The sequence below is a fragment of the Danio rerio genome, chromosome 6 (assembly GCF_049306965.1).
Source record: "Danio rerio strain Tuebingen ecotype United States chromosome 6, GRCz12tu, whole genome shotgun sequence".
Taxonomy (NCBI): domain Eukaryota; kingdom Metazoa; phylum Chordata; class Actinopteri; order Cypriniformes; family Danionidae; genus Danio; species Danio rerio.
In genome coordinates, this window is record NC_133181.1 from 26,097,556 (window position 1) to 26,241,734 (window position 144,179).

General features: G+C 37.6%; 3 protein-coding genes across 7 annotated transcripts; all 3 read left to right on the forward strand.

The window, feature by feature from the left end:
* Window positions 1-21,531: 21,531 nt before the first annotated feature.
* pik3r6 (phosphoinositide-3-kinase regulatory subunit 6) lies at window positions 21,532-62,367 on the forward strand. 4 transcript variants are annotated; one of them, XM_001345895.9, is made up of 20 exons: window positions 21,532-21,653; window positions 22,705-22,803; window positions 24,091-24,180; window positions 24,924-25,015; window positions 26,155-26,223; window positions 26,911-27,043; window positions 27,223-27,292; window positions 33,897-34,080; window positions 36,407-36,551; window positions 36,941-37,024; window positions 41,923-42,394; window positions 44,751-44,850; window positions 53,519-53,641; window positions 55,180-55,287; window positions 55,546-55,630; window positions 57,880-57,947; window positions 58,929-59,019; window positions 59,153-59,205; window positions 59,401-59,507; window positions 60,680-62,367. In XM_001345895.9, exons 2-20 carry the CDS (start codon window positions 22,761-22,763, stop codon window positions 60,831-60,833), a joined length of 2,271 nt encoding a protein of 756 aa, XP_001345931.4. In that variant the 5' UTR covers window positions 21,532-21,653; window positions 22,705-22,760; the 3' UTR covers window positions 60,834-62,367. The 4 variants fall into 4 exon arrangements, with proteins under 4 accessions (XP_001345931.4, XP_009300649.1, XP_009300648.1 ...); XM_009302374.4 differs by having other exon boundaries at window positions 44,751-44,844; XM_009302373.4 differs by having other exon boundaries at window positions 22,708-22,803.
* Window positions 62,368-62,428: 61 nt separating this feature from the next.
* On the forward strand, window positions 62,429-91,463 carry pik3r6a (phosphoinositide-3-kinase, regulatory subunit 6a). 2 transcript variants are annotated; one of them, XM_073952408.1, is made up of 6 exons: window positions 62,429-62,744; window positions 77,657-77,777; window positions 85,881-85,954; window positions 86,552-86,666; window positions 88,131-88,201; window positions 90,812-91,463. In XM_073952408.1, the coding sequence occupies exons 1-6, from the start codon at window positions 62,609-62,611 to the stop codon at window positions 90,928-90,930; spliced, it is 636 nt and encodes a 211-aa protein (XP_073808509.1). In that variant the 5' UTR covers window positions 62,429-62,608; the 3' UTR covers window positions 90,931-91,463.
* Window positions 91,464-119,140: 27,677 nt separating this feature from the next.
* On the forward strand, window positions 119,141-124,371 carry glulb (glutamate-ammonia ligase (glutamine synthase) b). Its single transcript, NM_182866.3, has 7 exons — window positions 119,141-119,562; window positions 120,466-120,658; window positions 120,744-120,905; window positions 121,003-121,149; window positions 121,234-121,361; window positions 122,715-122,914; window positions 122,990-124,371. The coding sequence occupies exons 2-7, from the start codon at window positions 120,493-120,495 to the stop codon at window positions 123,303-123,305; spliced, it is 1,119 nt and encodes a 372-aa protein (NP_878286.3). The 5' UTR covers window positions 119,141-119,562; window positions 120,466-120,492; the 3' UTR covers window positions 123,306-124,371.
* Window positions 124,372-144,179: the final 19,808 nt, after the last annotated feature.

Consider the following 144,179-nt stretch of genomic DNA (forward strand, 5'->3'; position numbering starts at 1 on the left):
ACTGGCCCAGGTTTCAATGTTACACACTGATATTAATTATCAGGAAACAAATTCAGAGTTTAAAGGGTCATGAAACCTCCCTCTTTCAGTTCAACTCTTCCTCAGAATTTTTTTCAAAAAATGCTCCATGGTGGGCGTGGAGCGCTGTGAACATAACCGGCAGAGCAGGGGAGGAAGAGGGGGGCGAACAACTATCAGTGGGCTCACCAGCAAAAAAATAAAAAGAAATCCAACACAAAATGTGAGATGCATGATTATAGTTTACAAATTTTCAAAGAAAAGAAATAAACAGTAAATAATTTAATGCCCTGTTAGGCTACATATACGATAGGCTATTCATAACTTTATATAATATGTAACCACAATTTGTTATATCATTATAAAGTTCATCATGTTTATATAAACACTATAATTGAGGACTTCTCTCCCCCTGAATCAAAGGGTTTGTGGATAGCAGTACAGTAGGTCTCTTTCTATTCCGGTAATCTGGAGGATTCGCCATCCTCCAAATCTTATTCAGCTCTGCCAACAAAAATGCTTGCTGCACACAAACAGGTTAGCTCTATTGGCATGGACTGCATCGCGTGGAAAGTCATGCAACAAACCCTGTGGATCATGAAAACAAATACGACTTTTCTTAATCACCTAAATACTGTGTGCCGTGCACTGGCTCAAATTTTGGCAGGTCTGTCATCGGAAAGCATTACCGTATTTGTCATTATATTGTGCAGGGAACCAAGATTTTCAGCAAATTAGATTTGCATACCACCTATCACCTTGTGCATATTAAACGAGTGTGTCAAGTCTCATTTTGTATGATCTAATTTGGCTCAACATTCTTTTGACTGCCTATTATTCTCCACGACACCCATTCTCATCACCCCCAATCTGAAACGCCACTTCATTGTCAAGGTAGATGCCCCTAAGATACATCTTATTCCAGTGATCTTTACAGGACAATAAGGTTCACCCATGCTACTAGCATCACATTCATCCATGGACCACAATATTCTTAACCAGGAGCTTCTCTCCATCCTACTTGCACTAAACAAAATGGCGTCAATGGTTGGAAGGGGCAGCTGTCCGATTCATAGTTTGGATAGATCAGCGTAATCTTAAATATATTCGTTCTGCTAAGAGATTGAAATCGAGACAAGCACGATAGACCCTCTTTTTTGGTCACATTAACGTCACCATTTCAATTAGCCCCAGTTCTAAAAATATCAAACCAGATACTCTGTCTGCTTACTTTACACTGATCTCATGAGGAAACATAAGTATTTTGCGTTTTGTCCGTTTAGTGGCTAATTCGTACGAATTTGTACGAGTTCAGTCGTGTGAAAATGTATGATTTTAAAAAGGAGGTGCGGCACCTAACCCCACCACTAACCCCAACCGTCATTGGGTGATGAGCAAATTGTACTAAATGGTACAAATTAGATCGTATGAATTCATACAAATTAGCCACTAAATTAAAAAGTTATGAATTACCATGAGATTGCGTTAGATTGTTGGCTCCCCATCTAAATCTGAATTTATCCTGCCCCTCTTTGGATTGTTAGAGTGGTATGTTTGTCATGGTTGTCATTTCTACGGTTGTTATCTCAACTTTGGCTTGTCATGTTTTGTCACGTCTGTGTCCAATATAAAAGTACCAACACATCACAAATTATGTTAATTTTTCAGTTGTTCCCCGAAGGGCATGTAATTGACAGGCCAACAAAGTGAATTATGCGTTGTTCCAGTGCAGACATGGGATTGTGATTGTGTCGTTCTACGCTCAGGTAAGTGCAACCAAAGTCCTTCGAGGGGTGATCAACCACTTGAGTCTTTAGAGAGGAAACAATGTCAGCAATGGCGTATGTGGAGTCATGCTCCCCGTCTCACGGATCTCTTCTCCTTAAATATTTTCTCCATTATTGGGTCTCAGCTGTTAAAGACTGGTAGCAATGTCCATGATTGAAGTCAGAATTATTAGCCCCCCTTTGAATTTGCTTTATTTTTTAAATATTTCCCAAATGATTTACAGAGCAAGGAAATGTTCACAATCTGGTAATATTTTTCTTCTGGAGAAAGTCTTATTTGTTTTATTTTGACTAGAATAGAAGCAGTTTATTTAAAAAAAAAAAAAAACATTTTAAGGTCAAAATTATTAGCCCCTTTAAGCTGTATTTTTAGTCTATAGAACAAATCATCATTATACAAAAACTTGCCTAATTACCCTAACCTGCCTAGTTAACCAAATTTGGTTGTGTATAGAAGTGCTTTGAAAAATATCTAGTAAAATTATATTTTCTGTCATCATGGCAAAGATAAAATAAATCAGTTATCAGAAATGCGGTCAGAGGAGGAAGTGCCTCAACTGTCATCACCCTTACCTGCCATCATGAGATGTATAATAATGAAAAAAATAAATATTTGTCAACTGATCTGTGCTATAAATGCAATTTCTGTATGATTTATATTATTTCAATCCTTTTAACAATCCTAATCGCTGTATTTTGCATATCTCCTGTTCAATTACAGCATAGGAAGCGAGCTGAGACAGCACTGAGTTGTGCCTCACATCAAATTGCACAATATCCTGCACACTGGCTTGAGCTCATGCCAGTGGAGGTTCCAGAGTCACTTCTAGAGTACCGGGCAGGGGCCACTTGTACTTTTAGGGGGCACACTTTAACATACATCACAAACTACTTAAACAACTATTCGAAGTCATTTTTTTTTCATGCATCACTCTGCAGTCTTAACCCACTACCACATGCATTATGATAAACCTGTAAAAAAAATATATTTGACTGTTTTTCTTTTCCTAAAATGGCTTAACTAGTAGTGCTGTAAAAAAAATTATAACAATAAAAAAATGGAAAAACAAAATCTTTTTTAAGGTACTTTATGATATGTTGCCATGTGGCAACAATATTCAACAGTGGATCAAACTTAAAAATTTCAAATTTAAAACTTTTCTTATAATTATTATTATTATTTTTAAAATGATTTAATTAGTGTTGCAGCATTATGAGCTTTAACACGGAATTTAAAAATGACCCCTTATACATACTTTACCAAACTCATATTCCAACAGCTTTCATTTATTCCATTATTTTTTGCTGAACATTATTGAAAACAATCATAATATTGTATTATCATATAAACCTCCCTATATATATATATTATACTATATACTATACTACGCCTGTCTTATGCCTCTGAGCTAACTTACCTAAACTGTCTTTATCAAATGTCCAGTCTGCATCAGTCTCCTGCTCCCTAGAACCGCCACTGGCTCGTGCCTTTTGCTCACTCTGTGTATGCTACCAATGTAATGCTTTATTAAAATGTTTTATACATTGTAGACATTTTTATAATATGTCCTCATTTTGCAAATGATAGAAATTGTATTTCACATATGCCTATCACATACTTAGTGTTACAATCTGATATATAGCCGCATTGAAAAGACATTAGGTGAGGCAGGCAATAGATCTGCTGCAATAAAGGGGGCGCACGTGAGCTTACTGTTATTCTTTTTTCAGTGATTGCTCTTTTTCTACATAGTAATGTTCAATAGGAGTCCATTATTTTATGTTTTGCTCTAACGGACTGCAAAAAAACATGGATGTAACATTAATATCTCATCTCAAAAAGTTTTCAAAATTGGACTTGTATTCAAAATGTGAATAAAAAATGGACAACCAATGCGGGAGCTAAAGGATGTGCTTCAAAGGGCAGGACAGGAGATCATTCCAAAGTTATTCAAGACATATTTTAAAGTAAAGGTAAGACCAGAATGCAGATCCTGTGTGAGTGCTTGTGTGTTTGTGAGCGAGAGAGAGCGCATCCACCGTGATGCTGTGTCGCTTGTTTTAGGCTGTCTGTTGCAGTTATGCTCATCAGCCACAAACCTCACTGCATGCCACTGATATATATATATATATATATATATATATATATATATATATATATATATATATATATATATATATATATATATATATATATATATATGTATATATATATATATATATATATATATATATATATATAGATATATATATATATATATGTATATATATATATATATATATATATATATATATATATATATATATATATATATATATATATACTACACTACGCCTGTCTTATCTGCCTCTGAGCTAACTTACCTAAACTGTCTTTATCAAATGTCCAGTCTGCATATATATAAATATGTTAGGGGTGTGACAACTTTGTATGATTAGATCTTGTGAGATTAACAAGAATTTTCGTTAAGGTGAAAAGTTGTCTTGTTAGTTGTGATGTGATGATGGAGCGTGAGGGTGAAATTAGCATTGAAGTCTGGAGACAGGATTGTATTTGAACTGGCAAACCAGGATGGCCTCTTTTAGTTGCGCTTGTCACTTGGTTAGGCAGGCAAGTGTGACGTAACTCCTTCTTTTCCAGAGTTTAGTGGCTGCCACGTCTAACGGAAGCTACAGCTGCACACACATTATGGTTCATAACCAGGGCTTGACATTAACTTTTTTGATCACCAGCCACTGTGGCTGGTAGATTTCCAACATTACTAGCCACTCGCCATTTTGACTAGCCACACTTTTCTTGTTGGGAAAATATATTTTATATGGATAAATTTGACTTTGACATGCTAAAATGACTTGATTTAGATGTTGTGTAGTCCACATGCCTTCTCATTCATTTAAATAATTTTGTGTATTGTGTAATAGCTTGCTCAGTGTGCGTGAGCAAATGGGTTTGTCACAATGCAATCAGGGCTCAAAATTAAGGATTTATCAAATTTATCTCTGACCACACCAAATAAGCATTTCTAATTTGAATCAAATTTCTAATGTGTCAAAATAAGGAAAATACAGCTGTATAGGTGCATTTTTTAATTTAACAAAACTTAAAAAAAAAAAAAAAAAAACATTACATTTAAAAAATAATTATTGTCATAAATCTAAAATATGCACAGTAATCTGTCCTGGCTAAAAGTCCCAGATTAGCAGTGAACTACACATAAACGGAGAGTAATCTCCAATTAATGCAATGCTATTGTAAAAAAATATATAATTAAACCATATTAACAAAAATAACTGTAAACAAAAGAAAGCAGGTGAAACATACCGTGTTTGATAATGAAAAGATGTTCACGTGCACACGGTTAATATAGGCCTGTTAATTATCTGTTCAAAGAATAACTAAAATCAAAGCAGTGACCGCTACTGCTTGCAAAAGAATGTGTATTGTTTTTATCTTGAGCTCTAGAAAGCAGCAGGACTGTCTGTGGGTGAATGATCATCGCTCTTTGTCCAGTCTATTTCAAAGGGAACAGATTGAACCAGTTGCGCTTCTTCTAGGCATGGTTACTTTGCGCAAGTAAACGGGAGCGTGCACGCTTTTTAACAGTCGCGCACATCACATCACATTACCTATGCGAGTGATCACCCTCTCGTTCGGTATTTACCTTCTTTTTTGCTGTTTCGCTCGCGCGAACTTATTTTGTCAGTCAGGCTGCTTTTCGATTTAAATATCACATTTGCACAAATATTGGGCCACGCTTATTGTCGAACCCTGTTTTTAAGAAAACTACACATTGTAGCAGATATCCAACCAGCTAAAGTGGCTAGTGGAGGTGTCTGACTAACCCACCAGAGCTGAAATCTACCCGCATTTGGTGGGTTGGCGGGTGTTAATGTAAAGCCCTGTATATATATATATATATATATATATATATATATATATATATATATATGAATTATTTTGGTTACTGACATTTGGTGACAATTTCAAGTCAACACCCACTTTACAAATATGTTTTATGAGAAAATTTGTGACTATTTTTTACCCGCTGTAATTGCTGCAATTGCAACAGCATGTCTAAAAGGAACCATCACCAAAGCAAGAGTGTAACCACACAACAAGTTAAACTTTATCTCACAGAAAGTGCAAACTCGAACACTGCAAGTTATTTGATTATTCAGGCAAATCATTTGCTGCCTCAAACAGTTTCCTTCATAAAATTAGACACTGTTTGAAAATAGTTTTTAGGAAAATGTAAATCATACTTTAACTTTATTCAACATTAATAGGACAGCACACTACAGCAGCTAAAAATAGCATCGAGAGGAAGTGGTTGTTTTTCCTGTTACAGTACTTCGAACTCAGTGTGTCTAATCCAGATGAGCCCACAGTTTGAACAGGACTGTCTGCATATTTCAGCTTGTGGAGTGCACGAGACACCTGTTGAAAGATGCTCTTCAGATACAGGGTCGATCTTATCAGGAGCTTTTTAAGTTTCCTTCTTCTGAGATACAAAAACTCAAATCTGCATTGAAGCTTGACTAATTCTGCAGAAAAAAAGAAAGGTACACATATGCACGCACATACACACACACACTCTCACACACACACACATACACACACACACACACACACACACACACACACACACACACACACACACACACTGTATATTAGCATACACAAAGCTACCGTTACTTATATATTTTGTTGTCATTTGTTCTTATAGCAGTCAGTAGTTAGCATGTCTAAAGCTGCTACACAGAGTTGTTTGTTCATGTTTTTGCACATGGTTCTGTTCTCACACGTTTGCCTTTAAGCAGTTTTGCCCTGGTAATTGAATCTTTTTTTTTTTTTTTTCTGGAAAGAATAAGGGCCATTGATTTGATCTACTGACTGTTTTGTCAATGCACTCTTTTTTTCAATGAAAAATAAATATATTTATATTTATTTTATAAATATATAGTTATTTTTACTTACATGTATTTTATTTGTATTCAGAACAAACTGTGCTACAGTAATATGTGAGAAGTTTTGATGCACGTGCTTGCGTTATTTAGAGAAAAAAATTAAGTATGCATGGTTAGTAGGTTTTGGAAAAAAATGTAGCTTAAATAAGGTCCAAAAAACACACTGATGGACCTAAACAAAACTTTTGAGTACCCAGTCTTGTAGTCTAGAACATTTACTTCACAATTATGTAAAAATGATTCTGTTCTCTCAATCAAAGAAAACATTACAATGATTTACATTTTTTAAAGTCTTTTCTGGGTCATCTCAGCTTTATGCGGGAGTAATAATGGTCATGAGTAATTCACACCTGGAGAGCAAAAAGATTAATGTTCTCACATCAAAGAAAATTGTAAAGCATTGTCCAGCTGCAAAAGCTAGCCCAAACTAAATGGTTGTTGTATTACTTAAGGTATTATGAGCATGTAAATACTCTGGGTAAACAATATACAGTGCTCATTATATATAAGTACACCCCTTACAAATCCATCTTTTAAGTTCATAATTGTAACAATGAGCTATATAATATTATATTTGAGCTTATACATTAGATTAGTCAGTACCGAAGTCAAATCTGGAGCTTATCTAACAAAATAACTTATGCTAATGGTTCAAAAACAAGTACACCCAAAATTATATGGTATAGAAAAATATTAAATAAAAATGTTAAAAACAGGAAAAGTCAAGAGAAGCTAAACAAATTGGAAATTTTTGTTGAAATTTTGTAGGCTGTAATTTTTTTTGCAGTCTTTTGCTTGAATTTAATTGTATTATCTTTCAATTTCTAAGTATGTTTGGTGACTATAATATTATTTTAATAAAAATATCTGTTTAATAAATCAGTTTAAATGCACCAAAAACATTGCCTATATTCATTGAGAAATGGATAAAAATATTCATTTCCAAAATGTATTTGTGGAGTTTCCATAGTTTTTTTCTGACCACAGTTTACAAAGAGCCTGTGTATCACGTGGTTGATCATAATAACAAAGCCTCGTGGGCATGGTCACATTAAAAATAATGAGCTCAGACTGAGAAACTACACATAGTGTTGGTTTCATATTGATTACTTTATCAAACAATATCTGTTTTCAACATGCATTTGCTGCATTTAAAAATAGACCCTTCAAGCTTTCTATAGATATATGTCTCATGTCTGTGTGTTTTGTTTTCGCAGAGTTTCAGTTGATTTTAGTGACACGTTTCTAAAAACAGTTTGCGGAGAGAGAAAAGAAAGAATGCCACTGTTTGTTTTCCTTATTTAACAAATGCACACATGTTTGTTGTCATTGTGAGTGTACACAAAAAAGTAGACACCTAACATATTTAATTGATGTATTGCTCTTATCTGTCCGATCAAAACTGAAAGTGTAATTTAAGTTCTATTTGGCGTTATCAGAAGAAGAAGCCTCAAAATGAATATACTCCATCTTTGACCCTGAGGGTTAATTTCCCCTAAAAAATCTTTAAGTGCATATCAAAACCCTCTCTCACCCCTCGAAACATTTTTTTTCTCTTCTTGTCACATGGAATGTCTTTTGGGAGGGGCCACCACAACCCTAAACCTGCACAATATACTGTAGTAACCCGTTGTGTTTTATTAATATCTACATCTATCAGAAACCTAAACCCACCCCTTACAGTAATCTGTTGTGTTTTGTTAACGCCTACACCTACCTCACCCCTAACCGCAACTCTCAGTGATGTGAAGTCCATCAATTCGCTGGAGCTCAATCTTCTTCTATGTAGCACTGCAGTGAGTACCACTTTAATTGAGACCCTGAGCCCAGCCTTCAGATGAGAAACGTTCGAGGTTACTAAAGTAACCTTTCGTTGCCCGAGGAGGGGAACGGAAGCACTATAAGTGGATTTAATGTTCTAAATCCACGTATGGGAGATTCGGTTCAGAAGCTACTTGTCTGAAAGAGTATTAAACGGGCCAATGAAAGCAATGAATTGGCAGCGCAAGCTTGCGCAGTTGTGCTGCATCGCCAATTAACTGAGCATATAAGCACACCTGGCGCCAGCAAATGCTATCCTTTTTAAGCTGAAGAGACTTTTAACAGCTAAGGGACAGTCATTATGGCGACGGAGTATAGTGCTTCCATTCCCCTCCTCGGGGAACGAAGGGTTACTTTAGTAACCTCAAACGTTCCCCTTCGGGGGGAACTCCAGCACTATAAGTGGATTTGATGTTCTAAATCTACGTATGGGAGTCCATTGAAAGCGCCATAATGACTGCACCTTACCAACGCCCCCGATGAGAGAGCGGTCAGGCAAGCGTGACGCACCCAAATCATGGAAGGCGTGGTCCTCCAACGTGCCCTTGGCCCTAACTTATTCCCACTTCAAAGAAGCTTTACGGAATAGGTATATATTTTTTTTTGGGAGTCGCTAACGTCTAGATAATTCTAGGAAAATACGACAATACGTTGGGAAGCGTGCAATCCCGGTAGGAAGGACGCTGCGGAGACCATCTGCACCCAATAGGGAGACAAATGGAATTACATATGGACTAACCCTAAGAAGGGGGAGTGCGCATAAAAGGTGGTTAGCGGATAGGGAAGGCACGGGTCCACCCAGGGGGGGAACTTAACCGTGGCGGAAAAAGCATATGGGGATCACCAGCGGGGATTGCCCATAGCAGGCACCTGTACCCAAAAAACGCGGGCTGACCAGCGGGCAGACCTAACGTAGTGGGCCAGCGAGTGACTCCTCCGCTGAGTCAGTGCTGGGGAACTTTGGGGAACTTTACTGACAGACAGGAGGGTGCACATCTCTCCGTGTTAGGGAAAAAAGGGCACCGTAAGCGTGCTACAACACCCCACCGAGTTGTTTCCTCAATCACCAAGGGTTACCTAACGCCCTTGAGGAAACTGGCTCTACTCGCAGATTGTAAAACCTTGCAAATGTGTTGGGGGTCGCCCAGCCCGCAGCTCTACAAATCAAATTCATTGCTTTCATTGGCCCGTTCAATACTCTTTCAGACATGTAGCTTCTGAACCGAATCTACCATACTTGGATTTAGAACATCAAATCCACTTATAGTGCTGGAGTTCCCCCCGAAGGGAAACACTGCTTTACAAGTATTTTTCAATGTCAATTTATGTTGTATAATGCAGATAAACAATGTTAACAAATGAAATCTTATAGTAAAGTGTTGCTGATTAGCAAAACAGCTCTGTATCTAGTATTTAAAAAAATATGACTGCCAAATAAAGTCATGTGGTGCACCCCACAAAGTCATGTGATGTGACCAACATGCAGATGTAAGCAAAACATAACACAACAGGAAGTCATCCCATATAGAGCGCTTTTGTGATGTGTCAAGTTAAGGTCAATAATAAATCTCCTAAAATGTCAGTATTTTAACAAAAGAAAAAAAAAAGAAGATAAGTTGACATTGGAAAAGTTACCCTTAGATAATAAAAACCATTAAGATATAGACTATTATATTGAGAATGTAAAGATGCAGTGCATTAATGCTTCAGTGTAATATTTTCAGTTACTCTGTTTATTAAAAAAAAAAAAAACATATTTAACAAACATAAACAAAGTATTTCAAATGACACAAATAAAATAATACATTTCTAAAACCTTTGCACAACTTTTCCTTCTTTAAAATTGAAGGATGGAGTTCTGCAATACTCATGTCATATGCAATACTCAATGTCATAACAACCAAAAAATTCAAAAAGCCTTTGAATCTTATTCTTAAGATTACATTCAACTTCACAATAATTTACTATTTTATATTAGGCTTTTCTGAAACAAATTTATATATATATATATATATATATATATATATATATATATATATATATATATATATATATATATATATATATATATATATAAACACTTTATCTAACAAGAAACTCTGTAAGGAAAATTCAGCCTCATAGCTGAAAAACAAACTTAAAATTTCACCATTTTGCAAAAGTATCACTATGCATAAAAAAAAACATAAATTTTTTTTTATCCAAACACTCTCTCATTTTGTGTGTTCACAGATGCTCTTCAGAAGTTGACTGTAACAAGTGTTTTGAGTTACCTTTTGACTTTCTATCTGACCAGTTTTCTCTGACCTTCAAAGGTATTTTTTCCCCTGAAAATTGCCAAATTTCCTTTTTTTGGCACCATTTTCTAAAAGCATTACGATGGTTGTGTGTAAAAACCCCAAAGAGTATCAATTACTGAAATGCATTAGCCAACATGCCTTGTTGCTCACTTAATGGAATAACATTTAGTCATTTAGCCGATGCTTTTATCCAAAACGACTTACAAATAAGGACAAGGAAGCAATTTACACAACTATAAGAGCAACAATGAATAAGTGCTGTAGGCAAGTTTCAGGTGTGTAAAGTCTAAGAAGGAAAGGATTAGTTTTTTTTTTTTTTCTTGTAGTTAGTGGAGGAGTCAGAGAGGGAGTTGCATATTAGTAAGGAAAGTGGAGACTAAATAGTTGAGTTTTTAGTCACTTTTTGAAGATAGCGAATGACTCTGCCTTTCTGATGCAGTTAGGGAGTTCATTCCACCAACTGGGCAGATTGAGCGCGAGCATTTGGGAAAGCGTTTTTTTCCTTCTTTGGGATGGAACCACGAGGCGACGTTCATTCACAGTACACAAGTTTCTGGAGGGCCTATAAATCTGCAAAAGTGAGAGCAGATAAGAAGGGGCGCAGCCAGAAATCGCTTTGTAAGCAAACATCAGTGCTTTGAATTTAATGCGAGCACCAACTGGCAGCCAGTGCAAACGAATGAGTAGCGGAGTGACATGTGCTCTTTTATGTTAATTAAAGACCATTCGTGCTGCTGCATTCTGAAGCATCTGAAGAGGTTTGATAGAGTTAGCTGGGAACCCGGCTAGTAGAGAGTTGCAATAGTCCAGTCTGGAAAGAACAAGAATTTGAACAATTTGAGCTATGTTTATTCATTCATTCATTTTCTTTTCAGCTTAGTACCTTTATTAATCTGGGGATGCCACAGTGGAATGAACCACCAACTTATCCAGCATATGTTCTACACAGCGGATGCCTTTCCAGCTGCAACCCATCTCTGGAAAACATCCATTCACACTCATTCACATTCATACACTATGGACAATTTAACCTACCCAATTCACCAGTACTGCATGTCTTTGAATTGTAGGGGAAACCAAAGCAAAGCGGAGGTAACCCACGCAAACACGGGAAGAACATGCAAACTCCACACAGAAATGCCAACTGACCCAGCCGAGGCTCGAACCAGCGACCTTCTTGCTGGTGCACTACCTGCACCAATGCGTCATCGCCCCCTAAATGGAATATTTCAACCAAAAATCTAAGAGCGCTGCTTCGAGCCTCGGGTTCGAGACATGCGGTACAGGTAAATTGGATAAGCTAAGTCCATAGTGTATGTGTGTGAATGAGTGTGTATGGATGTGGGAGTAAAACATATGCTGGATAGGTTGGCAGTTTATTCCGCTGTGGCGATTCCAGATTAATAAAGGGTCTAAGGCGAAAAGAAAATGAATGAATAAAATTTGTGAAAATCTCTTAAATTTTTATTGACAGCCCAGATTTAGCATGCATTTAGATGTTATTACACACAAAATTGCTTGATGTGGCAAGTCTACTTGTCTAAATGGATTGAGTTGCTGCCCTGTGATTGGCTGATTAGACATTTGCATCAGTCAGTACATGGAGGCATGAATGAAATATTCCCGAATGAACTTCTAATCTGCTGTTTAAGTTGAAAAATGAAACACCCGATATTACTTGACACTCCGGAGGAAACATTGTGTTGTGTGGTGATGTAATTATGTAACTCAATCTTGGAGTTAATCAAACTTGCTTAAACATAGTTTTGGTTATATTGTTTGCACCCTGTGTGAGCTCAGTGAACCCTTTACTGTACATGAAAGCCAAAGCTGTTTACCAGACATCAAACACACTCAGACATGACCAAGATGAACAGACAAGTGCACTTTTACCCACTACTGATTAAAAGGAAAATTGCCCCTTTGTTTCATCCTCTCAGACAAGGTTTATAACAGAGGGTCAACAGGGGTTGGCCAAAGAAACTGAAATACTGGTCATTGTAATGTTTCGGTTTTATGTCTAAATTTGACCCGCCTGGTGACTAATCTTTATTAATTGCAAATTCCATTTAGAGCAGAGGGTGGAGGTTTAATTTTTGAGTAATAGCACAGTTTTGCTTAAAATATTGTGACGCACACAAAATTATAGTTGACATATCAAAGTTCAAAAGAGGACAAATTTATTGTGCTCATCTCAGTGATACTTCTGTGACCAAGACAGCAAGTCTTTGTGATGTACCAGAAGTCATGGTATCCAGGGTAATGTCAGCACACCACCAAAAAGGACAAACCACATCCAACAGGAGTAACTGTAAACGCAAGAGGGAGCTTTCTAAAAGAGACGTCTGAGTGTTAATCCAGATTGTATCCAAAAAACATAAAACCACAGCTGCCCAACTGCAGAATTAAATATGCATCTCAACTCAACAGTTTCCACCAAAACCATGTGCAACCAATGCTTCAATCATGTATTCTAAAGCTGATGCTGTGTATCAGGATGATATTGCACTAACACACACAGCAAGACAGGTGACAGAATAGTTTTATGAACATAAAAATAAAGTTGAACATCTCCCATGGCCTGCACCAGATCTAATCATTATTGAGCCACTTTTGGGTGTTTTGAAGGAGCTAGCCAGGAAACAAAATGAACGGAACATTCTAAAAGCAACTTATAAAATCAATCATATTATTGCCCATTAAGGTAAATTATTTGATTGCAGATGTCCATGTAAAATTAGTCAGTGAGCAGTGTGCAGATGTATCTAATAAAGTTTCCAGTGAGTCTATGGATTCATCTTAAGTCCCTTGTTCTTTAGGTGACTGATCAGAGAGTCTGGCACTTTAGGAGCTGTCAATATTGCTAAATTCTTCCAATTCACTGAAATGTTCAACCCCCTAAAAAGTCACACAATGCACCATGAAAATCAGGTTCCCTTAACAGAATTGTAAAGTGTGAATTATGAATATTGAACCAGATAATCAAACATATAATGACAGATTAACAGTGTTTAAAAAAGTGAGTTTAAATTTAATATGAAGTTTAACCATAAATGAATATAGTTAGACAGGTACAGAACAATTTAGCAAACAATTAGAAATGATTAGTGGTTTAAACTGTATGTCAAACAATCAAATTATTAACTTTTTTCAAACTTAAGAGGCTGGCGCGGTGGTGCAGTGGTTAGCACTGTCACTTCACAGCAAGTAGGTTGCTGGTTTGAGCCTCAGCTGGGTCATTTGGCCTTTCTGTGTGGAGTTCACATGTTCTCCTCGTGCTCTCGTTTCGCCCACAGTCCAAAGACATGTGCTAGGTGAATTAGGTAAGCTAAATTGTCCGTAGTGTATGTGTGTGAATGAGAGTTATTAAGCAAAAGCTATGTTCTATTACTACTCATGGTGCAAAGATTGAATTGAAATTTCATCTTGGAATTGCATTTGATGATACACTTTCTTTTAGTTCTCACATTCAGCAATTGGTGAAAAAATAGAAGGGGATTTTAAGCTTCTATTTTAGAATTAAGAACTGCCTTTCTTTTGATGTGAAAAAAGAAGATGGTTTATGTAACATTTATGTTGATATTGGACTATGGTGATGTTATCTATATGCATACTTTGTCTTAATGTCTGCATGCATACTGTTTACCGTGGTGCACAAAGATTTATAACTAATTTTTAATCCCTTACTCATCATATGTGTTATATACTAAGGTAGGTTTGTTTGGTTTGTCCAGTCGTAGGCTCAAGCATTAGCATATCTTTGTTTACAAATCTATATTGGGTTTACTCCTGTCATATTTACAGAATTACATTTGTAATAAACTTGCCCTTAGCTATGGCCTTCGATCACAGGCTATTTATTTACTGTCTGTCCCTAAAGTGAAAACTGAGATGGGAGAAAAGGCTTTTAAAAGGCTACCTTTTGTATGAAATAATCTACAAACAAAGTTGCAGTTTAAAGAATTGATTTTGCTAAATACTTTTAAAAAGAGTACTTTTTAAGTTACTGATTTAGAAATTGAAACACAGGCTTGTAGATGTTTTGAATAGTTTGTCAGTGTGATTCATGTTAACCTGTTAGCCAGCACTCAATTTTGGGTATTTACACCAACCTAACTTTAAAGAGTAACATTTGCTGACTCCAGTAAGCTACAAACACAAACTGTGTATCATTGGAAAGAGGACATTTTGAGCTTTACTGTGGTGAAAGAATATGTTAAAAGTTATATGTTAAAAAATATAAAAAGTTATACATTATGAAGTCATGAGATAAAAATTATTGTGTTCAATATTTGTTTTCTATATAGAAACACAGGAAAACATTAATGTATTGTCCTAGGATAAATATGACTAGGATAAACAAGAATTTCATGAGTTTATATATTAAATTTGATGAAGATAGCATGCAAAATGAGATTACTGTAAAAAGTTTTCTGAAGATATGTAGATTTCCTTCTCTCCCTCGCCGTCAAAGGAACTTTCTCAAAAATTATCTTCCAAGCTAAAACATTTACAGTTGCTGAATGGTTTGGTTTACATTCAAGTTTATGTATCTTTGGAAAGAAGACACTCTATGCTTTGTTATCCATCATCTAGAGTTTATAATGCTCAAAATAAAAAAAAAAGTTATAGATGCTTAAGTAATGTAAAAAACAAATTGCACCACACTAAACATTTTATTATTTCATAAACAAATATGTGAAATTTGTTTTGAGCAACACAGAAAGTAATAGGTCAAAAGCCACACATCTCCTGAGTATATGTTTTTAATTTTATTTCTTTTCATTATGTAAAATGAAATTTCTGGAATTATTTTTCTGAGACAATGTGTTGTGATTTTCTCCCTCTCCTTGTTTGTGGAGAAGAAGGCTGATGACCACACGTACTGAAGGCTTCACACCACACATTTTTAATTATAAAATAATAAGCAGAAACGTATAGTATTAAATATTTATTTGAGCACAAGTAGTACATTGTGTGAAATAAGTCCAGTGCTTATGCAACAAAAAAAAGTTATACACGAGTTGTTGTTTTCTCTGTCACTCACTGGCAGAAAGTGCTTTATGGGAGTTTGCTGCTGCTGCTTGAAATCCTCAGCAGAGATTCAGCTACATGACAAAAAAACAGAATTAGGATTGCCAACAATTGTATTTCCCCCCTTGAGTATCAAACACGATTTACTCTGATGCCCATATATACATATGATCATTTATACAGATAGCTTAGCGAACCACAGCCATTCAGATAAATGGCAAACATACTGTGTGATAATGCCAAACATTACTGAAAGATTATGGCTACCGGAGAGACATTCACACTTAGAGGCACAAGCAGGCAAAACACAGAGAAGACCTGAGACGTAAACTACAGGCAATGAGAGTAAATACTCACCATTGTCATTTTTTTTTTTTTTAGTTTATTGTCTGATAGACCTATGTGACATGTATGCTGACAAATCTTGGCTAGAATGCTCTTGTAAAAAAGATTTTTAATCTCAACATAACATGTCTTACCTGGTAAAATAAAGGTTATGATAATAATAATAATAATAATAATAATAATAATAATAATAATTACTATAATAACTCCTCCATAGACTGCCACCTAATTGTGGGGGTAGAGTTTGGGTGCCTGAGTGATCCCAAGAGCTATGTTGTCAGGGGCTAATGCCCCTGGTAGGGTCTCCCAAGGCAAAAAGGTCTTAGGTGACAGGCCAGACTAAGTGCGGTTCAAAAACCCCTTATGAACTCCATTAGATCGAGGACCGTAACGTCGCGCGGTATGGCTCACCTCCACGCACAGCTGGGGCTCTGGAACTCAACTTCTAGTGAAGGGCTGGACTTTCTTCTACTCTGAAGTTGCCCACGGTGTGAGGCGGTGGGCTAGTGTGTGCTTGCTTTTAGCTCCCCAATTTAGCCACCATGTGTTGGAGTTTTCCCCAGTAAACAAGAGGGTCACCTCCCTGCGCCTTAGGGTCAGGGATAGGTCTCTCACTGTGGTTTGTGCCTATGGACCAAACAACAGTGTAGAGTACCCGGCCTTTTTGGAGTCCTTGAGAGGGGTACTAGAAGGAGCTCAGACTGGGGACTCCATTGTTCTACTGGGGGACTTCAATGCCCACATGGGTAATTACATTAATATTTGGAGAGGCGTGATTGAGAGAAACGGCCTCCCTGATCTGAACCCGAGAGGAGTTCTGTTATTGGACTTCTGTGCTAATCACAGTTTGTCTATAACAAACACCTTTTTTGAGCATAAGGGTGTCCATCAGTGCACATGGCACCAGGACACCCTAGGGTGGAGTTCAATGATAGACTTTGTGGTTGTATCATCCGATCTCCGACCACATGTCCTGGACTCTTGGGTAAAAAGATGGGCAGAGCTGTCAACTGATCACCACCTGGTGGTGAGTTGGATCCGCTGGCAGGGGGGAAAGCTGGACAGACCTGGCAGGCCCAAACATATTTTGAGGGTTCTCTGGGAATTTTTGGCTGAACCTCAAGTCAGAGGAATTTTCAACTCTCACCTCCGGAAGAGCTTTGACCAGATCCCAAGGGAGATTGGAGACATTGAGGCAGAGTGGTTCATGTTCTCCAATTCCATTGTAGATGCGGCTGTGAGGAGCTGTGGCCGTAAGGTCTGTGGTGCCTGTTGAGGCGGCAATCCAAGAACCCGGTGGTGGAAACCAGAAGTAAGGGATGCCGTCAAGTTGAAGAAGGAGTCTTACACAGCTTTGTTGGCTTGCAGGTCTCCCGAGGGAGCTGATGGGCACCGGCAGGCCAAGCATGCTACAGCACGGGCGGTTGCGGTTGCGGAACTCGGGCCTGGAAAGAGTTCGGGGAGTCCATTGACGAAGACTATCGGTTGGCCCCAAAAAGATTCTGGCAAACCACCCGGTGCCTCAGGAGGGGAAAGCAGCTCCACATCAACACTGTTTATAGTGGAAGTGGGGAGCTGTTGACCTTGACTGGGGATGTTGTCGGACGGTGGAAGATATACTTTGAGGATCTCCCTAAACCCCCTGACATGTCTTTCATTGAGGAAGCAGAGACTGTGGATCAAGCTGATGGTTAAACCTAGAATTCAGGAGGAACAATGCCGTGCTCGTCTGGGCCGTGGCACACTGAAGCAGCTGTATACTCTCATCAGGGTGCTCGAGAGTTCATGGGAGTATGCCCAACCAGTCCACATGTGTTTTGTGGACTTGGAGTAGGCATTCGACCGTGGTTCTCGTGGCATTCTGTGGAGGGTGCTGTGGGAGTATGGGGTCAGAGACGCTTTGTTAAGATTTCTCTCGTCCCTGTATAAACAGAGTAGGAGTTTGGTTCGCATTGCCGGCAATAAATCAAACTCATTTCCTGTTTGTCACCAATTCTGTTCAAAATTTTCATGGACAGAATTTCAAAGCGTAGCCTTGGGCTGGAGGGGGTCTGGTTCGGGGACCACATGATTTCATCTCTGTTATTCGCAGATGATGTCGTTCTGTTGGCTTCTTCGAACATGGACCTTCAGCATGCACTGGAGCAGTTTGCTGCTGAGTGTGACGCAGGAATCAGCACCTCCAAGTCTGAGGCCATGGTGCTCTACCGGAAATAGGTGGTTTGCCATCTCCAGGTTGAAGAAAAGTCCTTACTCCAGGTGAAGTTCAAGTATTTTGGGGTTTTGTTAACGAGTGAGGGAAGGATGGATAGTGAGATTGACAGGCGGATCAGTGCAGCGGCAGCAGTAATGCGCTTGATGTAGCGGTCCGTTGTGGTGAAGAAGGAGCTGAGCCGAAAGGCAAATCTCTTGATTTACCGGTCAATCTATGTTCCTACTCTCACCTATGGTCATGTGCTTTGGGTCATGACCGAAAGGACAAGATTTCGGATACAAGCGGCTGAAATGAGTTTCCTCCGTAGAGTGGCAGTGCGCACCCTTATAGACAGGGTGAGGAGCTCAGTCACCCAGGAGGAGCTTGGAGTAGAGGCGATGGTCCTTCACAACGAGAGAAGTCAGCTGAGGTGGCTCTGGCATCTGTTTTCTAGCTAGGGAGGTGTTCCAGGCATGTCCCACCGGGAAGAGGCCTCGGGGAAAACCCAGGACATGCTGGAGGAACTTTGTCTCTCGGCTGGCCTGGGAACGCCTCAGGATCCCCCTGGAGGAGCTGGAAAAAGTGTCAGGGGAGAGGGGAGTCAGTGGTTCTCTCCTAAGACTGCTGCCTCCGCGACCCTTGTAGCCTAGTGCTTTTGCTTCAAAATGATGTGAGAATCATCTTGTTCACTTGCTCACATAAAACAATACAATGAATTAAGTTACTGAGTTACTGAGTTACTTAAGTTACTGAATTACTGAGTTACTTTCTGTGTGAAAATGGTTTATGTGAGAAGGCGTGATCTATCATTACTATGCAGTGAGTCACAACAGAGAAGACAAAGACCTGCATAATGAGCTGCATAATGAGCCATTAGACAGGTATGTGACTAAGAGTTTCAAGAAAGAAAAGAAAAAAATAAGTTTATACATTTTTTTTTGTTTGGAGTTTATTTAAAATATTTTTATCTATCACACAAAATAACTCGATACTAGTTAACCTAATAAACTCAGTTACCACATAGGAATTTTAAACAGAACACCACCTGTATTGTAAACAAGTATTTATTTTTATAATATACTGTACATTTAATAATACTAATACATATAATAATGCACACATATATATATATATATATATATATATATATATATATATATATATATATATATATATATATATATATATATTATTATTATTATTATATTATATTATATTACTATATATAAGTTTATTTCATATAACATTACATTTTTCATTATATAGGCCTATGTTTATAATTATACGCTATGCGTTATAGGAGACACTTTGTAAAGCAATGAAACTATCAGTGGCCTGTAAGGACATATTTCATACATATCATAAAGGTTAGAATAAAAGACCTATCGACAGGAATTCTGTACTTTGCTGGGTCTAGACGTTCTTCAAAATGCACGCACTCGTCATCAGAGTCGCGCTCTTCCTTTGAGGAGAAGGTAAATTCTTTGTCACTGTTTAGTACTGTGCTTCTTCACCCATGTTACGTGCCATCATTCAAACAAAAATAAGTAACTATAATAAAGCTTGTCGTTTGATGCCATGTCTCGGGGAGCGTGTACATTATCACCTGGCTGGCTCCCTTCAGTTCATTTCCATATGAACTGCGCCTTTACTGCTGGCGGGATCACGTTCGCTGTAATGAGGCGACAAGAGAATCCGTACCAGTCCTTACTATTATACGGATTACATGAAAGGAGATTATTTGTTTTCGACTTGAATTGGTTAATGCAAAAGTAGACATATCAATCTCTTTAGAAACATCTCTCATGTTACTTTGGCGAGTATTTGCTGAGTTTCAGTTCATTTTAATGACGTGTTTTTTCTGACACAATCTACTGTTGCGCGCTTCTCATGCAGGCTATTTGTAATATCAAAGCCTCGTGGGCGTGGTCGCATTAACTCTAATGAGCTCAGACTGAGAAACTAGACATAGCGTTGGTTTCATACTGATTACTTTATCAAACAATATTTGTTTTCAACATGCATGCATTTAAAAGTAGACACTTCAAGCTTTATAAAGATATGTGTCTCATGTCTGGGTGTTTTATTTTCACGGAGTTTCAGCACATTTTACTGACGCGTTTCTAAAAACAGTTCACGGAGAGAGAAAAGACAGATTACCTACACTGTTTATTATCCTTGTTTTGCAAAAGCACACACATTTGTTTTTGTTGTGAGTGTACACATTTAAAACTAGACACCTAACAGATTCAATTGATGTATTGATTTTATCTGTACAATCAAAACTGAAAGTGTTATTTAGGTTAATTTCAGCTCAGTGAGGTAAAAACTTGTCAGAACGCGTATACGAGGTACCAATCCGGGCCCAAAAGGGACCACACCAGTGACAGCTATCATTCTTTTATTTCTGAGAGTGTATCTCAATGAAATGCACCCTATTTGTTGACCCTAATGACTGAACCTAAAATTAGAAAAAAAATGTCTAGGTGTAACTTTTTTTCTGTGACCTATGCTAAATATATCTCAGTTGTGTGTATGGCCGCCCCCACATTTAGAGGGCAGGATGCGTGTCAGGTCCTGTCATCTTCTGTCTTTCTGAGAGAGTGAGGGCCAATTGAGCAACAGGAAGTCTGTGGTTCAGCAAGCTGCTTTCAGTGCTGATACAGCGCTCTTGACCCTGTTTCTCTTTGCTTGTTCAATGCCTTTATGTGCACAATCAGGGGCTTAATCTTTGCGTGCTGCTTTTGCCAACCAGCAGCAGTAAGCTTATGCACACTGCACATGCATATGCGTCACATTTGTTTGGCAGGATATGAGATAATTTATGCTGAATTTGTCTAAAAATACGGTTCAGGGTGTTGCTTGCAATATGAATAACAAATTAGGCAAAAGATTTTAAAGGACTTTCCCTTCATTGTATCCACACACACCCACTCAGCACACTTCTAACTTTAAACTTTCCTCTGCCTCTCTCTCTCTCTCGCGCTCTCTCTATTTCTCTCTCTCGTTTTCTTGTCCCTCCCTCGCTTTCACTTAGCTTTGAGGCAGAGTTGCAGTTGTCCTCAGTGACAGCCGCAGCAGTTAGAGGAAGTGTACAGCTCTCACTCTGACTGTCTGGTCAGAACAAGTTTTTTATAAATGAATGCTTTATGATGTAGTCTGTTAATGTTCTCACAAGGACAGATGGTAAGTCAGTTGACATTTTTTTTCTTTTCTTTTCTTTTCAGATTCCAACTTTTAATTTTCCTTGTAGACAGTTGCTGCTTAGTAGAGTTTGAAATCTGATTCTAAGTTCAGCAGCGAGAAACCAAGCTGTCGGAAAGTTGCATAATTACTGTGTCGGTCACTAAAAAAGGCTTCTTTGTTTAGTTTCAGTTATTCAGTTTACAGGTTTGTTTATTTCTCTCTTGCACCTGTTTTGACTAGCTGGACTTTGCAGTATTATATTTTCTTCTGCTGCTTTTTTCCTCACTAGTTTCTTGGAAGTAGATTCTAACTTAAAGGTCATTAGGTTGTACTTAAAGTGTAGTTACAGTAGTTGCATTCCATTACTGCTCAGTTATAAACTGTGTCTGGGAGGGTGAAACGAAGGGGGAATTTTCCTTTTAATCAGTAGTGGGTAAAAGTGCACCTGTCGGTTCACCTTGGTCATGTCTGAGTGTGTTTGCTGTGTGGTAAACATCTTTGGCTTTTATTTACAGTAAAGGGTTCACTGAGCTCACACAGGGTGCATATAATAATGTGCTGAATAATTTAATGTTATACCTGCTGTGTTTTATTAGTTCAAAGAATATGCAAAGTCAGAGGTTTAAACATAAAAGTGAGAGTCACGGTATGATGTCCAGCACATGGATAGTTCAGCAAAACATTCACTCATCTGGATGTTAGTTTAAATCTGTTTGGATAATAAAATAAATTACATTAAATTACATGTGATAATTTGACTCACAAATGAAGACAATAGAAGTAAAGCAATAAAAAAACAGCAATGTGTAAAAATATGACGATTATCAGTTAAGCAAATGAAGTACGCTAATTTTATGTACAAAAAAAAATCTAAATTATGCAGTATTCTTTGGACACTACCATTCTTGTTATTTTAAGCTTGCTGAAGAAATAACATGAAGAATGACATAAGAGGGATTAATGACGAATAAATATTCTTTACTAAAGTTTAAGTATTATTTTCTCTTTTCTGTACAACGTTCCTGATCCTTTGTTTTTGTATTTGTGTCAGTAGGCAGAGTGGTGATTTTTTCCGTTTACCTCATTATGTAAGGAACAAGCTACAATATGGCATCCTGGAAAAATTCTTGCAGTATTAATGTTGTGGCAGGTGAGAGTTATGCCTTTAGAAAAGTGATAGTATATTACAGTATGGGTGTATAGTTTGATGATACATGATAATTACGACAAATAGTCCTAATCAGTGACAAAAGATTATTGACATATGTTTTAATCGATTTGTAAGTCTCTAAATATGCACTTCTTTACAATTTTTTCTGGTCAATACAATTATGTACGGTTGAAGTCAGAATATTTCCCAGATGATGTTTAACAGATCAAGGACATTTTCAGGGTATGCCCGATAATATTTTTTCTTCTAGAGAAAGTCTAATTTGTTTTATTTCTGCTAGAATAAAAGCTGTTTAAAAAAAAAAAAAAAAAAAAAAACATTTTAAGGTCAAACTTATTAGCCCCTTTAAGCAATCCCCCCCCCCCCCCCGATAGTCTACAGAACAAACCATTGTTATACAATATATTGCCTAATTACCCTGACTTGCTAGCTAACCTAATTAACCTAGTTAAGCCTTTAAGCTGTATAGAAGTGTCTTGAAAAATATCTTGTCAAATATGATGTACTGTCATCATTGCAAAGCCAAAAGAAATCAGTTGTTAGAAATGAGTTATTAAAACTATTATGTTTTGAAATGTATTGAAAAAGTCAGGGGGGCTTATAATTCTGACTTCAACTGTAATTAATCGAACAAATCTAAATGTTTTGGACCAGAAATAAGCAGCAATGTGGTGGACAAGCCAAGACAATTAAAAATACACTTTTTTTAGATGAATATTTTAACAGTTACAAATAGTGATGGGCAAAGATAAATCACGATTAATCACATCTAAAATGAAAGTTTGTTTCGACTTAAGATACTTGTGGGTATTATATATATATATATATATATATATATATATATATATATATATATATATATATATATATATATATATATATATATATATATATATAATACGCATATGTAAATATACATAGCTTTTTTCATATATATTTTATATCTAAACATCAACATTTTCTTAAATGCGTGCATACATGTGTGTATTTGCAGTATATTAACACAATAAATATACACAGACAGTACACATATAGTATATTATGTCAAAAGAAACATTTATTCTGGATACGATGAATCTTTGCCCAACAATAGTTACAACAGTTGTCAACTTCACATAAAATTCTAGAAATGTCATTCATTGCAGAATCACAGTATTTGTTCAAATAAAAAGACCCCAGGTTTTTATAGACATATATATTTTAATGAAACAGATGATTAAACAAATGTTATTTAATGACCCATGTTGTTGTCTTTTCTTGAAAAAGATGAATATGCTGCTATTGAATCTGAAATCTACCGTAGTCTGCAAACCATTCTGAGAGAAATGGATGCTGAACAAACAGTTGTCAACAAAGGTATGATTCCAACTCATCAAAGTAATTAAAATATAAACCTTAAGGTCAAAGCATGCCACAGTGTTTCAGAGATCAAATATAAATAGTGACATGTGTTTCAACACTGATTTGACGCAACCCTAGAATTAACACGCACATTATCTTCTGCTAGTCAACTTTGTAATAGTAACAGCACTGTCATGGTTACGAAAACAGTTTCTATATCTGCATAACAGAGCAAACACAAATGTTATCAGATAAATATCATATCAGATAAAACTCAAATGTTTTTTTCTTATTTCCTACAGTCCTTTGAAATCACCATTGAAGATAATTATGCTAATGTATGATCTTAAAGTATACTTTTATCTAGGACAATTCAGATATTTAGGATTTTCAAATGTTGACTACTATACACTGTGGCACCTCAACCACCCTAAAGAGCCACTTAAGAAACTAGTTTTGAATAAGAATGATAAGAGCATGGCTTTATACTGTCTGAGATCTTAATTAGATAAACACATGTTTGTAAGTAACACTTAGTCTAGCTGAAAAAACACAAATGGACTGCAATCTACAACATAATTATTGTGCTACTTATAAATGCCATGTCAAGCAAGCCATTGATGTTTTAAGACATCAATATAGCTGAAAAACTGTGATGCTTATTTCAAACTGTGATGTTTATTCCACACTTGTCTAGCTTTCACAAATGACACATTCTGGCATGTATTGAGAATTGCTAATTTTTGTTCCTAATGCAGGGATGCTGAGATGGACGTTACACAAGAAAGTGCAGGACAGTTCTCTCAGGAGTCTGGCTCTGGTGAAGGTCACCATTAAAGAACTTGAAAGAGTGAGTCACTATAGTTTCTTTGGCATTGTTGAAACATTCATTACTATTTTCATTCCTGTTCAGTGCTGTTACTTAGAAAAATATTTATAGTGTTTACAATGAGAACAAAGTTTATTTGAAGGCACCTGACTAAATGGCAATTCAATTTTATAAGGAGTTTAAACACAGTTGTATGACGACAGTCTATGAATATAGACAGCCTCTAATGGTAAAATGGTATTTATTATGTTTTTTCAAACACACTTGATATAATCAGTCTGCAGAAACACTTTGATTGACACTCTTTCTTTGTACGTGCAATAAGAGAAGGAAAGCTCCACCCATTAGTGAAGATCTCTCCCTCGTTAGCTTACACAACCCTGAGTGAGAAGCAGCCGTCTATCATTACAGTTTTGAATCTGCTGTTATGGTGACACACAGGTGTTTGTAGCTCCACCCTCTTTTAAAAAGAGTACAATCTCATTTGAATTTAAAGTTACAGTCAACAAAATGACACAATTTGAATCAAAGCCTATAAGGGGTAGTTTTAAAGAGTTATAAAACATGTGTGTGGTATTTAGAGCTGAATCTTCACACACACTCTAAGGATTTTAGAAACTTATATTTTGTAAAAAGTGGCATAATAGGTCCCCTTTAAAGACTCAAAATGATCATCTTTTACTGCAGAAATAATAATCTGTGAATTCCTTATAATTGTTCACAAAAATGCAGTAATTAACAAGTAATAACAGTCACTATTAACTCATAATTATGTCATGCTTTGAAGGTTTCTAACGTTAATGTTGGCTACCATAAACTACGTATGAACAACACTTGTGCAGCATTTATAAATCATAGCTCAACATTTACTAACTTAAGATAATGCATTGTGAGTTAACATGAACTAACAATAACTTTATTTGTATTAAATAAACATTAACTGGTATGAACACATACTGCAATAAATGTATTGTTCATTGCTTGTTCATGTAAGTAACTATGGTAATCAACATTAACTAATACAACCTTATCGTAAAGTCTTACTCATAATGTCAATTTTTATAATTATTCATTTGATTTATTTATTTATTTACTTATGTATTTTTTTAAAGACTATAGACAGTAAATGTAATTTTTTCAAACCTTATTTGTGCACGTAGGCTGAAAGAACTGATTGCAAGAAACATCTTATTCCTCTGCTGAATACACTCATCTATGCAGTGATGCAGGTAAGAGAAACAATGCCTCCTTTCAAACCTTTATTATTGTTTTCATTATTTTTCTTAATTTCAATACTGAATTTTGGTTTTCTTCAGGATCCTAACTTTACATCTGGTGACATTCCAAAACAGCGACAACTTTGTTTATGGCATACAAATGTCACCGCAATCAAACAATGACACGTAATTGTTAGCATAAAATGAATTGCTCCAACAAAATGTACTTGACACAGTGATTAGGACATACTGTAAATGCATACACAGTAGTAAATGATTACAGGTGGTCTGGATTATTTAATCAGACTCCAAACCCATTGGTACTTCACTGCTTTTGTCATATTGTTTATGTTTTATTTTTTTACAACACAGAATGGCCATACTAATGTTGTTTAAATTCATTTGTAATCCATGCTTCTGAAATTTTGGACATTTTTTTTTCACCCACAGAGAAACAAGTCAGAGAAATAAGTGTCAGTTTGTTAATGTGCACAAAAGTGTAACTTTCAGAAGAATTTGAACTTTTATTATGTATTGTTGACATAAATTCAGAGTATCGGCTTTTATTCCCAATTAATATACAGACACACTAATTAAATTTGCTCCACAGGTCCCTTCCATACGACTTAAAAACGATATCTATAAATGTTGGTTGACTAACGTCCTGTATTTCACCTTTGTGTGCGTGTGTGTTCTCAGACTGTATACATGCCCGATGACCTCTATAAAAGGGTTTATGACTTCTGCAAGAGGTTGTTGACTCTGCCTCAGCCGTACTGTACTGTGGGCCTCAGTTATGCTGGACAAATGAAAACAGAACGATTTTCTCCAGGTTAGTCAGATCTTTCATTTGTCAAAGTAAATGTGACAAGTGTTTAGATCTCTCTTGATAATAGATTTCCTGTTGGGTGGTATCCAAGGAAAAAAACTATCAGTTAAGTTATAAACAAGAAACTCTGATTCTAAGTCTGAAGTGCATTGCATTTGTTTGTCCTGGCATTTTTCTCGCAGGCATTTTGTATCAGAGAAGGATAATTGCAGAACAAAATCTAAGAAATGAACACTATCCTCAGCAGGAAAGGTGAGTTGAAGGTGCACTTTTATTAGTTCATTTCCTGATCTGCTAACTTTTGTATGTGTGCTTTAACATCATAGTCTTTCTCCTCATCAATAAGTAACATACAGAACACAATCAATAACAAAACGTTTACTATAAAATCTGCCTCAAATTCAGACAATGCAGTATGCTCTATGCATTAACTTAACCATGACAATAGTCGTAATATTCTTGATATTTTGACACTGTCCCTCAAAAAAGAGAGTATGTTATATGCTTTAATGAGTACAGGGCAGAAAAATTAACCTCTTTCATTCTTATATTATGCTTATTGTCTGCAAAATGAGGTGTCTTAACTTCAGTTATAATGTAACCTAAACTATTAAAGTATTTAGGCAGATTCTGTTTGTTAAAAGTCATCTTTACACATCATATTTAAGGCTGCTCTGTGCCTGCTCAAAACACTGTTACTATCAGACTAAATAATGCCTGTTCAGACCTTAATTCATTCCTTCTAATAAAAGTACACACCTCTATTTGCTGCATGGATACATTTAAGCCACGTTTTACAATAGATATATACTAAATGGTACTTATAGTGCATATAATCACTCATAAGCATTTTTGTGCCACCATTGCAGTGCAAATTTATCAAAACGTGCAGTTGAAGTGAGAATTGTTAGCCTCCCTGTTTATTATTTCCTCAATTTCTGTTTGACAGAGAGATTTTTTTAAACACATTTCTAAACATAATGGTTTAATAACTCATTTCTAATAACTAATTTGATGACAGTAAATAATATTTTACTATATATTTTTCAAGACACTTCTATACAGCTTAAAATGACATTTAAAGGCTTAACTAGTTAATTAGTTTAACTAAGCATAACGTAATCAGGCAAGTTATTGTATAACAGTGGTTTGTTCCGTAGACTATTGAAAAAATTTATAGCTTAAAGGGGCTAATAATTTTGACTCTAAAATGTTTTTTAAAAATGTAAAACTGCTTTTGTTCTACACAAAATAAAACAAATAAGACTCTCCAGAAGAAAAAATTCCTTATGCTAAAATTTCTGACTTCAACTGTAAGTGGATGTCCATATTAATGATTATGCACTACAGGTCTGATTTCTCGACTGGGAGAGTTTTGTGAACATGGTTACTTATAGAGCTTTGTTGTCATTTGTCATTTTGTCAGTTTGCATTGCAACCAGGGCCTAACTTTGCTTTATATGTTTATATTAGCATACAAGTTTACTGATTGTTACATTATACTCCTAAGAGGTGTTCCCCTTCGGGGGGAACTCCAGCACTATAAGTGGATTGATTTACTAATCCATGTATGGGAGGATTCGGTTCAGAAGCCGCTCGTCTGAAAGAGTATTGAACAGGCCAATTAAGAATGAATTGGCAGCGCAAGCCTGCGCAGGTGTGCGGCATATGCGATGTCCACACTTGAGGTCCAGGAACGCCACCTCTGGCTAACCCTGGCAGATATGCACGATGTTGACAAAGTTCACTTTCTTGACGCGCCCATATCCCAGGCTGGCCTGTTCGGCGACACCGTCGGTGAATTCACCCAGGAGTTCAAGGCGGTGAAGGAGCAGTCGGATGCGATGGGCAAAGTCTCCTATCGGCGGGGCCGTAAGCCCGCTCCATCCCCGGCCGAGCCATCCACCTCCGCTGCTCCTCGTCGAGCACGCTGAAAGCCGGTAGCCCCTCCTGCCCAGGGCACCGCTAAGTCCGGTAAACGGACCGCGAAGCGTCCCTGAGACAGGCCATCCGGAGATAAGGAGACTTGCTCTTTCCCCGCTGGAGGGCGGGGCCCATATTCCAACGGTACTTTTCAGTGCCACCAAAGTTTCGATCAAAGAGCATTTTCTCCCTTCCCCGGATGTGACAGCTCAAGCCCTGCCAGTCTGGGACGCGCTGCCTCTCAGCTCGCAGGGTTTGCATGCTCCACCAGTGGCTCTCGGGCGCTGGGGGGATGGTCTCTCTTCTCCCAGCCCCCAAGCCCTCTCTCAGGAGTCAGGGTGCGGAGCCAGAGCAAATCGCTCTCCTCCAGCTCTTCTGCGGGACCCTCGCGCTCCCCGGATCAGAACACCCGCTCCGCGCTGCCCCTCCGCGGGTACGTCAACGATTGCTGCGATGACGTCATTAGCGAGGGCTCTGCCTGCCTAGTTAGCGCGGGCCAGCCCCTCGCGGTGGCTCATACGCACGATCAGACTCGGCTACGAACTACAGTTCTCCAAACGGCCTCCCAGGTTCACGGGCGTGTATTTCACCAGGGTCAATCCCCTGTCCGCCCCTGTATTGCGAGAGGAGATTGCTGCCCTCCTGGCGAAGGGTGCAATCGAGCCGGTACCTCCAGCCGAGATGGAGAGCGGGTTTTACAGCCTGTACTTCATCGTACCCAAAAAGAGCGGTGGGTCACGGCCAATCCTAGATCTGCGCGTTTTGAATCGCTGCTTTCACAAGCTGTCGTTCAGAATGCTTACGCAGAGGCGCATCCTCCGATGTGTTCGTTCTCAGGATTGGTTTGCAGCCATAGACCTGAAGGACGCGTATTTTCATGTCTCCATTCTTCCGCGCCACCGTCAGTTTATGCGGTTCGCGTTCGAAGGTCGAGCATGGCAGTACAAGGTCCTCCCCTTCGGGCTCTCTCTGTCTCCGCGGGTCTTCACCAAACTCGCGGAGGGTGCCCTAGCGCCTCTGCGGCTTGCGGGCATCTGCGTACACAATTATCTCGACGACTGGCTGATTTTAGCCCACTCTCGGGAGCAATTGACTGCGCACAGAGACGAGGTGCTCCGGCATCTCCGCCTATTGGGGTTGCAGGTCAACTGGGAAAAGAGCAAACTCGCCCCGGTGCAGAGGATCTCTTTTCTCGGGATGGAGCTGGACTCGGTCACCATGGTAGCGCGCCTCTCCGGAGAGCGCGCTCGCCTGCTGCTGAACTGTCTGAGGGAGCTCGACAGCAAGTTAGTGGTCCCACTGAAATATTTTCAGAGGCTCCTGGGGCATATGGCTTCTGCTGTGGCTGTCACGCCGCTCGGATTGCTCCATATAAGACCACTTCAGCACTGGCTTCAAGATCGAGTTCCGAGACGCGCATGGCATGCGGGCACACACCGAGTCTCTGTTACTGCGCTGTGTCGCCGCACCCTCAGCCCCTGGAACGACCCCTCGTTCCTGCAGGCCGGTGTGCCTCTGGGACAGGCGTCCAGTCATGTTGTTGTTTCGACAGATGCTTCCAGCACAGGCTGGGGAGCCGTGTGTCGCAGGCATGCAGCTGCGGGCCTGTGGGTAGGTGCCCAGCTGCATTGGCATATCAATCGCCTAGAGCTGTTGGCAGTGTTTCTTGCTCTCCGCCGTTTTTCCCCGGTGCTGGAGCAGCAACACGTGCTGGTCAGGACGGACAGTACGGCGGCGGCGGCGTATATCAACCGCATGGGGGGTATGCGCTCCCGCCGCATGTCTCAGCTCGCCCACCGTCTGCTCCTCTGGAGTCACCCGCGGCTGAAGTCGCTGCGCGCCATTCACATCCCAGGTATGCTCAACCGTGCAGCCGATGTGCTCTCACGGCAGCAGATTCACTCTGGAGAATGGAGACTCCACCCCGAGTCTGTCCAGCTAATATGGGCGCGATTCGGGGAGGCCCAGATCGATCTGTTTGCTTCCCCCGAGAACGCTCATTGCCAGTTGTTTTACTCCCTGACCGAGTGCTCTCTCAGCACGGATGCACTGGCCCACAGCTGGCCTCGGGGCATACGCAAGTATGCGTTTCCCCCAGTAAGCCTGATCGCGCAGTTAATGTGCAAGGTCAGGGAGGACGAGGAACAGGTTCTGTTAGTTGCGCCCCTCTGGCCCAACCGGACCTGGATATCAGAGCTCTCCCTCCTTGCGACGGCCCTCCCATGGCAGATCCCTTTGAGAGAGGACCTACTTTCTCAGGGACAAGGCACCGTCTGGCACCCTCGTCCCGATCTCCGGAACCTCCACGTGTGGTCCATAGATGCGAGGAAGACTTAGGTAACCTGCCGCCTGCGGTGGTTGATACCATCACTCAGGCTAGAGCCCCCTCTACGAGGTGCGCCTACACCCTGAAGTGGAGTCTATTCACTGAGTGGTGTGTCTCTCGCAGAGAAGACCCCCGATCTTGCCAGATCAGTGTTGTGCTCTCTTCCTTCAAGAGAAGCTGGACAGTAGGCTGTCGCCCTCCACTCTCAAGGTTTACGTTGCCGCCATCTCCGCTCACTATGACGCGGTGGCTGGCGGCACCGTGGGAAAGCATAACCTCATCATGCGGTTCCTCAGAGGCGCTAGGCGAATTAATCCAACTCGCCCCCCTCTCACGCCCTCTTGGGATCTCGCCCTCGTTCTCACGAGCTTGCGATTTGATCCCTTCGAGCCACTCGATCCAGTATCTTTAAGATTTCTGTCCCTGAAGACAGCTCTGCTGGTCGCGTTGGCCTCCTTTAAGAGGGTCGGGGACCTGGAGGCATTTTCAGTCAGTGACTCGTGCCTGGAATTCGGGCCGGAATTTTCTCTCGTTATCCTGAGACCCCGCCCGGGTTATGTGCCCAAAGTTCCTACCATTCCCTTTAGAGATCAGGTAGTAACCCTGCAAGCGCTGCCCCCGGAGGAGGCAGACCCAGCCCTGTCCTTACTTTGTCCAGTTTGCGCTCTGCACATTTATGTGGACCGTATTCAGAACTTTAGATCTTCTGAGCAGCTCTTTGTCTGTTATGGTGGACGACAGCAGGGAAGTGCCGTGTCTAAACAACGTTTATCCCACTGGATTGTAGAGGCCATTTCATGTGCTTATTTGAGCAGAGGTCAGCCGCGCCCCCCGGGAGTGCGTGCGCACTCCTCTCGGAGCGTTGCATCCTCTTGGGCGTGTGCGCGCGGCGCTTCTTTAACAGACATTTGTAGAGCTGCGGGCTGGGCGACACCCAACACATTTGCAAGATTTTATAATCTGCGAGTGGAGCCGGTTTCCTCAAGGGTGTTATGGACCTTTGGTGATTGAGGAAACAACTCGGTAGGTGTTGTACACGCTTGCGGTGCCTTTTTTCCCTAACACGGAGAGATGTGAACCCTCCTGTCTGCCAGTAAAGTTCCCCATTCGGTGAGCCCTGCAGATTCCTCCGAGGCCCCCAGCACTGACTCAGCGGAGGAGTCACTTGCTGGCCCACTACGTTGTAGGTCTGCCCGCTGGTCAGCCCGCTGGTCAGCCCGCGTTTTGGGTATAAGTGCCTGCTATGGCCGATCCCCGCTGGTGATCCCCATATGCTTTTCCGCCACGGTTAAGTTCCCCCCTCTGGGTGGACCCGTGCTTTCCCTATCTGCTAACCACCTTCTTATGCGCACTCCCCCTTCTCAGGGTTAGTCCATATGTAATTCCATTTGTTTTCCCCTATTGGGTGCGGATGGTCTCCGCAGCGTCCTCCCTACTGGGATGGCACGCTTCCCAACGTACTGTCGTATTTCCTAGAATTATCTAGACGCTAGCGACTCCCAAAAAAATATACCTATTCCGTAAAACTTCTTTTGAAGTGGGATAAGTTAGGGCCAAGGACAAGTTGGAGGACTGCGCCTCTCATGATCTGGGTGCGTCACGCTTGCCTGATCGCTATCTCATGATGGGTGTTGGTAGGGTGCAGTCATTATGGCGCTTTCAATGGGCTCCCATACGTGGATTAGTAAATCAATCCACTTATAGTGCTGGAGTTCCCCCCGAAGGGGAACGTTCGAGGTTACTAAAGTAACCCTTCATTCCCCGAGGAGGGGAATGGAAGCACTATACTCCGTCGCCATAATGACTGTTCCTTAGCTGTTAAAAGTCTCTTCAGCTTAAAAAGGATAGCGTCTGCTGGCGCCAGGTGTGCTTATATACTTAGTTGATTGCATAAGCCGCACACCTGCGCAGGCTTGCGCTGCCAATTCATTCTTAATTGGCCCGTTCAATACTCTTTCAGACGAGCGGCTTCTGAACCGAATCCTCCCATACGTGGATTAGTAAATCAATCCACTTATAGTGCTTCCGTTCCCCTCCTCGGGGAACGAAGGGTTACTTTAGTAACCTCGAACGTTTCTGTGCCAACTAGTTAATGCCTGTTCTACCTGTTTGCTTTTATTCTTTCCAACATGGAATATGTCCCAATGAGAGTTTCTAAATGCGTAAAGCTGTAATCAGTTATAAAAGCAACTAGGAAAACATTGCTGTCAGGGGTTTGTTATTAATAAAAAATAAATAAATGAATAAAATTGGACTAAAACAACTTTGTGCCCTTTACTACTTCAGCCACTAGTACAATAAGGAATAAATAGAGTAAAACCAGTAAAAACAATGTAAAATAATTATAAAATGTTAATTATTTTAGTAGCCTTCACATTTTTCAACATATTGCACATGCACATATTTAAAAGCATTTGATAATTTATGTCTTTATTATGTCTTTTATTTACAGGTAAGTCAATTATGTCAAGTTTTGTATGAGTGCTTCCTGAAGACATTATGAGGTTGATTTGTCAGCAGCAAGCTTTTAAAAATCATGTCAGCACTGTCAGAAGTGAATCAGATTTTGTTGCTGTTGTGTTTTTGATAGCTGTGTTCTGTGTTTAGGGTGTTTGTGTTTGCGGATCCTGCAGTGTTTTCAGAGTCTCTCAGCAACATTTTAAAGGCTGACATTGAGACTCAAGGAATGTTCCGGAACCCATTGAACATGATGCGGTGGGCTGTGCAGCACAGCCTTCAGGCGGTACTGGGAGAGGACTGTGATGGACCCACTCTCAATGATGCGCTGCAGGTCAGTGGTTTGCTTTAGAAGAGCTGATGTTTGGTCACTAGCAAGTCTAATGCCGAAATTAGCAGGTCTTGCTGTTGTTGTTGTGCAGTTTTGAGTAAAGTTACTTTTAAAAGTTATAGATTGCAATCTTAAGTCACTTTAAAAAGTAAATAAAAGTGTTACTTCTATGTTTCTTACACTGTAAAACCCAACAAGTTAAGGTAACTTAAACCATTTACGGAAACAAATTGCAACAAACCATTTAATTTCAAAAACTAAACATAATGAGTACTGTGAACTTAATCCATTTAAGTAACAATGCAATTTGAGCACAATAAAACCCAATAAGTGAAGAGAACTCAAATCATCTGAGTATTGGAAAACCCAATAAGTTAAGGCAACTCAAACTGTTTTAAGAAACCGATTGCAACCAACCATTTGAGTAAAAAAAATAAAAAAAACAAATCCATATGACTACTGTGAACCTACTCCATTTAAGCTGAAGCAATGAGGTATTTCATTAACTAATTACCTTCAATACTGAGTTCAAAACTCTTCAAATAAGTACAATTAACTTTCAATCAATTTTGAGTTAACTACACTCATTTCATTTGATAAAGTTAATTGTTGGCTTTAACAGTATATCGGAAGCAATGTGAAAAGGATATTATGGTATTTTGTTTGTAATAAAAATACATAGACATTTACTGAAGGCATCATGCAGAAGTAATGTCCACAAATAAAGGTTGGGCAATACTCAAAGTACTGCACATCCTGTTTTTTTCTGTCAATTGCTGGAGTTTTGGTTCCTTGCTACTGTTGCTTCTGGCTTGCTTTTTGAGTCAGTAGAGCTGCTCTTCAGTGGGTCATCTTTCAACAGTGACATTCATATTAAACTGAACTTAATCATTTTTAATGCTAAACTAGCATTGTAACTACTCTGCTGCCTTCTGATTTGCTGAAAATGTTACACAATATGAAATGTGGTTATAGCTTTAGATTTTGGTAACACTTTAGACTAAGTAACATTTCACACCATTTACTACTGGTTTATTACCTGCATATTAATAAAATTATATTAATATTAATATAACTTAATATTATTAAGATAAGATATTAATAACTTTATCAAATGAATTATAATATGAATTATTCAAATGGATTAAGTTCACAACACGCATTAGGATTAGTTTTTCAATTTAAATGTTTTTTAGCAATCGGTTTCCTCAAATGATTTGATTTACTTTTCCTTTTTGGGTTTTACAGTGTAGCACTTATAAAGTATGATTTTATTTTAATCCGTAATCCCACCCAATACCTAAACCTAACTACTACCTTACTAACCATCAATAAGCAGCTAATTAGCAGTTTATTGACCTAATATATGTATATGTGTGTGTGTATATATATATATATATATATATATATATATATATATATATATATATATATATATATATATATATATATATATATATATATATATATATATATATATATTCTGTTTATTTATCTAACGCAGCTTTGACTTTATCGACATTATAAAAACCACTATGCACACTGTAACAAAATCCTGGTTGCCTTACATTTTTCAGCAATCAAGTTAACTTTACCAGTCTATGAGCTCATATTGTGTTAAACTGACTTAAAACAGCTTGCCTAACATATAAAATTAAGTAACAACATGATTAACTTATTTTTATAAGTTAATGACCTAAAAACATTTGCTGTCAGAGCTAATTGATCAAATAATGTTTTTTTTCAATGTAGGAATAGAGATGACTTGACTTAGTCTATTTTTTAGGCTAAGACTTTTTAGATGTCTATAAAATTTGATTTGACAGCCCTAAATCTCTTAGCCAACTGTCCTCTATCAAACTTCTTGCTGTAAAGAATGAATGTCAAGCATACAAACATCTGTGTTAAGTTTTTATGACAACACTCATTTGTGAACCTTTAACTGAGTCAAATGTCCGTTCAAACCACAGAAACTGTGCCCCTGTGGAAAAGTCTATGCAAAGAGACAGAAGTAATTATTTCCAACTGAGGTGGAATGGTCTGCACCTACAATTAACCTCTCAGTTCAACTCTGTAATTATAGTTGTGAGTTTATACAATGCTGGAGACAAGGGGTGAGTGTTTATTGCAGGTCAGCATCTTTATGTCTGTCCACACGCCGTTTATTTTTAGAAATCTTAAAGCAACAGGAAAGGACCATCCACAGGACATCCCATATGTGTCTGTTTGAATTATGGTTCTACGTTTATTTGTATGTGCATCTCTGCATGTGTGATTTCATGCTGTGTGGATGTTTTTGTGTCTGATTATCTGTCTATGCACATGACAGGACATGGAGCTGGACGTGGAGTCATACTTTAATGAAGTGCTTGCAGCAGTTGAACAAAGCACAGATGTGAACAGAGGTGAAAGGGGTCAGATCAGACAGAAACTGCATGAGTTATACCGACAGATCCTACGGTATAGCAGCAAAGGTAAACTACATTGTAAAAAAAAAACATTAACTTAAAATCAATTTAAAATTGTAAGGCAACTTGCTGCACTTTTTTTTCAACTTAAATTGAGCCATTTACAGTACTTGGGTTAAAATTGAGTCAACTCAACAAAAGTCTTAAAATTTTAATCAGAGTCAACTTTTTATTCTTTGTATTTTTTGTGTACAAGACTCTATTCTATTCTATTCTATTCTATTGTAATATATTCTACATATTCTGTGTACTTATTATCAAACACAAACAATAACTCTTGACAGACTAAAATAACTGTTTTTCTCTAATAAAAGACTGAGAGCTTTTTTTCTTTTTCTTCCAGCTCAGGAAGCAGGAATTGTTTGTAGTGTCATTATAATTGTTTTGGGTTTCAGGTCTATTGTCTGGCTCCTTGTGCAATGTTCCGCTTCCCAATCCGGAGATGAGTTTCCATCTGTGGTGGGAGGAAGAGGAGCTCTGTAAGTGGCACTCATTTACTAAATACTTTGGCTGGGACTATTTGCACTACTGGGATTGCAAGATAATAGTACACATATTGTAAAACTCTCAGTGTATTATGCTCAATATGATACAATAATATTTAAAACTAAATTTTAATACTTTAATTGTAAATAGTGGCAGTCAACCATTATTACTTACATTTAAAAAAAGGAATGTTTTAATTTGTTAGAACAACAGTTTTCACACAATTGAAGAAGTGCATATTTGCATTCATTCATTAGTATCATCTAGTAACCTCGGAGTGTCACAAAGGAACATAATGCAAATAGAGTGAGTATGAATAGTGAAGTAGTCCTTAGATGCCATTTTTGATATTTTAAGCCAAAATGTGGCATTGTTATCATTATTCTAAATATTTTAATCCTTAGAATTATCAGAATATATCACTCTAGCAGCTGGAGTCAAAACAGCCTTAATCACAGTTAGTTAGCTACAGTTAGTATAGCAAGCTGTTAATCAAACTGTTGTGGTTAAGCAGTGAGATACTTTGCTGTTCAGGAAACACACCGCAGTTTCAGTTTAAGGCTTCTCCAAGATGTAATTAAACTTTGGGTTCATCATGCCAAAAAAATAAACCAATTGTCTTTCCCCTACACCAGTGTCCTTGCTAATTAGGGGATTTAAGTTACTGTAAATAGAATGAAATTTACAGTAAACAATAGATGCTGATATGTTTTTCATTAATTCTCTTCTATTTTCTACTGATCATTTTTTAAAGTTGTGAAAATCAGATTCATCACTTTTATGTTTTGACACATCAAAATGTGTCTGATTTGTATAGATAATTACAAAAATAAGAGTGTTACACTTAGTCATTAAACTAATGTCAGTCATTTTAAAGACCAAGGGGAGGAAGTGAAACATCCCAATGTAAGGTATTTTTGAAAAGGCCAGAATGTGCTCTGTAGATGACACACACACATATGTACAAACGCATACGCACACACAAACACACAAACACACAAACACAAACACACAAACACACACACACACACACACACACACACACACACACACACACACACACACACACACACACACACACACACACACACACAAATGCTGCTTGCTCAAACTACTTATTTAAATGGAGCTGAATCAACATAATTTTGAGTTTGTTTTTGTGACAATTAAATTGTTATGTACAACCCACTTACATTTGTAAAAACTATTAAGTCAACTTAGGGACAAAAGGATTGTGTAGGGACAAAATTTGTGTGGAACCCAGCTTTTTAACAGTGCATTTAGACTTAGAAATGTATGTCCATATTCACTAAAATATACTGTCCACTACATCGTACAATAGTCTGTTCCTGGCTGTTGATAACACAGGAGGATATGGTAACACTTCATTTTGATGGTTCCTATACAGAAAGGGTGTCCAAAGTCGGTCCTGGAGGGCTGGTGTCCTGCTGATCTTAGCTTTAACTTGTTTCAACACACCTAGAAGTTTCTAGCATACCTTGTAAGAGCTTGATTAGCTTTTTCAGGTGTGTTTGATTAGGGTTGTAGTTAAACTCTCCAGGGGCCTGTTTCAGAAAGCAGGTTAAGTTAAAACTCAGAGTAGTTTAACCCTGAAATGAGAGAAACTCTGGGATTTCCGTTTCAAAATGGCAGGTTTGTTAAACTCGAGAAAGCAGGGTAAGTCAAGCCTGTTTCTAAAAGAGAGTTAACTTTAACTCAGAGTCAGTTACCATGGTAACTTACTCTGTGAATCTAACCTGGTCCGGAGCAGGTTTTATTCTCTAAACTCTGAGTTTCTGTTGGTCTCCTCCCCTTTTTAAAGATGAAGCGGTATTTCTCGCATTAGTCTTACATTTCCACACACCTATTTTAGAGCTCATTTTGGAGATGTGCATAAAAAAGATTGATGGAAACGTCATGATTCACATAACTTTTGAAAATACGCATAATATAACATGTGCATAACTGAGTAGGGTAAACTTTTATTTGATAAGATGCACATAAACTACGAAGTGCACTTAACAAACTACAGTATGTACATTAAAAAATGGTTTGTTAGAGATGATGATGAAAATGTGTGTGAAAGGACAAACCAGCAGACTGAGCACACTGCAGAACATCTTTAATGCTGTTTTAGTCATTCTAAAATGCCTTTACTGTTTCAGTATTAGTGTATATTATTAATTACCTCCGAGCGTCTGGAGCGTGTCAAGATCTCCGCGTCTGGCTTCAAACGCCCCCACGTGTTCATTGTGTGTCAATTGTCTTCTGAGGCTCAGGTACATTAATTAAAAAAAAAAAAAATCATTGATGCAGCTTCTTCTACCGCAGTAATTCTGTTTTTACTGCTGATATTTGGTGCAAGTTAATCAGGAAGAGACGAATGTGTTCTCTTCGACTCTTTGATAAAAACGCTGCTTTATTTTTAGGCGTTATTCCAGTTTTGCACAAATTTATGTAATAGCCTGTATTTTGATGGAAACACAGATATTGCCTACATTTTTGTCACACACAGAACAAAGTCAAAGTACGAGGCTTGTCCTTTTTTTCATAAATAATTAGCTTAACCTTCGACATGCACTGTTACTAGATTAATGGGATTATTATTTTGTCTAAATTATTTTTTTTCTGCTTACCTTCTTAATGTTATATCAACCTCTATCACTTGATCAATAAAAAGGCAGACACATAACAAGTGCACTGTTAAATCTATTAAAACTGATAAAAGTGTAAAAAGTTTAGAAAAAAAGTATAAACGTCACACATTACATTACTTATTTTATTATACTTAAAATGTTTAAATACTTCAAATTAAAAAATTACGCATTAACTTGGGCAGCTGTTGTCCCACGCTGTCTCTGTTTCACTGATGGTTGCTTCATTTTAAATATATACACTCATATTTGCTATAACTTTGCATGAGCACATCAAGTTCAGCTGGAGAAAGAAATGCTGATCTCTTTTTTTAAGATGTTGCCATGGTCACTCATAATATCTGCGCTCCATTGATAATGCCTTTTTATAGTCACGGTGCGCGCGCTTAACTCTGAGTTGGTCTACTCTAAGTTGATTGACCCAACTCAGATCAGCTGTTCTGAAACCGAAAACTCTGAGTTTTTAATCTCTCGGTAAATCAACTCAGAGTTCAAGTTTAAACTCCGAGTTGTTTGAACCTCCTTACTGAAACAGGCCCCAGGACACAGGGCCGAGTGTGGACACCACTGCTATACAGTAAGTATGTGCCTGCTACCAGCAATAAGAAGAGTATTAAAAGTTAAGTTAGAGTAAAAGTCTATTTCAGCATAATAATCCTCAGGCTTTGTTGTTGAACAATTGCTGCAGCAGATGCAGTGATATTTTGCATCACCTTAAAATAGTCCCCAGCTATGTTACTACTAGATAAAAGCACTGTGTAATGTCGCAAGCGCCTGCTGCATCCATTGTACAGCAGCAAAGTTCTATTTTCTTTTTACACAATAAAAATCAAGCTTAAAAATTGGGAAATCTACTATATATATATATATATATATATATATATATATATATATATATATATATATATATATATATATATATATATATATATATATATATATATATATACACACATATATATTTATATATATATATTATTATTAATATTATTTTTTTTATATTTGAGTGCTAATAGTCTAATCCAGGGATGTTCAAAATCAATCCTGGAGGGCCAGTGTCCTGGAGAGTTTGGCTCCAACCCTAATCAAACACACCTGTACCAGCTAATCAAGCTCATACTATATACTAGAAACTTCCTGGCAGGTGTGTGGAAGCAAGTTGGAGCTAAATTCAGCAGGATACTGGCCCTCCAGGACCAAGCTTGGACACCCCTGGTCTAATCCGATTCAATGATTTAGCCTAAGCTAATTTAAAAATGTTCCTGCCAGACCTTGAGATCGGTTTAATGGATTCAAAAATAGTAAAACTCAACTGTTTAAATCTACAGGAGTTGTAAGTTTTTTTTTTTTTTTAATTAGGGTTAGGTTTTGTATAATAATTTGACATTTACTGGAAGTGTTAATGTTACTGTTGGTGGACCATTAATATGTTAGCAAATATAAGTTTATTGGTAACACTTAACAATAATAGTACATAAATATTGATGTTACAATATGTAAACTAAACATTACTTTATCATGAACTAATGATGAGTTATGTATGTGCTAATAATGAACTAACTGTAACATGAGTCACATGAGTTCATAAACCTTAATTACTTGTTAGTACATGCATTAGTTTATGATTAATTTAACCATCATAAATGCAAACATGATGTAGTAGTGTATAATCATTACGTGACCTTACTTAGAGGCACACATCATCATTAATCCATTTTTAACTACTCATGAATTCCTGCATGTCTGTCTAGTGGGTTTACACTGAATAACAATAGAAAAATGTTCTGTTAACGTCATCATGAACAGTTAAAACATAGTAGTTCATGAGTAGTTATAGGTGAGTTAATGGTCACATGCCACTTTAAGTAAAGTCATAGTTATACATTAACAGCTCATGAGTTCATGTTGGTTAAATTTAACTTAAACCTAAATGTTAATTGATACATTAATAAACAATATGAACTAACAAGTAATTAAGGTTAGAGCATGCTTTAACTCATCATTAATTCATAATAAAGCAATGTTTAGTTTACATCTTAATACATCATAATTCATGTATTGTTATTTTAAAGTGTTACCAATTTCTTAATAATGAATGAATGCTAAACATTTTGATCAATAATAAGTAAGTATTTAATAATAAGTATTTTCAGGAATTTATTATTTAAAAATACATCCTATAACACTCCTCAAAACTCATGATACCCATTCACTAAAATACAACACATCTGTTCCAGGGAGAGAACTGGCCAAATTCATTCGTTCTGGATCTGGGTCCTACAGTGAAAGCCTGTCTCTGAACCCAGATGAGTTCTACATGTCGGATCTGCCCACAGACCTCAACTCAGAGATGCCACGGCACTCAGTCATGTCCACGGACAGTGGGATTGAGCGTGACCTGCAGGGACCTGATACTTCTGACATGGAATTTATTGGAGGAAGGAGCCTGAACAAAGCTGAACAAACCTGTGGGCGACTTTCAAGACGTGGAGGAATCAAGGTGAAGCCGTCGATCACTGACAGCATGGCTCTGATGCAGGACGTCCTGGAGGAGACGGGCTCCACTGGCAGCACTGGGACTCTGCAGAGGAGAGCGGGCAGCAGTGGGACCACCTTACATAAAGAAGAACGCGACTATACTGCTAAAATAGTGGTGATGGGGGATGATCGGGTACTTGGAAGATTAGCCAGGGCGTACTACTGGTTAAGGTAGGAGACAATATCTACTCTATGCAGTGTGCATTTGTGTGTGTGTGTGTGTGTGTGTTCGTTTGTGTGAAGTTGTATCTCATGACATTTTATACTGATCTAAACATAAAGGGGTAGTTCATTCAAAAGAGAAAATCCTTTACTCACCCTTCACTTGTTACAAACCTGTTTTGAGTTTCTTTCTTCTGTTAAACAATAACAGATATTCTATTGTATTCTATTCTAATCTAAGATATTCTAAAGAAAAAAACAATAACTATTTACTTTAATAGTATATGTTTGTTCTACTATGGAAGTCAGTGACTACAGGTTTTAAGCTTCCTTCAAATATCTTATTTTATGTTTAAATGGAGAAACAAATTCATAAATGTTTGGAACTAATGGAATAAATAATGGATATATATTATATTTTTTTTCAATAAACTACCCTTTTAATATTACGTTAACTTGAACTAAACTTGCAATCATCCAACCAATGAATGAATACATGAATATATGAATGAATGAATCAATGAATCAATGAATCAATCAATCAATCAATCAATCAATCAATCAATCAATCAATCAGCTAAATAATCAAAAAATAAAATATACAAATAGTCTGATATTATAATCGACATAGTCCTAACAATCTGAAGTTTCCTTTCTATATTATTGTTTTCAGTTTAAATTATTATTTTACTTGACAGATATATTAATAAAACATTAATGTTTTCTATATTAAATTAATTACTCATGTTAAATATTTCTCTTCAGTAAATTTAGTTTTTTTTAAACAACTATTTCATATTCATAATAATACCTCCAAAAAATAGTTTGCTTGTAATTCCAAATAATGGTCTTGAAACAGCAGCAACATTTAGGTACAACAGTCAAAAGTTTATTTTACTTGTATGGATGTTAAAGAGTAAATATATACTAAGTTTACTAAGTTTATTTCTACTTATTAAAAGTCGCAAAAACCCACCTTAAAAGCAGGGGCTAAGATGCATTCGCCATAGCCGGTCCTCCCCTTTGGAACGCGTTGTATGCCGCTAGAATTAAATATGGTTATTTCACTGCAAATTTTTAAAGTCTAAATTAAAGACTGATCTGTCTCTTCCTGGGGGGTTAATCTTGTTTAGTTTGTTAAACTCTGGTAGCATCTTTTAACTAGGCAGAATTATTTAAAGGGTCTATTACTTTCTTGTTTTAGGCATTGAAACCAAACTGTTTTTGTATAATCTATCTAATCTATCTTTTATGCTCTTTTTTACATAATGTGCCTATTGCTGGTTTGTTTATTATGTCCATATTGCTTTTTTGTATTTTCTCTGTTAAGCACTTTGTGTGGCCTTGTGGCAGTTGGAAATGTTCTATATACATTAATTGAACTTAAACTTCTGCTATGAAAGCTTGTTTTAATAGCCATCATTTTTAAAACCTGAATAAAGCTCACAATTTGAAGAGTTCATATACTCAATATCAACTTATAAACTCACTATTGAGAGTTAGTATCTTGCAATTCAGATTTTTCCCTTCAGAATTTGATTTTGTATTTCACAATTAGGACTTATTTCAAAATTGTTACTCAACAATAATCAGACCAAACAATAAACTAAAAGAACTGAGTGTTTTAATATTCCTAAAAGGTGCAAACTGAGTTAACAACCATTAAACTAAGAATGAACTATGAGAAATGAGACCATTACTGTGCCATGCAATTCTGACTTTATTTATATAAATCTCCTAATTCTGCCTCTGTCTTTGAACAGAGAACTGAAGATGGATTATGAAACGAAATAAATTAGAATGGTAAAAAAAAAATATGTCTGAGGTCTGAGATGTGAGTCCTGTTTCTTGTTGTTTGTTTATGTTAGCTAAATATTAAACAAAAAACTAACCTTTCAGATCTCAGACAGTACGCTGACTCTAAACAGGAAGTCACATTTTGGGGTCTCTAAAACATTTCCGTTGTGGTCTGTGCAATTTGCAGCATTTTAATGTTTTTACTGTACATGTGTTGTGAGAATTTGCATGCAGTTGTGTTGTCTATTTGATGAAGATTTTATTTTTCAATTTCTTAGTGTTTTTCTTTTTCTTTTTTCTTTTTTGCAGTATATGCATGTGTTTATACAACTTGAGTTGCATGTAAGCTCTCGCCGCCACAATAAATAACAGGCTTTTATACAGACCTTAAAAATCTGATTATTTTCAGTCTATTGAAAAAGCTTCTTAATTCTCTGTAATGAGGAAGCTCTCTGTGTGTTTCCTTTTTCTAAATCCTCTAGATCCTTAAATGCTTGCACAGCTTGGCATTTAAGCTTTTGTTAAGATTGACTATTTTCAAATCCAACATTTTGCCTATATTTTACAGGAAACGGGAAGCCAGGAGACGTTTTCTTACAATGAAAGTCAACCTACAGATGTACTACATCCCTGTTGCTCGCGATTCGTCTGCATCCTCCCCTGTGAGGGTAAAGATAACTACCTTATTCCCGATCTTTCTCAGCTTCTGGATAAATAGTATATCAACTTATAGTGTACCATACACAGTGCATCGCTACATTTCATATTTAGTGTACACATTTAATTCATTCTTGTTATTCATTCATTCATTCATTCATTCATTCATTCGTTCATTTTCTTGTCAGCTAAGTCCCTTTATTAATCCGGGGTCGCCACAGCTGAATAAACCGCCAACTTATCCAGCAAGTTTTCACGCAGCGGATGCCCTTCCAGCCGCAACCCATCTCTGGGAAACTTCCACACACACATTCACACACACACACTCATACACTACGGACAATTTAGCCTACCCAATTCACCTGTACCACATGTCTTTGGACTGTGGGGGAAACTGGAGCACCTGGAGAAAACCCACGCGAACGCAGGGAGAACATGCAAACTCCACACAGAAACACCAACTGAGCCGATGCTCAAACCAGCGACCCAGCAACCTTCTTGCTGTGAGGCGACAGCACTACCTACTGCGCCACTGCTTTGCCGTCATTCTCGTTATTTTTTTTTCATAATTCTACAATCGATACCTAATAATGACAAGAAGTTTAAGTTTTAGTAAATTTATTCAAATTAAAAATATAGTATTCCCACTTTTTTGCTGTGACACTCTTCGGGTCAAACGCATCCTGTTCATCCTTGACTATATCTAAATTCACCTTCTAGTGGATATATGTGGTGGTCGAGAGAGCTTAACATGCTGCAATTACAAAAAACCCCGGCAATTTAAGAAAAGATCTTCATCCGCTTGACAGTATGCATGCTGCAAATCCTCACAACGCATACATATAAAAAATACACTGCATTTTCTCACATTGCAAACAAATTAATAAAAGATGCTGCATTTTCTCACAACGCAAACAATTTACAAAAACGCACAGTATTTTCTCACAACACAAAAAGAACAAAACACAATGGAACACAAGTGCCGTGACTATTGCTCAGTGAAGTTGTAGGTGATCTTTGAAAGAGTTTTTTGTTTGTTTATTTTAATTTCCCATGTCTTTAGTATTTATTAGTCTTAATAACCATAACCTGAATAGGTTTGTGTCATGTCTTTCATGTTGCGCTTTTGTAAAAATGTTTGCGTTGTTAGTAAATGCAGCACGTTTTTTTGTGATGTGTGAAAATGCAGCTCGTTTTTAGAAATGTGTTAGCATTGTAAGGATTTGCAGCACGTTTGCTGTCAAACTGATGAAGATCTTTTCTCAATTTGCTTGCTTTGTTGTTATTACATGTGTTTTCTTAAATCGCATCATGTTAAGCTCTCTCAGCCTCTGTACTATATCTCATTCACAATTCCCTACATTAGTTTACTAATGCAAGCTTTCACATTGTATTTTAGGTATTATCTTGATCAGGGGTGTCCAAATTTGATGTCAAAATTGATTTGAGCTCCAACTTGCATCAACAGACCTGCAGGGATGTTTCTAGAAAGCCTAGTAAGAGCTTGATTAGCTAGCCCAGGTGTGTCTGATTGGGGTTGGAACTAAACTTTGCAGGACACCGACCCTCCAGGACTGAGTTTGGACACCCCTGCTCTAGATGTTGAGTGTATGTTGGATATACACTTGTTCTGAGGTGGATTGTGGGATAGATTGAGTGCACATCAGAATGTCAACTACAAATGGTTGCCTCCTCCACAATGGAATGAACCACCAACTTCTCTGGCATCTGTTTTACCCGTACACTCTCTCATTCGGACACACACTCATACACTAGGGCTAAGTTAATCATCTGTACTCTGGACAGTGTGGGAAACTGGAACACCTGGAGGAAACTCACGCGAACACAGGGTAAACATAGGAAATGGCATAGCCAAGACTCGAACCAGCAATCTTCTTGTTTGAGCTTTTTGTGCTTACTACTGAGCCACCCATAATTTTGGATACAGCTCTTGAAATGTTTCTTCAACTTGACCGTTGTTCACATGTGGTAAATCCACTTGGTTAGAGAAGTTGGTAAAGACACACATCTGCCTACTGTAAATAAGGTCCAACAGATAACATGCATGACAGAGCTTATAAGTCCAATTGTCTAGACCTCCGAGACAAAATTGCATCAAGACACAGATCTGAGCAAAAGTACAGAAACATTTCTGCAGCATTTTAGATCCCAATGAACACAGTGGCCTCCATTATCCGTAAATATCATAAGTTTGGACCAGCATGGGGACACCTGGCCAAATTGAGTGATCGGGAGAGAAATAAAAATCTTGATGGTCACACTGACAGAGCTCAGAGAAGAACCTTCCACAATTCTTCAATAAAGTATTAAGATTTTAAACAGACTTATTTCACGTTGTCAGTATGAGGTATTATTTGTAGAATGACAGCATGGTGGCTAAGTGGTTAGCATGATTGCCTCACAGTAAGATGGTTTGAGTTCTGGTTGGACCAGGAGGCCTTTCTGTGTGGAGCTTTGATGTTCTCCCTTTGTCATGGGTTTCCAGGGGTGCTCCAATTTTTTCCACAGTCCAATAACTTAAGATCTAGGTTAATTGGATAATATAAAATGACTGTAGTGTGTGAAGAGGGTGTGAAGAGGGTGTGTGTGCTTCCCAGCACCGAGGGTTGAACTGGTTTTTGATAGGAAGGAAATCGTTCGGGGTTACAGAAGTAACCCTTCATTCCCCGAGGAGGGGAACGGAAGTGCTATTAAGTGGATTTGATCTTTGTGAAAATCCACGAAATGGGAGGATTCGGATCAGAAGCCGCTTGTCCGAAAGAGTATTAAACGGGCCAATGAATGCAATGAATCGGCAGCGTAAGCTTGAACAGGTGTTCTTCATAGCCAATTATCCCAGCATTTAAGTACACCTGGAGCGAGCAAACGCCATCCTTTTAAGCTGAAGAGACTTTCAAACAGCTAAGGGACAGTCATTATGGCGACGGAGTATAGTACTTCCGTTCCTCTCCTCTGGGAACAAAGGGTTACTTCTGTAACCTCGAACGTTTCCCTTCGTTTGGGGAACTTCAGTGCTATTAAGTGGATTTGATCTTTGTGAAAATCCACGAAATGGGAGAACTATGGAAAGCGCCATAATCACTGCACCTTACCAACGCCCCCGATGAGGGGTTTGTCAAGCAAGCGTGATGCACCCACATCATGGGAGGCGCGGTCCTCCAACGTGTCCCTGGCCCTAATTTATCCTACTTCAACAGAAGTTTTACGGATTTAGATATATTTTTTGGGAAGTCGTGAGCATCTAGATAATTCTAGGAAAATACGACAGTACGTTGGGAAGCGTGCAATCCCGATAGGGAGGACGCTGCGGAGGCCATCCGTTACCCAAGGAGGGATAGATGGCAGAATTTACATATGGACTAGCCCTAAAAAGGGGGAGTACGCATAGCAAAGAGTGGTTAGCGGAGAGGGAAGACACGGGTCCGCCCAAGGGGTGGGGTGGGGGGGGGGGGGGTGGAGGGGGAATGTGGGACTGAACCGTGGCGGAATGAGCATATGGGATCGCCTAGTGGGGATCACACATAGCAGGCACCTATACCCAAAACGCGGGCTGACCAGCGGGCAGACCTACAACGTAGTGGGCCAGCAAGTGACTTCTCCGCTGAGTCAGTGCTGGGGGCCACGGAGGAATCTGCAGGGCTCACCTGACGGGGAACTTTACTGACAGATAAAAAGGCGCACGTCACTCCGTGTTAGGGAGAATGGCGAAGCAAGCGTGTTTCAACACCCTACCGAATTGTTTCCTCAATCACCAAGGGTTACCTAATACCCTTGAGGAAACCGGCTCCACTCGCAGATTGTAAAACCTTGCAAATGTGTTGGGTGTCACCCAGCCCGCAGCTCTACAGATGTCTGTTAGAGAGGTGCCGCGTGCGCGCGCTCGAGATGATGCTAAGCTCCGAGTGGAGTGCGCACGCGCTCTCGGGGGACGCGGCTCACCTCGGCTCTGATAGTGAAGAAGGCATCCACAAACTAGTGGGAACTTATTTCGATATGGCACTTCCCAGCTGCCGACCGCCATAACAGACGAAGAGCTGCTCAGATGATCTAAACTCTGAGTGCGGTCCGGATAATACGCAAAACGCGAACTGGACAAATAAAGAAGGGCTGGGTCTGCCTCCTCCGAGGGCAGCGCTTGCAGGCTCACTACCTAGTATTAAAACGGAGTGGTAGGAACCTTGGGCATATATCGCAGGACGTGAGAGTAAGCCAGCCCAATTACAGGCACTAGTCACCGACCGAAAAATGCCTCCGGGTCCCCGACCCTCTAATTGATATCAACGCGACCAGCAGAGCTGTCTTGAGGGACAGAAAGATACTGAGTCGAGGATCGAAAGGATCTGACGGGGCTTGTGTAGCGAGTGCGAGATCCTAAGAGGGCATGAGAGGGGGCGGGGTGGATTAATTCGCTTAGCGCCCCTGAGGAACCGGATGATGAGATTATGCGTTCCCACGGTGCTGCCAGCCACCACGTCATGAGAGCGGAGATGGCAGCCACGTAACCTTGAGTGTGGAGGGCGACAGCCTGCTCTCCAGCTTCTCTCGGCGTAAAGAAAGCACAACGCTGATCTGGCAAATTACGGGGGTCTTCTCTGCGAGAGACACACCATTCAGTGAATAGACTCCACTTCAGGGCATAGGCGCGCTCGGGGAGGGGGCTCTAGCCCGAGTGACGGTATTAGCCACCGCAATCGGAGGTTACCTAAGTCTTCCTCGCGCTTTAAAGATCGGCGAGGGTGCCAGATGGTGCCCTGTCCCTGAGAGAGTAGGTGCTCTCTCGAAGGGACTGCCAGGGGAGGGCTATCGCGAGGGAGAGCTCTGACATCCAGGTCCGGTTGAGCCAGAGGGGCGCAACCAGCAACCTGTTCCTCGTCCTCCCTGACCTTACACAGTAACTGCGCGAGCATGCTCACTGGGGGAAACGCGTATTTGCGCATGCCCCAAGGCCAGCTGTAAGCCAGTGCATCCGTGCCGAGAGCACTCGGTCAGGGAAAGAACAACTGGCAATGAGCGATCTCGGGGGAAGCAACAGATCGATCTGGGCTTCCCCGAATCCCGCCCATATTAGCTGAACAGACTCGGGGTGGAGTCTCCATTCTCCAGGACGTAAGGCTGCCGTGAGAGCGCATCGGCTGCACGGTTGAGCTTGCCTGAATATGAATGGCGTGCAGCGATTTCAGCCGCGGATGACTCCAGAGGAGCAGACATGCGGCGACAGCGCATACCCCCCATACGGCTGATATACGCCACCGCCGCCGTACTGTCCGTCCTGACCAGCACGTGTTGCCGCTCCAGCACCGGAAAAAAACGGTGGAGAGCGAGGAACACTGCCAACAGCTCCAGGCGATATGCCAATGCAACTGGGTACCTTCCACAGGTCCGCAGCCGCATGCCCGCAACGCACAGCCCCCCAGCCCGTGTTGGAAGTGTCTGTTGAAACGACAACAAGACTGGACGCCTGTCCTAGAGACAGTACAGCATCAGCTGAGCGCGCTCTCCGGAGAGGCGCGCTGCCATGGTGACCGAGTCCAGCTCCAGCCCGAGAGAAGAGATCCTCTGCACGGGGGCGAGTTTGCTCCTTTCTCGGTTGACCTGAAACCCCAACAGGTGGAAGTGCCGGAGCACTTTGTCTCTGTGCATAATCAATTGCTCCGAGAGAGGGCAAAAATCAGCCAGTCATCAAGAAAATTGAGTATGAAGATGTCCGCGAGCCGAAGGGGCTCTAAGGCACCCTCCGCTAACTTGGTGAGGACCCGCGGAGACAGAAAGAGCCCGAAGGGGAGGACTTTGTATTGCCAAGCTCGACCTTCAAACACAAACCGCAGAAACTGACGGTGGCGAGGAAGAGTGGAGACATGGAAATACGCGTCCATCAGGTCTAATGCTGCAGACCAACCCAGAGGACGAACGCACCAGAGGATGCGCTTCTGCATGAGCATTCTGAACGGCAGCTTGTGCAGACAGCGGTTCAAAATGCGCAGATCTAGGATTGGCCGTGACCCACCGCTCATTTTGGGCACGATGAAGTGTGGGCTGTAAAACCCGCTCTCCATCTCGCCTGGAGGGAGCGCCTCGATTGCATCCTTCGCCAGGAGGACAGCAATCTCCTCTCGCAAGACAGGGGCGGACAGGGGGCTGACCCTGGTGAATACACACTCGTGACTTGGGGGGGCCGTTTCACAAACTGAATCGCATAGCCGAGTCTGATTGTGCGTATGAGCCACCGCGAAGAGCTGGCCCGCGCTAACCAGGTAGGCAGAGCTCTCGCTAATGGACTCATCGCTACAATCGCTGACGTACCAGCAGTGGGGCAGCGCGGAGTGGGTGTGCCGATCCGGGAAGCGCACGGGTCCCACGGAAAAGCTGGAGGTGAGATATTTGCTCTCACTCCGCACCCGAGCTCCGGAGGGGAGGCTCAAGGAGTGGGAGAAAGGAGACCGTCCTCCCAGCGCTCGTGAGCCACTGGCGAAACGCACCAAATCTGCAAGCTAGAAGGCATAGCGTCCCAGACTGGCAGATTTTGGGCTGTCACATCCGAGGAAGTGGAAAAGTGCTCTTTCATGATGTTTTCATGGCAGTAAAAAAGTGCCGTTGGAAATGGGGCCCCGCCCTCCAGCGGGGAAAGAGCAAGTTCCCTCTTCTCCAGATGGCCTGTCCCAGGGACGCTTCGCGGTCCGTTGCCGGACTTAGCGGCGTTCTGGGCAGGGGGGCTGCCTGCTTCCGAGGTGCCCGACGCGCTCGCTTCGCCAGAGGCGTGTGCGGGGGCCGGAGCAGCTCTCGTAGAAGGGCGCCTTTGGCGAGGAGCAGGTATGAATGGCACGGCGGGCGGAGCGGGCTACAAAGCGCCGATAAGACATCACCCACCAACTGCTCTCTCACCGCCTTGAATTCCTGGGTGAATTCACAGACAGTGTCGCCGAACATGGCTTGGGATATGGGGAAGTCAAGAAAGCGGACTTTGTCGACTTCGCGCATATCAGCCAGGGGTGGCGCTCCTGGATCACTAATGTGGACATCATCCTCCCCAACGCACACGCAGCGCACACGCAGCGGACTCAGTAGTCCGAAGAGCTAAGTCGGCGGCGGTGCGAAGCTCGTAAGCCTGGGTTGGACCCACCCTCGTGCAGCTCGGCCAGCGCCTGCGCTTGGTAGCGCTGGTAGGTGGCTATCGCATGCAAGGCGGAAGCAGCCTGGCCCGCAGCTATGTAAGCTCTAGCTCTGAGGGAGGCAGATAACTTACAGGCTTTGGATGGGAGACGAGACGGACCCTGCCAAGAAGAGGCGCCGCGCGGATTGACCGCCATCGCGCACTCAACTTGAGGAATCGCCACATACCCCCTGGCTGTTCCACCATCAAGAGTGGTGAGGGTGGAGGGACAAGCAGCACGAGCAGAAAAAAAGTGCTTTTCAAGACTGCGTGAGCCTACTGTGCACCTCCGGGAAGAAGGGAACTAGTCGGTAGTCGGAAGCAGCCCGGGAAAGCACGGCTAACATGTCCGTTTCAGGATCCGTAGTGACAGCGCTCACCAGCCCGAAGGGGGCGAGCGGGTCTGGATCATCATCGGACAATGAAAGCCCACCCTCCGATGCCACGGTGGACGTCTGGTCTCCGGTGTCATCGGGCGTAAGGGCTACCATCTGTTAGACGGATCGCTTCCCCCGCCCGAAGCTTGGATGGAGCGCTTAGAGGAGCGGGAGGTCCGCGGGCCCTTGGGCGACGGATTATCTCTCGCTGAAACCCTCAGATCTGCCCGAGTGCCCGCTGCAGAGCAGGAGACAACTGGGGTGGTTCGCCCTTTTGCAAAGGCTATCCGCGATCTTGCGCAACAGTCATGGCATCGCAATGACGACATGAACTGCCCGCGAGCAGCGCATTAACATGCTGGACCCCCCAGGCATGTAACTCAGTGCCCGTGCCCATCATCCGAGGACAGGAAACCACCGCATCCAGAAACGCACAGTCGGAGCGCCGTCCTGAAAAGGATGTGCTGCACGACTGTGTTGCTCTTTCTGTGAAGTTTGCAACTTTATACGCACCGCTCTGGAGGACTGGACCCAAAGAACGCCAGGCAAGGGAGAAACCCAGCTCGACCGTCTGCCGCTGCATGTACACACTCTGGACCGGGAGAATACTCTCGTTCGCTCAGAATCGCTGGTCACAGCAGGAGGAAAACCCTCATCGACTCGATCAGAAAGTCTCTGAAGCGAAAATGATGGCGTTTGCTCGCTCCAGGTGTGCTTATATGCTGGGATAATTGGCTATGAAGCACACCAGTGCAAGCTTACGCTGCCAATTCATTGCATTCATTGGCCCCTTCAATATTCTTTCAGACAAGCGGCTTCTGATCCGAATCCTCCCATTTCGTGGATTTTCACAAAGATCAAATCCACTTAATAGCACTGAAGTTCCCCAACAGAAGGGGAACTGATGTTAAAACATAAACCAGAGTAATTGGTGATTCATTCTGCTGTGGTGACCCTTAATTAAGCAGGGAATAAGCTGAAGGAAAGAGTGAGTATTTGTAGAATTTTAATGGAAAATAATAAATCAGATTTATTTTGGAATACGTCTGTAACAAATTATGGAAAAGTAAAGTGCTGTGAATTTTTTTCAAATACATTGTGTATATATTTTTATAGATGTGTAATGTGTTTTAGGAGAATTTGCCTTCTAAAAGCATCAACATCTGTGCTCTGGGCTCATATCTTGGAATGGTGGATCCATGGTACGAATGCAATGTGTGTAGTCTTGGACAGATGATTCCTGATTTTGCAAGAACGGTATGTCATAATTCAGCATAATAACTATTCTTGGGTAAAACATACAGAGATCTATTCTTAGTTAAAGATGTCAGTCAGTGGGGAATGAGGAAGTCTTAAAGTTTCTTTTTCAGGTATTTTTTTATCTTCATTTCCTTGTATAAATGCAAAGCTAGCAACCATTCATTGTGAAGAACTTCCTCCTCTTATTATTTTATCTAGCAGTCTTTTTTTGTACTAATGTGTTAAGCTGTTTGTTGCTTGTGAATATTTAAACGCAAACCTATTTACATAACTATGGTACCAATATACAGTTAAAGTCAGAATTATTGGCCCCCCTGAATTATTAGCCCCCCTGTTTATTTTTCCCCAATTTCTGTTTAACGGAGAGAAGATTTTTTCAGCACATTTCTAAACATAATAGTTTTAATAACTCATTTCTAATAACTGATTCATTTTATCTTTGCCATGATGACAGTAAATAATAGTTGACTAGATATTTTTCAAGACACTTTTCTACAGCTTAAAGTGACATTTAAAGGCTTAACTAGGTTAATTAGGTTAACTAGGCAGTTTAGGGTAACTAGGCAAGTTATTCTATAACGATGATTTGTTTTGTTGCCTATTGAAAAAAAATATCCTAAAGGGGCTGATAATTTTGATATGAAATGTTTTTTTAAACTGCTTTTATTCTAGCCAAAATAAAACAAATAAGATTTTCTCCTGAAGAAAAAATATTATCAGACATACTGTGAAAATGCCCTTGCTCTGTTAAGCCTCCTTTGGTGAGGTTTTTTTGGTTTAAAAAATAAAAAAAATATTAATAATAAAAAGGGGCTAATAATTCTGACTTCAACTGTACGTGCCATTAAGTATAGTTTAATAAACAATACTTTTAATTTAGTAGTCTGCTCATTACCTAAACAATATATTTTATGTTCTTAAAAAGTACATTTCAGTGTAATATATGTGGCCATTTGTTTATATCTCAACTCAAATTAAATGATAAGGGTATTATGGTTACTATATATTGAATAAGGACTTTTAAAGTAATACATCTTAATATCTGATTACATCATTACCTGATTTTGTTCTAAAATAAGGCTAAACTGAGAAAAGTTTATGATAAACTGAAACACTGTGACGCATTTAAATTTTTTTATAGTTACATATTCATAATGATGAAGTTGGAACTTGGTACATTTATTTTAATTTAAATGTGGTACTGATTAAAAGTAACTGGTAATAACTGAATTTACCAAAAAAATACTTTCAGCAAAAATTATTAAAATATAATGTATTAAATATGTTTGTGTTAAACATAAAACTATATTGTCTTATATTTCATTAAAGTCTATTATCTGTGTGTTTCTTTCTTTATTTCTTTCTTTCTTTCTTTCTTTCTTTCTTTCTTTCTTTCTTTCTTTCTTTCTTTCTTTTACAAGAATATATAGACATTGCTCCCTATTAATGATGTTAAAACTTTAGATTATAACTTTAAATGCTTTTTTTACAAACTGTAAATGCTAAAACCTCTTCCTTTTTTTTCAACCTTCCAGTCAAGCATTGGTAAACCGCAAGAGCCTGACCTTTTCTTAGCTGACATCATCTCGTACTATGTGCGTATGGGACAGCAGCCAGTGTACTTCAACATTTACTACATCAAGGTGAGAATCAATGACCTGTTGTAGTGTTTTACGTAGTAAGCCTTTCATCATGAAATGAGAATCAGACGTTATTTAGTAATCCACATTTGTCTTCAATGATTGTCTGAGTCTGAGACTGGCAATGCATTTGTCACTTAAAATAAAATAGCTGTGTGATAAAATGAGCCACTGTTTTGTTCACAAGTAAAAATAACAACAGTTGAATGGACTACACAACACCTTAGCTTAACAGTCTCGTTTTCTGCTCTGTTTGTGCAGATTTACTTTTCCCACAGAGAAGCTGTTGAAGAAGTTTTTGTTACAGGTCTGGAAGTGGATTTCCCAGAGTTTAAAACAAATAAAGGTATGTGAGAAACCTTTTTGAAAGAGGTCATGAATTGAGAAATCTTGTTTCCTTGATCTTGAATTTCAGAGGTACTTAAAACATCACACAAATAGCACACAAACTTTACATGTACAAATTTATGGTTTATTTTGCTAGCACACATAATTAATCAGTGAAAGTTTATCTACTGAAAAAAAAATGTTTTGTTAATCTTTAATCACAATCTGAGAAGTCTTTCTCTCAAGATGTAATTTTGATGGCTTCAGCTACTGTTTTCTTAACCACGCCCCTCTTACTGTTAGTTTGCTATGAGGGATTGATGTACAAAAAGAAAGCTCCACCTCTTATTCATCACAAGTATTTAAACAAATTGGAGTAATAGTCTCAGGAACTTTTGGTTTATGCTGAATTTAAAGTCACAGTGTTCACAGCGTGTGTGAGCCATAATGGTAAAAATTCAAAAGCTTAATTTATTTATGAAATAATGTTTATACAAATGCTATTCAGTCAAAAGCAGTGATTGAAGTTTAATTTGCAGTTTAATTAATTTATAGATTATATTTTAAACATTTTCTGATCTAATTTAAATGTGATTTATTTCGCAACTGTTGACTTAACCTGTATTTATGTGAAGTTTGTGTGCTTTTGATTTAATTTTGTGTTGAACTGACACTTTGCATTCAAAGTGCAATGTTAAAAGTGAGAACTTGACATGCACCATATGTGTCCACCTACAAAGTAATATATCCATATGATAAATATGATGAAGTGAAACAGAGGTTCTATTTTTTAGATTATCTCTGCACTGTGAAATAATATCTGATACATTCTGTTTTCATATTTTGTGATTCTCAAGTGTTTTCTTTTTATTTATTTCTCTGCTCGGTCAGCTTTTGATATTGAAAATTCAATTCTACAGTTTAACAAAGTGGCTTTTACTGAAATTGTAATAGTTTAAAATAAAAAATGAATAAGAAATAATACATAGAAAATAAGTGTGTAAAATAGCAGAAAATGTACTAGCAGTTTATCATAACGTTTTTGTACCAAAACATACAATACCAACCCAGACAATAAATCACATTAAACTATTAAAAATTTTTTGCAGACTTTTCAAGGCTAAAAGTTGTTGGAAGAAAGATTAAGATATTTGGTTACATAATGTCATTCAAACGCATAAACAAATGAGGGGGAAATAAAAACATGAATCACGAAATACAGAAAACTGCTAATTTATGGATATTTGTTTACAGAATGGCATACGATGACTCCGCCTTCCTCTAGGAAGTTGGCGGGGAGTATGTAAAGACACATGCACACTAAGGCACAATCCCAATTCTATTTTTTTACCCTTCCTCTTCCCCTTGGTCCTTGAAAAAGTGTGTGAAGAGGAAGTGCTTAAAATTTTACCCCTAAGAAATGGGACAAAACTACAACACCTGCACATGTCATCATATGTCATCGCAATCGCATGCTACACATGAGATTGACGATCGCGAATGCTGTAGTGATTCAAGTTGCATTATTTTTTTGGTATTTATCTTCAGGAAATCACTGAAGTCAACAATTTCATGTTATCATAATGATTTAATGTGGCAATAAGATCATAACTGTACTGTGCATTTACACCGTGGCCATATTCATCTATGTAAACCAAAATCACAAGAAAACAACATTAGTACTGTACGTTAATGTTATTCCAGACACTGTAAAACCTTATTTCCAGCCACTAGACTCTTTTGACAGGGTTTTCTAGTGTCAAGTCATCAAGTGACAGATGTGAAAGTATGTTGTGGGATTGCTATACAGTTGTTATTATTATTGATTATAGATAGCGAAACTTAGCAGGGTTTTTTATCGTTTTTTTTTTTTTTTTTAACCTTGACGGTAAAACACGAACACCATTATGAATGTATTAAAACGGATGCTTGTTTGTTGAAAAAATTCATAATAATGACAATTCTGGGAAATGTTCTAACCCTTTGGTCCTGAAAAATCTCAGTTTTAAAAGCTATGTAGCCCTACCCCTTAGTCTGATGCCTTCAAGCTAAAGAGAATTGGGGAAGTGGATGGACTAAGGGGTAGATTTGGGATTAGACCTAAAACAGCATGCATTTTTTATTTTGTTTTGTTTTTTTAAGCTGTTCATGACAACTTTGTCTTTTTAACCATGTTTAGCAATATGTTCAGTCATCGCCATCCAAACTTTAGACTGGTAGTTTTTTTTTTTTTTTTGTTAATATTCACAGCCCACATTCTTCCTTCAGACACCTCCAAGCAGAAGAAGATGCCACCTGAACTGTGTGGGGCCCTGATCTCCTTTAGCTACTTAAAAGTAAGTGTCACATATACTTTCTATGTATATTTATGAACATCAAAATATTAAATTAAATGAAATATTAAATAGAATTAGATTTAAATATTTAATTAAATATTTAATAGAAATTAAGGTCAAAAGTGATATCCAGGGGAGATATTTGCTAAAAAAAAAAAAAAAAAAAAAAAAAAAAAAAAAAAGTTTTGTTGACCATAAAAAATGAGAAACATGATGTATTGAGAAAAAAACAGCAACATGAAGCTAGGTTAAAACTTGCATTAAAAAATAAGAACAATGTACTTATGTTCATATTGTATTGCACAACACTCAATGTGCTATTGAGGTTGGATGTGGTTAAGATTAGAGATTTTGTGGTATGGGTAGGTTTAATGGTGGTTAAAAGTGTAAGGGATGGGATAACAATATAATTATAAATGCAATTACAGATGTGATTATTATCATGCAGATCATTTTAAGTACAATGTTAAAACATGCATGTACATAAGTGCATTGTACCAAATTATTAATATAAATGTATGTACATAGTAAGGCTACTTAAAATTAAGTGTGACAATGATTTTTAACTAAAGGAAAAAATAAATGAAAAGTTCTACATTGACTACAATAAAGTTAATTATTAATATTTAAATTCCTCTCTCTCTCTCTCTCTCTCTCTCTCTCTCTCTCTCTCTCTCTCTCTCTCTCTCTCTCTATATATATATATATATATATATATATATATATATATATATATATATATATATATATATATATATATATATATATATATTATTGTTAATATTATTACAATAATTAGATTAATATGTTATAATAAAGGGTGAAAATAATATTGATTTTACTTGACATTACTTCTGGTCAGTACTGTATTGTGACTGTTGCTTTTTCCAGTGATTCACATTCTAGATTTGTTCTAGAGCCAAAAATGAAGTGACCAGTAAATCTTTGTTGACCCCGTTTGACCATTCACATTCCTTTAAGGTGTCGCTAAGCAACAGAGAGGTTGAGAAAGGGTTCTCACTCAGAACCACTGGTGCCCAGATTTCAGCAATACCACAAAACAAAACTGAAGGTAAACTGAAATACTTTTTGACTAAAACTATATTACTTACATGTAAACATATTACTTGTATATAAACATTCACCTCGACAAATTAAAACCAATGACAACTTTTTTTTTTTTTTTTTTTTATCACATTTTGTAGATCTTAACTGTCTTGCAGTCACTTTCAATGACACAAAGCCAAAGAGTAACACGGTAAGTCTGGCCGGCTCTTTTAAATTGAGAAAACTGCATGCTTTGAATTGTTTTATTTTCTCCATCGAAAGAACCAGTCTACAATTAAATTCATGTTAATTTATGATGCTTGTTTGTCTGCAGCTAAGAAAATGTAAATTAAGCTATAAAAGCTCTGTTGGTTTGCTATTTATTTGTATTTGCATTTATTTTCAGGAGTTAAAGATTAGGACATGCAGTTTCAAACTGAAAACGCCAGAAAAAACAACTTTCAGTGTGTGTTTGGACAAAGACTTTCGAAGAAAATTTATGGATGTTGAAAGGTGAGCAATCAGTGCTTTTTTATTTTCAGGTTTACAGCCATTAATTCAATTCAATTCAATTCAGCTTTATTTGTATAGCGCTTTTACAATGTAGATTGTGTCAAAGCAGCTTCACATAAATGGTCATAGTAACTGGATCAGGGTAGTTCAGTTTTTAGTATTTAAGTTCAGTTCAGTCTAGCTCAGTTCAGTGTGGTTTAAAGTCATTACTGAGAGTCTAAATACTGAAGAGCAAATTCATCGATGCGTAGCTCAATGATTATACCTTGATTATGATATATATTGGTATGCCTGTTTGGTCTAATTGGTGGCAGCATTGTGCGATCACTTTTGGCGATCCTACATGTGTAATTCAGCCACGGAGTGTTCCCCTCCCCCTTGGGTAGCACGTGGTCTTTGTAGCGTCTTCTCCCTTCGGGGACTGGAACACTTTCACAACGTTTTGTCGTATTTTAAAATCTCTAGACTACAATTAGCTAGGTTAAAGCACATTTATGCCTGCCAATCTAAATTCATTCTATAATTTTCCCATATAATGGTAATTTAGGAGCCTAGGGCACGTTGGAAGGATTTTTCTCATGGCGATGCCTTTACGCTCATGCTATGTTTGACTGATATATAGGCATGACAGATGTACCAGGGTATAGGTGTGACTGTTAAACAAATAGGCATGACAGATCAGCTGCTGTGGTGTTTTCCATACACTCTCCCACTCCTGTCGAAAGACACACATCAGAGTTCCCCCTGAAGTTACTAACATAACCCATGTTCCCCAAAGAGGGAATGGAGGCGTGTGTCTCTTATGTCACAGCAGCTGGATCTCCAGCTTATACCTGAGTGATCGGTTCTTCAGTGGCTAAAGTGTAGCAGCTCGTTCCGTACTGGTTAAATATACTACTAATGAATAATCCGCAGCACCTGTGGAGCTGATCTCATTGGCCCATTTTCTTACTCTTTAGAGTGATTGGTCGTTTATTGATATCCCATTCATGTCTGAAGACACATGTCTACGTTCCCTCTTCTGGGAACAAGGGTTACGTTAGTAGCCAAGATGTTTCTTCTATAATAAATAAATAATAAATAATAAATAAATCTTCATTATGAAGACTGCACTTTTTCATTTATTTGGTATTCAGACTTTGATTTGTGTTGTTTTATATTTTGTAACACAGTATTGAGGTCACTTCATGTCGGGACCCTGGATATTACGTTCAAAAATCCTTAAAGTCAAAGTTCATGACCGAAGATGCTGATGCTGGACTGAGCAAATACATGAGCAAAGGATTGACTCTGTCCATAAACACTTTTGCAGGAATAATCGATTAATGAACAAAGGTGACTATAAAGGCCAGTTCTTGCTTTTTGTTTTGTGTATTGTGTTTTAAACAGTGCACTGTACAGTTGTTTCTCCGTGCAATCAAACGATCAGTTAAGACACTTCACCAAGCAGGTTTTACTGCATTGTGTACTTTTCATTTGTGAATCACAAGTTGATCGTCGATCCAGGAAGTATTTAATCCTGTAACAGATAATTTACTAACACTAATGCTGTCATGGTATTGACTTTCTCAAAGAATTAAAGAAACACCCGATTTTGGGGGAAATAGGCTCATTTTACAAGTTACCTGGAGTTAAACTGTTGAGTTTACTAGTTTTTAATTCATTCCACCAATCTCTTACCATATCAGCTAACAATAAATCATTGAATTGGATTAGACCATTAGTGTATCATTTAAAAGTTTGTGTTATTTTAAAATTATAAGCATTACTCTTCTGTAATTCCATCATGCACTTGGACTGACGGAAAATGAAAATTTATTAAAATATTTTCTATACCAATATTAAGGAGCTCATGCAAAACCCGGAGATAATCCAATGTATGTAAATATGCTGTATATATTTGTAAAGTATTTTTAGTAGTTTCTGTATTTATGCATAAATAAACATAGTACACATGTATATATAATTTAAATAAGTTATAAAAATATATCTTTGATGTGATTAATCATAATTAATAACAGCACGAGTTAAAACCTTTAACGCTTTAACGGTTCAACTTTGTGACTTGTAAAATTAGCAATTTCCAAAAAAGTGGAGTGTTCCTTTAAGAGTTACTTGAATTTGTTTTTACCTTGTTCTCTGTATTAACAGTCAGCCTGTTGCTTAACCGTCTTTTATTAGGCTTTTACATCAATAATTGCTATATTTACAGTATGATACAGTATAATCAAAGAATTATGTGCTAAGGTTATATGTGCACACCATGGAGAAACTGACATTACCATTACCTGACCTTAATGATTTGCACTTCTTTGTTATATATTTAGTTTAATACTTTTATTTTGTGTATTTACATTTATATTTGGAGTGCTCCATGAAAATGACATATTTTTATACCTTAAAAACATTGTTTAAAAATAAAATGCGTGTGAAAAAGTATATTTTTTGTATTGTTTGTGACTGATGTATGCATAGAACAGCACTAATGTTACACAAATGGTTAACAGCTTTGAATGGCTGTGTTGTGCAGTAAGCTGCATGTTTCTTTGAAACAGCTATTATTGGTGTCACTTTGAGCTAACTTCCTTATATGATTATCTGTACAGTTTATGGGTTTATGGGTCATTTTCAGTTCTGACCTCATACCAATAACCAGTCTTCTGTTAAAGAACAAATTGATGTACTTTCAATTATAAAACTAGCCAATCTTATTCAGTTGTACTGTTATTTTAATGGCATTTATTCATGCCGAAACTTTGCACAGTTGTTAATTTGACCGCTGGTTTTGTAAATATTGTGATTTGATTTTGTAAATACCTATGCTAAATAAATGTTTTCATTGTATTATTATAAACTAAAATGTGTTGTTGTTGTTCTATAAATGTCCGCACGATGTCGCCAATGGGTCAGAAACTGCAGTTGAATCGCTGCCGGTGCGCAATGATGTCTAGATATCCCCTGCCGTAGCTATTTTCATCAGCAACGACAACCGCTGGATCATCATCCTTATTTTACCCTGCTCTCTTGCTAAGCATATCTCAGCTAAGTCAGGATTTGTGCATATATTCGGGTTTAGTTATTCATTCATTCCGTGGCGCGTGATGGATGAAAAACGCAGAGCCTCCTGTCAGTACGGATCCCTGGAATGCACGAAATGGAAAACAGATGTGGACCAAACAGGTATCCCTACACCTGGCTGTCATTGTAGCAAAACCTGTCAAAACGTATTGGTGAAAGGTATAGTAGACTACCAAACACTTGCGTTCTCTTTTTTATTAAAGGTTTGAGTAGGTTTAACGCCACAGGTGGAACTTCTGCTCTTGTGGAGATTGAGTTCAGGTAGATGAGGAGGTTGCTGTCGAGATCTGACAAGAGCTGAGTCTCTAGTTTTACCATTAGAAACTTAAACGCTTTACATTAAGATATTATTCCAGGGCCATGTTTTCAATTTAAATTGACTGCATACTGTAAATGTTTGGAATTTGCTTTGAAAATGTTCTAAAAATATAGTTAAAAACAGTTAAAGGACATTTCTGGAAGTATTTAATTTCACAGTAAATATATTTTACTAGAATAAATGTTCTATAATAAAGTATTATTAAATATACTTTTAAACTATAACAATATAACATTTATTTATAATAATAATTATAATTATTTATAATAATAATTATTATTTATAATTATTTATTATTGTGTAATTATATATGTAACGAGCATATAATAGCAAACACAAAATATACAAAAAAAAAAAAACATGCATTGGAAAATATCCAAATGCATGTCAAATGATAATAAAATAAATCCTTCTGGACCATATAAGTCATGGCTTTCTCAGCCAGTACAGGACATGGATTTGAATGTTTTGTTTTTTTTACTTACAGCGTGTTTTAGTCACGTCAGTGTTCCTGTTGTTAATTTGTCAAGCTACTTGCCTTATGACAATGCTTTTTAAACATTGTTAGCAAGCATTTGTAACTTAGATTTCCATTTTAATCAGTTCCTGGGGATACCTATTAATGGATTTGATACACAAGACCATAGGAAAAAGGCAATTTCATAGATGCAAGTTCACATAAATCATGACCACTTGACTCAACTCAACACATGTAGACACATCTATTGTAGACGTGGTCAAGTTCACTTTGGAAATCAAATGGGGGAAAAGGTGATTTAATTAAATGTGATGTGGTTATTGATGTCAGACGGGCTGGTATGATTATTTGAAAAATTGCTGATCTGTTGGTATTTTTTTGCACACAACCATCTCTGGGGTTTACTGAAAAATACAGAGAGGAAATTTCCAGTGAGTGGCAGTTCTGTATACAGTGAGTAAAAATCCATTGCTGATGCCAGAGGTCTGAGGAAAATGACCTGAGCTGAATGAAAGAATTCAAACAATATGCTACAGTGCATCTGGAAAGTATTCATAGCGCTTCACTTTCTTTTTATGCAACAGCCTTATTCTAAAATGGATTAAATTAATTTATTTCCTCAAAATTCTACACACAATAGCCCATAATGACAATGTGAAAAAAAGTTTTTTTGAAATTGTTGCAAATTTATAAAAAATAAAAAAAAATCTGAAAATACAACCATAAGTATTTACAGCCTTTGCTCAATAGTTTGTTGATGCAGCTTTGGCAGCAATTACAGCCTCAAGTCTTTTTGAATATGAATGCCACACGCTTAGCACACCTGTCTTTGGGAATTTTTGCCCATACCTTTTTGCAGTACCTCTTAAGCTCTATCAGGTAGGATGGGAAGCGACTGTGTACAGCCATTGTCAGATCTCTCCAGAGATGGTCAATAGGATTTAGTTCTGGGCTCTGGTTTGGCCACTCAAGGATATTCACAGAGTTGTTGTGAAACCACTCTATTGATATTTTGGCGGTGTGCTTTGGGTCATTGTCCTGCTGGAAAATCAACCGTCGTCCCGGTTAGGGCAGGTTTTCATTCAGGATGTCTCTGTACATTGCTGCATTCGTCTTTTCCTCTGGTCCGACTAGGGATGGTATTAGCCTGGTGATCAGCGGTGCCTGGTTTTCTCCAAAAGTAATGGCTGGCATTCACTCAATTTTAGTTCAATTTCAGTTCAATTTCAGTTCAATTTTAGTCTCATCAGACCAGAGAATTTTGTTTCTTATGGTCTGAGAGTCCTGCAGATGCCTTTTAGCAAATTCCAGGCGAGGAGTGGCTTCCGTCTGGCCACTCTACCATACAGGTCTGATTGATAGATAGCTGCACAGATGGTTGTCCTTCTGTAAGGTTCTCCTCTCTCCACAGAAGAACGCTGGAGCTCAGACCGAGTGACCATCGGGTTATTGATCCCCTCCCTGACTAAGGCCCTTCTCCCCTGATCACTCAGCTTATATGGCCGGCCAGCTCTAGGAAGAGTCCTGGTGGTTCCAGACATCTTCCATTTACAGATAATGGAGGCCACTGTGCTCATTGGAACATTTAGAGCAGCAGAAATTTTTCTGTAACTTTCCCCAGACAGTTTTTTGCCTCGAGACAATCCTGTCTTGGAGGTCTACAGACAACTCCTTTGTCTTCATGCTTGGTTTGCGCTTTGGCATGCGCTATAAACCCTGGAACCTTATATATACAGGTGCAAACCTTTTCAAATCATGTCCAGTCAACTGAATTGACCACAGGTGAAATCCAATTAAGCTGCTGAAAAATCTCAAGAATGATCAGTGAAACAGAATGTACCTGAGCTCAATTTAGAGCTTTACAGCAAAGGAAAAAGTTAAAGTTATTTGTCCTGTCTTTTTATCAATCTAATTTCTAAGCCTAAGATTAATAAGACTTTGTTTAAAAATACTTTACATGTGAGAATATCATTGTCTGATTTATTAATTAACCTCTTTATTGGGATTGGATGTAAAGGTTCTGTTTCAAATGCAATATGTGTTGTGCTTCTAATCTGATTTATTTAGTTATCATTGCGTCCAGTCAGAAGTACAGAACTTAATAGTACTTAAAACTTGTTTGATAATAAAATTTTATATTAGATTTTTATATAATTGTTTTTTATATTAAAATATGTTATACAAGCAAATTTACAAGAGTAAAGCATCAGCTCAGCTCAGTATCTGCAGAAATATTCTGAGAGTCATACAAAAACAACTTGAAGGCATAGATTCAACCTGCATTGTACTTTTCAGGATGGGGACAGAGGTGTAATGGTGTCAAAAATATTTTCTTGGGACATTTTGAGCCCCTTAGAACCAATCAAGCATTGTTTAAACACCACAGTCTACCTGAGAATTGCTGTAGAGTATGTCCATCCCATGATGACCACACTGTACTCGCCTTGTAATGGCTACTTCCTGCAGGATAATGTGCCATGTCACAAAGCCCAAATCATCTCAGCCTGGTTTCTTCTTAAATGTTGTCCACGTCAACAAAGTCACGTCACGTCAGCAAGGTGTAAGAGCAGCATATACACTCAAAAAAAAAAAAAAAAAAACATTTGAAATGAGCTGAAACAACACAATTCCTGAGCTTATTTGGCGACAGCTCAATTGTTTCATGTGCAATCCACCTAAATGTGTTAGGTTAACTTAATCATTTTGTGTTGGGACAACATGAATGAATTGAATGGAACACTGCGGGTTTTTTTACAGTGTAGGCTATGTGCAGCAACTGTGCATTGCTTTTATGACAAAATAAATCCCTGAGTACCCACAACACATATATCACTGTAAAAAAATGATGGGTTCCACACATTACCTTCATGTTGTCCTAATTGAAATTAAGTTATCGTAATCATTTTTACAAATTTAGGTCAATTGAACATAAAACAATTACGTTGTTCCACCAAAAATATCAAGAATTGTTGATACAGATCATTTCAAACACGTAGTTTGAACAAGCATTCATTCCTGCATCTATTTTCTTTTCAGCTTAGTCCCTTTATTAATCTGGGGTCGCCACAGCGGAATGAACCACCAACTTAGCCAGCATATGTTTTATGCAGCAGATGCTCTTCCAGCTGCAACCCATCTCTGGAAAAAATCAGTATACACTCATTCACACTCATGCGCTATAACTAATTAAGCTTACCCAATTTACCTGTACTGCATGTCTTTGGACTGTAGGGGAAACTGAAGCACTGGGAAGAAACCCACGCAAACATGGGGAGAACATGCAAACTCCACATTGAAACACCAACTGAACCAGCCAAGGCTCGAACCAGTGGCCTTCTTGCTGTGAGGCGACGGCACTACCTACTGCGCAGCCATAGTTTGAACAAGCAGCAAATATAATTTTTTGAGTGAATTTTTACTATTATTATTTTTTTTGAGTATTCTGACACAGTTGCACGAACATGGCATGACATCATTACATCAGCCATGTCAAAAATTTCCAAATGGCCTAATCTTTACTGCAGATACGAGTTTGTACGATACTGAAGAACAATGCTACCTGTATATAGCATGCTAAATAATGTTAGATTTTATATGTGACACTGTAATCCAAAGCCTCATAAATGTAATTTTGTTTTTGGAAATTGAGATTTATACTGTACTTCACATTATTAAATCTGAATAAATAAGTTTTCCAGTGATCTGTGGTTTCTTAGGATAGGACAATATTTGGCAGATACAAATCTTGAATCTGATGGTTCTGTTACCCCTAATTAATAAAGGGACTAAGCCGAAAAGAAAATGAATGAAAGAATGAATATAGTTCATTTTTAGTTTTACTCAAATACTTGACCTGACCACCTTGGTGAGGTTTTTTTTACCATAATTCACAACACCACTTATTTCCGTGGTGATGTGTCTGGTTTATCTCATAGCTTTAACAAGCAATGCGGTCATCTTTTTCTGAAGCTTCACCACACTTGCGCACTGTTGACTCAGTAGATCTGCCCACGGCACGCCTCCAGGCACTTGGCTTTTTCCAGATAGAATAGCAAAGATTTCTTTCTCTTATAAGTATTTGAATAATCAAAGACTTTCCAGAGAAACAATGTATGCAGTACCGCTCTACTCTAGGTAAAATAAAACTAAAATAGGTATTATTTTATTTTAAATGTATACTTTTTGCTAAAAGTTATAACCAACATATACTTTGTATTATTTCAATGGAGGTGTTCATGACCTTTTAAATGATTTGCTGTTGCAAAAAAGCAGACATTTTTAACAATATAAATAAATAAGAATAGATTTTACTACCGGTTTGCTTCACTGGTATAGTTTTATCAGCCTGAAAACATCAAGAACAATCAGGAGAACAAAAACTTTTAAAACGGAGTGCAGCTACTTTTTTGCGGTCTTCTTAATGTGGCTAGCTGGCTTAGTCATGTTTCAGCATCCGTACTAGAATACTTAAAGATATTTAGACAAAAACCTTGCTTTCAGATATGGGTGTTGACGTCTTCCAGACGTGTTTTCATTGCAGGCAAACAAAGGTAGTTTTGTATTACAGTGCATCTGGAATGTATTCTTAGCGCTTCACTTTTTCCACATTTTTTTATGTTACAGCCTTATTTAAAAAATTATTAAATTAAATTATTTCCTGAAAATTCTATACACAATAGCCCATAATGAGCCCATAATAATTACAGCCTCAAGTGTTTTGAATATGATGCCACAAGCTTGGCACACCTGTCTTTGGGAATTTTTGCCCATTCTTCTCTGCAGTACCTCTCAAGCTCTATCAGGTTGAATGGGAAGTGACGGTGTACAGCCATTTTCAGAATTTTGGTGGTGTGTTTTGGGTCATTGTCCTGCTGGAAGATGAACCATCGTCCCAGTCTGAGGTCAAGAGCAGGTTTTCATTCAGGATGTCTCTGTACATTGCTGCATTCATCTTTCCGTCTATAGTAACTATCGTTCCCCTTCGGGGGGAACTCCAGCACTATAAGTGGATTGATTTACTAATCCACGTATGGGAGATTCGGTTCAGAAGCTACTCGTCTGAAAGAGTATTGAACGGGCCAATTAAGAATGTATTGGCAGCGCAAGCCTGCGCAGGTGCGCTGCATAGGCTTTATTAATTGAGCATATAAGCACACCTGGCGCCAGCAGACGCTATCCTTTTCGCTTCAGAGACTTTTTTGATCGAGCTTCATGAGGGTTCCTCCTGCTGTCTACAGCCACTTCGAGCGAACAAGTGTCTCCCGGTCCAGAGCGAGTCCACGCAGCGGCAGACGGTCGAGCTGCTCTGCAGCGGGCGCTCGGGCAGATCTGAGGGCTCCAGCAAGAGATAATTCGCCGCCCAAGGGCTCGCGGACCTCTTGCTCCTCCAAGCGCTCCATCCAAGCTTCGGGTACTGGGAGTGATCCGTCTAATCAGATGGTAGCTCTCACGCTCGCTGACATCGGAGATCAGATGTCCTCCGCGGCATCGGAGGGTGGGCTTTTATTGTCCGACGATGATCCGGACCCGCTCGCCCCCTCTGGGCAAGCGAGCGCTGTCAAAACGGATCCTGAAGCGGACATGTTGGCCGTGCTTTCTCGGGCTGCTTCGGCCGTCGGGTTGGAGATGGTTTATCCCCCAGCCCCGCGGCCAGACCGACTAGATGGGTGTTACGTAGAGGATCAAAAGGCGAAGCCTTCGAAGCCTCTCGTCCCCTTCTTCCCGGAAGTGCACAGTAGGCTCACGCAGTCCTGGAGGGCACCTTCCTTTGCCTGCGCTGCGTCCGCCTCCGCCCTCACCACCCTGGATGTCGGAGCTGCCAGGGGGTATGAGGCGATCCCGCAGGTGGAGCGTGCCATTGCGGTCAATCTTTGTCCGCGTGACGCCCCCGCTTTGCGCGGTCCGCCCCATCTGCCTCCCTCGGAGCTAGAGCTTACAAGGCTGTGGGCCAGGCAGCTTCCGCCTTGCACGCGATGGCCACCTACCAGTGCTACCAAGCGCAGGCGCTGGCTGAGCTGCACGAGGGTGGGTCTAACCCAGGCTTGTTACACGAGCTGCGCACGGCGACCGACTATGCTCTTCGGACCACTAAGTCCGCCGCGTGCGCACTGAGGAAGACGATGTCCACACTTGTGGTCCAGGAACGCCACCTCTGGCTAACCCTGGCAGATATGCGTGATGTTGACAAAGTTTGCTTTCTTGACGCGCCCATATCCCAGGCTGGCCTGTTCGGCGACACCGTCGGTGAATTCACCCAGGAGTTCAAGGTGGTGAAGGAGCAGTCGGATGCGATGGGCAATGTCATCTATCGGCGGGGCCGTAAGCCCGCTCCATCCCCAGCCGAGCCATCCACCTCAGCTGCTCCTCGCCGAGGGCGCCCGCCAACGGCCGATGCCCCGCCCCTGCCTCCGGCGAAGCGGGCGCGTCGAGCACGCCGAAAGCCGGTAGCCCTTCCTGCCCAGGGCGCCGCTAAGTCCGGTAAACGGACCGGGAAGCGTCCCTGAGACAGGCCATCCGGAGAAGAGGAGACTTGCTCTTTCCCCGCTGGAGGGCGGGGCCCATATTCCAACGGTACTTTTCAGTGCCACCAAAGTTTTGATCAAAGAGCATTTTCTCCCCATTTTCGGATGTGACAGCTCAAGCCCTGCCAGTCTGGGACGCGCTGCCTCTCAGCTCGCAGGGTTTGCATGCTCCGCCAGCTGCTCTCGGGCGCTGGGGGAATGGTCTCTCTTCTCCCAGCCCCCAAGCTTCCTCTCAGGAGTCAGGGTGCGGAGCCAGAGTGAATCGCTCTCCTCCAGCTCTTCTGCGGGACCCTCGCGCTCCCCGGATCAGCACACCCGCTCCACGCTGCCCCTCCGCGGGTACGTCAACGATTGCTGCGATGACGTCATTAGCGAGGGCTCTGCCTGCCTGGTTAGCATTGGCCAGCCCCTCGCGGTGGCTCATACGCACGATCAGACTCGGCTACAGACTAACGGCCTCCCAGGTTCACGGGCGTGTATTTCACCAGGGTAAATCCCCTGTCCGCCCCTGTCTTGCGAGAGGAGATTGCTGCCCTCCTGGCGAAGGGTGCAATCGAGCCGGTACCTCCAGCCGAGATGGAGAGCGGGTTTTACAGCCCGTACTTCATCGTACCCAAAAAGAGCGGTGGGTCACGGCCAATCCTAGATCAGCGCGTTTTGAATCGCTGCCTTCACAAGCTGTCGTTCAGAATGCTTACGCAGAGGCGCATCCTCCGATGCGTTCGTCCTCAGGATTGGTTTGCAGCCATAGACCTGAAGGACGCATATTTTCATGTCTCCATTCTTCCACGCCACCGTCAGTTTCTGCGGTTTGCGATCGAAGGTCGAGCATGGCAGTACAAGGTCCTCCCCTTCGGGCTCTCTCTGTCTCCGCGGGTCTTCACCAAACTCGCGGAGGGTGCCCTAGCGCCTCTGCCGCTTGCGGGCATCCGCGTACTCAATTATCTCGACGACTGGCTGATTTTAGCCTACTCTCGGGAGCAATTGACTGCGCACAGAGACGAGGTGCTCCGGCATCTCCGCCTATTGGGGGTGCAGGTCAACTGGGAAAAGAGCAAACTCGCCGCGGTGCAGAGGATCTCTTTTCTCGGGATGGAGCTGGACTCGGTCACCATGGTAGCGCGCCTCTTCGGAGAGCGCGCTCGCCTGCTGCTGAACTGTCTGAGGGAGCTCGACAGTAAGTTAGTGGTCCCACTGAAATATTTTCAGAGGCTCCTGGGGCATATGGCTTCCGCTGCGGCTGTCACGCTGCTCGGATTGCTCCATATGAGACCACTTCAGCACTGGCTTCAAGATCGAGTTCCGAGACGCGGATGGCATGCGGGCACACACCGAGTCTCTGTTACTGCGCTGTGTCGCCGCACCCTCAGCCCCTGGAACGACCCCTCGTTCCTGCAGGCCGGTGTGCCTATGGGACAGGCGTCCAGTCATGTTGTTGTTTCGACAGATGCTTCCAGCACAGGCTGGGGAGCCGTGTGTCGCGGGCATGCAGCTGCGGGCCTGTGGGTAGGTGCCCAGCTGCATTGGCATATCAATCGCCTAGAGCTGTTGGCAGTGTTCCTTGCTCTCTGCCGTTTTTCTCCGGTGCTGGAGCAGCAACACGTGCTGGTCAGGACGGATAGTACGGTGGCAGCGGCGTATATCAACCGCATGGGGGGTATGCGCTCTCGCCGCATGTCTCAGCTTGCCCGCCGTCTGCTCCTCTGGAGTCACCCGCGGCTGAAGTCGCTGCGCGCCATTCACATCCCAGGTATGCTCAATCGTGCAGCCGATGTGCTCTCACGGCAGCAGATTCACTCTGGAGAATGGAGACTCCACCCCGAGTCTGTCCAGCTGATATGGGCGCGATTCGGGGAGGCCCAGATCGATCTGTTGCTTCCCCCGAGAACGCTCATTGCCAGTTGTTTTACTCCCTGACCGAGGCCTCTCTCGGCACGGATGCACTGGGCCACAGCTGGCCTCGGGGCATACGCAAGTATGCGTTTCCCCCAGTGAGCCTGATTGCGCAGTTAATGTGCAAGGTCAGGGAGGACGAGGAACAGGTTCTGTTAGTTGCGCCCCTCTGGCCCAACCGGACCTGGATATCAGAGCTCTCCCTCCTCACGACGGCCCTCACATGGCAGATCCCTTTGAGAGAGGACCTACTTTCTCAGGGACAAGGCACCGTCTGGCACCCTCGTCCCGATCTCTGGAACCTCCACGTGTGGTCCATAGACGCAAGGAAGACTTAGGTAACCTGCCGCCCGCGGTGGTTGATACCATCACTCAGGCTAGAGCCCCCTCTACGAGGCGCGCCTACGCCCTGAAGTGGAGTCTATTCACTGAGTGGTGTGTCTCTCGCAGAGAAGACCCCGGATCTTGCCAGATCAGTGTTGTGCTCTCTTCCTTCAAGAGAAGCTGGACAGTAGGCTGTCGCCCTCCACTCTCAAGGTTTACGTTGCCGCCATCTCCGCTCACCATGACGCGGGGGCTGGCGGCACCGTGGGTAAGCATAACCTCATCATCCGGTTCCTCAGAGGCGCTAGGCGAATTAATCCAACTCGCCCCCCTCTCACGCCCTCTTGGGATCTCGCCCTCGTTCTCACGAGCCTGCGATTTGATCCCATCGAGCCACTCGATACAGTATCTTTAAGATTTCTGTCCCTGAAGACAGCTCTGCTGGTCGCGTTGGCCTCCATTAAGAGGGTCGGGGACCTGGACGCATTTTCAGTCAGTGACTCGTGCCTGGAATTCGGGCCGGAATTTTCTCACGTTATCCTGAGACCCCGCCCGGGTTATGTGCCCAAAGTTCCTACCACTCCCTTTAGAGATCAGGTAGTAATCCTGCAAGCGCTGCCCCGGGAGGAGGCAGACCCAGCCCTGTCCTTACTTTGTCCAGTTCGCGCTCTGCGCATTTATGTGGACCGTACTCAGAACTTTAGATCTTCTGAGCAGCTCTTTGTCTGTTATGGCGGACGGCAGCAGGGAAGTGCCGTGTCTAAACAACGTTTATCCCACTGGATTGTGGAGGCCATTTCATGTGCTTATTTGAGCAGAGGTCAGCCACGCCCCCCGGGAGTGCGTGCGCACTCCACTCGGAGCGTTGCATCCTCTTGGGCGTGTGCGCGCGGCGCTTCTTTAACAGACATTTGTAGAGCTGCGGGCTGGGCGACACCCAACACATTTCAAGATTTTATAATCTGCGAGTGGAGCTGGTTTCCTCAAGGGTGTTAGGGACCTTTGGTGATTGAGGAAACAACTCGGTAGGTGTTGTACACGCTTACGGTGCCTTTTTTCCCTAACACGGAGAGATGTGCACCCTCCTGTCTGTCAGTAAAGTTCCCCATTCGGTGAGCCCTGCAGATTCCTCCGAGGCCCCCAGCACTGACTCAGCGGAGGAGTCACTTGCTGGCCCACTACGTTGTAGGTCTGCCTGCTGGTCAGCCCGCGTTTTGGGTATAGGTGCCTGCTATGGCCGATCCCCGCTGGTGATCCCCATATGCTTTTCCGCCACGGTTAAGTTCCCCCGCCTGGGTGGACCCGTGCTTTCCCTATCTGCTAACCACCTTCTTATGCGCACTCCCCCTTCTCAGGGTTAGTCCATATGTAATTCCATTTGTTTCCCCTATTGGGTGCGGATGGTCTCCGCAGCGTCCTCCCTACTGGGATGCTTCCCAACGTACTGTCGTATATTCCTAGAATTTTCTAGACGCTAGCGACTCCCAAAAAAATATACCTATTCCGTAAAACTTCTTTTGAAGTGGGATAAGTTTGGGCCAAGGGCACGTTGGAGGACCGCGCCTCTCATGATCTGGGTGCGTCACGCTTGCCTGACCGTTCTCTCATGATGGGTGTTGGTAAGGTGCAGTCATTATGGCGCTTTCAATGGGCTCCCATACGTGGATTAGTAAATCAATCCACTTATAGTGCTGGAGTTCCCCCCGAAGGGAAACGTTCGAGGTTACTAAAGTAACCCTTCTATACTCCATCGCCATAATGACTGTCCCTTAGCTGTTAAAAGTCTCTTCAGCTTAAAAAGGATAGCGTCTGCTGGCGCCAGGTGTGCTTACATGCTCAGTTAATTAAGCCTATGCAGCGCACCTGCGCAGGCTTGCGCTGCCAATTCATTCTTAATTGGCCCGTTCAATACTCTTTCAGACGAGTAGCTTCTGAACTGAATCTCCCATACGTGGATTAGTAAATCAATCCACTTATAGTGCTTCCTTTCCCCTCCTCGGGGAACGAAGGGTTACTTTAGTAACCTCGAACGTTTTCTTGTTCCTGCTTCTAAAAAACATTTCCACAGCATGATGCTGCCACCACTATGCTTCACTGTAGGGATGGGATTAGCCTGGTGACGAGCGGTGCCCTGTATTCTCAGAACAAAACGCCTGGCTTTCACTCTGAAGAGTTAAATTTTAGTCTCATTAGACCAGATAATTTTTTTTATTTCTTATAGTCTGAGTTCTTCTGATGCCTTCTGGCAAATTCCAATACTAAGGAGCGGCTTCCGTCTGGCCACTCTACCATACAGGCCTGATTGATAGATAGCTGCACAGATGGTTGTCCTTCTGAAAGGCTCTCCTCTCTCCACAGAAGAATGCTGGAGCTCAGACCGAGTGACCATTGGGTTATTGATCCCCTCTCTGACTAAGGCCCTTCTCCCCTGATTACTCAGCTTATATGGCCGGCCAGCTCTAGGAAGAGTCCTGGTGGTTCCAAACATCTTCCACTTATAATGGAGGCCACTGTGCTCATTGGAACATTCGGAACAGCAAAAATTTTTCTATAACCTTCCCCAGTCTTGTGCCTTGAGACAATCCTGTCTCGGAGGTCTACAGACAATTCCTTTGTCTTTGGTTTGTGCTTTGATATGCACTGTCAACCCTTGGACCTTATATAGACAGGTGTAAACCTTTTCAAATCATGTCCAATCAACTAAATTGACCACAGGTGAACTCTAATAAAGCTGCTGAAACATCTCAAGTATGATCAGTGGAAACAGCATAGGCTGTCAATACTTATGTACATGTGATTTTTCTGTTTTTAAGTTATATATATATATATGAAAATTTGCAAGAATTTCAAAAGCTAAATCACATTGTCAGTATTGTGAGGAAATAATTTTTATCCATTTTGGAATAAGGCCGAAACAAAAAAATTTGGAAAAAGTATGCAATCTGAATGCACTGTATATTCACAAAGGTTTTGGAAAACTTTGCAGTATGCATACCACAGTATTTTAAGGTTAACATTATTAGCCTCCTAAAGCAATTTTTTTTGTGTTTGTCTACAAAACAAACCACTGTTATACAATGACTTGCCTGTTATCCTATCCTGCCTAATTAACCTAGTTAGGCATTTAAACTACACTTTAAGTTGAAAACTAGTATCTTGAAAAAAATCTAGTAAAATATTATTTACTGTCATCATGGCAAATAATAAAGATAATAATTATCTTTAGAAAGGTTGAAAAAAATCTCTCTGTTTAATAGAAATTGGAGAAAAATATATAGATGGGCTAATAATTCTGACTTTAACTGTATATCTGCAGGCAGATACAGTGACAATAAAACATATGAAGTCACTTTGGTTTGAAAAAAAAAAAAAAAAACATGTCAGCACAACAACTCTTCATTAAAAATGGAATTACTATTTTCCAGAATATTGTCATGTTTCCTCATCTCATGCACTGAGTGGCCACTCAGCTGACTGAAACTGACAGAATGTATTAACATCAGCCTAGCATAACGGTTTCCATGCCACTCAAGAGAAAGAGACAGTGTACAATGCCACAGGAGACATCACATAAGCACTGACATAACCAATTGCAGGATCAGGGGAAGAGTTATGCTAGGCCTCCTAAACCCTTGCAAGTAATAATTTGTTGTCTGACAGCCGAGGCGGGTAACCTGGACATGCTGCAATTTTCTGCTGCCGCTAAAGCCTTGATTTATTGGTGCAGGAGGAATACGGAGGAAGTCGCTATAAAGAGGTTTCAAGAACCTCTTAAATCAAAGGAAGAAGTTAGTTTAGAGGTAAAAGATTTGTAAAAGTTATAAACTTTTGTAAAAATGTCCATTAAATGTGATTTTGAAAAAAGGCTTAGTGGTTGTTATACACTCAACAAAAATATAAACAACACTTTATTCTTGCTCTCATTTTTTATGTGTATCTCTGTTATCTCTGTGCATGACAGCTTGTTACAGTTCTTACAAATATCCAGCAGCTTTGCACAAACAAATGGTGGTCACACTAGATACTGACTGGTTTTCTGTTTTTTGTTGAGTGTATATACTTCAACTTGGAATGGGTATAATTAGTGGCAGTCCTAGCTTTAATAGCACCCTGGGAACCCAAACCCCCCCCCCCCCCCCCCCCCCCCCATCCTCCCATGTAAGGTTACATCTAGTTAATATAAAAAAGGACCATTAAACATGTACATTTTTAAAAAAAAAAGTTTGTTTTACCCATATTTTACTTTGGGTAAAATATGGACAAAACTAGAGATGGGTTGCTGGTTATGATAAGTTGGCCGTTCATTCCACTGTGGCGACCTCAGGTTAATAAAGGGACTAAGCCGAAAAGAAAATGAAATTATTATTGTTGTTGTTGTTGTTGTTGTTATTATTATTATTATTAATATTATTATTACAGTCGTTATTGTTGTCGTTATGCAACTATTATTCTAAATAAATAACAGAAATCAATACTAAATGTAACTGGAAAACAACATAAAGACAAAACTGGAATGATATGCTAAGATCACTTGAGAAATCTTTTGCATGAATATTAATTTTGATAATTCTATAAAATACAAAAATAATAATAAAAGGTTTTATAGAATTATCTGCTCATCTTAGACTCGGCTCAAGGCCAAGAATTCTATTTATAATAGTCTTACTTCCCTGACTTTTTATCCCTACTTTCTGCTTCATTGCCATGCTTAGTCCAAATAAGATTATCATCATATTATATAAACTTTTTGTTTTGTCAACTAGCAAATCTCACTGCAAAACACCTCGTGTCATGAAGTATGAGCATGAGCAGCGCATGTTTTTATCGGCGCGCATGTAAACAACTGGGATTCACACTGTGATCAGGAGCAGCGTGTGTGAGGTGCCCTAACACAATCTCACGGCAATTCTTAACTTTTTTATTTAGTGGCTAATTCGTATGAATTTGTACGATCTAATTTGTACAATTCGTAATTCAAACAATTTAGTAGCAATCGCTCATATTGCCATACCAAAATCCGTCACTGGGATGGTTGAGTTGATCTTAACAGATAATTTTTCAGAAATTGGCGGCACAATAGCTCAATGGTTAGCACTGTCGCCTCACAAGAAGATCGCCAGTAGGCATTTCTCTGTGTAGTTTGCATGTCCTCCCTGTATTTGTGTCCAAAGACACGCGCTATAGGTGAATTTAATAAACTAAATTGGCCTTAGTGTATGAGTGTGTGTGAATGAGTGTGTATGGTTGTTTCCCAGTACTGGGTTGTGGCTGAAAGGACATCTGCTGCATAAAACATATGCAGGAATAGTTGGTGTTTCATCCCGATGTGGCGACCTCTGAAATAGAGACTAACCTGAAGGGAAATTATTGAATAAATGAATTTTTGAAAATTTCTCCATAAGCACTGGTCATCTTAGGAGAAAGTATATTTTACTAAATCATTTATTTTCTAGGATGCAATTTAAGCTTAATTTATCTCCTCCTGGTCATGATCAGTGTGGTTTCAGTCCAGATCGTCTTGTTTTTCTGTTTTCAGATGCGGATGTGGTATCAATGGCGGACTCTACTATCACAGTTGGTGACATTGAGGGTGAACTCTGTAAGATTGAACGGATAAGAGACATTTTGATAAGGAGGGAATCTGAACTCCGATACATGTGAGTAAACTGTAAATAGTTGTATACTGTGCACTGTGAAAATGAAAAAACAAAACTGAAAATGTTTCATTGCTGTTACAAATGGTGTTACAAGAGATTAACTTAATGTTAAATGTTAGTTTCAGGGATTGTTTAGCTTTAATTAAGATTGCATCTGAAATAAAACAAACTATAAATAAGAGAGTTTGTTTAGAGAATGTTTAAAGAACTGTTTTCAAGTTATTAGTTTGGGAGCACTTTAAGCCTTCAATTGAGCAGCACAAGAGAAGGCACTCTGTTCTATCATGTTTGGATTGAGGCTGGTAAAGAATAAATGAATCAGCAAAGAATCAGCAAAACATAAGAAGGAACCAAATCATAAACAACTGTATTAGAACATGTTTAAATGCAAGGTTCAATTGAACTGGGAAAGTTCAAACTTTGCAAGTTTAATATGGTTAAAAACTCCTGAGGACACATTGGATGAATCTTCAAAGGTAACAGTGTACTTTATAATGTCATTTACATCACCCAGGTTACGTTGTATCACTATCTTAACAACAAAATTAAAACATGATATAAGGAAATGTCTATTTTCATTTTGATATTAACAAAATGTCAAGGCATCATGTAGCTACATAGTTATATATTTACGGTATGCATATTTAACTGCATGCAAATTTATAACAAAACAGAGCCTATAACATAACTGCCTCTTTTTGTTATCATTGAAAAATTTAAAACACTCCCTGTCACTTTTTGCTGAATATTAGTTAATAATCAATAATGGCAATTAATAATACAATAAGTTTATACAATACAGGAAATAAAGGCAAGCAATCGATGAGATCCAGTGGTAAAACCTTTATGAAATGTCTGACGTACACTGCTCTCACCTGGGGAGGTGTGCTCAAAAAACCTATTGACTTTCTGGGGCTCAGTCGTCCACATTTTCAGCTGTGTAGTGTGGACGGAGATCATTACAGAAACGCTAGGTGAAACGCTAGTGTGGATGTGGATTTGTGTCCGTTCTGAAACCAATTTAAAACTAAAATGTAAAAGTTCTGAACATATTGTAGTCTAGATTTTGCTGGTAAACCTTGAAAGAGAGAATTGCAGTTATCAACCCTCAAAGTTATTAAACCATGAAAAGGCCTACTAGCAGAACTGGAAAGGAAAGACCTAATCCTAGCAATATGTCTAAGATGATAAAATGCTGATTTAGTAATCACAAATATCGAATAGCCATCAAATATCACACCTAAAGAGTAGAGTTGCAAGACAACAGAACTAGACTAAAAGAATTGTGCATTATGCAAAGAAAGAAATAAAGTGTTGGAGGGCAACAAATAATTTAAGTGCTGCAGGTCAATCAGAAGTTTCTTCTTTGTTTCTGTTTAATGTTATTGTGAAGCTTATGTATTCTGAGATTGTACTCTATAACCCAAATTCTGTGCTGCCCTATACTGTAGCTTTCTTTCAGTGGCTTTAGGCCATCAACAATGTCTTTTTTTAGTCAGAACTCTTTTCACACCACAGGACTTTGAATCGTGACAGGCCAACGATTAAGTTTCAGCTTTTGTACCATTAAGTTTCAATGCATCTATTCCTTTATGCCTTGTAGACATTAGCAATGTTTCCATCCAAAAATGTGAATTAAATTTATGCGCATTACTTGAATATCACATAAAAGATGTGCAAATAAAGCAGCATTCCCATTCAACGAGTAAACGTAGTAAAAACAGAAATTTGCTGCGGTAGGAGAAGCTGCATCAATCTTTTCTTTATTCAATAAATAACCTCAGAAGACAATGCTGACACGCAGTGAACGCGTGGTGGCATTTGAAGACACAGACACTCTTGGCAAATCTGCAGGTAATTAATAATATAATAACACTAACACTGATGTTTTAGAATGACCAAAACAAGATGTTTTACAGTGTGCTCAGCCTGCTTTTTTCCGTTCATCCACATTTTAATCATCACATGATCTCTTATAACAAAATCACATGACTTTTTTTAACAACCCAGGCTCATTGTGGAAACGTAGTCCCGCGGACGTTTCTGAAGACCGCGTAATACTGTTGTGCGCTTTTTCGCATCTCAGACGCCTCTCGCGAGTGCGGTTCGTGCCCGCGCTGTTCTCACGTGAATCCACCAGAGGCCACTGTCCGACTGACCGGATGATTGACTGCACGACCAATTGGCTGACCCACCCTCCTCCATCCCTGAACCCAACCAATTTTACCGATCGACCCGTCCGCCCGCTCGCTTCCCTAAACCCAAGCAACAGTTTACAAAAAGCCGTCCAAAAAAAGAAAACCCCTGATTTTTTTTCTTTTTCTACCGCGTTTTCGGATTTCACCGTGTTCTCACCCTGTTACGAAACTCGTCCACTTAATTTTTGGGATTCTGTTTTTGTCTTACCTGATTGCTGGAACAGCTCTTCCCCAGACTTGAAACCTGAGTGGACAAACGGGTTGCAGTGGGGAAGCCCTCCACAAGGAGGTAAGCGGTCGGCCGGCCGGCCGGCCGGCAAGCACGGTAGGGAACAGCGTCACACCGCCCCGCAGCGTTTGCTTGAAAAAAATTAACACGGCCGTAAGTACCTGCCGGGACGTATTCCGCTGTCTCCAAAAATGTCCACGGGACTACGTTTTCAGAATGAGCTTGGGTTGTTTTTTAATGCACATGCTGGAATTTGTTTGATGAAAGTGATTCCATAATAGTTTATGTGCATATCTTCTATCGAATAAAAAGTTTATCCTACTGTGTAAAAAAATTATACGTGTTTCCATCAACCGTTCCAATTGATGGCATTTCCATCAAGTGTTTTATTATGCATATATTGACAATGAGTGGATGGAAACGTAGCTAGTTTGAAAAGAATTTCAAACTAACTGAAACATCAGACTGTGAACTGATGTAAAAATGTATAAGTTTTTTTTTTTTCCCTGTTGTGCCCAGGGGCAGACTCGCCATCTGGCAGACCGGGCAGTTTCCCACTGGGTCGACGTACTTTTTGGGCCGGGCTGATCATCTTCTTATGATCTGATCGGCCCATAAAACACTTAGCAGACTGTTATGTTTTTCTGTCTAAGTGATTGACGATCCTGTGAGCTGTGACGCTCTGAAAGTAAGATGTTTCTTTTCCGGACAGGGCAACCCATTGGTTCTTTTCTTTATTGACAGACCCAGACCCAATCACAAACTTCCATGTTGGGCTCTGTGTAAGCGTGCAACGTAGGTGTGTATTTGTCAAAATAATCGAGAGTCACGCTTGTTTCTCATGTGTGGGATAGCAGAAGCGGCGAGCGGCATTCGCCTTTTGCGTCTGCACTCTGCAGCGTGCAGCGGAGCACAGATCAATATATTCCTGTCTATTCTATCTAGTTTCCTATCTGTCCATATTCATTCATTCATTTTCTTGTCGGCTTAGTCCCTTTATTAATCGGGGTCGCCACATCGGTATGAACCACCAACTTATCCAGCAAGTTTTTAAGCAGCAGATGCCCTTCCAGCCGCAACCCATCTCTGGGAAACATTCACACACACAATCACACACACACTCATACACTACAGACAATTTAGCTTACCCAATTCACCTGTACCACATGTCTTTGGACTGTGGGGGAAACCGGAGCACCCGGAGGAAACCCACGCGAAGGCAGGGAGAACATGCGAACTCCTTGCAAATTTTCAATTGTTTAAGTTCATTTAATTGACAATGTAAAATCTTTTAGCTACTGTACGTTTGATGTTTCATTGTTGAGTTAAACATTTTTAAGGGTCTCTGATACGTTGCTTTTATTATTGTTCTTTATTTTATTAATCAACATTAAGGGCCCTATCATACACCCGGCGCAATGTGGCGCAAGACGCGGCACAATACTTGTTTGCTAGTTTCAGCTGGTCTAAAAAGGAAGGCGTTCTGAGGCGTTCTGAGGCGCACTGCTGGCACAATGCTATTTTGAGAAACTATAATAGATTTTTCATTAGACCAAAACAAACTCGGTCTAAACTCCGGCGCAGAGTTGTGCCTCGCTTACACACTGCTTAATAGCCTACACACAAATGTAGAGCAATATGCAAATATCTTTACATATAAAAAAAAAAATAAATGTTAGGGATAGGCCTATATATAGGACATAATAGTAATATATATATATATATATATATATATATATATATATATATATATATATATATATATATATATATATATATATATATATATATATATATATATACATATATATACATATTTATATATGATATAAATATAAAGGATTAAAACATTACAAAACATATTATTTTCTAGCCTACATAAATATGAAAAACCACAGTTTTTTTTTTTTTGCCTTCTTCATCTCGGCTTTTTCAGTTCATTCATAACAATTTGCTTTTTGTATAATGTTATTATTATTAGCAGTATTATTTATTAGATCCATATTTATATTTGTTTTTTTTAAAACAAGCTTAGATTTGCCCACCTGCAGGTTTTAGACCATATGGGGCACATCATGTGTATTAGGATATAACTCAGGTTTTTGAGCACACTTCGTTATTATTGTTCATTTATTCGTTTGCTGGAAATTAGAACTGAATTTAGAAATAGTTTTGAAACAAATATTTGCGCTTAACAAACGAAATTAATTATTTATAGGCTAATTGATGTCTGTGCGTAAAGGTTTCCCTATCCACGAGAGCGAAAGTGAAAGTAGATCCATTATCTCTCATTCTTGCTCAGCAGATGCTCTGTTTAACTGTTTTCTGGTAAAAAAAAAAAACTGTTACTGTTTGCTTGTGAAATGTTCAGTTTTTTCACTTACTTTTTACATCCTGTAAATAGCAAATGCGCTTATGGTGCGACGCAAGGCTCTTAAAGGGAATGGGAGATGAGACTCTGATTGGTTAATTCTCAAAACACACCTATAACTCATTAAGAAAATAAACTCAACCCTTTTAGTCCATGCGCCACGGCGCAAAGCGGGTTTTCCTATCCTTAAATTAGCAAATATGAATTCTGACATGCCCTGAATGTGTTTGCGCCCTGCGCTTTACGTTTTGCGCATGGACCGTCAAAATAGAGCCCTAAATGTGTGCATCAGCAGGCAGTTTTGTTATGTTCATTATTTATTAGGCTCTCTCAAAACACACAGGCACCCACATTTCCAGTGTGGATTATAATTTTATTATAATAATAAATGAAATAAGTTTTTAACTTGTCAGCTCTTGTTTTTTCCTATATATGGCTTTTGTGCTTTTATAGAATGGGAGTTGGTAAACATATTCAAGTGTGTGCACAGATGGGAAGCATTTTGATCGATGTAGTGGGCTGCTCTGGCCCAAAATGCCAGGGCCGATTTTTTTGTCCCAGTCCAGCCCTGCAATGAGTACAATTGTTTGTATTCAATACTTTATTATTATTATTATTATTATTATTATTATTATTATTATTATTATTATTATTATTATTATTATTATCCATATCTGTATTGCCTGTATTTTGGCTTTTTTTTTTTTTTGCAGTAAACTTAGAATTCAACATGGAAATCAATGTTTTCTTTATTGGCATTGATTGTTTTGAAATTCAAATGGCACTAACATGCCTGTATTTTAATTTCTGTAATAAATATGGCTGTCAAGCCAGGATCTTTATGGTTTATTGTGGGTATGTTGTTTACATGAAGAAATCTGTGTTACAAGTTAAACAAAAATTGTAATAAACAATTGTATTTTGAATTTAAATAGTTTTTGTCTTTCCTTTACATTAATTTTACATTCAAATAGCCAAAATTACAAGTTTCAGTCTATTAAATCTGATTAATCACGATTTAATTTAAATATTAAATGTGAAATTAGAAAATAACAGACAATCAGTGGGGGTATTTTTGGGAACAAGTCCACAATCATTGAAAATAGTACACTGCCCAATGCTAAGACCAAAAAATTCAAAGAATTATAATGGCAGTAGTGTACAACTCGGCATCAGCATCTTTGCTTCAGAAATTAGATGGTCTAAAATATCAGTCCAAAACATGAATATGGAGCCTACGGCACATAATCATGCTCTGTCTCAGTGCTGCAGGTGGAAATGCAGAGGAATTTTAGAAAAAAAAAAACACCTAAAGATGGTGTACTGGTGTTCACTAAAAAGTAAACTGAGACACTTTCAGTTAAGGAAGAACTGAAAAGCTCTTGGGAAAATAATGCACAATAACAATAATTTGTGGTGGATTGTTAATATGGATTCCTAGAGAATAAGATAAACAACAATAAAATAAGTCCTACAGTGGCCTACTGTTTCAAATGCCAATAGTTGATCTGCAGGTGCACCATATAGTTATTGGTTAATTAATTAATTAATTTATTGAATGGAATAGCCCCTGAAATGAATCATCTCATTTTTGAGGGGTCCCTAAAAATGTTATAAATCACACAGAGTACAACAGATCATAACGTGCATACAACTAACGAAACAAACAACCAAAACAAACAAGCAGCACACACCACCTGAAACACTTCCCACAATCTGAAGCCTAAAAAAAATCAAAAACATATAATAATAGATACAAACAATTTGATATACAAATAATTGAAAAACATTTATTTGGAGCATTCGCATGTTGTTCCCAAAAAAGAAAATAAATTAGCCCTGAAAAGACAAAGTGATTTAATTGATCTGAAAAAGGAAGGGAGATTGTTCCAGTCAGAAGGAGCTTTGTATCGAAAGTACTTACGCCCACTTTCTGTTGCATTTCTGGGAACAAAAAATAATTATGTTGCATATGACGAAGCGAATATGATGAGGTAAATGGAACAAAAAACTGCTTTAAGTAAGAGGGAAAACTAAAATAAAAACATTTAAAAAGAAAAAAATACAAATGATTTCCTTTATTGATGAGGAAAGATACCTGTCTAAAGATGTCAGAGTGGCACAATACAGTATATTAGACAGAAAATGTAATAATCCTCCAGTCAAACGCTCCAGACTCCCGTCAGGGCAGCAGCAGGATGTACAGGTGCTGGTCATATAATAATAATAAAATAATTTATTTAAAAGTTGATTTATTTTACTCATTCCATTTAAGAAGTGAAACTTGTATAATGTACACATTCATTCCACACAGACTGATATATTCGAAGTGTGAAATATATTTTTATACATTTTTATGATTTTTATGACAACTATTGAAAACCAAAATTCATTATCTCAGAAAATTAGAATATTGAGAAAAGGGTCAGTGTTGAAGGCACCAGGTGCCGTATTCTAACTCAAAACACCTACCCTTTAAATGGTTTCTTGTTCTAGTTCTATTTTATCTTTTTTTGTATATTAGAATATTATAAGATATTCTAATTATATGACCAACGCTCAAAGAGTTTAAAACTGCAAAATGTGATAACTCCATTGGCTATGCAATGGATGGAAACACAATAAAGAGATATAGTACCTTATTCCAACTCTTTATCTGCATTAGATGCTTTTTTATAGTCATTAAAGAGATCATCTTCAGAGAGTTGCTGTTGCTGTCAAACAATGTTTACTTCACTGAGTCAGATTATGGTGAAGGGATTGATCCAATATGCCCTTTGAGGTTTGCGAAGAAATTTCATGCTCCCTTGTAAAGTATTTCGCAGTATTTTCAAATACAAAATACAGTATTTTATTTTGATACATTTGAGGCTACTGTATTTTGTAGTTTATTTTGATACATGTAAAATTAAGGTAGTATGTATTTTATTTTAAAATAGATTTTTAAATATACAATTTATTTTTGCCCATCCCTGGCTATATGGAATGCAAAATCTTTGAAACTCAAAATCAAAATCATTTAGAGCACATATAGAACCTTATACTTCCAAGGTGACTAATAATTAAGATGATAAGATTATGAGTTGATTGCATTAACCTCATTCGGAAAATGTAAAAAAATCTAAAAATTATTTTAAACCTTGCAAATTCTTGCTATTTTTATTGTTTTGATGTAAAACATCTACAGCTATAGGTATCATACCAGTAAAAGATGTAGCAATAAAAAAAAAAATATATATATATATATATATATATATTTGATTATTATAAGTTCATCATACTAACATATCCTTTTGTTTACACAGGATGGATGATATCCAGTTATGTAAAGAAATTACAAGACTGAAGAAAGAGCTTCAAAAGCTTCTGTCTATTCCAGGTGAGTTCTGAAAACCCTCTAGTAAGTAAAATTAAGAAATACTTTTTTTAAGCTACATTTGTTTTTTATTGAAGGTAGCGATATACAAACTAAAGAGCTCTTTCTTTATTTAATTGCAAGAAGCAGCATAACAAGAGATGCCCTTCTAATTAAGTCTAGGGGCAATTTCGTTTTGCATACATTACTTAAGCGTTAGCGACGCGGTGGCGCAGTGGGTAGCGTTGTCGCCTCACTGCAACCAGTCATTGGTTCGAGACTCGGCTGGGTCAGTTGGCATTTCTGTGTAGAGTTTGCATGTTCTCTCCATGTTTGCATGGGTTTCCTCCTGGTTTCCCCCACAGTCCAAAGACATGCGCTAGGTGAATGTGGGTAAGCAATTGTGTATGTGTGTGAATGAGAGTGTGCAGATGTTTCCCAGTGATGGGTTGCAGCTGGAAGGGCATCTGCTGCTTAAAACATATGCTGGATAAGTTCAAATCAATAAAGGGACAAAGTCAAAAAGAAAATGAATAAATGAATATTTAAGTGTTCTTTTAGGGTAAGAAGTGGCTTGGCAAAAAAAATGAAAGCTATTAAAAAATGAAACATTTTTTTCAGATAATGACAAATCCAATGAAGACAAACAGAAGGAGGAAGAACTTCTAAAACAGATTCATAAATTAGTGGAGGCCAGAGATTTCCTGGTGGACGATGTGGAGTTTGAGCGTCTCAGGTGAGCTGATTTCAGCATGCTGGAAAGAATTATTGAAGCTGACACTCAATTCATTTACACCCTTTATTAAATCTCTTATTGAGCTGTTCTGAAGCAGACAGGATTCTGTCTCAGGCCTGAGAAAAAAAAAAAAAAAAAAAACATTACCCAACTCTAAGTGCAAAAGTAATAGGATTTTGTTTTTAATGAAGTCAAGAATTCTGCCTCAGCGATTTTAGGAATGAAATGCTTGCAGCATGTGCCGTTTGCCCAGTTTACTATTGAAACTGACTTTGAATCCAGGTTTTTTTCCTTGCTTTTAATAATGATAGTTTATTACCAGTTTAAATGTGGCTGATTTGTTCTTTTTATTTACTCTAAAATAATCTTTAATTTTTATATTATCAGTGTTAACAATTATGATATTTCAGCTTCATATTAAAAAGTGTCCATGAAAAAAAATCTACAGTGTTGAGAAAAGACTGCTTCGCATTAGAAATATTTTTAGTCCAGCTGCATGGTTGTAAAGAGATAATTCACCCGGAAATGAAAAAATGTTGTTAATTTAATCACCTTCAGGCTATTCACGATCCTCTTCTTTAAACACTGAAAAAAATATTCATTGGATTTACTTCAGTCAGAACTATTAGCCCCTCTGAATTATTGACACCCCTGTTTATTTTCCCCCGAATTTCTGTTTAATGAAAATAATATTTTTTTCAACACATTTCTAAACATAATATTTTTAATAACTCATTACTAATAACGTATTTCTTTTGTCTTTGCCATGATGATAGTAAATAATATTTGACTATATATTTTTCAAGACACTTCTATACAGCTTAAAGTGACATTTAAAGGCTTAACTGGGTTAATTAGGTTAACTAGGCAGGTTAGGGTAATTAGGCAAGTTATTGGAAAACAATGGTTTGTTCTGTAAACTATCAAAAAAAAAAATAGCTTAAAGGGGCTAATAATTTTGTCCTTAAAATTGTTTTTAAAAAAAATAAAAACTGCTTTTATTCTAACTGAAATTAAGCAAATAATACTTTCTGCAGAAGAAAAAAAAATCCTTGATCTGATAAACATAATTTGGGAAACATTTAAAAAAGAAATAAAAATCAAAGGGGGGCTAATAATTCTGACTTCAACTGTATATATTAAAATGTTGAAAATGAAAACCTTTTGGATGCCCTGCGAGTGAGTAAACAGAATAAACAGAACATTTTGATTTTGGGTGAACTTTACCTATAAAACACAGTGCAAATATTGTAACTTGTTATAAACCACTGTACAGTCAGCAGAATACCATAAACAAATAACGATAGGGAAATGCATAACATATGAGTGTGCATGTTACATTTTTAGACCGATTTCTCAGTAATAATACCAAACCTTGAGCAAACTGAAGGACATGAAGACCATGCATTGACAGAGAATGACACAGTCAATCTTCCCATCACCATAGTAACCTCTGCTCTACAGGGAACGGGAGGAAGACAAAGAAATGGCTGAGTTTCTAAAGTCCAAATTACCAAAAAGCTCTCAATCCAAGAGTAAGTAATTATTTAATGTTTGGCTTAATAATGTTCAGTGTTAATGCTTTGCAGAGAATATGCCTGACCTGTTTTAAATGTCTCAAATGGCTTAGCACCTGGCACATTACTTTTACATGGATTGGTAAATAATGCACTAAATAAAAACATGAAAAACTCCTCAATTTACATGTCTTACTGGTTAACTGACAAAAATAGTACATTGAAATTGCTATCAATAAAAAAACTAAATAACAATCAAAGTCAGTTAGTTAGTTAGTTAGTTAGTTAGTTAGTTAGTTAGTTAGTTAGTTAGTTAGTTAGTTAGTTAGTTAGTTAGTTAGTTAGTTTTTTATTTACAACACAACGTTGCCTTAAGTGCTGGTCACAAACTCATTCCTGGAGTGCCGCAGCTCTGCACAGTTTTGCTCCAACCCTAATCAAACACAACTGATCTAGTAGTGTCTTAGAAGTAGTAATCTTAAATATCTTGATAAGTTGGATCAGCTGTGTTTGATTAGGGTTGGAACAAAACTGTGCAGAGCTGCGGCCCTCCAGGAATTGAGTTTGTGACCTATGGTTTAGTGTATTGACGTGCAGCTTTTTGGTCCTGACGGAACCCCATGTGAGCCAACATGAGGCGACAACACAGTTGGGTTAGAATATTTAATTCATTTAGTTAATCTTCACAAACATGGCATTGGTTGCCGTGCACTATGACACAATGCACAAGAAACAATTGAACTGTTTTCAATTTGTCATTCATGCAAGGAAAAATCATTATTAATTATGATAATCTGATCATGGCTTAACGTAACAATTTCAGGTCTTGAACTCACAACTATCATGCTGATGAGTTGAATCAGGTGTGTTTTATGTAGAGACAAACTAAATGTGCACAGTTTAAAGTACTCCAGGGTCTGGATTTAGAAGCCACTGCAATAAAGCACCAATAAAACACTTTTACTGCATTTACAAATTTAGACTCTGCTGTTTTACCAGCTTCCTTGGCTGCTGGCTCTGGACTGCTCTTTATTTATCTGTCTATTGTGGACAATCTAATGTTCAGAGAATTACATAAATGGCTTTTGTCATTTATACGTCCATTTGGCAAAACACTGAGGCAAAGTAAAACAATGTCACATTTGCATTAGGCAAAGAAAATGACGGTAATATAAATATGTGGAGTAATAAGGAATTCTGTGGAGAAATTTACAGTTCAGAGTTTACAAAATAAGAAGGATAGTAAAATTCTACAGTTATAAAAAAACAAATTAAACAATAAGTTTTCACAAATATTTTAAGCTGTGATTTAAAACAATTTTTAACAATGATCAGAATTGTACTGTTTGAGTACCAGATTTTATTTCATTAATTTATTATTGAAGAATACAAAACAGCTGTTTTAAATTTAAAGATTGACACTTGATTTTACTGCTTTTTGATGAACTAATTCCAGCTCTTGGTTGAAAAATTACATAATAATAATTTTATTCTAATAGCCATATATATACACTACCTGACAAAAGTCTTGTCGTAAGTCCCAAAAGCAACAAAAAATTACTTGACTTCTAGATGATAATTTGGAAAACTGTCAGAGAGTCGATTTTTCCAATGAATAATTTCTTGATCCCAATCATCACAAATACTGCAGAAGACCTATTGGAACCCACTTGGGCCCAAGATTCTCACAGAAATCAGTCAAGTTTGGCAACATCATCAGCAACATCATCAGCCTGAGGTATTAAGACATTTGTGCTGCCCATTACATTACAAACCATAGGAGAGGGCAAATTCTTCAGCGGGACAGTGCTCTTTCTCATACTTTAGCCTACACACAAGTTCCTGAAAGCAAAGAAGGTCAGGGTGCTCCAGGATTGGCCAGCACAGTCACCAGACATGAGCATGACAAGACGATTCAGCATATCTGGGGTAAGACGAAGGAGGAGGCTTTGAAGATGAATCCAAATAATCTTGATGAACTCTGGGAGTCCGGCAAGAATGCTTTCTTTGCCAATCCAGATGACTTTATTAATAAGTTATTGCAGAGTTGTATGGATGCAGTTTTCCAAGCTCATTGGAGTCATACACAATATTCCATACTGTACATTATTTAAGTGATAAAACTTTTGTCTAAGCAAAGTCAGACCTTACTTGATTAATTAAATAATTAAAAATGAAGGCATGATCATATTTTATTTTGGTAAAATAAGAGTAATCTTGAGGCCTTTGCCTTTCATATAAGGCACTTCTGATACCAAACGATCAACTACATGTCAAGTCATTATTTGTTGTTCCTACTTAGATAGGCGACAAGACTTTTATCAGGTGGTGTATATAACAATACAAATCCAAGTGCCGTTTTTCACTCAACAGACAATTGAAACTAACTAAATATTTTCCTGCTTGACTAATAAAATTGCTTACTTCATAAATAGATCCCCTGAAGACCTCATTTAAACAAATTGCTACCATAAGCGACAATAGCAGGAGGGAAATGCCATTGCTGTCCTCCTAATCAAGAATGGAATATGAATAAAAGCTAAATTTGTTACCTCGTTAAGCTTGCTGCAAATCATTGTATCATTGTGTGTAAACTGAAACCATTTTCTGTGAAACTCTTCAATGTAGATGTTCCTCGCAGTGGGAGGAGACTCGCCAGAGACCCACAGAGTTCTACTCCCTTTGTAACCAAGACAGGCCTCACTTTGCTGAAGGAGTGCTGTGGATTCACCTGCTCTATAATGTAAAAGACACATTTTCAGCAGGAACACAACGCAATTCTAGAGCCTTGGATAAAGATGACCTTTTAATGACACCAGGAGACTCAAAGAGCATGGTGTGATCCAACACTGGAGGTTTCTGAAAGACAAAGCTACTGTATCCATTTGTATGCTAAAGAATAGCAGGCTTTTTCATTGCGTCTCTCTTCTTTCAGTTTCTTTTTCTTGCTTTAAACATCATATTTCTTTTTATTCCTCTTTCAAAGATCCTGTTTCATTCTATTACAGAGAACATTTTGTGCTCTCTCCAGAGTTCTGCTGTCAGCTGCTCAGCTGGTTTGCTGTCATTCCTTGCACTTATCTTTTTCCTCATGAGACATTGCTATAGCGCTGCAGTACCTGTGAGTTTATAATTTGTAAATGTTTACATTTCAGTAGAGATTCCATACCGACTGCAGTTTCTCAGTCAGCCCAGGTTTATTTACATATGTGTCTGTGAAAAGATATTGCTTTATGCCTGTTTCATGACAAATAAAGCACTAAAATCGTGCTCAATTTTATGAGAATGTTTAGTATGAGTATTTATTTTGCAGTTTTATCGCAAGAAAAATATGTAAAATGAATGCTTTTTTCTCTTTTTATAATAGCACAATGCCACCTATTGTACTCTAATTCATAACCCAAAATTATACTGATAGCAAGCACAAACATGACAAAAAATAATTTTCATTTGCAGATTACCAAAGTCAAGTTTAGTCTTTAAAGGTGACATCGGATACAATTTTCACATTTGTAGATTATGTGTTTCGTTGTTTTTAGTAATAGTGTAGTAACTGTCTGATCATATATACAGTTGAAGTCAGAATTATTAGCCCCCCTGTTTATTTTTTCCCCAATATCTGTTTAACAAAGAGAACATTTCTTCAAAAGATTTCTAAACATAATAGTTTTAATAACTCATTTTTAATAATAATGACAGTAAGTAATATTTGACTAGATATTTTTCAAGACGCTTCTTTACAGCTTAACGTGACATTTAAAGGCTTAATTAGGTTAACTAGGCAGGTTAGGGTAATTAGGCATGTTATTATATAATGATGGCTTGTTCTGTAGACTATCGATATATATATATATATATATATATATATATATATATATATATATATATATATATATATATATATATATATATATATATATATATATAACTTAAAGAGACTAATAATTTTGGCCTTAAAATGGTGTTTAAAAATGTTTTAACTGCTTTTATTTTAGCCGAAATAAAAACAAATAAGACTTTCACCAGAAGGAAAAATATTATCAAACATACTGTGAAAATGTCTTTGTTTTTTTTAAACATTATTTGTAATATATTAAAAAAAGAAAATACAATTCAAAGGGGGGCTTATAATTCTGACTTTATATAGGCCATAGATGACCTACAAACTACAAACTTTGCTTTCCCCTCATATCTCTTTTTGTTAACAGATAGCAAAGTGCCTAATGATGGTGTTTCGTTTCTCTGCGTTTGAATAATGAAGCATTATTGGCATCCAGTCTGATCTGTGTGTTCAGATATTGAGTCTCACAGAAATCCTCACACAGAATCCCAGATTCAGAGGGAAGGGAAGGGAATGTCCCAGACAGAATGGGCAATAACTTGCCTGTGCGCAAAGCTTTTTCCACCAGTCTGCTTTACTACTTCAGGCAATGCAAAGCATGACTAACATCAAAATTGCATTTAAAGGATGTTACTATTCCCCAATAGATCCCCAATAGTATCTGGATGCAGCTTTTATGATGCAAGCTGAGACTGCATCATTCAACAATGCAATGTCAGACACAATGCACTCAAATGGAGAGAGTGACGTCACTGTAAGGGGTAGGGTTAAGGGGTTGGGGTTAGGTGAGCCCATTAAAAAGTTCAGATTGCACTGCACCATGTCTGCATCCAGACCCCTCTCTACATCCTTGCACAATTACTCTGCACAATTAGTCTGAAAGATGTAGCTATTATTATACAGCTATAATTATCATTTGTGTTGGTTAACAAAAGTTCAAGGCTTAGTTGAGCGCTGTGCGTCTGCTGTGCAGGTTCAACTTCAGCTGCTCCAGGATGAGACTGGACCAAAATCATTCTTGATCCAGCAGCCTATGACCATGTCCACACATATAATGGCATTGTTTAAACCATTTTCTCCACCTTAGTGTTTAGAAAAATCTCTGTCCACATGAAAACACAAAAAGGCACTGTGATGTGAACCATGTGTCAGCAATAAATTTTTTTTATGCTGGGTTCACACCAAATGTGGAAATAACTATTTGCACAAGCACATTAAACTCAAGTCAACACAAATGTCACTAAAAAGGTGGAGTACCATTTTCTGTGTTTGGAGTGATTTTATAACCATGTTGGCCAATAAATGAACATAAGAATTATCACATTGATACATATCTTTCCTGTCCTCTCATCTGTTGTTAAAATGTGCTAAAATATCCTTGGGTATTAAACAATGATGGCAAAAAACTACTTAAGTAAAGCACAATGCATAATTAATTTATTTTAATTTAACTTACGGTTCTCTTGGTTTATTTATTTATTATTATTATTATTTTTGCTAATCTTGCATAGCCAGACTTTCAGACTGTCTGGGAAGCATGACCAATTTGAATGGACTTAATCAGGAAGTGATGATTTTGTTCACTTTGTCTCGTTGGATGGAAACGCTGCTTGATTCGCACATCTTTTATACGATAATCCAGTTTTTCACATAAATTTAATTCGCATTTCTGGATGGAAACATAGCTAATGGCTCTACAGTATTTAACAAATGCTGCATGATAAATTGCCGCATATCTGGAAGCACGTGCTAGAGTTAAAGTATAACCAGCTTTGCGGTCAACATACACATGAAAACAGCCTTCGATTGCTTGTCCAGTCCTCCAGTGAGTATACACAATTAAAATAGCAGTGAATTTTACCTATACAAAAATGTAGGTAGAGGCATGAATTTCTAGTGAGGCTTGTTGTTATTAGCCCACATACAGTGACTCGATGGCTAATGAGATGTTTGCGCCACTAGTTGAGCAATTAAGCTAAATGAGTTCTTTTATTGTGTTACTTTTATTACGTTAACAATCTCCATAATTGACAATGTAAGAGTTTTCTCAGCAGAATAGTTCACAGGAGTGCTGGTGCATGCACATAAATGAATTAAATGATGAACATTTCATTTGGGTGAGCATCATTGATAGAGTCACCCACGAGGAGCCTGTCCAATCCACAGCTTGAAGTCCAGCATGTCTCGCAGAGCCAAAGCACATTGTTTATGTTCTCTGGTGAAGTGCTTTCAACAACGTCAAGGGCTCTTCTCTGTGGAAACAAGGCTCCATAGCAACCAGTGCACAGAACAATTCATTAGTAGTCATTTTAGTGGCTATTTAGTAGCTAAAACACCTACAGAGTGTATCTGCAAATGGAAATGAAACGGATCAACAAGCCATCGTGACCATAGATGAATCTCTAATGGCCCGTTTCCACTGTCACAAGGGACCAAAAAGCGTACCATACCACTTTTTGAAAGGGTACCTAGCACAACAAAACAGTACCGAAGGGCAAAGCAAGATGAGCAGCTGAACGCTATTGGTTTACAGAGACATGTCACTAGCTCGTGCACAAGCCTGGAGAATGAAAACAAAGGACACGCCATTTTTAAATACACAGCAGAGACATCACACCATAATATATACATTTAATAACATGCCATGGTCGACCCAAGCTTAAACAAACCTTGTCGCTGTCTTGATGAACAGCCACAAATAACAAACTTCTTGAGCTGATGATAATAATGTGTACGTGATTATTGAAGTGCTTCTGACATCCGATCCTTTCAGAAACAGACAAACCCGTGAGTGAAGAGCCATAAAACAAAGGAGAAGCCAGAAAAAAACAAAGGAGCAAGTGATCCTTTCACTCGGAATGACAGAATTACTTTTTAACAAGAGGTTATACATGCTGGTGATGATGCAGATGAGAGGTTTGCACTGACTGTGGGCTAGATGTTGTGTCTTGTTTTTGAACCCAAAAAAGGTCTAAATGTATGTTGTGTGTAGTTTTTGTAATTGGTAACATATCAGAGACTGTAAGGGTCTGTATGTGTCTATATATGTTGCATTTATTTATTTATTTCATATAAGTTCAGACGTTACAGTGGGCTATTTAACATCATCAAAGGCCGGAAAGAGCAAAACAACATTACAAAGTGTGAAACACTTTTACGAATCATTTCGAAAACATTTTTACCTAGTATAGGACACAATTATATAGGAAAAGCAATTTTACCAAGAACGAAACAAATTTTTAATTTTAGAAAAAAAAAATTAACAAGATGCAAAACACTTTTACCAATCCCAAAAGAAATTTACAATGACAGAATCTTTATGAAAGGGAATGTACCACACACCGGAAGTGAAGCAGAATGTACCACACACCGGAAAATATCCGCTTGTGTGTGATTTTGTAGACACAGGTTAACATGAGTCCATGGGATACAAGTTAACACGAGTCCAAAGACACATGTTAACATGAGTCTACAACTATAAAAATCATGGTTTGACCAACTTCGATAAACATTGTTTTGTCATTTAGAGCTATTCTGAGAAAATATTGGCGTGATAGTTTGTAGAAGCATGTAAATGTGAGTATATGGAAACAAGTTAACATGAGTGCACAACATATAGTCGAAACCAGAAGTTTACGTACACTCTAAAAAAGTCTAAAATGTCTAATGTCTTAAAATTTTTAAAATGTCTGATGGTAAATCATACTAAACGTTTACTATTTTAGGATTACCTAAATGATTTCCATTTGCTAATTGCCAGAATAATTTGAAAAGTTTTTGGAGAATATTTCATTAATTTCTAGACAGTCAAAAGTTTATATATATTTCCTTGATTTTTTTTTTATTTATTTATTTTTTTTAGCTTTGCTTTTAAACTGTATAACTTGGGTCAAATGTTTTGGTTATCCTTCCACAAGCTTCTCATAATAGTTTGAAGGAATTTTGGCCCATTCCTCCTAATAGAATTGGTGTAACTGAGCCAGATTTGTATAGGCTGTCTTGCTTTCACAAGCTTTTTCAACTCTGCCCACAAATTTTCTGTAGGATTGAGATCAGGTCTTTGTGATGGCCACTCCAAAACATTCACTCTGTTGTCCTTAAGCACAGTTTGGCAGTATCCTTAGAGTCATGGTCTGTTTGGAAGACCCATTTGTGGCCTAGTTTTAATTTCCTGGCTGACTTCTTGAGATGTTGCTTCAGTATTTGTACATAATGTTCTTTCTTCATGATGCCATCTATGCTGTGAAGTGGACCAGTCCCTCCTGCAACAAAACAGCCCCACAACATGATGCTGCCAACCCCATACTTCACAGTTAGAATGGTGTTCCTAGGCTTGTAAGCTTTCCCCTTTGTCCTACAAATGTAACAGTGGTCATTATGGCCAAACAGTTCAATCTTAGTTTAATCTTAGTCCATCAGACCACAGGACATGTCTCCTGGTAAGTTGCCACTGTGATAATCAAATCATGTTCATACAAAGGTTTGTAATGAACATTTATACACAAGTATTTACAGTTGAAGTCAGAATTTTTATATCGCCTTTGATTTTTTTTTTTTTTTTGTATTTTTTAATATTTCCCAAATTATAATAAACAGGGCAAGGAAATTTTCACAATATGTCTGACAATATTTTTTCTTCTAGTGAAAGTCTTATTTGTTTTATTTCGGCTAGAATAAAAGCAGTTATTAATTCTTAAACACTGTTTTAAGGACAAAATTATTAGCCCCTTTAAGCTAAATTTTATTTTCGATAGTCTACAGAACAAACCACTTACCTAATCAACGTAACCTGCCTAGTTAACCTAATTAACCTAGTTAAGCCTTTAAATGTCAGTTTAAGCTGTAAAGAAGTGTCTTGAAAAATATCTAGTAAAATAGTATTTACTGTCATTATGGCAAAGACAAAAAAATCAGTTAATAGAAGTGAGTTTATAAAACTGTTATGTTTAGAAATGTCTTCTCTCCGTTAAACAAAAATTGGGGAAAAATATAAACAGGGGGTCTAATAATTCAGGAGGGTTAATAATTCTGACTTAAACTGTATGTGAATAAAGCATCTGTTTTGTGAGAAGTACTTCTCATACGATATGTGAGCGACAGACAAAAAAGACAGTTTTTACTTTTCCTCGAGCAAGAATGATGTCGACTAAAACTTTCTGTCATACACCACCCCACCAGGTGTTGGTACCATTGGTTTTCTTCTAGCAGTGGAAACGCAAGCCTGATAAAGGTGACTCGTACCGACCCACACTCAGTGGAAGCAAGCCATAAAGGTGATGGTACATCAACTTTTAGAGCAATGTTGCCAGGCAAATTTGGGCTATGATGCCATCAGTGGGCAACCAGGTCAGAGCAACTAATTAAAGTAACTGGCACCAGACAACTTTTGTTGCCAATTCTCAGTAAAATTATTAAAATATCCAAGCAACATATTACAAAGCAAAACTGTTCAAAAAATTTTTCTGTGTGTCATAAGAATAATGTTGAACATTTTGGATTTTTTTTTTTTTTTTTTTTTTTTGCATGAGCAGCATTGACCTTGAATATAATTATGCTTATCGATTTATTTAATTCATGCTGCTGGATTAATTATGGTATTAATGTGCATCAGGAAGCAGCATTGATGAGTGTTTTAATGAGTGTGTTAGGCTGCTGTGGCCCACAGCTCTCAGTGGTGAGCATTATGAGTGAAAACCCCTGTTGACTCTGGTCTTAGTGAGTCTTTATCGCTAGTAAAAGGTCAGTCCTGTCAATCATACACTAATCACCTGACCACAGTCTGTCTTTTTTGCTCATTAATCTGATGCATCTAAAACACCAAAGTAGCTGATTTTGAACTTAAAAATTCCCACATTTATGTGTGTTATGTGTTTATTGTTTTTTGTTGGTGAAAATTATAAAATGTGTAATGAAGCTATTATTATATTGAACTGTGAGAACTCCCTGCAGGCACAGGGACCTCAACGTCGTGGGGATGTTGGATTTAGTTTAGAAATGAAAAACGGGTTGACGTCAGAACCCAATGTCAGGCCGACTTCAGTGCCCAATGTCCAACCTAAAATCAACCAAATATCAACGTCTAATCATGTTACACCTTGACGTTGTGTGGACATTACCGCTATGACATCTATCAGACTTTGAATTTTGGTCACTTTCCAACACAACAAAAAATTAATCAAATATCAACGTAATTTGACATTGTTATTGGACGTCAAAATAACGTTATCCTTAGACACTGGCTAGACATTAAATTTTGGTCACCTGACATGATCTATATCTCACGAACTGAAAAACATGACGCTGTTGTACTTGTATGTTAATAATATATTATCAAAATAATATGCTATAATAACCAGGTTTCCCACACCTGGTTTAAATACTTTAAATGACCTTTTAAAGCACCATTTATTTTAAATCAAGAATTCATATAAGCTTTATCATTATCATTTTTTAAACCATTTTAACCACTCATTTACTCACTTCATTTCAACTTAATCAGGGGTCGCCGCAACAGAATGACTGCCAGTTACTCTGCCAATTTATCCAAGTCATCTATACCAAATGTCTGACTGTGGGGGAAACAGGAGCATCCAGAGGAAACCCACACAGATATGGGGAGAACATGCAAACTCAACACAAAGATGCCACCTGGCCTAGCTGGTACTCAAACCAGCAAACTAAATTGTGAGTGTTTGTGTGAATGGGAGATTGTATGGGTGTTTTCCAGTACTTGGGGTTCTCAAGTTAGTGTACTCTCAATGCTGGGATGCAGATGAAAGGGCATCTGCCACATAAAACATGCCCGAGTAATTGACTGTTTATTCTGCTGTGGTGACAAAGCAGGGAATAGGCTAAAGGAAGGTGAGTAAGTGAATGAGTCTCTGTTATTGTAAATCACATTTAGTTATCTTTTCCACATTGTGAAACTCAAGTTTCTACAGGAATGGCTTAATCTGTTTTACTGGACACTTGTGTGGCATGTTAAGACTTTGACGTGTCCACTCAATGCTTGTGTCTATGCAAAGCTTCACTAGACATAGGCATCTGGTCTATTTTTGATGGATGCTGTGTGCAAGTCCCACAGGTAAAATAGTAAATTATTTGAAAATAAACATAGAATTTAAGATATATTAATATTTTATACAGATACGTTAAACAGAAATTGGAGAAAAAATAAACAGGGTGCTAATAATTCAGGGAGGCAAATAATTCTGACTTAAAAAAAAAAAACTGTATTAACTTTAATCTGCAGGACAACAAAGTAGGACATGAAAATAAACTCAAGAAAGAAGCACAATTATTTTGGATGAACCAGTGGACATTTAACTAGAACCTGAAAATCATCAAAATGTTTAATGATAATATAATATAATAATAAAACTGTTATTAAGATTATAATATAACAATAACAATAATTAAATCATATTTAAATCCTTTTAATGTTTTAGTATTTTGTTTTTGAGCCTGTTCAGTGTGCACATGGCATCCACCAAAAATAAACCAAATGCCTATCTTTAGTGAAGTGGTGCAGACAGCTGCTTCTGAAATGTGTGGTGGTGTGTCTGGTGTAAACATGAGGATTGAATAGAGTGGTTTGTTGGTGCTTTTTTCATTCTGTTTTTGACAACAGCACAGTACAATATTTTTTTTTATTTTTATAAAATGACAACATAAACAATCATATGTTAAGTTTTTCCAAGAAGCTTGGGAACCCTGAATAACATAAAAGCTTGAATATCATTTTTCATGATTAAGTTTGTGTAAGTACTGTTATTGTTCCTGTTTGAGATTATTTTTACAAACTTCAAATATAGTTTTCTGTCATCTACTTTTTGACACTCAGCTTTTAAAAAGGGCATTTTAAATCCAAGCTCTTAAATATTATATTACTTTGACATTTGACCTAATTTACTGCCAGTTGATGAGTGTGAAAGGAATAACATTAAACTGAAAATAGCCTAACAATTATAGAGGTGAAACAAAGTAAAAAAAAAAATAAATAAATAAATAAATAATAATGATAATAATAATAATAATAATAATAATAATAATAATAATAATAATATTGGTAAAATCACATTTTGATAAATGGAAACTAAAATTGTAAAGCGACTAAAACAAACATTACTAATACTCCATGATTTTGGAAAAAGGAAAAAAAAAATCTTGATTTTCATTGTCTTCAATACACTACCTCACAAAAGACTCGTCACCTATTCAAATTTTAGGAACAACAAATATTAACTTGACTTTTAGTGTATCATTTGGTATCAGCAGTTGCTTTTATGAAATGCAAAGGCTTATTTTTCGAAAAGAAAATATGATGATGCCTTATTTTTTAATTATTTAATTAGGACAGTAAGATCTGACTTTGCTTGGGCAAAATTCTTTTCACTTAACAAAAATGATGTACCATATAGAATACAAAGTCATAGTGCAACGGAAAAAGAATAAATATTGTGTATGACTCTCATGAGCTTGTTAATAACTTATTAATAAAGTCATCTGGGATGGCAAAGAAAGCGCTCTTGCAGGACTCAAAATTATCAGAAGAGTTCATCAAGATTCTTTGGATTCATCTTCAATGCCTCCTCCTTCATCTTACCCCAGACATGCTTAATAATGTTCATGTTTGGTGACTGGTCTGGTCAATCCTGGAGCATCTTGTTTGCTTTCAGGAACTGTGATGTGGAGGCTGAAATATGAGGAGTGCTGTCCTGCTGAAGAATTTGCCCTGTCCTGTGGTTTGTAATGTAATGGGCAGCACAAATGTCTTAATACCTCAGGTTGTTTATGTTGCCATCCACTCTGCAGGTCTCTCACACGCCCTCGTACTGAATGTAACCCTAAACCATGATTTTTCCTTCATCAAACTTAACTGATTTTTGTGAGAATCTTGGGTCCAAGTGGATTCTTATAGGTCTTCTGCATTATTTGTGATGATTTGGAATGCAGTTCAACAGATGCTTCATCAGAAAAATCGACCTTATGCCACTTTTCCAAATTATAAACTAGAAGTCAAGTTAATATTTGTTGCTCTTACAACTGGAATCGGGGACAAGACTTTTGTTGGGCAGTGTAGATTAATTTCCATGATATTCCAGAATATCCATGACCTGTGGAAACCTTATTTAAAATTAGTTACTAAGTTACTGAAAGTTTTTTTTACAGTACAGCTATAGAATATCTGTCCAATTTATTTTTCTGCTCTTGCTTTTTTAAGCAATGAAGGTCTAATGACATTTCTTACAAATGTATTATTTATATATATATATATTTTTTTTTTTGGAACATGACATTTTATCAAAAATTGTATAAGTTATTCTTGAAAATGTGTGTAATATCCTCAAATCCTTATTTCTTTATTATTTAGGTTCAAATTTTTCAAAATTAACAATGGCTTCAGTTTTAGTAAACTAGCTGTCATTTCAGTAATGACTCACAAACAGTATATAACCATATATTGAAGCCTTAAGGGGTTTCATTTAATATATGGAAAACATCTGCTGCTCTTAGCGGCTAGTGACTAAATTTAAAAAGCTAAAAGCTGTGTCTCTGTATGGCATGAAGCCAGAAGTGCAGAATTTTTTCCCCCACGGTCTTCTCCTTTATGAAAGGATAAAACATTTAGTATACTCTGCTGAGTTCTTTCATATCGTCTTCATTTTTCTTTTGCTTTTTCTTTGGTCAGACACAGATGTGGTCCAAGCTCAAGCTTACAGTTATTTTGAGCACTGGGTTACATGTCTTGCTGTGCTGCTGTCAAGTTACTGTCGATGAAGCTAAACTGTAACTATTTTTGTCACCTTTCGAAGCTACCGTATTATCTCAGGTCTCATAACACAGTATATTTCTACGACATATATAGCAACCGAGATGATTATGTTAATTTATCGTAGAATTTGTCTGATTTGCTAAATGACAATTGGCAATAATACACTGTCATTTCTGGAGAGGCCATTTAGTGGCATAATTGTTGTCTTAACACTTACAAAATTGAAATGTTTACCATTTTTCATGTTACTCATAAATTTTACTTGTTTGGTTATTACTGTATCTTAATAATATTATTTTTAAAAGTGTACAGTATATACAGTTGAAGTCAGAATTAATAGTCCCTTTTGAATTTTTTCTTTCCTTTTAAAATATTTTCCAAATTATGTTTAACAGAGCAAGGAAATTTTCACAGTATGTCTGACAATATTTTTTTCTTCTGTGGAAAGTCTTATTTGTTTTATTTTGGCTAGAATAAAAGCAGTTTTTAATTTTTCAAACACCATTTTAGGGACAACATTATTAGTCCCTTTAGGCTATATTCTTTTTTTGAGTGTCTACAGAAAAAAACTACTGTTATACAATAACTTGCCTAATCACCCTTACCTGCTTAGTTAATCTAATTAACCCAGTTACGCCTTTAAAAGTCACTTTAAGCTGTATAGAAGTGTCTTGAAAAATATCTAGTTAGATGTACTGTCATCATGGCAAAGATAAAATAAATCAGTTATTAGAAATGAGTTATTAAAACTATTATGTTTAGAAATGTGCTGAAGAAATCTTCTCTCCGTTAAACAGAAATTGGGGGAAAAATAAACAAGCGGTCTAATAATTCGGGGGGGGGGGGGGGGGGGGCAATAATTTTGATTTCAACTGTATATAACTTTCACTCTGATGTGTCGTGTTTGTTGAATAAAATGTATTACATCTCATCCCTTATATTGAATTTTTTTTTTTTTTTGTCAGGATAGTACTGATTATATTATATATTATTGTTTATATGATACTGATATATCTTTGGTGGCACAGGGGTTCAGTGGTTAGCACCGTCTCTGCAGAGCAAGAATGTTGCTGGTTCGAGTCCCAGCTGGGTCAGTTGGCATTTCTGTGTGCAGTTTGCTTGTTCTCCCCGCATTCACGTGGGTTTCCGCCGGGTGCTCTAGTTTCCCCCACAGTCCAAAGACATGCCAACTGACCCAGCCAAGGCTCGAACCCGCGACCTTCTTGCTGTGAGGCAACAGCACTACCGACTGCACCACCACGTTTGTTTTGGTTTTTAGTAGTATAATTTATACACTTTCAGTCACTTTTTAGAACATTACGAAGTTTCTTCTACATTTATTTTGCATTTATTTATTCACTTTACCGAAATGCACTGATTTGAGCCAAAGTAAGACAAAAATAAGTTATATTTTGAAATATTTTTACTACTTAAGGTAACTTTTTTATTTGAACATATTTTTAAGTGTAATTTATATAAGTGACTTCAAAGCTGAATTATTCAAGTGAAGCTGATTTTCTACTCAAAAATAGTTTTTCTTATTATGTTGATATTATGTTTTATTACATTATGTTTCTTTAATAAATACAAAAAGTTCAGAAAAACAGCATTTATCTGAAATATTAATCTTTTGTGACATTATAAATGTCTTTATCATTACTTTTGATCAAGTTAATTCTTGATCAAAATACACTTGCTATGTTTTCATCCACCTATTTTATGCACATTTTGGAATATCACATAAAAAATGCTTAATGGAAATGTCCAGATGCAAAAACATTTTGAAAATGAGTATTATAAACTTTTTATCCTATAAGAAGAAATCCACATAAATTACAATGAAAACACATTTACAAAAACATCCATCAAACATGTGATTTTGTTTATTACATAAAACTATAACAAATAATAAAAATGCAATAAAAATAGAAGTGAAAGAAAATAGAAGTGGAAAAAAATTTGAAGTAGAAAAGCATGACAAACCAGCAGAACAACTCCATTACATAAAATCTGAAATATTATTTTACTAATTCTAAAATCTCTCAGCCAAAGTCTGTCATTAAAGTAGAACTGTTTTGAGAGTTGGCGCTCCCAAAGAGTGGTCTCATGCCTCCAAATGTTAGTTATAACTGCATGAGTTCTTTGCATTTCCTCTTCGTCTTTAGAGGCACAGGGAATTTATTAAGAAAATACATTGTGGTTTCTCTTACTACAGCAAATTCCATTTTATTTGTTAACATCTGATGTCAAGAAGTAGACTCTTTATATTGTAGTCTTTGACTGATTTAATAGAAATGGTGCTTTATTCGCAAATGTTTTGTGCTATGTTCCAGTTTTACACATAAATCTAATTCTCACCTTTAGATGTAAACATAGCTACTAAATCTAAGCTTGTAAATAGCATTATGTAAGGTTATAAAACCTTTGTTTTTATTTCAAATAAATTCTGATCTTAGGATCTTTCTAATCATCAAAATATTCTGAAAGATTAAATACTCAATTGATTATTTCTTTTAAGCAGCAAATCAGAATATTAGAATGATATATGATGGATCATTTGACTAGAGTAATTATGCTAAATAATATACTTTGAAATCACAGAAACAAATATCATTTTAAACATTTTTAAACAGAAAATAAGTTTGAATAAATGCAGGCATGGTAAGCAGAAGAGACTTATTTAAAAAACATTAAATCTTAGACAAAAATAGAACAGGATTTTATAATTTTATTAAACAACTTCCTGTAATCCTGATGTTTGTTTGTTTAATTAATTATTATTTTATGTTGACTGTTTCTTATTTATTTATTGTGTTCCTTATTTGAATCACACATCTTTTGCCAATCTGACTTTCAGTTGCTGCAGGAAAAATAAATGTATAATTATTTATCCAATTATTAATCGTCTACCACTTATACTGTTGATCAGACATTGGTTATAAAATTAGCATTTTGTTGATAGAAAATGTTAGAAAGATATAAAGGATGCTTCACACACTGAAAATGATGGCTATATCTTACCAGATTCCTCCTTTCCTTTTAGAACGGTCCATGATTATCTCTCTGATCTCTGCACAGGACAGGCTACACGCTCCGATAAATCCAGCCTCTCTGCCATGAAATATGCATGTTAATGACCCAAGGGTGTCTGTTTCCTAATTAATGACACCAGCACATCCGTCAGTTTTATTCTGCTGTTTGTAAAATTTCATTCTCTAGTCACAGATCTATACATGCCCACCTGGACTAGTCAGTTGTAATATCGGTTCCAATACAAGACTATCATATCGACTTCAGCTGTTTTTGGATTTTTTGGTCTTTTCAAGATTGCTGAAATCATTGTTCAAATCACAGAATAATGTCTGCTATATTTTAAATGAGGAGTAATATTTAATTAAATTATTTAATTAAAAATAATTATTTAACATTGAAACTTCCAGAGTGCTTGTAAAGAATACTCACATTGTATTTGCATTGGTGATATTATCAGTGAAAAATTCTTAGAGATGTAATTGGTTAGCTTAAATATTTTCTCGTTAAACTGGTCTACAATGCTAAAATATTGACAAACAAAAAAAAAAACTTTGACTATTTACAGGGTTAACACAAAATAACACTTCCCAAGATTGGCTCATTTAACAAAACTCAAGATGGAAACTACAAAAGCTTTTATTACATAATGTTAATTTTTTAGTAAAACAATTAAATAGTCATAATCTGATTACAAGTTGTAATCATTTTATTAAATGGAGTTAATAAGTAATACAATTCTTGTATTTTTAAATTAATATTAACATAGTGACTGTAATAATGTATATTTTTCTCACTGTTGATTTTAATCAATAAACTAATTTAATATTTACCACTGAGACTTTATCGTGAAGTGTTACTTGATGTACTTTATTATGATTTTGCAGTTCAATTTGGTGGTAATATTTGTTTACTCTGAACATGTACAAAAAAGCAATATATTGTTTTTGTTATTATACCTGTTAAAGTAACCTTTTATTCAAAAAAATACTCACCTGGACTACATGTACCACAGTGCTTTGCAACTCACACCTGATTCTCACGAACTGGACAAGTGCTGTATGGTCAGCCATTGCGAAGTGTTGTTATACTGTACATTTATGAGCATTCCTCCAGGTTTTGTTTTGCCAAGTTTCTAATTCTGGATAGTTTATTGTTTAATTGCTGCCTGCCTCGACAGCTCGCTTGCCTTGGATCACCACTTTGCACTACCTCTTGTATTGTTGTTTTTTTTTGTTTTTTTTTCTGGTTCACCCTGCCTGTTTGACCATCATTGTTTATAATAAACTGCCTAAGGAACTTGTTTGTCTGTTGGCACTCTCATACATAACAGTTATAATACTCTATACAGAAGGCTTATGCGGTATCAAAATTTTGATACCATCAAACCTCCTCCTTATTTTACCCCGGTATCCAGTATTAACGTGCATAATAAAAAAACTATGACGTAAGGCTTATACTGCGTCACCAAACTGTTGGTTTTTTGCCTAAACCATTAAGAAACTGAATACCGTATATGCGACCTTAGGATTGCGGTCACCTGTTTGTCTTGTTCGTATTAGAGATCTGCGCAGGACGCTCTCTCTCATTCACACACACACACTCACAGAGAGAGAGAGACAGCACCAAGCAATGCACAGCACTACACCCCCTCTCTCTCATTCACACACACACATACACACACACAGCATCCACATGGATGCGCGGTGCTCGCTCACTCGGGAGCAATATTGTTAGACCGAGCGCCCGCTCCCTTTCAAATTACACCAGAGGTACCAACCGCTTCCGCGCTTTATTCGTAAATTTATTCCCGCACCGCAAGAAACAAGCCAACAAAGAATGTAGACCTCTAGTTTGTATTTACCACTTCTCCCTTCTTGTTCGGTCAAACCGGAAATTCTACCAAACTGCAGGTCAGTTGGTGCACGACTTGCCACCTCACCTCTCCCTCTCTCTCTCTCTCTCCCTCTCTCTCTCTCCTCCACACTGTCTCGTGATGACAATCATGCATACGCATTTGTAGGCATTAAATAAATAATATTTAATATTTAATACTAGTCTCCAGTTTAGATGCATTGTTTTTTATAATGGTTTGAAGGTATTGAAACTGACACCGTTGCTATTTTTAGATTCTGCGGTATGCCATATTACCGTATTACCACCCATGCCTACTATACAGTGATAAAAGCTACAAGAAATCTGATGCCATAATAAACCTACTGGATTTATTTGTACTGCAAGCTCATTTTCTAAAATGATTAGCTTCAGTTTTTTGATTGGAAGTTCCCAATCTGAAAGTGCAAGATTTGATGCAAGTACATGTGGAAAACTTACAATCACCCAGATTAAGGTGTTTTATGCTTCATTTTAAATATATATGCCTGCCAGTGAGGTGCCCAGGAGTCCAAATGCACATGGCCAGTGTTATAATCCATTAATTTACATTCAGAGTAATGTCAGACACTAATCCATCTCACTGCTATCTTCGTCACATTATGTGAACCAGAATGGCATGCAAATGTTTCCCTGATTATGTAAAAACTCATATGCAGTACTGTAGCAGAATACTGAACACCAGCCTGGTCTAAAACATACAGTTGTTTTGTCTGACGATGCGGCAAGGTTGCCATGGTAGTCAGAGTGTTTAATCATCACTTGCAGAAACTTGTATTCCATCCATTTGTGCGGTGTATTTGAGTTATTAAATAGTACTAGATCAACACCATAAAACAGCAATAGTTACATAAAATATTTATATACACCATTGCTTTTTTGTTTGCTCTTGTTCCTTTTGTTTAGCATACTCTATTGTAAATATAGAAGTTATGGGTCACATTTTACAATAAGGTTTCTTTAGTTATGTATTTAATAACATGAACTATAGTATGAACAATACTTGTACATCATTTATTAATCATAGTTCAGCATTTACTAATGGTTATTAAATTCAAATTCATGCTTTTTAACATGAGTTAATGCACTGTAAGTTAACATGAACTAACAATGAACTTTATTTTCATTAATAAATTTAACTAACATAAGGCGACAGGGTGGCTCAGTGATTAGCAATGTCGACTCACAGCAAAAAGGTTGATGGTTCGAGTCCCAGTTTGGTCAGTTGGCATTTCTGTGTAGAGTTTGCATGTTCTCTCTGGGCTCTATTTTGACGGTCCATGCGCAGAGCGCAAAACGCAGGGCGCAAACACTTTCAGAGCGTGTCAGGTCGCGTTTTTGCTAATTTAAGGACGGGAAATCTGCCTTGCGCCGCGGTGCATGTTCTAAAAGGGTTGAGTTTATTTTCTTAATGAGTTATAGGTGTGTTTTGAGAATAAACCAATTAGAATCTCATCTCCCATTCCCTTTAAGAGTCAGCTGCGTCGCGCCAAGAGCGCATTCGCTATTTACAGGACGCAAAGTAAGTCTAAGTGGAAAAAATTAGCATTTCACAAGCAAACAGTAAACAATTAACAGTTTTTTAACAGAAAACTGTTAAACAGAGCATCTACTGCGTGAGAATGAGAGATAATGTATCACTTTCACTTTTGGATAGGGAAACTTTTATGCACAGACATCAATTAGTCTATAAATAAATACTTTTGTTTGTTAAGTGCAAATATTCGTTTCAAAACTATTTCCAAATTCAGTTCTAATTTCCAGCAAACGAATAAATGAATAATAATAGCAAAATGTGCTCAAAAACCTGAGTTATATCCTAAAACACATGCTGTGCCCCATATGGTCTAAAACCTGACAGGTGGGCAAATCTAAGCTTGTTTTTAATAAAACAAATATAAATATGGATATAATAAATAATACTGCTAATAATAATAACATTATACAAAAGCAAATTGTTATGAATGAACTGAAAAAGCCTCCCGAGATGTAGAAGACATAAAAGCAGTGGTTTTTCATATTTATGTAGGCTAGAAAATAATATGTTTTGTAATATTTTAATCCTTTATATTTATATTCTATTTCTATTCTTATTATATCCTATATATATCCTTAATATTTACATTTTTTCATATGTAAAGATATTTGCCTATTGCTCTCTTGTGCGTATTAAGCAGTGTGTAAGCGAGGCGCAACTTTGCGCCTATTATAGATTCTCAAAATAGCAACGCGCCAGCGGTCTGCCTCCGAACGCCTTCCTTTTTAGACCAGAACGTCTATGGGCGCAAAAATGAGCGCTAAAGCATTTGCTATTTAAACAGCGTAGCGCAACGCCTCAAAACGACTCTTGCGCCCAGCTGAAACTACCAAAAGACTATTGCGCCACGCCTTGTGCCACACTGCGCCTGGTGTATGATAGGGCCCTCTGTGTTTGCGTGGGTTTTCCTTTTTTTCTTGTAGCTTTAATTTTAAACCATTCTAAAATGCAAGCATTAATCCTTTAAACAAGTACAATATTTCTCAAAAGAAAAAATATTTTAAACATTAAATAACGATTTAACTTTTTTTTTCTTTTTACATTTTATAACATTTAATAACAAATCAATAGTTCAGATCCTAAAACCTCTATGTGCCGTCTGAATTTTTCTTCTATATAAAGGTCTTTTCTCAGCTTCCTATATTTGTTCAGTTATATTTCACTTTAAATTTAAAGGCAAATGAAAAGAAAAAAATCATTTGCAATAAAATTTAAATTACTGAACCTTCACAAGAGCCTAAGAAAATTATCATTTTAGATGACAATTTCAGATGGCACAGAGGGTTTTTTTTTTTTTTTCTCAACACTTCAAATATACACTACCTGTCAAGTTTGGGGCAGTTTTTTTTTCTTCAGTTTTTTTTTTTATTTTAATTCATTTTTATTTTTCTGTTCATAACACATTTATAAAGCATTTGTAAAAAAAAAAAATGTTAAATATTAATTACAATATAAAATAACTGCTTTCTTATTGATTGTAGTTTCAAATTAAATCATTACCATTAATAATAGTATTAATAATAGTAATATTAATAATAATTATAATAATATTATCATTAAAGTGTATTCTGAAGGACTATGTGACTCTAAAGACGGGAGTAATGAAGCTAAAATATCCTCTTTAAAATCACTGGAATGAGTTTTTCAATACATGATAAACTACTTTTGAACAGTTATTTTAAAGTGCCATAACATTTTAGAATTTTGCAATTTGTACTGCATTTTTGATTAAATAAACACAGCCTTATCAGGCACGAGAAGCTTATTTTATTACATTTAATAATGACCCCAAATTTTTGACTGGTAGTGTATATTTGACAGTTTACACTGTAAATGCTGAAAAATTCCACACAATTTCATGTTGTCTCAACACGAACTGATTAGGTTAACATAAATGTTTAACAAATTTGAGTGGATCAAACGTAAAACAATTAAGTTGTTCCAAAAAAAAAAAATTAAGAATTGTGTTGTTTCAGCTCATTTCAAATAATTAACTTTAGAAAGTAGCAAAAATATTTTTTTCTGAGTCTAAAATATTAATATTTAATGTAAGTTTGATTAAAATGTAAATATATATATATATATATTTTTTTTTTAAATTCTAGAAAATCTTAAGCTCAAGTGAAGTCAAGTTAAGCTTTATTGTCATTCTGCTACATGTGTGGACATAAAGTGGAAGATTTGTCTTGTCTCGTAGGGCCATGTTGGTGCTGTTCACTTAAATATGAAAACAAATATTGGATGCAAGATTTTTTATTATTTTTTTCTTATGAATAGCTAACCTACTGAGGCATTATTCTACTTATACAAATTCTTTAAACAGTTGAACAACGATACATTATGTAATACTGTAAAACATTGTAGGGCTGGGCGATATTGAAAAAAAATTATATATATATATATATATATATATATATATATATATATATATATATATATATATATATATATATATATATATATATATATATATATATATATATATACCACAATATCATGTTTCATATCATTGGGTACCAATAATCATCAATTTTTTTTTATATAATGACAATACAATACAATATAATAACAATGCATTTTAAAAAATATATTAGGATTTTTTTAAATTTACCTATTTTATTTTAATTTACCAATATTACTGAGGCAAATAGTTTAAATAGTCAAAAGCAAAAAATATTTAAACAAAATAAAAAATAAAAAATATTTCAAATAAGTGACAAGCGTGTGGTTTCCTTCACCATTTTCAATGCGCTTTGCGCTCACGCTTTCCTGGCGTCTCTCGTAACTAGACGACCATCAAGCATTTTCTCAGAAGATGACAAACAAACACTGCAGCTCGAGGCATTCTTAAAAGTTCAGGAGTACCTGGTGTACCTGTGCACATTTGTTTTATCTTAATGACATTTCAAAGAAAAAAGTCTCTATTATTTTTAATATTTGTTGTTACTATGATTTTTATTATTTAACTGCTTTATCTGACCTAGAGAATGTGTACACACACTTTTTGAAAAGTTTTGTGTGCAGACAACAATGTAGTCAAAGCCAACCCCATTTACACATATCTGAGAAAATGACAAAAATCATGTATTATACATGCCAGGCCAGTAGTTGGCGATCTCGCATTGTAAAGAAATACTACGTATCTGCACACATAAAATCTTGTAGTATGACACTGTTTTGTTAGTTGAAGTAATCACACAAGCTTAGGCTAAACATAATTTGTTAAAACATGCACTAGTTTTCAAAAATATGCTTTTCCGTTTTAATTATCATTTCAAATTTAGCTAAAAACAGTATTATGTAAAAAAATATATTTGTGAGTACCCTGATAAAGTTCTACAGTACATGACATTAGTGTCATATTAGTGTCTGACTGAGACTAAGCCTCTTTCTTTCATCATCCATTACAATGAAGCAACTGGTAAGAGTAATAGTCTGTTTCCCAGTAGCATTCACACAGACAGTAACACAAACTCCTGTTTGATTTCACAGCAGGCTGCTGGAGGCATTTTAATTGTTATGAGTGTCTGTTTTCCCAGCGTGTGTCTTGTCTAACTGCGAACCAAGCATAAACACATCAGAAAGGTCCACTATCCAGTCAACACCATCTGGGTCTATGTCTGATTGTAGTTTGTGTCTGTTTGAACCAGAGCTCTCCTGGGAAGCTTCAGTTAGTCTCCACCCTCCCTCACTATAGGTTATTGTGGTGCATTGCAGAGTCTGATGACTCACCCGCAGGTTTCACTCATCACAGGAAATTGAAGGTTGAACATTATTTATTAACATTGGCATTTAATACCGGTGCATAAATGGTAGGAAATTGATGTTTCAAAACACGCGGGACACAATCCAAAAGCAGCAAACAAGTACTTTTACAGCTACACAATATTTTTTTAGGAAACATGTTCAGCTGAGAATCCAAAACAACAAAAAAGACTCGCAACAGAATGCCTAGCCTGGCAAATTATTTTTTTTAAATCCTTGATTTTTAAAGTTCAGATTGTTTCCATGACACTAAAGCTGTGGTTAACTGCATTTGAATGCTTCAGTTACTTTACAGTATAAGTGTGACCACGGACAGTTCAGTGTAACCACAGCAATATTCACATGGGTAATTATTCCACAGAGAAGAATAAGAAAACTTGCCTGTCTAACCTCCTAGCTCATTAGTCTCTGTGCATTAATTAAGGAAATATATTCCTCACACTTCTGCCTGGGTGACATAGACTGTAATGTCATTATAACTGACTCACTCCCTTTTTATATTCCACTCTGTGGCTTTTTCGACGTCTTTGGAAGGTTATTAAAACTAAAAGTTATCCGAGAGCTGATTAGATTTTGACACAATGGGTGGTTTTTATGACTCGGCGGGTATTAAAATTCACATTACATACCATTTGTTTCTTGTAAACACAGGAATGCTGTCAGGTATGGTGTGATGAGGTTGGCTTGAGTGGTTGTGAGAGGTTAGAAAAGCGGGGTCAGAGGAGACAAGACAATAGCTCTTTTTTTCTGATGGGCAATGAGTCATCATGCTTTACGTCACTGGACACTGACTTACGTGCATGAAAATGAGAGAGTGTGTGCGCCCCCGGACCGGTGTCTTTGTAGTTGTGTATGTGTAATGGTCTGGTCAATTAAATTGTCACAAATTTGAATCCGTTAAGTTCCTTAAACTCTTAGGTTGATTAAAAATAGACGTTCTCTGCTCCACAATAATAAACACAAATGGAAATGTTCCTTAGATAAACACTCCAGATGTCTTCTCTGTGTGTTCATGCTTTATCATAAATGCTGGGTCTCAGGTGTTGCATTATTTTCCATAGAAAGCATGATATAAATGAAGCGTACAGCGACACCTTGTGGAAATAGCACTTAAGCACTCCTAACAATCAGAAAGACACGGTTAATCAAACGCCTCTTCACATTCACAACTTTACTCTTATTTTTAATCTGCACTATTTAATACATTGTATTGTAGTATTGTAGATACCAGTGGTCAACAAAAAATGTAATAAAATATTTAACCCTTGTGCAGCCTTACTTTTGCACACACACACACACACACACACACACACACAAAATAGTTAATATAGTTAACATTTTTAACCCACTGCAGGCCAAATTAATTCAAAGTGTGTTATTGTAGAGTTTTAAATGCACCAAAATAATTTGTTTATGATTATTCACCAAAAGTAAGTAAATCATATTTTTATTTATATTTGTTACTATAGAATAGAAGCCTTTAAATAATTGTTGTAAGAACAAAAACGTCTGCTTAGTGATTTTTGTTTATTGGAAAAATGTAGATGTTATTATTTTTCATCAAAAACAACATTGGCATTATGTTAAAAGATTTGTAGCGGCTTTCCAAATGCCTCTATTGTTGGTAGAGCAAACAAGTTCTTTACACATAAAATTGAGAGTCCGTAGGCAAAATAGCTGCAAAAAAAAAAAAAAAAAAAAAACTGATTTATTTTCCAATCAACAGAATTCCTTCATCAATTTTCCTTAACCTATAATGCACACGTTTCTGTTACCTTAAGTTGTTCCGTTACGATCAAAAACTTTGTGCTTTCTACCAACAGTCGCTCTTTCTCTATGCAGTGAAGCCACAGTTATATAGTCTGATACTGAAACCTTTTAGCCAATATACAATGCATAGTTCCTACAAGAATAATATCCAGAATTTTTGATTGTTATCACCAAGATTGGTGCAGGTAGAGAAATATATGTCAACGAAAGTGTTTCAAAGTGAAGTAAAGCAGTGAAATGCTTCTATGATCTTTTTGACAGACATTTTCATCCTCTGTAGACCTGTGTACAAAGTTTAAACTGAGTTTTATAAACATAGCTACTTACTTATGAATGTTCATTTTCAAGAAAACATTGACAAAAGTACCCCTGACAATTAATGATCAATCAAGTGAAAACACATGAAAGTAAAATGCATGATATGGCATACAAATGTAAAAAGAATAACTAAATGTGTGCTGTCAAATATAAACATTCAAAATGGAAAAGAATATTTCAGAAGGCAAAACGTATTAACATTTTTTTTTAAAAAAGAACAAACTTCTTATGACTATTATGTCTTACTGTAGGTCCTTGAGAGAATCGTCTTTCAACATTACATTTCTTTTAAACTCCTGAGTATGACCTCCTGAGTATGTGTTTTGAGTTTGATGCCAATGTCATGCAAAATTTAATTTCTGGAATTATTTTCCTGAGACAATGTCTTGTGATTTTTCTCCCTCCTTATTTGGAGAAGCAGTCTGATGACCACACATATATTGAACATTTTTAACAACTATTTTAGCTTTTTCACATAGCCTATCACTTATTTTTTGATTGTAAAAAAATAGACAGAAATGTATAGTAGAATGATTTATTTGAGCACAAGAAGTATTCTGTGAAATAAGTTCAGTATGCAACAAAAAAAGTCTTACAAGAGTTCTTGTTTTGCTCTCTCACTGGCAGAAAGTGCTTGAACATCTTTTCAAAAGAGTTTGCTACTGGCTGCTGCTTGAAACCCATTCCACAGCAGAGATTTAGCTACATGACTGTTTTTGTGCATGACAAAACAAAAATACAATTTGCCTTCTATTGTAAACAATTGTATTTCCCCCCTTGAGTAGCAAGCACAATTTACTCTGATGCCCATAACATACATATGGTAATAATACAGATAGCTTAGCTAACAGCAGACATTCAGATAAATGGCAAACATATGATAATGCCAAACATATTGAAAGATTATTGCTAACAGAGAGACATTCACATGTATAGGCAAATGCTGGCTACACACACAGTGAAGATCTGACACGTAAACAACTGTCATATAATACAGTATTATACCCACAGTTAAATTCTCCGGCTAAATTCTCTGTCAGTCAAATGACTGAACTTCTGTGACTGATCGATAGCAATGACTAAGAGACAGCATGTGCAGAAGGTCAAAACACTCAGCTTTTAGTAGATTTTATTAACTACCTAGTTAGATTTTAGTAACTATAATTTGGAATTTTTATTTGTTTTTATTTATTTATTGATCTCATTTTATCTATAACACTGTAAGATATGACATCACCTTGCTTTTTACTAGAAACGGTGTCAAACAAATGAATAACCATCCATAATTCACACTATTGTTCAGTGGACTAAATGTGTTCAATGGGATGTTTTTCTGTGGATTCTTACCTTACGAAATAACCTTGATGTACAGCAATAATTGTTGTGTGTGTGTGTGTGTGTGTGTGTGTGTGTGTGTGTGTGTGTGTGTGTGTGTGTGTGTGTGTGTGTGTGTGTGTGTGTGTGTGTGTGTGTGTGTGTGTGTGTGTGTGTGTGTGTGTGTGTGTGACGTGTGTGTGTCTGTGTGTGTGTGTGTTGTTGTTGTTTTGATGATATTCACTCCATATCTAAAAAGCCTTTTCTGTAAAACTTACACAAATTTAGCAAATACATTCTTTATAAGCTTACCATTGAAAAACAACTAGCTGCAATGGCCGCTTGAGGGTTGTAGCTTTAGACTGATGTATAGTTTGTCAAGACTAGGTATGGGTACCGAAACTTGGTACTTTACCAGTTTCGGTGCTACATTATAAAAGATCGAAGTATCGATAAGCTCTGACGTTAACGGTTCTGCTATCGGTACTGGAGAATTATTGCTGAATAAACATTAGTTACAGTTGCATAAATTAACTGACCAACCTTTTCTAATTTGCCATATTTGATATTCGTCTGCAAAGTAGGCAATCCCACATGAGAAATGCTCGTTTCCGGCAAGCGCATCAAGTATAAAAGCCATCACGGTTCTCAGCTGTTTGTGCGCACTCATTTACATTTACATTAAAAATTTAAAAATAAAACGGAGTGTTGTTAATTCTGTTCAATAATTTTTTATATATATATATATATATATATATATATATATTTTTTTTTTTTTTTAAATTACAAAAAGTACCAATAAGAGAACCGTTATAGTACTGAACCGATAAGTGGTATCAATAAAAGTAGTAATACCGCTAAAACTGTACCAATACCCATCCAAGACTACTTGTGTTCTTTTTGGTTTAACCTATTCATAAACACTGACATGAAAAAACAGCGCCCCAGTGCACCCATGTCCTGGTGCTGACTAAGAGGAACCCTAACTTTAAAAAAAAAATTTATAATTCATGAATAGTTTAGAACAGAGACCCTAGGTACAGTAGGTTTCATATTAAATGAGATAGCATATTGTATATTTACTGTGCCAGATTGTATTAATTCTAAAAGTAAAACTGTTCACTGATATCTAAGTAGTAGGTGGCTTAATAAATTCTCTAGAAAGATTTTATATCGGGCGAAGCAGTGGCGCAGTAGGTAGTGCTGTCGCCTCACAGCAAGAAGAAGGTCGCTGGGTTGCTGGTTCGAGCCTTGGCTCAGTTGGCGTTTCTGTGTGGAGTTTGCATGTTCTTCTTACATTCGCGTGGGTTTCCTCCTGGTGCTCTGGTTTCCCCCACAGTCCAAAGACATGCCTTTCAGGTGAATTGGGTAGGCTAAATTGTCGATAGTGTATGAGTTTGTGTGTGAATGTGTGTGTGGATGTTTCCCAGAGATGGGTTGTGGCTGGAAGGGCATTTGCTGTGTAAAAACTTGCTGGATAAATTGGAGGTTCATTCCACTGTGGTGACCCCAGATTAATGAAGATACTAAACCGACAAGAAAATGAATTAATAAAGCTTTTATATCATTTATATCTACAGATATTAGAATGAAAGCTCAGTTTTGACCATATTTTGAATGGACCACTACTACTAGGCTTTGCTATGCAGCTAATTACCAACTAGTTTAAAGAATAGTGGAAGTTGTATCTTTTTGTTATGGCTTGACTTGGAAGGGCACATTATCATTAACTCATTCTTAAAGAACTCATGTGTTTAAACATAACAGTTATGCACATCCGTTGATCGTATTTACATTGAAAAACAATAGAAAAATTAGTGTGTGTCTGGGTCTGTGACAACATTTCTTCCATTTATCACTGCAGTAGTAGTCTGACTGCTGTGATAGATACATCTAGACAACTTTTATTAATAATATTATAAATTCACTGTTTAAAAAATCTTTAACAAGGTTTAGATATATAGTTTATAGTTATATTTAATTACAAACTTTAACATAGTTTAATCAGTATGACAAAAAATATTAAATAATATTCTAGTCTACTAGTCAAAAACTTCCAAGTTGTTTTGAAGAGTAAAATTGCAAAAAAACATGATTTATGGAAATGACAAAAAATGTAGTACTTTTCAGAAATCTTAATTTAACATTGAGTATGGAAAACTTCATTTGTAAAAATGTTGAAAAATAAGATTTTTAAGAGATGGTGGCAATTTCACAATCAGGAGACATAGTACTATATTCCAACTCATTATCTACATTAAATGGTTTTTACAATGATTAAAGAGATTATCTTCAAAACAGTACGTTTTGTATGAAACTTGTATAAAACCCTAAAATCAATGTTATGAATAAAACTTACACAAGTTGCATTTTTTATGGATACCTCAGGTACAGCAGAGAAGTAAAGTAAAGTAAAGTAAAGTAAAGTAAAGTAAAGTAAAGTAAAGTAAAGTAAAGAAACCAAATTGGCAGAGCCTTACATTTCAGCAAAGGAAATTTTCTCATTATTCTGAATGGATCAAAGAAAGGGAAAAAAGGCATTGTCTCAATGGACAATGATTTTACTTCACTAATAAGACAAAAAGTACAAAAGTTGCAAACACATTGCTTTGCACTTACATTAATCTGTATATATGGCATATAGCTTGAGGGTCAGGAAGTTCTCAGATAATAAGATCATCCAACATTATTATTTTTATTGTATTTTTTTGTTTTGTTTTGTTTTTTAAGGTGTAGGCTATATGGTGCTTTGTTAATTGCAGAGTCCCTTTATTGGAGAAAAAAAAAAAAAAAAAACAGAAGAAGAGGAAAAAAATCCTGCAAGTTATGAAACAGATCAAGAATCATCCAGGCCAGAAAAAAGTAACAAAAAGTAATATAACACATTACTTATTATAAAAACTAGTTACATTTTTGGAGAGTAATATTGTAATGCATTACTTTCAAAAATAACTTTTCATAACTCTGATGGCACAATATTAAAAGCATATGCCAGAGTATTTGGTGGTTCACTTCCACTGTTATGACCCCTGATAAATCAGAGGCTAAACTGAAATAAATCTCTGTAGATTTTTGTTAAATAAATAAATAAACAAATAAATAAATAAACAAACAAATAAATAAATAAACAATACATGCCATATGGGTTCAGGACATATTACCCATATGGGAATTTAAGTATAGAAATTGCATGTTTGAAATTTTAGCTTTGTAACATGAAAGATCCAAGCCTCTAAGGAAAAACTGGGTACCTAATAAAGTTGTAAAGTGTATACAAATTATTGATTCAGTAAACATTGTGTGTGCTTCAGTAAAAGTATTTTTTTAAAGACATGGTCAATGTAGCAAGTTTGTTTATTTGAACTTGACTTAAAGAGTGCACACTTTTTAAAATGTATGTTTTTATAAAGCTTGCGTTAAAAGTGACATTTTTTCCTTAAACCAAAATAATTACATACGTTACATATATTATATACATACATAAATAAATTAAATAAAAATTATTTGTTAATCTTAATTAATCTTAGACATGTACAATAGTATCATTTGTGAAATTGCTAATATTGTAATCTATATGTCTTTCAGTGATAGTGTAAAATTGTATATTTGCTATTATCATAAATATCAATAATATCAATAATATTGTGCTATTATTGAGCTGATTAACTTGCTGTTTTACACCACTGGAGGGCGTAATGGACCTGTGTTTGTTTAAGTTTATCTTTCTTGCCAAAGACAGCCGTTTTACTGGCAGTAGATTGTAAAGAAACCGTATATCGGTCAGTGGACGCATGTACATATTCGACGACTTATTAGATGGCGATATAAAATTATTTTCGTCAAAATATATTTGATGTTCTTTGTCTAACAAAGCATCACCCGAAACGCTCATGGGTGCCCCGCCTATTTGAGAAATTTCCAATGAAATGCTTGTTTATTGTGACGTAACACAGGCATCCTCAAATCGCGTTTTTCTCCGTCCAAACGACGGAGGAGGGATCTGTACCCCGCTTTAAAAGTTCGGTCAACGCTGAGGCTGTTTGTTATGAGGATGAGAGACAAACAGCCAGGACTACCCTATAAAACCCTCTGGAAATACAGCCACTCTTATAGTGACTATTTGTACTTTTTGATAGGTATGTATCTTTAACGTTATATTTAAAACAGAATTTGCGGTATTACGCGAGTATACAGTGCGTTTAAATGGTTTGTTTTAACTAGAAGGCTCTAAATGGGTAATTTCATGTTTATTTATCTAAAATCTAGGCTTTTACGATTTAATTACGTTAATGTTTTCTAAAATTGCAGTAAATACCACTTTTTATTGGTTTGTTAATCAGAGGAAATTGTTGCATCAGTTTGTTCGATTTCACCAGCTGTTTAAATGACCTAACGTTTATGTTAGTAAAGTGAATAATGCAGATTAACGTTACCGAGTTTCTTACCTGAACGCTGCGTTCAGTTGTTAGTAATAATGCCTTGGATTTTTTTTATTCATGATCCATATGGTCGTATTTACAAAAGTAAAACGATAACGAGACGCTGTTTCGGTACTCCATTGTCTGTTATTACGCAATGAGCTAAGCAGTTTCACCGGCCACGTTGGTTCTGACAACAGGAGTTTCACTGCGAAGTTTGACGACACGACATAAAGTGGAAGAAGATTGGGGGATGGGGAAAGGGGCTATTAAATGTATGCGAATTGACAAATTATATATTACAAAATAAATAAATACATTTCTTTATTTACTTATTTATTAAATATTAGTCAACACTTAAAGCGGATCAAAAGAGTTTTTCAAAATTGTCTTGGAAAATGTCTTCAGTAGTTCAATAGAACGTTATATTTGCAGACTTCTATATTGTATATTTATAAACCATTTTCATTACTTTGTGTGCATGCATTTTTTTTACCTAATTTTTTTGTAGTAGTTTATTATTATTATTATTATTATTATTATTATTAAATGTTTTTATAATAATAATTTATTTACTTACTTTTTTTGTGCAGTGTATAAACTCCATTTCTATCCTAACAGGTTTGATATAGCATCACTAGCACCACCATGGCCACTTCAGCCAGTTCCAAATTAAGCAAAGCTATGAAACAGCAGTACATGGATCTCCCTCAGGGAGAAAAAGTTCAGGTCATGTACATCTGGATTGATGGAACCGGAGAGGGATTGAGATGCAAAACCAGGACTCTAGACTCTGAACCTAAATCTGTTGAAGGTAGTTGTTGTATTATTAAGTTATAACCCTCTCTCTTTAAAAAGTGTAAAGATTTTAACTTTTTTTTTCTTTTCTGTTCCTCTAGAACTTCCTGAGTGGAACTTTGATGGTTCCAGCACATATCAGGCTGAGGGGTCCAACAGTGACATGTATTTGTTCCCTCAAGCCATGTTCAGAGACCCTTTCAGGAAAGACCCCAACAAACTGGTTCTGTGCGATGTTCTGAAATACAACCATAAACCTGCAGGTGCGTAAGGTTTAACACCCACAACTTATTTCAAGTAGTTCTTCAGTTAGTGTGAGCATATAGGTTGCAATAATCCTTTTTGTGTTTCTGCCTTAAGAAACCAATCTTCGTCAGTCCTGTAAGAAGATTATGGATATGGTCCAGAACCAGCATCCTTGGTTTGGAATGGAACAGGAGTACACTCTTCTCGGCACAGATGGTCATCCTTTCGGTTGGCCCTCCAATGGCTTCCCTGGACCTCAAGGTAGAAATCACCTGTGGATAAAGGATACTTCTAGTAAGTCAGCAACATTTTATCTAAGGGGTTTAATTTTTTTGTTTTATTTAGGTCCATATTACTGTGGTGTTGGAGCTGATAAGGCCTATGGACGAGATGTTGTAGAAGCACATTATAGAGCCTGTCTGTATGCTGGGGTAAAAATCTGTGGCACCAATGCTGAAGTCATGCCTGCACAGGTAAATCTTTTAAGCAATGCTCTTATAACTTATTATTATTATTATTATTATTTAATAGAGTGTAGTTAAACAATTTTGAGAAGAGGAAGCGTTTTAAAAATACAGTATATTTTATTTTATGTGTTGTCATTTATTTATTTATTTTTTCATTTATTTTTTGCTTAAAACATATTGTTTTAGACAACACTATGCCAGTGTTTGATCTTTGAAAGATTTCAGATGCCATTGTTTGGTTAACCTAAAATAAAACAAAACATTTGCATTTTTTATTCATTTATTTTTCTGGCCAATTGTCATTTCCTGGGCTGGGGTAGAATCTCAGAGCTTCATAGAAGTAAACAGACATTTCATTTTTAATACCTTATATATAAATCCTATAGTATTTATCAATAAATACTGCAGAAACCACCTATAACCATCCTTGGTTTCTCCTCTCATGTGGGTGTATATAGAGCAGGGATTCTCAACCCTTTTCCACCTCAGGGCCCACTTCTTTCTCTGATCAATTTTTGAAGGCCCACCTGTCTGAGATTTTCCCTAAAATGTTTGTATGAAATGCTCGTGTGTGTGTGTGTGTGTGTGTGTGTGTGTGTGTGTGTGTGTGTGTGTGTGTGTGTGTGTGTGTGTGTGTGTATGTGTTTTATTTATTTTATTATTTTAAGCATTTAAAGAGCACCACAGAGAGACTGCAAAGACCAGCTTATGCTTTAAACTGGACTGACTGAATATCTACTATCAAATATATAGTCATAAATATATAAAGACAAATGTAAAATGCAGTAAAACACCCTAAATCTATTGAAACGCGTCGATCTGATGGCAGCTGGATATTATTGGGAGATCGCTGACGGGAACAGTGAACAGCTCCGCCGGAGCGTGTCTGAAGCTCTTTCAAGTTTATTTTACATTCTATAGAAGAAACGCCAGTGAGCCATGCTAGATGCCCCTGTATGGGCACATGTCCTTTATAAAACACTCACAGGATATTGATTTGGATAACTTTGCAATATATTAAATAATTCGCACAAAAATACACAAAGAGAGACTTTCACTTCACGCATAGTTTGTGAATAAACAGACTTGTGTATTAGTTGCAGACTTGATGATGAGGCTGTTTTTGCTCCGAGTTTGAAGTAATCAATCAGAGAACAGTAGAGTGCATTACCCCGATCATTTTAATATAGCATAATAATGTAATCCAAAAATTATAGTGTAATATTGAGTTCATTTTAATATCTCGCGGCCCACCTGCAGGATCGCTGAGGTCCACCGGTTTAGAATCACTGATATAGAGTATATGTGTGCATTGTGGAGTAAGATGTAGCGACATCAACTTGTTGTTTCATTCTTCAGTGGGAGTTCCAAGTTGGCCCTTGTGAGGGGATCGAGATGGGAGACCATCTGTGGGTCGCCCGCTTCCTCCTACACAGGGTTTGTGAGGACTTTGGTGTTGTGGCCTCTTTTGACCCCAAGCCTATTCCAGGTAACTGGAATGGAGCCGGCTGCCACACCAACTTCAGCACCAAGGAGATGCGCGAGGAAGGAGGTTTGAAGTAAGTGTGTCAGAGCAAATTCCATCATGATTATAGCTGACGTGAATTAACAAAAACATTTTCTTTTCATTGCAGGCATATTGAGGAGTCGATTGAGAAGCTTGGCAAGAGACACCAGTACCATATCCGTGCCTACGATCCTAAAGGAGGGCTGGACAATGCCAGACGTCTGACTGGCCATCACGAGACCTCTAACATTAACGAGTTTTCGGCTGGAGTGGCCAACCGTGGTGCTAGCATACGAATTCCACGATCTGTGGGTCAGGAAAAGAAGGGCTATTTCGAAGACCGCCGTCCTTCAGCCAACTGTGATCCATACGCAGTCACTGAAGCTCTTATACGCACATGTCTGCTCAACGAAGAGGGTGAAGTGCCAGAGAAATACATGTGAAAGACTGGACTGAAGCGTTATTTTAATAACAAAATCTATCTACAGACTCCTTGTATTTTGAATTCATTAGCTGTCTAAAATGAGGTATGACAGTAGATGGATCTTTACTCCTTTTGTTGGTTGTAGAAACGCACATTGGGTCAGTTTATCCTACAATTTTAGCTTTTTCACTGTCGGTTTCTTTTTGTGATAAGCTTCGTAATGATACCCGATCCGGTCAAATGTCTGATAGAGATGGACATTTGCACCCATCATTACTACTACTTGGCCTTTATACCTGAAGCTGTTCAGTGTATTGACTTGTTTTTAATGTCATTCAATTTTAACTTCTTTTTTTATATATATAAACTAATTGTAGATATTTTAATGCATATCATAGTCAGTTTTAGACTTTTCACGGGTTATAAATTATGGCACTATTTCTCACAAGGACCAAAATACATTGTACTTGTATGGCGCTGACTGTTGCTCAAAGGGTTATTTCATTTTTGCAGTTCCAGGTTTCAGAAAACACTATTAACTTGTCTTATTAAAAGAATTTTATTAAAATGTAATCTCACTGTTACTTTTTTTTCTTTCTCTTTAAAGAAAAAAATAACATATATATATATATATATATATATATATATATATATATATATATATATATATATATATATATATATATATATATTTTTTTTTTTTTTTTTTTATTTATTATTTTATTTTTATTTTTTTGCCTAAAACTTGAAATTTAGCATCACCTTTGCCAAATAAATGAGGTTTTTCCATTAGTTTTCAATTATTGCAGTTAAAGTTATTACTTGTGTTGTTAATCTTTAACAAATTTTAGTCAAAATACAAGTAAAATGGCTACAAGCACCAAACTTTTTGCAAAGTTTTGTCTGCATGTGACAATATTGTTAAAATTCTCTCTGAAATACTAGACACCTACTCAAGTGCCATGTTGTTCTGACTGTTAAGTACTCACATAAACCTGTAGACTGAATGGGTAATTCTCAAACATTCCCCCTTTTTAACAAAATTCTATTTTTGTCTGGTATTATTAAAAACGTAATCTTTTAAATGTGTTTTCAACGTTTATTTTTAGGCCCCTAACTGCTATAGGGGAAATACACAATTTTGAGTGGTAAATTTTTCTTTTTCTGAAATATTCAATTTTTTTGTTAAAGTAATACAACATGAAAATCCTGTGCTTGTGTTAACCACCAACCTTTATTTTAGGTTTTTAATTTTTTTTAGATTGATAATCAAATACTTCAATATATTTGCCGCGTTAGAGTTTGCAATACCAAATGACTTTTGGACAAACTGTTAAATGCACGGTGACTGAAATAAGATGGCACCTGCGAAAAGCTAACTGAAGCGCACACCACATAAAATGTCCTTGATATATATATATATATATATATATATATATATATATATATATATATATTATTATTATTATTATTATTATATATATATTATTTGACCCTAACATTGCTTGTATTTCTTATTCAGAAAGCATGCGTTTCATTCATACCCCACTATGCAATGTTCCTTGTTGTTGCATGCAAGAAATTTACATAAATCTCTATTTAGATCCAGAGTAACACCTTTTCACTTTATTGACTAAGAATTAATCAGAAATGGCACTTATACTATACATTTGGAAAAATCTAAATTTTTGTCAATCGCTCATTTTTTAAAGGCTATTTGGTCTTGTTAGATGACGAAAAAAAAGTTACTAAACAGTGTACTAATAAAAACAGCAGAGCAACTTGGATTCAACTGACAGGCCAGCAAATAAATAAATGTCTTTGTTCGAAAACCACTTTAAAGACCTGTTTTTACATGGGAAGTAAATGCTTTTCAAAACATACATCCCTCCATATTTTTCCAGATACATTTTTGTTGGACAGCTCTGATGAAATACATTCCCAGAAGGTACTGAGGGAGATTCAAGATGTTGTGAAATAAGGGAAGTCATTTGTTTTTATGAAATCTTTTGGTGTTTTAAAACCTTTCACCTAATTCCTCAAAATTACAGCTGATCAATAGTCATGATGCAAAGCTGAAAACCTTGTTGGAAAGGAACTAGTGTTTCACATTGCTTTTATTTACAGTCTGAGAAACGCCAAAATACATCAGCACTCCTTAACCTTCTATTATGTGTGGGTACGTTGTTGATATTTTACAATGGTAAGCAGGAATATCCTGGCTCAACAAAAACTTACGATTTCCTCTGCAAACCAAAACACATGATTGTTTTGGACTATAAATTATGTTACTGTACAGGTTACAGTTCTAGGTCAAGTTTTGATGAATTGTCTACAACCCATCCGACTGAGTTCATTGAACTGTGCAATGCTTTAATGGAACTGCAGATCCACTAAACAAACAAAATAGAAGAAGTTCTATGTAAAAGCACTGACTGAAGTGTTCCAATGAAAAACGCCATGTTTGTCAATGTGCACAGCTGCACACCACTCAAGCTCTAACCAAATAATATGTTACTTCACACAAACATGGCAGCATTCTGATAGGATGATGTTCTAACAGAACTTGCACAATAAACCAAAGAGAATTACTACAGTCAGATCAAAATAAGGTTTGATATGGCTGGGAAATGATCAGCATTCTGGCATTACTTTAATTGCTTTAGAAGCTTTTACGCTGAACATTGCGTTATATATTTATATGACAAACACATTTTGGGGCTAAGAAGAATTTGTTTTTGTCTAAAATGTTACATAATTCAGTATTTTTTAAACATATTTTTAAATCAGCATTCTCTTTATGCTGTTTTCTTTTTCTCTGTGTATAATCACCAGTTCCTGTTGTTCAAGGTGCACTCCTATGGGAGAGTCCTGAGACCCGATCAGATTTCTAGTGTGGGATTAAATTTCTTGAAGGGCAGTAATGGTCAGTTAGTCTGGTAAAATTTGGATGGGAGTGATTAGTCTGACAATTTATTTTATTTATTTATTTGTTTATTTGCCAGCGACAGTTAAATAGCATTTCTGCAAATGCACCAGAATTTGCCAGAAGGCTATTTTTCATCTGTTGTCCCTGAACAACCTAAAAAAAAAACAATACAAGAATTATACAATCAATCAAACATAGTACTTTTAGTACTTGGTAGGCACAAATGGAAACATGCTAGGTTCATTCTAACTAGAATGATGACACGCCTGATTCTCTATAAACTAGATTTTTAAATGTTTTTTGAACATATTAAAGGCGGTTATATCCTGATGCTGCCAGGGATAGAATTCTACTTCTGTGCAGCTGTAAGTGAAAAGGCACCCTAACCAAAGGTACTTTTCTGGAGTCAGACAATACAGTCTCCTTGGGCTGCTCCTCGTGTTGCTCTGTGTCTGGTGTTCCTGACGTTTACAAACTGACTGAGAAGTGGGGATGACTGATCGTGAATGATTTTATACATCAGACAAATGTTTAAGGACTTAATGACATTTTCCCAGCTTAACAATCTATGTTTATGAGAAATGTTACAGTGATGATGTCTTAGAGGCTTTTAATGCAGTATTTTAATTGTCTGTTTGTAAAGTGACTTTATGGGTTTTAGTGTTCTTTTGTTTGCCTGTGACCAGGTTGTTAGACAGTAGGTTATATGTCAAAGAATCATTGTATGCATGAATATTTTAGCTGCCTGCAGTGAGAAATGTGACCTTGTGAACCAGAAATTAGATATATGAAATTAAACAAGCTTACATACCTTTTTAATTTGTGATTTAAAAGTTAATTTGGAGTCAATTTGGACCCCAAGATATTTAAAATCAGATATAATTTGTATTTTGTCCCCATCCACATAGATGTTCATTCATTCATTCATTTTCTTGTCGGCTTAGTCCCTTTATTAATCCAGGGTCGCCACAGCGGAATGAACCGCCAACTGTGCATGTTCTCCCTGGCTTCGCGTGGGTTTCCTCCGGGTGCTCCGGTTCCCCCCACAGTCCAAAGACATGCGGTACAGGTGAATTGGGTAGGCTAAATTGTCTGTAGTGTATGAGTGTGTGTGTGTGTGAATGTGTGTGTGGATGTTTCCCAGAGATGGGTTGCGGCTGGAAGGGCATCCGCTGCAAAAAAACTTGCTGGATAAGTTGGTGGTTCATTCCGCTGTGGCGACCCTGGATTAATAAAGGGACTATGCCGACAGAAAATTAATGCATGAATAGTTATGTTAATAGTTATTTAGTGAAAGTGGTAATGTAAATGGTTAGGAAGACAGCAGAATGAAAGAAAAGATGCAACAGAAGGGACCATGGAGTATCAGAAAAAGGGAGGAATCATAATGGACGTCACATATCAACAGATGTCGAATATTGCCGGTGTGCATACCCTCTTAGAAAATTGTCTGTGTGTAGGAACAGTAAAGTCACAGTCACACTGCACTTTTCACATCAAAGACTTCCATTCATACACATGCTCATGCGACAAGTTTCGCATGTTCAAAAGTTTAAGCTTAGTGAACTCTGACCTGTGTAATTTCATCATGTGTTCACGTGAAACCAACAGATCAAAATATGACCTCTCTGTACAGAAATTTGAATTAGAATTTACTACACAACCACTAGAAAAGCATATTATAGTATAAATGTGAGTAGTATAAATAGAATTCGAATAAGTTACATCCTTATCACATGACCAGTTGAGTCACTTCAATCCCAATCATGAATTATCTCCTGTGGTATTATGGGATAGCTTAGAGTACATTTGATGCGCATTACAGAATAGGTAATATGTCATCTAGCTACTGTTTTTTAAATACTATATTAATTCAGTCATACATATGCTGCTTGCATACTATATAGTAAGGAAGTATGTGTTTTGTATGCAGCTAAGACCAAACTCTCCTAAAATGTCTGTTGCTGGCAATCTGCCTTGGAAAGAAAACATTTGAAAAAAACATTTGACCTCAATGAGTCACTGCATTAATTGCAGTTGTATCCCAACATGGTAAGAAATTATTTGAAAATGTTTTTTAATAAAATAAAAAAATATGGCCATACAATATTTTCTTAGAAACATATTTATGAGAGACTTCCCAACCCATCAGCTAATCATTGTGTGCATTGTTGGTACTCATGCTGACATCATCCATAGCAACAAAATAAAGTCAACCCTTAAACTATAAGCTTAAAACTTCTCTCTATTGTTAGTCCAAGTTGTCACAGCAGCTTTTAAGAGAAAACTCGCAAAACAAAAGAAAAGCTAAAAATGTTAATTGTTATTTAGGATGAAGAAAAAAAGATGTCAACAAAAAAGACCATGAAGGAACAGAAAAAGGGAAGAATTATAATGGAGTTGATGGAAAATCCATGTTGAAAAAAAGGTTGACAAAAGCCTGTTCATTTCAGCTCAAGTTTTTTTTTTAAATTTATTTATTTATTTATTTATTTTTTTTACAGCTGCTTGGCCATGCACACATCAGTATACAATCTTTGTGACACTATACAACAACAACTACTATTTTAGCATTACTGTAAGGGGTAGGTTTAGGAGTTGGGGTAGACAATTATAAAACACAATATTATGGGTAATTTAATAAATAATATGAATAAATCTATTTAGTTAAAGTATAGCCTATGTATAAGAAACTAGTACAAGAAACAGACTCAACTTGGCTCCTTTGCTGAAGCAACTGGAGTTTCATCTGCATTTAAACTATTAATTATTTGGTAAAAATGGGGGTGTCAGTGGCCAGCTTTGCTCCTAGGAAGCCAATTTCAATTTTATTATATTTTTATTATTAACTTTAGGGACAAACCTGAAAGTTGTAGGATGTCCAGAAATATTGTAGGATGTACAGAGTTACTCACCCATGTAGGTACAGTGGTAAAAACATAAATGAATCCACCCCATTTTGAAAATGAATATTTTTATCAATGTCTCAGTGAATAAACAGAACAGAAACACAATGGATTAAAACAGATTTATTAAACAGATAAATTTATTATAATAATATCTTAGTCACCTAACATATTTAGACATTGAAAAATAATACAATTAAATTTAAACAAAAAAAATTGACTTTTCCAATTTTTTGCTTCTCTTGATTTTTCCTCTTTTTTAAATTTGTATTTAATATTTGTGTATATCATATAAATTTAAGTGTTCTAGTTTTGGACCATTATCGTTACTTATTTTGTTTAGATAAGCTCCAGATTTGGTTTCACTACTGACTAATTTAATGTGTATGCACAAATATAATATTGTAATATTTTCCTATTAAAAATATGAATTTAAAAGGGGGTGGTAGGAACCTTGGGCACATAACCCGGGTGGGGTCTCAGGATAACGTGAGAGTAATCCGGCCCGAATTCCTGGCACGAGTCACTGACCGAAAATGCCTCCAGGTCCCCGACCCTCTTGATGGATGCCAACGCGACCAGCAGAGCTGTCTTCAGGGACAGAAATCTTAGAGATACTGATTCGAGTGGCTTAAAGAGATCTGTGCGCAAACTCATGAGAACGAGGCCGAGATCCCAAGAGGGCATGAGAGGGGGGCGGGATGGATTAATTCGCCTAGCACCTCTGAGGAACCAGATGATGACGTTATGCTTTCCCACGGTGCCGCCAGCTACCGCATCACGATGAGCGGAGATGGGGGCCACGTAAACCTTAAGAGTGGAGGGTGACAACCTGCTCTCCAGCTTTCCTTGAAGGAAAGAGAGCACAACACTGATCTGGCAGTTTCGGGGGTCTTCTCTGCGAGAGACGTACCATTCAGTGAATAGACTCCAATTCAGGGCGTAGGCGCGCCTTGTGGAGGGGGCTCTAGCCTGAGTGATGGTATTAACCACCGCACTCGGTAGGTTACCTAAGTCTTCCTTGCGTCTAGGTTCCAAAGATCGGGGCGAGGGGGCCAGATGGCGTCCATATCAGCTGAACAGACTCGGGGTGGAGTCTCCATTCTCCGAGGCGTATCTGCTGCCGTGAGAGCACATCGGCTGCACGGTTGAGCGTGCCTGGAACGTAAATGGCGCGCAGTGATTTCAGCTACGGATGACTCCAGAGGAGCAGACGGCGGGCGAGCTGAGACATGCGGCGGGAGCGCATACCCCCCATGCGGTTGATATCCATTGATATGCCAATGGAACTGGGCACCCTTCCACAGGCATGCCCGCGACACACGGCCCCCCAGCCCATGTTGAAAGTATCTGTTGAAACAACAATATTGCTGGATGCCTGTCCTAGAGTCCTAGACAGGGGCGGACAGGGGGCTGACCCTGGTGAAATACACGCCCGTGAACTTGGGGGGCCGTTTCACGAACTGAATCGCATAACCGAGTCTGATTGTGCGTATGAGCCACCGCGAAGGGCTGGCCCGCACTAACCAGGCAGGCAGAGCCCTCGCTAATGGAGTCATCGCTACAATTGCTGACGTACCAGCGGTGGGGCAGCGTGGAGTGGGTGTGCTGATCTGGGAAGCGCGAGGGTCCCGCAGAAGAGCTGGAGGAGAGTGATTCACTCTGGCTCCGCACCCTGACTCCGGAGAGGGGGCTCGAGGGCTGGGGGAAAGGAGACCGTCTCCCTGGCGCTCGTGAGCCACTGGCGAAGCACATAGAACCTGCGAGCTGGAAGGCAGCGCGTCCCGGACTGGCAAGGTTTTTGCTGTCACATCCGGGGAAGGGGAAAAGTGCTCTTTCGTTGATGTTTTGGTGGCACTGAAAAGTACCGTTGGAATAACATGCAATGGTTCCAATAGAACAACAATGCAGTAATCGTATCCATCATCCAGAACCAGGAAACCCCCGCATCCAGAAACGCACAGTCGGAGCGCCATCCTGAAAAAGACGTGCTGCACGACTGTGTTGCTCTTTTAGGAAAGTTGCAACTATACACACCGCTCTGGAGGACCGGACCCAAAGAACGCCAGGCAAGGGAGAAACCCAGCTCGACCGTCTGCCGCCGCGAAAACCCACTCTGGACTGGGAGACACTCGTTCGCTCTGAATTCGCTGTGATCAGCAAGAGGAACCCTCATCGACTCGATCAGAAAGTCTCTGAAGCGAAAAGGATGGCGTCTGCTTGCTCCTCGTGTGCTTATATGCTGGGTTAATTGGCAATGAAGTACACCTGCGCAAGCTTACACTGCCAATTCATTGGCATTCATTGGCCCGTTCAATACTCTTTCAGACAAGCGGCTTCTGAACCGAATCCTCCCATACGTGGATTTTCTAATATCAAATCCACCTATAGCATTGAAGTTTCCCACCCGAAGGGGAACTACTTTCCTGTAATGCAGAAAATAGATATTTTAGTCATGTGAACAAGAATGTTTTGGCAACATTGTCTCCTGTATGCAATGCTCTTTAAAAACACAAAGGAAAATTAGTCTTACACTGTTGTCATGTAAACGTACATTTATTTTCATAAACATTGACAGATGCCACAGATTGCCTGCAATCCATTGACTGACTGATCCATGCTGCACACAAAACTAGAAAGCAAGTGCAAAAATCCAAGACACCATCAAGGCAATGAGAGTAGAGACTATTGGAAAACCAAATTATGGTTGAAATGTGCAGGGTTCATATTATGTAAGTTTTTAGATTAAAACTCATTGCATTGCAGTCATTGATTTTTATAATGTAAGTTCACCAACAGCTCATTTTGAAGACTACTCTATATGTGAAAATTAAAAAAAGATTTTTGGATTTAAAGCCTTTATTATTGTTTATTGACATTTAAAATCTATTTGAATATGTAATTTTCAATATAGTGTCACGGTGGAGCAGTGGGTAGCATGATTGCCTCACAGCAAGAAGGTCGCTGGTTCGAGCTCCAGCTGGTCAGTTGGCATTTCTGTGTGGAGTTTCCTCCGGGTGATCCGGTTTCCCACAAAAGTCCAAAGACATGTGGTACAGATTAATTAGGTAAGCTAAATTGTCCGTAATGTATGTGTGTGAATGAATGTGTGGATGTTTCCCAGTGATGGGTTGTGGCTGGAAGGGCATCTACAGCGTAAAAACATATGATATTGATAAAGAAACTAAGCTGAAAAGAAAATGAATGAATAAATATTCAAGTAAGTATTCAAGTATAGATAATTATAATTTAAATGAAATAAATTCAGGTGGCACAGTGGCTCAGTGGTTAGCACTGTCGACTCTGATTCAAGTCCTGGCTGGACCAGTTGGCATATCCTCCCCATGTTTGCGTGGGTTTCCTCAAGGTTCCCCCGCAGTTCAAATATTAGCAGTATAGGTGAGTTAGGTAAGCTAAATTGGCTGCAATGTATGTGTGAATGAGTGTGTATCATTCCAATCTGGCGACCTCTAAAAAATAGAGACTAAGCCGAAGGAAAATAAATGAATGAATAAAATAAACTCCGGGGCCATGGTGCTCCACCGGAAAAAGGTGGTTTGCCATCTCCAGGTTGGAGGAAAGTCCTTACTCCAGGTGGAGGAGTTTAAGTATCTCGGGATTTTGTTCACGAGTGTGGAAAGGATGGAACATGAGATTGACTGTCGGATTGGTGCAGCGGCAGCAGTAATGCGGTAGATGTACCGATCCGTTGTGGTGAAGAAGGAGCTGAGCCGAAAGGCAAAGCTCTCGATTTACCGGTCAATCTTTGTTCCTACTCTCACCTCATGAGTTTCCTTTGAAGGGTGGCAGGGCGCACTCTTATGGATAGGGTGAGGAGCTCTGACACCCGGGAGGAGCTCGGAGTAGAACCGCTGCTCCTCCACATCGAGTGTCAGCTGAGGCATCTGATTCGGATGCCTCCTGGACGCTTTTTCCAGGCATGTCCCACCGAGAGGAGGCCTCGGGGAACACCCAGGACACGCTGGAGGGATTATGTCTCTCGGCTGGCCTGGGAACGCTTTGGGATCCCCCCGGAGGAGCTAGAGGAAATGTCTTGGGAGAGTGAAGTCTGGGGTTCTCTCCTAAGACTGCTGCCCCCGCGACCCGGCCCCGGAAAAGCGGCAGAAAATGATCAAATGAATGAATGAAAATGAATGAATGAATAAAATAAACATTACTAGCAACAGAAAGTAGCTTTGTAGCATTGGATAAACTTTACTAACAGCTGATTTGTCCATTTTGGGTTTGCGTGGTCTAACTCAGAATAAATCCTTCTCCAGAGCAGGTTAGCCATGTTGCATAGGTTACCATAGCAAGAAATCTTGATCGAAACCAACCTACCTTCTTGAGCCCAACTTTTGAGATTGCTCAAATTAAATGCAAACTTAACTGGGTAAAAAACAAAGCCGGCTTTGTGCAGTGGCCTCTGTTATTTCATATATTTATGTCCTTTCTCTTTGTAAGTTTTGGTACTTTTGTTGTGATTTCAAAGACCATCAAAATAACTAAAATCATTTGGCAAAGTGACAAAATCTGCCCAAAAATACTTTAGCTGTGTGTTATCCCTGAAAGAACATTCATCAGCCAAACATTCAACAGCTTTCACGTTATATAATCTCTCTGACAGTGTGATTCAGTTCAGCATGAGCAACAGGACAAACATGCCTCAAGCCTCGATCAGCAATCTCACCAATCCTAGTTCACTGTTTCATGCTCTGAATGAATATCAACACTGATTGGGCTTATTAGAATTCTAATATCTGCACGCAACACGAGCACCGCCCTATCTGAATGCATTTTCTACCCTGCAGGATTTAAAGTCACATTTTCTGTGACTTCACTAATAGACAACCAGACGGAATCTGCATACTTTTTTTTATCACATAATTTTGTAAAAATAAATAAATAAATAATTATAATAAATTAAAAACAAATAAATGAATATAAAAAGTAATACTTACTATTAATAGTAAAAGTAGTAGTTGTAAAAATAATAAAAACAAACATGGATTTATGCAAAATTATTTTATAAGTGTTTAGGAGCTGAAAAACCTAAAATAAAAAAAAATGAAAAACTGCTTTGAGGTTTGCTATCAAAATAAAACTCACTTAGAGCCCGCTTTTTGTAAATAAAAGTCAAACAAAATATGTTAATTAATTTTGTTTAAGTTTTTTTCATTATTTAATTATTCATTGGAGCGTCATGGTGGTGTAGTGGGTATCACGATTTCTCCTAAAGTCCAAAGGTGAACTGAATAAGCTAAATTGGCTGTAGTGTACGAGTGTGAATGAGGAAGTGTATGGGTGTTTCCCAGTGTTAGGTTGCGGCTGTAAGGATATCCACTTTGTAAAACATATGCTGGATAAGTTGACAGTTCATCATTCATTCATTCATTCATTTTCCTTTGGCTTAGTCATCAGGGGCTGCCACAGCGGAATGAACCACCAACTTATCCAGCATAAGTTTTACGCAGCGGATGCCCTTCCAGCTGCAACCCAGTACATACACTACGACCGATTTAGTTTATTCAATTCGCTTATAGCGCATGTCAAACCAGAGCACCCACATAAACACGGGGAGAACATACAAACTTCACACAGAAATGCCATCTGACCCATCCGGGACTCGAACCAGCGACCTTCTTGCGGTGAAGCGACAGTGCTAACCACTGAGCTATCGTGTCAATTTTCTCCAGTCTCCGGCGCCTAGACTGCAGCTCTGCACAAGAAGTTTGGCCATAGGATAAATGGTTGTATCCAACTGAGCCTGGTTTCTCTCAAGGTTTTTTTTTTTTCTGACCAGGTGAGCATCCATGGATTTGCTCTTTACTGTTTGGACTTTCAGCATTGAAAATTAAACCACACTGAACTGAACCAAACTTCAACTATGAAAACTGGACTGACACAGTTTTAATTTACTATATTCGTCTATGTTAAGCTGCTGTGACAATCTACTTTGTAAAAGGGCTATAGAAATAAAGATGACTTGAATAATAAAACTAATATATATATATATAAATATATATATACTTATATATATAACTATATATACTTAGTTAAATAACTATATATATATACATATATATATATATATATATATATATATATATATATATATATATATATATATATATATATATATATATATATATTTACACACTGAAGGAATAAATAGACTGAAGTATGGACTCAATAATCTGTGAAAATCTGCAGATTTCTGTTGGTGCAGATTCCGTGTGGGCCTACTAATAGGTAGTTGGTGGTTGTGAGTTGATGTGTGATGATAATGCAATTTTGCATGTCCTCTTGCACAACCTCTCTCGTGCACACACAGAAGCACACACAAACGTGAAGAAAAAGAGATATTGGTAAGGCATGGCTGATTGGCACCATGTGCAGATCACATGCAGCGACAGTGAGAACCATGTGGCGGAAATGCAATTACACCCTTCAACCACAAATGCCATTTACTCGAGCACACAAACACAAAAAGCAGTCAGTTCTTGAAGCACAAGTCTGGAAGTGGAGTTTCAAATACAACATGAACATAAAGAAAGAATTCTTGAGTTGAGGTGGTTAAAAGGTGAAACGTGAGCAGCTTGGTTGCCATGGCAACCATAGACCCAAGACAATGTGTGTTTTGTGCAGCTAAAGTGGGGGATGGTGGAAGGGGTGTTGGAAGTTATGTAACAAATCTGGGTCAAACATACATTCCCCCACCGACAATGATCAGGTCATCTGCTTGGTTGAACACCCTAAATAAAAACTGCACAAATCATCTGTTGCGGAAAGCTGCTCATTGTAAAATGGTCACATTAGCGTCTATAATTATCAACTTACATAAAAGCAGAATTCATTAACAATCTATAGGCCATCCAAATGTCCTTTTACAGCTAAATGAATCACCATGCTTAACCTGTTGAGGCCTGTTAGACTTCACACGGACAGCACGTGATGTTAGTAAATGACTAAGCTATAGGGCCTAAAATTAAGACTCACCAAACAAGTAAAAACTGGTACGGACAAGTATATGTAACATTTTTACTCACTAAATTCCCTGTAGCCTTTTTATAATTAGATAGCTAACACCTGAGAGCGTGATATTGTTTAGAACGACTATGAAATCACAAAATCTGATGTGCAGCTCTGATGTGTTCACGTGAGCAGCTCATGATAACAGGGTTTTCAGTGTCATGCTTATAACATGCATTTAAAAACAGAACATGTGATAAACATTAGCTTGTAATGAGAAGGATTTATAAAAGTCAATTTGTGAATAGTTTATTTGGTCAGCTTTAGAAGCTTTTCAAAAGATACAATGGCTATGTGGTTTTTCACCAAAATAAAAGCTCTGTTTTATCATTTTAAATGAAAAAGAATAAAGATTCTTATATTACAATACAAAGATTTTTTTTGACTGATTAAATAATGATAAAATCATTAACGACATAATCACCATTACAATAATAATAATAATAATAATAATAATAATAATAATAATAATAATAATAATAACAAAAATAGAAATTTCAAATAAATGTGTTTTTCAATTTTTTATGCACTTACAGTTTTGTTTATAAAAATAAAACAATAAATAAATAATTAAAATTTTGACTAAATGCCATTTTATGGCAGGATCTAATGAAAGAAGAATTATAATAGGCAGTGGTGTAAAGTAATAAATTACCTTTACTCAAATTACTGTAATTGAGTGGTTTTTCTCAGAAACTGTAATTTACAAAGGGGTTTTAAAAATGTGTACTTTTCCTTCCCCTTGAGTAAATTTATTTTGCAGTGTTGGTACTTTTACTCCACTAATTTCCTTTAAACCTGCAGCCACTACTTTATGTTTTCCTGTCTATGGGGATTAGCAAAATCAGTAATGTGATTTTCTGTCCAATCAAATTGCACATAGAAGGTAATTTGCATCATAATGAACTACCTCAAGACATGGGTGATTAAAGTATCCTAGAAAATGTTTGAAATCTTTAAACGCATTGACCCAGAGACTGTTTAGATGCATGTAATTGATGAAAAGATGATGACCAAAATGACCTTAAACACCCAGCAGACACAAGACGTCAACATGACATCAGATTGACGTTGTGCCCAAACCTCATGGGGACATTGCACTTAGTTTTGAAAAGAAAATCGTGTTGATGTCAGAACCCAACATCAGGCTGACATCCATGTCCAACCTAAAATCAACCAAATATCAATGTCTAATGATGTTACAGCTTGACGTTGTGTGGACGTTACCCCTATGACGTCTATCATACGTTGAATTTTGGTTGCCATACCTGAGGAATAAATGTCAGAATTTGACGTCAATGTGGCATTGGTTTTTTAGTGTTGGCTCAACATTGGATTTTGGCCACTTAATAACATAACCTAAAATCGACCAAATAGCAACATCATTAGATGTCGTTATTAGACGTCAATATAACATTTCCCTTATACTCTTTCTAGACATTAAATTTTGGTCACCTGACATCACATCCTAAATCTAACCTAATATTAACGTCTCTTGACGTTGTGTGCCTGCTGGGCAATAGCTAAATGCACTAGAAGGTTATGCTTATACACACATCCACAAAATAAATGTAAATGTATCAGCTTTTCACAGCGTAATACTTACTACTCACTACTCTTGAGTACTTTTAAGTGAAGTTTATTTATGAACTAATTTCGATAGGATCACGTGATTATTATTATGATTGAACACGACTGGTTCTGTATTAGCTACGTATGATCCACCAATCAGGTCAGTCCTAACCCACTATAAAGAGCCAGGGTTTTTACTACAGCCATCTTTGATTGGAAGAATCCCCTCATCCACCCCTACTTCTCCATCTTTTCCTTCATAGGCCCAGTGGTTGGCACTGTTACCTTACAGCAAGAACGTCACCAGTTCTAGTCCTTTAACAGGCCGGTGGTTGTTTCTGTGCATAGTTTGTATGTTCTTCCCGTGCTCGTGTGGGTTTTCCCCGAGTTCTCGTTTCCTCCCACATTCCAAAAACATTCACTACAAGTGAATTAATCAATCTAAATTTAGCACTACAGTCAAACTCTCATCCTGCAGCATATCTCTTCATAGCATTCATTTTAGTCATTAGCACTTATCAAAGGTTGAGTTGTCGAGATCTACCTGAGCTCAAAGCTCCCCTCTCGCCCTGCAAACGGGAGGGAGCCCAGGGCTCTTCCCAGGAAAGCATGCCAAACTTGCTTATAATCAATCATCGGCTAAGTGTGAACTCTTGAAAATGACTATGAAACTTGACTTTTACTCTACTTGCACTACATTTGTAGGCAAATAATGGCAAGTATGATTTTTCAGTATTCTTTCCACCACTGGTAATAAATATGTAAAATAAATACCTCTGACCTTTTGGTATCTTCGGCAGCGTTTTTTTAGGTAAAACGCTGATATGGTGCTAAGGACAAGGCTGTTTGCAGCTGAAAAAGCAGTTTGTTGTGAGAATAAAAGAGGACAAAATGTCCACCAGACCTTTTAACGTCTGGGCTTTGCAGCTGTGTGCCAGTTATTAGCATGTACTTTGGAGAAAAATACATTTAGGTCTCCTGTATTGTGGATGTGCATCAGTGGTATGGAAAAGTAACAAATGTATGCTGTGTGTTACAGAAAAAAAATCCTGATCTATAGGATAAATAAAACAGCATCTATAACATCTATTTGAATAAAATCTAATTAATTTAGCAGTGTTTATGGTACAGCAGGATGATTCATTGTTTTTACAGCTGCATTGCTTTGAGACTGTCTACAAAAGATCAGACTGTCTGCAAGAAACCCAAGGAAGACAAACTGGAGTGAAAGGGAAAGCTTGAACGAAATGATTATCTAAACTGAATGTTAAATAAAGTAAGGCTTGTTCCTGCAAAAGTATAATATATATATATATATATATATATATATATATATATATATATATATATATATATATATATATATATATATATATATATATATATATATATATATATATATATATAATAATAAGTCAGTAGGCTAACAGAAGGACTGTCCACTCTTTTGCTTAACAATTTGGACCGGCAAAAAAAAAAAAGGTTAAGAAAAAACTCTGGGTCAAGTAAAAAAAGAAAATGTATATAGACACATATTTATAAATTAAGCCCTATCTGGCAGTTTTAATGAGTATGCAGTCAGATAAATTATTGTTCTGTGCTCCATTTAGGTAAAACATTGTGGTTTTCAGGTCTTACTTTGAACTCTCCATGAGACTTTACTCATTTCATCTTGCCATGAGAACAAAGAAAGTGCTGTCATTAGAGGTCAAGGCCCAATAAAAAAGGGCACGTGTGATCAAAGAAGCTCCACTGACATGGAATTAGCATCAAAATAGCAGAATTTCATTTGTGTCGCTATTGTACAACGTGACATTTGGTGTTGTTGCCTGTCCCATAAACAGCATATCTAAAATGAACGATGTTCTCGGCCTTCATCAAACCACATTATTTTAAAGTAAATAACTGCTTAAACTCTTTGCTTGTCACACGAATCAGTCACATAAAATCAGAAGTAGAAGTCACTTTAGATCATGAATGTCTTTCAGCCCTTTCAATATTTTCAGCATTTGATTTGTTGATTGTGAACACAGGGATATGCACACTATATAAATTCAGTTCTAATTTCTAGCAAACGAATAAATGAATAATAATGACCAAGTTTGGTCAAAATACTGAGTTATTTCCAAATACACCTGCCATGCCCCATATGGTCTTAAACCTGACAGGTGGGCTTGTTTTTAATAAAACAAATATAAATATGGATATATTAAATAATACTGCTAATAATAATAACATTATACAAAAGCAAATTGTTATGAATGAACTGAAAAAGCCTCCCGAGATGAAGAAGTGATTTTTCATATTTATGTAGGCTAGAAAATAATATGTTTTGTAATATTTTAATCCTTTATATTTCTATCCTATATCTATTCTTATTATATCCTATATATATCCTTAATATTTATATTTTTTATATGTAAAGATATTTGCCTATTGCTCTCTTGTGCGTATTAAGCAGTGCGTAAGCGAGGCGCAACTCTGCGCCAGAGTTTAGACCGGGTTAGTTTTGGTCTAATGAAAAATCTATTATAGTTTCTCAAAATAGCAACGCGCCAGCGGTCCGCCTCAGAACGCCTTCCTTTTTAGACCAGAATGCCTATGGGCGCACAAATGAGTGCTAATGCATTTGCTATTTAAACAGCGTAGCGCAATGCCTCAAAACGACTCTTGGGCCAAGCAGAAACTACCAAAAGACTATTGCGCCGCGTCTTGCGCCACATTGCGCCGGGTGTATGATATGGCCCAACGTGGAAAAAATGAACATTTCACAAGCAAACAGTTAACAGTTTTTTTAACAGAAAACTGTTAAACAGAGCATCTACTGCATGAGAATGAGAGATAATGGATCACTTTGACTTTCGCTCTTTGATAGGGAAACCTTTACGCACAGAAATCAATAAGTCTATAAATAAATACTATTGTTTGTTAAGCGCAAATATTCGTTTTAAAACTATTTCTAAATTCAGTTCTAATTTCTAGCAAACGAATAAATGAATAATAATAACAAAATGTGCTCAAAAACCTGAGTTATATCCTAAAACACATGCTGTGCCCCATATGTTCTAAAACCTGACAGGTGGGCAAATTTAAGCTTGTTTTTAATAAAACAAATATAAATATGGATATAATAAATAATACTGCTAATAATAATAACATTATACAAAAGCAAATTGTTATGAATAACCTGAAAAAGCCTCCTGAGATGAAGAAGACATAAAAGCAGTGGTTTTTCATAATTATGTAGGCTAGAAAATAATATGTTTTGTAATATTTTAATCCTTTATATTTATATTTTATATCTATTCTTATTATATCCTATATATATCCTTAATATTTACATTTTTTAATATGTAAAGATGTTTGCCTATTGCTCTCTTGTGCGTATTAAGCAGTGCGTAAGCGAGGCGCAACTCTGCGCCTGAGTTTAGACAAGGTTGTTTTGGTCTAATGAAAAATCTATTATAGTTTCATAAAATAGCAACGCGCCAGCGGTCCGCCTCAGAACGCCTTCCTTTTTGGGCCAGAATGCCTATGGGCGCACAAATGAGCAGTAATGCATTTGCTATTTAAACAGCGTAGCACAACGCCTCAAAACGACTCTTGCGCCAAGCTGAAACTACCAAAAGGTTATTGCGCCGCCCCTTGCGCCACACTGCGCCGGGTGTATGATAGGGCACTAAGAGTCTACCATGTAAAAAGCGATTTTTGAATAATTTAATCGGATTAAGGTCATAATCAAACTAAACTGAAATTAAATTAAGACATGTGTGTACAGTAGATTTTAGTTGCATTGTTGAAGTGCAGTACAGACATAAAAACACCTTAATCAAACCTTTGTGTAGAATTTTTGCTGCATTTTGTGACAGGATAGTCTATACACACGCTGTTTAACACTTTTCTCTGCACCTACCAAGTCATTGAAGAACCACAGAAACCATTGTGCATTGTGAAATGCTAAAGATTTTTCCGGCGTGCGGTATCAAATTTTTTTGAAACAACACTCTTACAGCAGTTCATACTCACATTCAATATCTTGTTTGTCACAGGGGCATGCATGAAATGTTGCCAAATAAAAACAAAAGTGCTAAACTGCAGTTAAAGTTAACAAATAAAAAATTAAACACCTGAAATTAGATGAAACTCTAAAGGATAATGTGGACAGCGGGGTGACGCGGTGACGTTAATCGAATTATGTACTATAACATGTAAAACAAGATCATAAAAGGACCACTCAAAAAGATACTCATCTAAACACCTTAATCATATTATTGTCTTATTCAGATTAAGACAAATCATTCAATAACTGATGTCCATGTAAATGTCACTGTTTAGGTGACTACAATGTTTACTTTATTCCTTTCTCATCTAAGCATCTACTTGATTTCATGCATTTCAGGAACAAAATACGAATTAATGTAAATTGAACAGCTCTGATCTCTCTTGCAGCATCAATGAACATTGATTAACATGTTTTTTTTTCACATATTTAGAGTCAGAATATCAGTTCAGAATATAATGAGGACGATTGTCAATATTGGCAGAAAAGTGAAAATAAGAAACAAAACAAAACAAAAAATGCATAAATCGTTAGGGCTGTGGAAACTTTAAAGCGATGAATTCTCATTATAATAATATCACCTTAAAAAAACTCAAGCATATAGGGGTGACCAGAAACATTTAAAACTTATGTGCACCGCCCATAATTTTGTATATGATTTTAGGAATTTAAGTTGCCTCTTGGCATGTATTACAATGCACATTATAATGAATCCAATGAAACTCTCATCTGTGCCAAGAACATGTGTGGCCCTATGAGTTCCGTATCATACACCTGCACAATAAGGCGCACATTGTGTGCACATTGGCGCGATGTGTTGCTATTTTCAGACCAACGCAACCCTAATTTTCCCGATTTGTGTCTCATGGGTGTTTTGGTCTAGAAAAGAGGTGTGTTAAGGTGCATTGTTGGTGTGTTGCTATTTTCAGGAACTAAAGTAGACTGCACAATTGACCAGCTGAAAGCAGGTCTAACACCCAGCGCAGAGCATGTTAGTTGTGCACCTTTAATGTATACACATTGCTTTATCCTCATGAGTGTACAGCAATACGCAAATATCTTTACAAGTAAAAAAATAAAAAAATAAAGTATTAAAATATTACTAAAAATATTATTTTCTACATAAATATAAAAACCACAGTCTCCATGCCTTATTCATGTCGGGCGGCTTTTTCAGTTTTTTCATAACAAGTTGCTTTTATATTATGTTATTAGTAGTATTATTATTATTTATTGTATGCATATTTGTATATTTAAAAAAAAAAAAAAAAAACATGCTTAAATTTGTCCACCTGTCAGGTTTTGTACCATATGGGGCATAGGACATGTGTTTGGATATAACTTGTGTGTTTGGTGTTTTGACCACACCTCATTAATATTGTTCATTTACTTGTTTGGTGGAAATTAAAACTGAATTTAGAAATACTTTTAAAACAAATCTTTACAAACAAAATTTAATATGTAAGCTAATAGATGTCTTCAGTAGACTGTACAACACCATTTCCGTACTCATGAAAGTAAAGAGGTAAAGAGTAAAAGTAAAGAGAAAGTAAAGAGGCCAAATAGAGGAGGCTCATTCTTTATCCTCTCACAGATGGTCTGTTTAACTGTTTTCTTGCTAGTGAAGCATTTCTTTTTTTCCACTTTCAAAGTCTGTCATGTAAATAGCAAATGCACCACAGCGCTATGCAACTGACTCTCAAAGGCAATGGGAGATGAGTCTCTGACTGGTTTAATGCACGCTATTCTCAAAACACACCTATAACTTATTAAGAGAATAAACACAACTCTGTTAGACCATGCATCGCGGTGCAAATGCTATTTTTCTGTCCGTAAAATAGCAAAAGTGGTTTTGGACACACCCTTAATCCTTTTGCATGATGCGCTTTAGATTTTGCGCCTAAATCGTTAAAATATAGCCTTAAAGTGCCATATACTGCTTTGATTTAACAAGTTATACTGTTATATGTTATATATATATACATTGTGGTTATATGGTTTGTGTACATTCCAAAATTCCCTGGAAAACTTTTGATATGCTTATTTATAACCCCACAAAAAATCCTTATTGACCATATTTGGAATAGTGATGGAAATTAATGAGCTCTACTCAAAGCATGATATCCTCGTAAATAAATGTGCAAAATAAAAAAACTTAATTTGTCACTGCGAGGCAGTGGCGCAGTAGGTAGTGCTGTCGCCTCACAGCAAGAAGGTCGCTGACGGCTCAGTTGGCGTTTCTGTGTGGAGTTTGCATGTTCTTCCTGCCCTGCCGTTTCCTCCAGGTGGTCCGGTTTCCCCCACAGTCTAGTACAGGTGAACTGGGTTGGCTAAATTGTCCGTAGTGTGTGTGTGGATGTTTCCCAGAGATGGGTTACGGCTGGAAGGGCGTCC

Excerpts from the sequence above, each read along its gene's own strand:
- pik3r6a (XM_073952408.1), top strand. The coding sequence starts at position 62,609 with ATGGATGAAAAACGCAGAGCCTCCTGTCAGTACGGATCCCTGGAATGC. Across the intron at positions 62,745-77,656 it reads TCAAAACGTATTGGTGAAAG|ATGCGGATGTGGTATCAATG; the intron begins GTATAGTAGACT and ends TTCTGTTTTCAG. Across the intron at positions 77,778-85,880 it reads GAATCTGAACTCCGATACAT|GATGGATGATATCCAGTTAT; the intron begins GTGAGTAAACTG and ends TTGTTTACACAG.
- pik3r6 (XM_001345895.9), top strand. The coding sequence starts at position 22,761 with ATGGCATCCTGGAAAAATTCTTGCAGTATTAATGTTGTGGCAG. Across the intron at positions 53,642-55,179 it reads TTCCTGATTTTGCAAGAACG|TCAAGCATTGGTAAACCGCA; the intron begins GTATGTCATAAT and ends TCAACCTTCCAG. Across the intron at positions 59,206-59,400 it reads CAAAGCCAAAGAGTAACACG|GAGTTAAAGATTAGGACATG; the intron begins GTAAGTCTGGCC and ends ATTTATTTTCAG.
- glulb (NM_182866.3), top strand. The coding sequence starts at position 120,493 with ATGGCCACTTCAGCCAGTTCCAAATTAAGCAAAGCTATGAAACAGCAG. Across the intron at positions 121,150-121,233 it reads TGGCTTCCCTGGACCTCAAG|GTCCATATTACTGTGGTGTT; the intron begins GTAGAAATCACC and ends TGTTTTATTTAG. Across the intron at positions 121,362-122,714 it reads CTGAAGTCATGCCTGCACAG|TGGGAGTTCCAAGTTGGCCC; the intron begins GTAAATCTTTTA and ends TTCATTCTTCAG.